General features: G+C 45.6%; 2 protein-coding genes across 6 annotated transcripts; one reads left to right on the plus strand and one right to left on the minus strand.

Annotated features, from left to right (window-relative positions):
* The first annotated feature begins 6,334 nt into the window (after window positions 1–6,334).
* Window positions 6,335–58,221, plus strand: PPP4R1 (protein phosphatase 4 regulatory subunit 1). Of its 4 annotated transcripts, none has more exons than XM_055126803.1 (21): window positions 6,335–6,630; window positions 6,721–6,765; window positions 7,371–7,415; window positions 22,380–22,515; window positions 23,667–23,773; window positions 25,240–25,382; window positions 25,847–25,993; window positions 27,337–27,444; window positions 27,579–27,644; window positions 31,649–31,807; window positions 33,561–33,688; window positions 39,323–39,846; window positions 44,962–45,134; window positions 46,363–46,458; window positions 49,680–49,865; window positions 50,561–50,722; window positions 52,241–52,341; window positions 54,909–55,029; window positions 55,113–55,247; window positions 55,956–56,097; window positions 57,093–58,221. In XM_055126803.1, exons 1-21 carry the CDS (start codon window positions 6,624–6,626, stop codon window positions 57,254–57,256), a joined length of 2,895 nt encoding a protein of 964 aa, XP_054982778.1. In that variant the 5' UTR covers window positions 6,335–6,623; the 3' UTR covers window positions 57,257–58,221. The 4 variants fall into 4 exon arrangements, with proteins under 4 accessions (XP_054982778.1, XP_054982780.1, XP_054982779.1 ...); XM_055126805.1 differs by having other exon boundaries at window positions 22,431–22,515; XM_055126804.1 differs by lacking the exon at window positions 7,371–7,415.
* A 5,067-nt stretch (window positions 58,222–63,288) lies between these two features.
* On the minus strand, window positions 63,289–105,812 carry RALBP1 (ralA binding protein 1). Of its 2 annotated transcripts, none has more exons than XM_055127518.1 (10): window positions 105,667–105,812; window positions 91,487–91,784; window positions 87,785–88,243; window positions 85,076–85,425; window positions 82,816–82,977; window positions 81,561–81,692; window positions 75,156–75,263; window positions 67,212–67,333; window positions 66,869–66,992; window positions 63,289–63,764 (listed from the first exon to the last, which is right to left on the minus strand). In XM_055127518.1, the coding sequence occupies exons 2-10, from the start codon at window positions 91,728–91,730 to the stop codon at window positions 63,519–63,521; spliced, it is 1,947 nt and encodes a 648-aa protein (XP_054983493.1). In that variant the 5' UTR covers window positions 91,731–91,784; window positions 105,667–105,812; the 3' UTR covers window positions 63,289–63,518. The 2 variants fall into 2 exon arrangements, with proteins under 2 accessions (XP_054983493.1, XP_054983494.1); XM_055127519.1 differs by lacking the exon at window positions 105,667–105,812 and adding an exon at window positions 105,218–105,384.
* Between the last annotated feature and the right edge of the window lie 15,034 nt (window positions 105,813–120,846).

Consider the following 120,846-nt stretch of genomic DNA (forward strand, 5'->3'; position numbering starts at 1 on the left):
TGCTCAGGGGACTATATGGGATGCTGGGAATCGAACCCGGGTTGGCCACATGCAAGGCAAACACCCTACCCTCTCGCTGTGCTATTGCTCCAGCCCTCAGAGGAGTTAAGATTAAATCCAAAGGCACATGAAAGCACATAGCATAATGCCTAGTACAGACCTCTCAAGAAGTTTCCAAACATACCATAGCCCCATTGGGGAAAACTTGGGTGAAGGTCATAGAGGGGATCCCAGTACATTCTTTGCAACTTCTTATGATTCTGCAATTATTTTAAAATAAAAAAATAAAACTTGCCTGAATTATCTTTCTATGTCACCCAAATTGTGTCCTCATGCTACTTGATCTTAGTGAGTAAGGAACTCCGGCAATTTGTTACAAAGAGACAGAAGTGAGAAGAGAACAAAAGCAGTTTCTTAGCAATCGTAGACCCATAAGGCAAGTAGTGCCAGAGGACTTTAGAACCAAGGCACAGTGATCATGGAGCTTGTCTGGGCTCACTCTGTTGCTTATGGCTTTTCCTGGTTCATCGTGACTCACTCACCTGGATTCCAAATAACAAACATTTCCTCAGCCAATCCTCCTTGTCAGATGTTGTCTCTTGCACATCCCTCTGATTTGGATTGTAGTTAGTACTAGATACATAAAGAAAATCCAGTCATTTTAATGCAATGAAGGATCATCAATTTCAGTTCAATTTTTTTTAATGAAATGAAAATATGTAGAGGTGTGGCTCAGGGGTGTGGCTCAGCAGCAGGACCAATAAGCCCTGGCACCACAACAAACAAACACACATACAAACAGGGGGAAAAACAACTCTCCAGATTAAGAAAATAGAGAACAAATTTGTATAGCAGCTCAGACTCTGTTAGATAAATGATAAAATTCCTTAGTGATGAATCCTTAAGGCTCTATGAACATGAAATATGTAAGGATTGTAGGTGAATAAGGTGAATAAGAAACAGACGGTTTGGGTGAGGTCATAGGTTCAATCCCTAGTGCCAGGAAAAATAGAAAACAATGAAAACAACAGAGGGTATTTCTGTTTACACAGTAAGTCCTCACTTCATTCTCTGCTTAGGTTCTTTTTGTCGGCACACTTAGCAGATGCTTGAGAGACCATGTTGTACTAGGAATCAAACCTGGGGTTCTCACATGCAACACACATGCTCCAACCCTTTGAGCCATCTCCTGGCCCCCAGGGTAGGTAGGTTCTTGGAAATGGTGACATATGATGCATGAGGAAAACAGCTTTACCACCGCTAACTACATAAGCAAGAGTCAGTTTCATTTGGCAGATTTCTGGTCATGGAAACATGACCAAACTTCTAAATACTCAAACACGTCTAATGTCAAATAGTCTTGGCTATTCCTCATCCGGCTGATTCCAGTTCACAGCTGGGCGTGCCTAGGGCCTCTGTGCGCAGTTCAGAGGATTCACAGTGGAAGGATCCACACACCCATGAACCTCACGTGCCCGTTTTTTGGGCTGTGCCATAAAATGTGAGTCCTCTGAGAAAACATTAATGATCTTGAGGATCACCTGCAAAGTCACACAGTGCTTGCTTGCCCCTGAGAATTGTTGCTTGCTCAGCAACAATAATATAATGATACAACTTTGAAGAAAACAAATAGGACAGGTAAGTGAATGTGACTGGAAGCCTCATGACTGTGTAGGGAGGTGGGGTGCCCTATTCTGTGCTGAAGCAGAACCTTCCAGCCAAGCTGTCTTAGGCTCGAGTTTTGGTTCTGCCAGACTGACTTCAATGCCTGTAGATGACAAAGAACAGCCTCGACGGTGGGGACTCAAGGAGGGCTCATTCTGTGGCTTTTGTCCCTCTTTCTCTCTCTCTTCTCTCTCTCTCTCTCTCTCTCTCTCTGTCTCTGTCTCTCTCTCTCTCTTGTTCTTTTGTTTCCCTTTGGGTGTGGTGTGAGAAAATATACCTTTAGCTGATGAACACAAAGAGGAAAACAAAACCGAACTCTGAACACTGAGGAGATCAAGCTCTCACATTTCAGAATGTCACCCTGATACGAGCTCTTTCAAAAGAGTGCGACAGAAGAAAGAAAGGTGATCAAAATTTCACACAGATGTTTCCCTTTACACAAGATATGTATGAAAGGCCTTAGGCCAGAAATTGGCCTTTTTTTTTTTTTTTGGTGCTTTTTATTCTTTTTGTCTGTTTGCTTTGGGGCTTTCTTGGGTTTTTTTTTTTTTTTTTTGGTTTTCAGACTACACCTGGTGATGTTCAGGGGTTACTCCTGGCTCTGCACTCAGGAATCACTCCTGGCAGGGTTCAGGGCACTATATGTGGTGCTGGAGATTGATTGAACCCCGTTTAAGCCTACCTGCTGTGCTATCTTTCTGGCTTGGCCTTTTTCTTTTCTTCTTCTTCTTTTTTTTTTTATTTTTAAGACATGTATTCTCTTTTGAGGAAGGTCAGTCTCTGAAGAATATCTCATTAATCTAACTCCCAAAAGCACAGAGATGAGGAAAATGAATGAAGAAAAGATTGTTCTGAAGAAAAAAGTAAGCAATTTAATTACCAATACAAATATTATTAAATGAGATAATATCAAGCAATGCCAGGTGACTGTTAGCAATAATTGCCCCATATTTATTATGCTTGTGTTTGAAGAGCCAGATGCACTCATTTCCAGGAATTAATAACAAGAGTTTTCACTATGATTTGGAGGGAAACTTACTCAGGAAAATCCAGGCCTTAGTAGCCACACAGCTGTATGCTAGCTTTTAAAAATAGACTTGCGTCTTAAATACCTCATGACATCACACTCATTGGTGGTATATAAACAATGCCAAAAAGATAAAAGGAGAACAGAAGAAAGGAGGGAAGGAGGGCTGAGGAGGGGAGGGGAAGAGAGGAGGGGAGGGGAAGAAACAAAGCAAGAGAATAGACAGTGTGCGATGAAAGCAAAAACTTGAAACACAAAGCAAGACTGACAAGAGAACAGAGGCAGCAGTTGCCAGGGGGCGATGGAGGGAGCCTGGCACCGGTGTCTTGCATAACACTGTATGCCTAAAGCTTCCATTTGGGAGCAGGAGGTTGAGGAGAGAGAAGGGCCTGCAGAGCACCCCCCGAGTTGTACTCAGGGGACCCTGCTTAGTGAGGCAGATTAAACTGGAGTGAGTGTGTTGCAGGCAAGGCGGGGGCCTAAACCTTTGTGCTATCTCTGCTCATAAAGCACAAATAGTTTACACTATTGTAAAACATTATTTCAGTAATAATTTTTAAAGTAAATTAAAAAAAAACAAGGGTGGAGACAGACATAATACAGGTTAAGGCGCGTGTTGGGCACGCGTCAACTCCTGCTAGAGTCAGAGCACGGTGGGGCTGGACGGGCAACACAAGTCAGGCTCATGCGCTGTGGGACAGGCGTTCTGCTGGGATTTGATTTCCAACACCACAGAGTCCCCTGAGCGTCGCAGGAATGACTCCAAAGCACAGCACTGGGAATAGCCTTGAGCATCAGCATCACCAGCTGTGGCCCCAAACTCAAAACAAGTTACAAAAGTATTGATGAAATGAAAATATACTAAGCCGTTTCCAAAGCTGACTTGTGGGCCTGGAGTGATAGTACAGTGGGTAGGGAGGTTGCCTTGCATGCAGCCACTTGATCCTGACACCCAAAATCCCCTGAGCTCCACCAGGGCTGGTCCCTGAGCACAGAGCCAGGAGTAAGCCTTGAGTACCGCTGGGTATACCGCCTCTCCCCGCAAAAAACAAACAAAACCCACAAAATGTGGCGTGTCTTTACTGCTTATTTCAGATTTCAGTGGCAAAAAAGCACTCAGACTTTATATTGTCATCAAACCATGAGATAATAGCACCGAACTTCCACGGGCTTCAGTGTACGTGAGATCAGGCTACGGACACAAAGAACAATAGTGTCTATTCTTTAAATGTCATTTTTCTTAATAAGGAGGGAACGATCATCATCATCATCATCCCGTTGATGGTCGATTTTCTCGAGCGGTCTTAGTAATGTCTCCATTCGTCCTTGCCCTGAGATTTTAGCAGTCTCTCTTTACTCATCCTTCCCAACGGTGCCACATTGGAGGCTCTTTCAGGGTCAGGGGAATGAGACCCATCGTTATTACTGGTTTGGGCATATGAATACGCCACGGGGAGCTTGCCAGGCTCTCCCATGTGGGCAGGAAACTCTCGGTAGCTTGCCAGATTCTCCGAGAGGGAAAAGTAGGCTATAAGATGTTGCATGGCGCGCTTCCGGGAGCTTGGTTTTATAGTTTCTGGATGTTGGCTGTGGATGGGATTACAGGGTGCTGGGGGCAGTTTCTGGGTGTGACCGCCTAGCTACTGGAAAGTGGGGAATCTGGGCGGAAGAGGCCCAGTCCTGATAAAATTTTAAATTTAACTTTTATTTGGAGGATGTGGGTGGTGGGGGGGCTACATAGGGCAGTGCTCAGGGATCACTCCTGGCAGGCCCAGGGACCATATGGCATGCCAGGGACTGAACCCAGGTTGGGCACCTTACTGGGTGTACTATCACTCCAGCCCCTCAATCAAAACATTTTAAAGAGGAAACTAACCTGGTATAAGTGTTTATCTTTGAGAAAGCAACAAGAGGTCAGTGCTCATCAAATGCGGAAGCCCCCGTGCTTGTGCTGGCTGTGAATGGTCCCATCACAGCACGTTCCCTCACTGGACCGCCAGCCCGCACTCAGACCCTCCAACGCTGAGTGGGGAGAAGGTCCAACACAACGAAAAGCCACCATCTTTAATGGGTGACACAGGTGAGACAATAACTGAAATCTACCGCTCCTGATCGACATGGCCCACACCCTCCTGCTCCCCTGGAGGTGAGCTGAGACTCTGAGGCCTGCTAACCCACAGTGCTTCAGTCCTTCCACGGCCCTGCTAGTGTTTGCACACGCGATTCCCTCACCACCACGGAGAATGATGTCTTCATGGTCTTAGTAGGGCCAGTGGCTGGAGCAGGTGCCTCTCTGTAGAGACTAAGATGGCAGGGTAGGCCAAGAGCCGAGTCTTCGCCCTCCCTCCTCCGACCCAGCACTGATGATGCGGTAGGTGTCAGCTAGGAAGTGCAGCCGCACAAATTCATAGATCGGGTCACTTAAAACTTTTTTTTCTTGACAGTTTGGGAATGTCTCCTGGTCATTCTGCCATTCCTTAAGGCTGTGTCGGGTGAATTCACATGGAGGCATGAATGGCAAAGGGAAGAAGAAAGTTGAGGCATTGGTATTAACTTTTCTGTATTTTTGAAGTTCCGTATATACCTGACATTATGGACTTGACTGATTTGCGTTATACTCTGAAATCTAGTATGTGCTGCATGATGTGTCCCATAAGAGGGAAGATTTTGTGAGGGAAATGGATGTAGAACACACCTTAGTACACAGAATTGTTTCAGAGGATCTAATCGCTTAGCCTGATTTTTCAATGATATTGAATGTCAATTAAATTAAATTAATTAAATTAAATGTCCTAGATCACAATGTGTGTGTGGGGGGAGGGTGCGTGGCAGAGGGGCTGCTTTGTGCCGAGTCCTTGCCTTCCATGCATGTGGCCCTGGGTTCCAATTAGGTGCATGCTGCCCTTTCCACCCCTTCCCCACCCCCGTGGGGGGTTACTCCACCCCTCATCTTTCCACTGAGCATGTGGTGTGGCCCCTCAAATAAAACATAATTACAAGGCAGAAAAAAAAAATAAGTGCGATTTAGAATCCCCTCCCGTCTCCGAAGGAACAGACCTCCACAGCGGCATGGATTAGACGTAGTTCTATTCCAGATTACCGTTTTGGAGGCCTTGGGTGGAGGGGGAAGTGGGTCATGGTTTTGGAAATCATGGGTTCGGGCCCAGGTCTTAGCGCTTCACCTAAGCGTCTGTGCTAAAACTCGACCCATCCCCACGGAACCCCTCAAGTGCTCGCTCTAGCCAGGGAAATCCAGGCGCGGGGTGTCGGCGCCTCCGTCGGCCGTCGGCGGGGCAGGGCCGGGCGGGGTGGCCGCGCCTTTGTTGACCGCCGGCCGGGCCCGGCGCGGGGGCGGCGCTTCTGCCCGAGGGGGACCCGGCCCGCGCCGGCTCGGACCAGCCGACGTACGTGCGGTTCGGTGGGGGGGGCGGTGGGCGAGGCCGTGACCCAATAAAGCGGGCCGGGCCGCCGGGAGGCCCCGCCCGCGCCGGTTCCGGCCACTGGCCGCTGGTCCCGGCCGGCGGCAACTCACGCGCCCGGTCCGCCAGGGTGTGAGCGCGGCCGGGCCGGAGGGAGCGGGGCGGCCCGGGGGGAGGGGGGGGCCTGGGCGGACCGGAGCCGGAACCGGAACCGGAGCCCGGCGGGGCCTGGGCGGACCGGAACCGGAACCGGAGCCCGGCGGGGGCCTGGGCGAGCCGAAGCCGGAACCGGAGTCGGAGCCCGGCAGGGCCTGGGCGAGCCGGAGCCTGAACCGGAGTCGAAGCCCGGCGGGGCCTCGGCGAACCGGAGCCGGAACCTCTGTCCGCGCCCACCCGGGCCTCGGTGTGCGGGAAGCGCGGCCCCGGAGCCCCGCCCGCCGCCGCGCGCCCGGCACCTCCTCCGCGCCGCCCTCCGCGCGCGCATGTAGCCGGCCCGGCGGGGCGAGCACGCGATGGCGGGTACGTGGCCCGGGCGGCGGGCGCGGGTCCCGGCGCGGGGGCGGGGGCGGGCGGCGGGCGCTGACCGGCCCTTTCTTCTCCCCGGCGCAGACCTCTCGCTGCTCCAGGAGGACGTGCCCGAGGACGCGGACGGATGTGAGTGGTCGCGGGGGACGGCGGGGACCGTTGGGGCCGCGCCGGGGGCCCGGGAGGACGGGGCCGGAGGCTGCTGGGCCCGCGACGGGGTGGCCCCGGGACGGGGCCTGTCCCGAGGGCCGCCCCCCGAGACCCCCAGCAGCGGGTCTGCCGCCTCGGAGGAGAAGCCGCGAGTCTGCAGAGTCGGTCATCACAGCCCGCCAGCACCGGCCCCGGGGAGGGTCCCGGCCCGCACCCCGGCCAGCACCGGCCCCGGGGAGGGTCCCGCACAAACCCCGGCCAGCACCGGCCCCGGGGAGGGTCCCGGCACACACCCCGGCCAGCACCGGCCCCGGGGAGGGTCCCGCACACACCCCGGCCAGCACCGGCCCCTGGGAGGGTCCCGCACCTACCAGGCCAGCAGCCGTCCCCAGGGAGGGTCACGGCACACACCCCGGCCAGCACCGGCCCCGGCACCCCGGCCAGCACCGTCCCCGGGGAGGGTCCCGGCACACACCCTGGCCAGCACCCGGGACGGCCGGTCCCGCCCGTGGGCGCTTCCCGAGCATCGGGAGATGATCGGAAGGTGCCCGAGTTTGATAACCAGAGGCGGATTTGTTGTGTAGGGGGAAGCCTGTCCGATGCCGAGATTTCCTGTGGTTCATGCCTAGGTAAGGAACCCAAGACAACCGCGGGTGGAAAGCTCCTTCTAGATACTGCGAAGCTTTGCGTTAGTGCTGTGCTTTCCTTGCCCAGGTTGAGGTTCTAAATTCTCTGCGTGAAGGGGAATTGACAATGGAGGTGAATTCCCCTAACATGTTGACTGTTTTAAAAGTAAGTGACCAGTATGCAGACTTTGGCCACCTTTTGTTTGTTTTTGCTATTTTCTTGCTTATTTAAAAAATCAAAATTCTTTAAAAGAGCCATATTCAAGTCGCAAAGTATAGCTCTTCTATTTCACTTAGTTATTACCTTTCTTCACTTTTTGCTTATTGGAAAATTAAAGCTGTTATTTAAGGCAGCTCTTGATTGCTGGCAAAAGTGAGGTTTGAGGGGGGCAGCGAGATGGAGAGATGGTACAGTGTGTAGGGTGCTTGCCTTGCACGCAGCCAACTGGGGTTTGATTCCCCCACATTTTAATTTGGTCCCAGAGTCCACTAGGAGTGATTCCTGAGTCCAGAGCCAGGAGTAACTTCTAAGGCACTTCTGGGAGTGGACCAAAATCAAAACAAAAAAAAACCCACAAAACAAAAAAGTTAGAATTGAGCAGTGACCCTGATTGTTTATAAGAGCCAGGGCGTGGGTTCTTGTATTTCAAAGCTCTAAGACTGCCACTGGTCAGTCCGAATGATAATAGTTGACTAGCTACAGCATTTGCACGGCTGCCCACCAGTGTTCAATCCATAGCTCTCCATATGCTTCCCTGGCTCCCCTGAGCACAGAGCCAGGAGTAAGCCTGATCAGGGCCGGTATGGCACTTCCTCTCCTCCCCAAAAGCTTTGAAACAAGTGCTATTTCGTATAAGTAGAAGATACTCAGCGTGTGTTTCTGAATGTCTAGAGGAAGAACTTGTGCATTTGAATGTATTTGCACATAGGTGCCATCAGCTCATGAACTCTGGTGCCATCCTTGAGTCTCAGGCAGAGTTTAGAGGGCAGGGCATACCGAAGAGAGCCTGGCAGTCCTTCGTGAATGTCCAGGTGTCTGCTGAGGGCCCAGGAGGGCCCAGAATAAAGCTGAGAGGAAGATGTTCCCTGGCTAGCGGTTTCCAGTTTCCACATAGGCGTGATGCTAAGGGGCCAAGGCAGCCTCAGGCCTGGATTAGTTGGCGGACGGCTCCAGAGCCGGGCGGCTTTCTTCTGGTCCCGGCCTTGTCGCTGTGGCCTTGTCACAGACTGCTGCAGCCCACTGGCTCTCTCTAAGGTTGCTCACTCATTTGTACTTGGTTGTGATAAATATTACCTGTTCCAGTCTTACATGCATAAACTGCATATGAAGCACGTGCAGCAGTACCTGGCAGGGAGCAATCAAGGATCTGTGTGAAGAGCAAGGGAGGCTTAAAAGCACGGAGCCAAGGAAGTGGGGGTGTGGCATTAACTGTTACCGGAGAGTGACTAGGTGGCCCAGATGCCGCCAAGGCTTGGAGTAAGCTTATCAGATGTGTGTTGGGCCCGGCAGTGGCTCAGAGGACCGAGAGTGCACCTTGCACACGTGAGGACCCAGTCTGACCCCTCGTCACATACTCAGTGCCTCCATCCCGCGCTTGTTGGGTGTGTTTATTGTGGCACATGGTACCCCGACACGAGTAGCATTAAAATCTTCATCTGTCAGGGGCCAAATATCATTGTAATTGGCCCCTGTGAACCCCTGGGGTAGCTCCCCGAGGAGATAAAGTGTGCTTTATTTGGGGAGAAAGAAAAAAACAGATCTTTGAAGGCACAAGTAGTTTACTGTATAGTTTGAAGACATTGTTAGAATAATTGCTAATTTTTCTCAGCTGCTAAAGGTTTGCTAGTTTTAACAGAATTTTCAGAAGTATGGGCTGGCTGAACTGATGGCCAGTGAAAAGACTCTTAAGGTATCATCAGTTGAGGAGGGAATCTGGCCGTAGTGCTCGGTTTCGGACGAGACGAAGGGAACGGAAGGGCATAGCTCATCCTGGAGGGGGAGTGTATCGGAGCGGAGCGGTTGGGGGGCATGGGGGTGTCAGGACCCAGTCGCCCGCCTTGGCTCATGCTCTTGTCTCTGGCGGCCGTGGGGCTGTGGGTCAGGGACCTTGCCGCTGGACTAGGCCAGGTCACAGTCAGCCCCGGGTGCCGGACTCGAGTGTCTGCTCCTCAGCCTGGTTGCCATGTCTGAACGCAGAACTTAGACTGAAGGAGGAAGGGACAGTGAAGTGCCGTGGATGTACAGGTGAGTCAGCAGGCGCTCTGCTGGCGGGCAGAGAGTTCCCAGGCTCTGATTAGAATCTCAGGTCACTTGGAGGTGTTTACGCTCCAAAACCTCCATACAGAATTGGTGGAAATGTTGATAGAATTGGGGAAAGGATTCCTCAGTCAAGGACTTGACTTGATCAATAATCTTGGAGAAAAGGAAACAAAATACCAAATACGTGAAAAATAGTACATGACATGTACATGTCAGAGGGTCATAAAGGTAAGTACATACAATTATTAGGTACTATTAAAATTAGATTTAGTCGTGTGTCAGCTCTGTATTAAGAAACATGATGTGAATTTTGAAGTGAAAGCAAGCTAGTCACTTGGATTGCATATCCCTTAGCTGTGATTTCAGGTTGGGGAAATTTTCTGTTCCTGGAGCAGCAGGAAACAGTCAGAATGCAGATAGACTTTCAAAGGTAGTTAAAATTTCTTTGGTCAGTTTTCCAAAGATGTAATTTGGAGTTATTTAGGGTATGAGGTTTCTAAAAATGAACAAGATAAAACTTAAGATACAGTAGGATTTGATGAGTTAATACTTGTAAAAATAATGAGAATATAAAACTTTTGCATAGTAATGTTACAGAATCATTCATAAAACTTCATTCTTGTATAAGAATGATCATTCCACTCAGTAGCTTTCACCCACAGAGTGTCTTCCCAGAGGCAGTTGGGGGTTATGGAGGCTGTGGTATTTGGTTTTAACACACAGAGACTGCTGATGCTTGAAGGGACAAATATTTTTTCTTAGAATAAGGCTCTTCAGTCCCAGTAGCCTTTTTTTCCAATATCTGCTCTTGACTCTAAATACTCAGTTTTATTTTATTTTATTTATTTATTTATTTATTTATTTTTGCTTTTTGGATCACACCTGGCGAAGCACAGGGGTTACTCCTGGCTCTTCACTCAGGAATCACTCCTGGCGGTGCTCAGGGGTCCATATGGGATGCTGGAAATCGAACCCGGGTCGGCCGCGTGCAAGGCAAATGCCCTCCCCGCTGTGCTATTGCTCCAGCCCTAAATACTCAGTTTTAAATACTCTGTTTTCTTAAACTACACAGTTTACTACGTCAGACTGCCGAAGGTCACCATAAGCAGTTTGTTTAAACCTCTGCTTAAAATATCCTTAAATTATTAATGCATGCTGCTTATGTTTTTGGTTGTTCTTTTCCTTTTGGACCTTTTACACCTTTTTATATCTTTTAGCTATAACTAAACAGTGATGCCTTTGGGGACTATGGTGTGGAATATACCATGGATTAAGGTTTAGAATCAATCCTCTTACATTATATTTTTGGACGTGAGGGCAGTGTTGAAATTGAGTGACTTAACAAGGGATCTGGAACTAATCAGAATCCTTAGAACCCCTAACTACTTTTTTGAAAAGCAAGTTTTATAAACTGTGTAAACTCTTTGCCACCTGGGAAAGGGAGAAGCCCTTTATTTTATTTTATTTTATTTTATTTTATTTTATTTTATTTTTTAATAAAATAAAACCATAGTTGGGGCTGTATCTATTTCATGTGCCCAGGGAATTGTGTAAAAACCTTTAAGAAGGAGGGTGTGGGGAGCACCCCAGGAAATGCCGTGATATTTAGCAGTGCTGTTAAATAGGGACTTGGAAGAGTGAGTCATTAAGACTCGGTAGCATGTTTTAATTGCAACCAACCAGAATAGACAGGAAAGATAATTTTATTTTTGTAAAATAATGTATTTAAGGATAGTATTGATATCCTAGAGAAGGATGTTCCGGATGGTTTCAGTGGTCCTACATGTGTGTGGTCAGTAATTGATTCCTTGGTGACAATTCCACATCTGGAATTTTCCTTTTGAAAAGCAAGAAAAAGAGGGAAGAGCTTTGTTTTTAAGTGTGTATGATAGCTGTCTAGGCTTGCAGCTACATGACTGAAAACTCACAAAATGAGTGGTTATTGTTCTTTCTGCCTGTGAAAAGAAGCCCTCTTGAGGTCAAGTTCATCTCTGCCATTGATGTTGGAGCACGGGCTGATTTCTGGTTCATTTGTCTCTGTTCTTCTTATCAAAACAAAAATACCATATTTTTTATTAAACTATTGTTATTGTACCCCTAATTTTGTTGTATGTTTTGTTATCTTGTGTATTTCACTTTATTAGTTTTATTTGTTTGAGGGTCACACCTGGGGATGCTCAGAACTTCTTCCTGGCCCTGCTGTCAGGGCTCTTTCAGCAGTGCGTAGGGGATCTAATGGCTGGGGGTCAGGCCCAGGTTGGCTCTCGCCAGGCAAATGCCTTACTGTACTATCGCTCTGGCCCTAGTTTTAATTTTAGTTAGTTGTGTTTTGCTTTTCTCGGCCACACCCAGTGGACCTCAGTTCTTGCTCCTAGCTCTGTGCTCAGGGATTGCTCCCTGCAGGGTTGGGACCAGATGAGGGGCCGGGGATCGGAGTGCAGGCACCGTGCCTGCTGTACGATGGTGCCAGCTCCCCTCCTTTTTATTTTTTAATGACGAATTGATTCCGTTGGGGGCGGAGGGGCAGCTTGAGGGCAAAGCACACGCTGGCGTGAGTCAGGCCCTGTGGTCTCCTCCGTTCTCAGGCCCCTTGATGGCCCCCAGCTCTGCAGCCCACACCCCCCTTTTATTTTTGCCATCAGCTATGTAATAAAGGAAGAAGTCTCCAAACTTAAATTGGGGTCTTGTTTTTATCTTAATTTGGATCTGGAAGTAATCCTCATTTAATATCTGAAGATGGGTTGAACAGACCTGGGTCTCGCGTGGCCCAGACCTGGCAGATCACCAGGACACCCCCTCTTGAGGTGTTGCCGCCTTTATTTTGGCCACAGCCACTTCCTTCATCATGCTCCTCACAGACGTAGGGAAGAAGTCTCTTGCTTGTTTTTATTTTTTTTTATTTTTTTTTAATTTTATTTTATTAAATCACCGTGTGGAAGATTACAATGCTTTCAGGCTTAGGTCTCAGTTATACAATGCTGAAACAACCATCCCTTCACCAGTGCCCATATACCACCACCAAAAAAAAAAAAACCCACACAGTACACCTCCCATCCTTCCCCCCCCCCCCCCAACACCCTACCTTGTAACTGATAAGTTTCATTTTACATTCTGTTTACTTTGGTTACATTCAATATTTCAACACAAACCTCACTATTGTTGTTAGGAGTACCCCACTAGATTCAGACCTACTGTGAAGACAAATAAGGTCGCGCGACTTTGACACAAAGTCCAGGGAGATTTCTTCCAGGTATTGGATCATTGCAGGCTTGAAAACCCAATCTGTGGTCGTCTTAATATGGCGGACACCGCGCCCTTCATCCCCGGAGAGAAAGAGGCAAGAGAGAGAAATACCTTTCCCCTCTTGGGCGGGCACGGGGCCGAGGCTTAGTTCTCAGGCTGGAGACACTCTGCGAGGAGTTGCCCATGCCGAAAGAGGTTTTGCTGGGTCTGGATTCACGCTTGTGCAGCTGCAGAAAGGCCGCACATGCGTGCGGCCCCCGGGATCACATCTTGGTGGTCTCTTGCTTGTTTTTATTATGCTGTGCACATTTCACCTTTTTTTGGTCAGTCTTAATCATAATTAAAATATTGATAAAAATTAATTTATGTTTTTAATTGGTGGATCTGTGGATTGAGAGAATCTCATAAACTTCTAATAAAATCGGAGCTGCTCTCTACCTCGAGTGAGCCAGCGATTCCAGAGCTGCAGATGGTGAATGCTGAGTGGATCATCACTTTCATCACAGGCATGAGAATGATCGGGCTCAAGTGCTTCTGTACAAAGGGCATGTGGTAGCTAAGGCCGGAATACAACCCAGAACCTGGAGATGTTGATGTCCTTTGCCTTGATAGCATCTCATGTAGCGCTTTAGCTCGCTACAAAAGGGTGATGGGAGAAATTTCTGAATTTTGTTAATATTGTAAAGCGCCATGTATCGTCATGCTGTGTGTTGGGCACCAGGACCTCACCTGGGCCCTTCTCATGTTCCCACTGCAGGTTGGAGTTCCACAGGTTGACAAAGATGGGACTTCCCAGGGCTTATCTCTTGGCTAGTTTGCTCAGTCACCTGTCTTGAAAGTATTTGGCTTAAACCTGCTTACCAATTTATATCAGTTTTTACTACTTTATTATTTTACATATTTATTACTGTTTACTGTTGTGCTCTAATACAAGTCCAGTTTTGCTTCCCCTTAATTTATCACTTATTTAGATCCCTAAGTCTTCTAAAAATTATGGGGGATTCAAAGGTACTAGCAAGTATTTGGGGGTAAGATAATTTTTTGTCTTGGGCACTTCCTCCTGTCTTAGAAACGTTTGACACCAAATGCTATAAATACGTTTTTCCTGGTGTTGTGACGCCCTTGCATCTGAGGGAGATAGTCATTGTTTGGCGTGAGTGTGAGCTGATAGACCTGAGCCTGCCTCCCTCGGTGTAGCATCTTGCACACCCGCCACTGTCCTGGAGGAGGGGAGTGTGAAGGGGAGACTGAGGGAAGCATGTGCTCAGGGCTCACTCCTGCGGGCGTGGGGGGCTGTAGGGAGTGCCAGGGATTGAGCCTGGATCAGTCCCTCCGAGGCACACCCCCTCCCCACCCCCACACTGCATTCTCTCCAGTCCCTACGTAGCAGAGGATGTTAAAGGACCCATTTCCCCCTAGTGCGTCTGTGACTGTCACTTCATTTGCAGTATTGATGCACGTGTGTTCTTCAGGATAAGTGGGAGACTCTTAGTTAACAAGAAGCAAGACTGCTTCTGTTAGGGGTGTTTATGTGTACTTGGGAGAGGGGGACTTAGCAGGAAAAACAGCTCAGAACACTTAATTAATTAATTTATTTTTTATTTCAACACCAATTGTTGGAATAAAAGCAAGTGTGTAACGTGCGTGTGTGCGCGCGCATGCGTGCACAGGCCACCCTCCCCTCTTCTCCCACCAAAAAAAAACCGACCTGCAGGGAACTCAGTGGTGGAAGAAATCTTAATTTGAAACAATAGGAATCGCTTCCAGTGTAGTATTTGTAAATAGATAAATTTAAACTGAGGTCAGGCTGTCAGAGAGGAACAATGCAGCCCGTAGACCCGGGAACTAGAAGAGCTGTCGGCCTTATTGCAGTAGAAAGAGGTTTCTCCAGCAGGGCCAGCATGCGGGGGCGACAGTTAATGTGACCCAGATCATGGGAGCTGCAGCACTGTGGGCTGGAAGGATGGAACAGAAGGACCGAGGTCCAGCCCGCAGCACCCCTTCTTTAACCCCGAGCCCTCCCAAGAGTGCTCCCTGAGCACAGGGACTGAGTCCTGAGCACCGCAGGGTGTGTCCCCAAACCACTGTGAATAAATAAATAAATTATGGCATTAGGAAGTTGTACCTTGATTCAGACTGCAGGGGGCGTTTAAGGGTGGGTGACGGTGACAGAAGTTGGAGGGAGGCCACGTTGATGAAGCGTAGCGATTTGGAAGTGAAGTTCTGATTTGTAAGCTGGACTGAGAGGAGATGGACTGAAGAATCCTGTATTTTTAAAGTTGATTCATATATGAGTACTTACACAATCAGAGCCCACCGCAGGAGTCGTGCCCATACCACAGTCTGCGTGGAAGTTAGGTCTTCTCTCCGAAACCCACCCCCAGCACCTCCCGGGGCAGGCCCTCTTTCAGAGTTGTCTCTTGTGGCATTCGTGCAGAAGCCTGCTGCTTTAGTGACCTCTCGGACCATGGACTATGTTCCTTTTCATTTTTCCCCAATCTTATTTTCATGGAATTGTTGGTAATAATTTATTACATTGACTATTCCAACACCAATCCCACCTCAGTAACACCTTCCCACCACCATCCAAACCTGTCCCCCCAAATAATTTATTCTGTATGGCTTGTTATGAATAATGCATTAAAATGATCCAAAAAAGTTTCCATAGAGGGAAATGTGTGAAGATTGTTGTGTCCCACCCTAGCACCATTAAGCCCTTGAGACTGTGTTCCTTTAAATCCAGGACATCAGATTCATTATGTTTGTCTCGGTTTTGTTATTTGACATAATACAGGGCAGAGGTCTTCAAATAATTGCTGTATGCCATCTAAAATTTTGGAACCTCTTATTTTAAAATTTAAAATTCATTTTTTGAAGTAAAGCTTATTTTTATTTAAAATGGAATCTGAGTACCAGAAAACTTTGCTCCCCACTACCCTTTTAAACATGAAATTGTTTTTCATTATTTTAATCAAGTATTTTAATTTTTAAGCAGATATTTTGTTGTTGCTGGGTCATGCCTGGCAGTCCTCAGAGACTACCCCTGACTCTGTGCTCGGGTCACTCCAGGGGTGCTGAGGAACTTTGTATTCTGAACCCTATGTGGGCTCCCGTGTGCCAGGTAGCACCCAGGCCACTGAGCGTGTCTCCAGCCCAATCCTTTCCTTTAAATTTAAAAATAGACTCTTTACATTGGAATTGAAAAATCCTTTTTACCCAAGTAATATGAAATAAATTAGTTATATGTATGCCGAGGGGATGAGCTAGGTGGTGGGAGGGAACCCAGGGATATTGGGGAGGGAAGGAGACACTGGTGGTGGGACTGGTGTTGGAATGTTGTATGCCAGAAGAAACTGTCATGAACAGCTTTGTAAGTCATGGTGTCTCAATAAACAATTCCTGGAAAAAAAAATCAAATCTTTTCTCTTGTCTTATCAGTTACAGCACAATTTCTATACATTTTTATACTTGAAAGTTCTGGTTACCCTATCACATTTTTGGTACCAGACTTATGTATCACTGTATCACTGTCTTCCCGTTGCTTATCGATTTGCTCGAGCGGGCACCAGTAACATCTCCATTGTGAGACTTGTTGTTACTGTTTTTGGCATATTTAATATGCCACGGGTAGCTTGCCAGGCTCTCCGAGAGGGATGGAGGAATCGAACCCAGGTCGGCCACGTGCAAGGCAAACACCCTACCCGCTGTGCTATCGCTCCAGCCCACCAGACTTGTGTATATAGACAAATTAGAAATTTTAACATTTTTAGCCTGCTAAAAATGACTGCTAAAGCTTTTCTGTTTCAGAGATGCTTGTTCTTTTCCATGCCAGGACACGTGCACGGTGCGTGCCCGTCCACTGAGCCTCGTGTGTGGACTCCTTCACTCCTCATGACCACCTTAACTAGACTCTTAAAAGGGATTTTTGCAGCAGTCATCTCTCAGTGAAGGCTTGAAGATTTTTTTAAATTATGTATTCATGGGGGAATAGTTTCTTTATAGAATAAGATAATAGCATCAACTCCTTATTTTTAAGAGCTAAAAATCTTGGGATATTTTGTGGCTCTTGTTTGGGAGCCACATTTGGTGTTGCTCTGTGTGTGGGGGGGGGGTGGGGGCGGGGGTTCAGTTGCTGCCTACTCCGGAGGTATCCCACCCAGTGGAGTGAGGGGGTCGGGGAGGCCAAGGCCTCGTTCTGGCAGGCATGCACTCTAGCACTCGGGAAGGTTTGTGGACTTGGATCAAAAGAGATGTTAGTAGAGTACATATTTTTCCTTAAAGATTTTTTTTTTTCCCCCAAGATGGGGGGCTTGGCAGGAAGACACATCTGACTGTGCAGAGGGCTGACCCCTGGCTCAGTACTCAGGGGTCACTCCTGTGATTCTGTGGCCCAAATATGGTGCCGGGGATTGAATTTTGGTGCTGGGGATGGAACACGAGGTACCTTAGCTGTTCTGTTATCTGTCTGGCCCACCTCGAACTTATTTGATATCAAAAATGATTTTATTTTTGTTTTGGGGAGCCACAGCCAGCAAAGCTCAGGGCTCTGCACTGAGAAATCACTCTGGGCAGGACTGGTGGACAAGGGACTGTGTGGCGTGTTGGGTATCGAACCCAGGTTGTCCATCACTATGTTGTATTACTACTAACTTTGAAATTGATTTTTCACTGCTTGCTCTCTCTGTCTCTCTCTCACTCACACACACACATTATTTTTTAATTTGGGTTTTTTGGCTACACCTGGAGATGCTCAGAGGTTACTCGTGACCCTGCATCCAAGCATCACTCCTAGCGGAGCTCAGAGGCCATATGGGCTGCTGCTGGGAATCAGATCTGGATCAGCCCCATGCAAAACAAGTACCCTGCTTGCTGTTCCGTTGCTTTGGCCCAATTTTATTTTATTTTATTTTATTTTATTTATTTTTATTAAATCACCATGTGGAAAGTTAGTTTCCAGGCTTATCTCAGTTATACACTGCTCGAACCCCCGTCCCTTCACCAGTGCCCATATTCCACCACCAAAAACCCCAGTATACCTCCCACCCCCCACCCCCCCACCCCCACTTGCGTAGCTGATAAATTTCACTTCATTTTCTCTTTACCTTGATTACATTCCATATTTCAACACAATATTCACTATTGTGTTGGAGTTCCCCTCAAAAAAACAGCCCTGCTGACAAAGAAGCATTTGATAGTTTTCCATTGCTGAGAATGAAGGGCTATTGTGGCCGCGCGGTTTAGGATTTCTGCATTTTAGTACTTTAGAAGTTAAGTCCAGTGAGATTTATGTTAGAAATTGCATCATTTCCCTTCCTGGGGGAGCATGGGGCTATGGCTTAGTTCACAGTCTAGAGACATTGGTGGAAGCAGTTGCTGGTACCCAAAGTAGTTTGCTGGCCTCTGGATCCTGGTCATCAGCAGCAGAGCGGCCGTACAAATAAACATGTGGCCACTCGGGTCGCATCTTGGCAGAGTGCGCACCGATATCACCCCGGCCCAAGACTGTCCACACGAGTCTCGCTGTTTTAAGTTCCATCCTCTTTTTTTTTCTTTCCTGAACCACCAAGTTCATACCTGCTTAAAAGTCCTCATAATATGGCGGACACCACGCCGCTTTCCCCCAGCAAGGGAGAGCAAACTGAGAAAGATCTTTCTCCTTCTCGGCTGGCATGGGGCTCTGGCTTAGTTCACAGTCTAGAGACATTGGTGGAAGCAGTTGCTGGTACCCAAAGTAGTTTAGCTGGCCTCTGGATCGTGGTCAGCAGCAGCTGACTTGTACGTGTACAAATAAACATGTGACTAGCCCAATTTTAATGTAGAAAAAAAGCCAAAACTGTTGATACAGTTTTTGAATCAATAGTGATTAGATAGCAAAGCTGAAATACTAAAATCAATAGATACAGAAAATAAATTTATGTGAAAATTGTCATCTGATTGTAGTGTTAAGACCAAAGTTGATTTTTAATAAACTATTGCTTTCAGTTATTTTGACTTTTTTTTTATTAAATCACTGTGAGATAGTTACAAAGCTTTCATGTTCAAGATTCAGCCATACAGTGATCCCATCCCTCCGCCAGTGCACATTTTCCACCACCAGTGTCCCCAGTATACCTTCCCCGCAATCCCAGTCCTCACCCTGCCTCCATGGCAGACAATTTCCCCAATACTCTCTACTTTTGGGCATTATGTTTTGCTTGAATTTTCCCACCACCATTCAAGCCTACCTACCTGCCGGGGCAGACGCTTGATCATTTATTGTCCATTGCTCATTTTGAATATCTTGGGTGTCATGGCCGCGCGCTTCTGGAATCCTAGATTGTAAATGGTTGGGTTCCAGAGACATTTCTGTAGGCGCTAATCCATTTTGGGATTCAGTTGGGTGTCTCTGGACTGGTGTGCTAAGATGGCCTGTGGAGGCACATTGTGGGGGTGACAGCCAAGCCGACGAGCGAGTAGAGAGGGTTGGGAAAGGACAGCCTGGTGCCTCTGCAGCCATGTGGCATGGAGATTCGGTCCTGGAACCGACGTACAGGAAGCTCTTGGTCCCCAGGATTCCATCTGGAGTAGGTGGGGAGACTGCACCTGCTCCATCTGGAGTGCCCCTGTGAAATTGGCCCGGTATGGGGCCCGGAGAGATCTCTGGTGCTGGTGTCTTCTGGGACTCCCTGCTGTGTCTCTGGCTTTTGATCTCTTTCCAGATTTATTTATGGGTCTCTGAAGCAAGGCCAGTAATAGAGTTTGCAGGGGGTGGCTGTCAGTGCTTCCATGTGTATTGGGAAGTAGGGGGAGGCAGCCCACCTCAACTCCGAGAAAGCCTGGAGATTTTAGTCACAAAACCCACATACCTGAATTTTCACCAGGGAATGGTAGCACAGTGGGTAGGGCGTTTGCCTTGCACTCAACCGACCCAGGTTCAATTTCGTTCCTCCTTCTCGGAGAGCCTGGCAAGCTACCCATGGCTTACTCAGTATGCCAAAAACAGTAACAACAAGTCTCACAATGGAGACGTTACTGGTGCCCACTCAAGCAAATCAAAGAACAAAGGGATGACAGTGCTGCTTTTTTGTGTGAGTGCTTGTCACAAGAATAGTTGCTTTCTTTTTGTTAGTGAAATCATTTTTTAGTATTACATTTTAACCCCTCTATTGACTTTCTAGTATGTATTGAAATTATTCCTATGAATTGTAATTTGCATCTTTTATTTAAAGTAAATATACTTCTGTGCATAAACTATAGAATTCTTGCAGCAGTATTTCTACATTAATACTCAATGCCTTCTTATCCAAATATATTACTGAGGTGCTTGTGGTACTTTTTTCAGTAGTGATGGTTTTTTTGGTGTGTATTTCCCATATTCAAGTAGCTGTGGTAGGTCTGTGTTAGATCCCAGTCACCTGTACCTCTGGTAATTAAATCCTGTGCTCCCCATTAAATGAATTGAGGAAGAAAACTCCTCAGTTGGGTGATGATTCAGGCCAGAAGAATTCCACAGGAAGCAGTGGAACTGGAAATAGAAACAGGCCTTTGTCATTGGTAGCTGTGCCGATGGCTTTTGTAATGGGCGAGAGGGTGACTAACGGAGAAAGTGGAGGCGGAATATGACTTGGTCTCGGAGCTTGGTTCTCAAACCAGTGGGGTGGTTTGTTAGAAATGAACACTGGGCCTGGCTGCTGACCCATAGTTGGGATTTGAGTAGAAGCTGGCGTTACGCACACAGGCTTGCCTTCAGCGGTGATATTTGAGAGTGACCCCTCTGGGGATGTTCTCCCGGGCGCTGGCTGTGTGTGGACCAGAGCCGGTATTGCTAATGTCTATCTTTAAGGTAGACACATGTGAGACTGATGAAACAGTTTGGTCATAGTCAGAGAATTCTAGAGCCTGCATAAAGGTGCCTTCCATGGCATGCTAGCCAGTTGCATCAGGAGAAAACTGAGGCCAACTGAGGCACTTTTTTACAACGCCCTGATGCATAATAAATAAGGTACATTTCTATGAATAGTAGATCAGAATAACTGGTATTCAACAAATGTCTGCCCTCTGTTAGCTTAAGTGTGGTAGGTGTTATTTTAAACCCAGTTGGCAATCCCTGCCTTCTTGCTGGGTCATTGTTCTTTATGTGGTTGGGGGGGTGCTGGGGGTTGAGTCCAGAGACCACACGTGGGAGGGAGTGCTCTGCTGCGAAACCACAGCTTGCACCTTTAGGGGAGCCATTTAGAAGAGAGGGTTTGCGCTTAGTAGGATTTATGTGATTGGGTTTCACAGTTCCCGTCTCTCTGTCCTTCTTGTTGCTGTTGTTACTCTCCTCTGCCACCCTTTGGAGTATCTGTTGTCATTCCACCTTAGGTCCTTTATTGGCTTATTGGAGGCTGCATGTTTTTGTTGGAGTTTCTGATGTTTGTTGGCTGCCCTAGAGTTTATAATTAGTGTGGAACTTATTTGGGGTAGGGGTTTGGGCCACACCTGGCAGTGCTCATAGGTTACTCTGGGCCTTGCACTCAGAAATTACTCCTGATGGTACCCGGGGGACCGTATGGGATATGGGATGCCAGGGATCAAACCTTGGTTGGCCTCGTGCCAGACAGATGCCCTGCCTGCTCTACGACCATTCCCATCCCACCAACCTTACTTACTACAGTTGGCCTTTCCAGTAACTTCTTCACATACTGTGGAAGAACTTTATGTACTTCATTTTCCTGCTTTTGTGCTATTGCAGTCGTGCATTTACTTCACTTCTGTTCTGAATTCCACGTATACTTTTTATCTGTTTTATACACAGACGCTTCTCTTTCGAGGCGATTTTAAAAATAGTAAAAAGACTCATATCTATTTACCATTTCTGCTGCTCTTCCTTCCTTTGTGTAGATCTAGTATGATTTTTTTCTTGAGGAACAGACTCCTCTTTCTTGTAGTTCCTGTCTGCTGGTGCGGTCTTTTCACTTTCATATGTCTGAAAACCCTTTTACCTTTGCATTTGGAGCATACACATTTCAGATTTCAAAGATGCTCATTTCCTAGCTTTAGAATTTTAAGTGGCTCTTTTACCTGTAGTGCCTTGATGTTGGTGCCTGGCCCTCGGGGTTGCGTTATTTCTGTTGAGAAGTCCATTTTCTTTGCCTTCTGTATGTGAGTGTTTCTTGGCTGCATCACAGAATGGACTTGGGTTGGGCTCTTGGTCCCTTCAGTTGAGTTATCAGTTCTGTGATGACTCTTGGCCACTCTCACTGCTTTGTGGTTACAAAGTTTCTGTAACCTCTTGTCTCGAAGTTTCTAGAGGCAGCTAGAACATACCTGTACAAAAGACTAAGCGTCCTTGACTCTTGCCTTAAAGTTGAAACTAAGGTTTTTCTGTGATTCTTTGTGCCTCTCCATCTCATTTAGTCTGTTGTACTTAGGCTGCTTCAAATAGATAAGACTACCTTTTAGTTTCACGGTTTGGTAAGGAGTATTTCTGATGTCTCTGATAGTTGGTGTGGATGACTACAGCTCAGAGTCTGATGTGATTATTATACCTTCAGCCCTGGACTTTGTCTCACAAGATGAAATGTTGACGCCGCTGGGGAGGTTGGACAAGTATGCTGCAAGTGAGAACGTATTTAACAGGTACGTGCGCAGTCTTCTCCTCAGAATGGAAGGGGATGCTGTTTATTATAGTAACCTCAATAGGAAATAAAATTACCAGGTTTAAGAGAAGCTACTAATAACTTATGTGGTCTGAGATACTACATGGGTACCACCTTATAGTAATACTCATAATTGTGGCCTGTTTTATACTTTTTTTTTAAACTAGTGAATCACTGTGAGGGTACAGCTACAGATTTATACATTATTGTGCTCATGTTTCCCCCATACAAAGTTCGAGAACCCATCCCTTCACCAGTGCCCATTCTCTACCACCAGTAAACCCAGTGTCCCTCCCACCCTCCCCAGTCCCGTCTCCCCCCACCCCAAACTGCCACTATGGCAGGGTATTCCCTTTCGTTCTCTCTCTCTGATTAGGTGTTGTGGTTTGCAGTAAAGGTGTTGAGCGGCCATTGTGTTCAGTCTCTAGTCTGCATTCGGCACGCGTCACTCCTCCCCCGCATGACCTCCGACCACATTTTACTTGGTGTTCCCTTCTCTGAGTTGCCCTTATACTGTTTTTTACTTCTTGGTTCTTACAACAACATAAGCACTTTTTCTCTGCTTTTTGGCAAAAAAAAAAAATAACCTTTGGGATTGGTCATACTTTTGATATCTGTGTAAATCAATCACTGAGATGAATATGTAATTTTTCTGTTGAAAATGGTGTACACATTGTGTGCCAGCCTTAGTATTTGGATGTGGGAGTTAATACTTTTGATGCACTATCTTCAGATGTTGCCCCCAGAATGACTATCACACACCTCTGGAAAATCACTATTCCTTTTCTAAAATTTATTAAAAGTAGATACATAAAGCTCATACTAGTAGAATATTATTTAACAGTAAATGTTTTGTGTAATGAATACAAGCTTGCCCAGGATTGCGAATACCAAAGATAGCTACAGTGTATTTTCAGGACTTTGAAAATTTGTCAAATCAAGTAAAGATGGAAAATATTTTGGCAAATGTGATCTTGTTAAAATCCAGATTGACATTGTCACTTAGGAAATTACAGATGCTATGTAATAAAATATATAAAATATTTTTCTTTACCCAAGCTTGCTTGCCTTTTTAATTTTTAACTGTTAAGTATTAATGCCACTGAACACTAATTTTCTTTTTCTGTGTAGACAAATGGTGGCTCGGAGTTTGCTGGATACCTTGAGGGAAGTCTGTGATGATGAGAGAGATTGTATTGCTGTTTTGGAAAGAATTAGCAGATTAGCTGATGATTCAGGTATTTATGTAGAGAATGCATTGTTAACCCTTTTTCCACACAGATTATTTTTATGTCAAGTCTGGTGAAGAATTTAATGTGATATGAGAATATTTACAAAATGATTTTTTGACTAACCCATCGATGAAAATCAAGTCTCAGATTCTACCCCTCCTACCACATATGGTGCCATGAGCACTGCCAGATGTGAACCCAAAACAAAAATGTATGAAACTAAGGTCTGCACATTTTATAATATGTTCACTTAATTGAACAGTTTGATTTTGGAGGGGCTGGAGCAATAGTACAGTGGACGCTTGTACATTGCTGAGCGAAGTTCAGTTCCTGGTATCCCAGTGGTCCCTGCCAGACTGCCAGGAGTGATCCCTGATTGCAGAGTTAAGAGTGAGCCCTGAGCTCCACCAACTGTGACCCAAAAACAAAACCAAAAAAAAGTTTGATTTTGGAAATATAAGATGCTTTTTTTATATGCTCTCACTTGCAAAAACATCAGTCATCCATCATAAAACAAGTGAAAAAACAAGGGTCTACTTAAAGGGGTACATTGTTTTGAGAGTTTGAAAATGTTTATGAAAATTTAAAAATATGTACTTTTATTTATTTTGGTTTGGGGGCTACACCCAATAGTGCTCAGGGGTTATTCCTGACTCTGTTCAGAGATCACTCCCGATACAGGGTTCTGGGGATCAAACCTGGGTTGGCTGCATGCATGGCAAATGCCCTACCCACTGTACTATCGTTACTGTCACTTTGGCCCCCGAAGTGTGTGTATTTTTTAAAACCAAGGTCTTAGGTGAAGAAATTGCCAGACATGGAAAGATTAGAATTACAAAATAGAAGACAGTGGGGATCAGAAGGTATTTAAGGCCATCATGCACCCTTTTTAAGCTTCACGTGTCCTTTTTAAAGTTGATTAAGTCTAGAACGCTTCGTTTATGGACTAGGTTAGGTGTTAGTCCTTATGATAGCTCGGAGTTTCTGAAGTGGTGGAGTTTATGGATAAGCACCGTATTAAAGCAGTGCTGAGTTAGTCGGCATTCCACTGAGTGCAGTATGGCATGGTGTGGATCAGAGAATCCGAAGTATATTTGACCTGATACCCCAGTAGGTGGGGAAAAAAGAAAAAGTGACTTGCCACCTCTTCAAAAGTCAGCTGTTTCTACATGATCAAGCAGAAAGCACACTCACACTTTACTGTCCCCCAGGCCACTCGCCTTCACCTCTGGGGGCTGCTTAGTCGTCTTTGGGAAACACAAGTGCAGATGATGAATGTATTAATTTCTTCCCCTAACTGATTGCTTAGTATTATAGACCATGAATGATAAACACGTGGGATTCAGTAGTCTTCTTTTCACTCATGGGGTTGGCCCTGTGCTGGGTTGTGCAAATCCAAAGCTATGTCTGAAGCCCCGAAATTCTGTTACTTTGGAAGACTGTGTTTGCTCACATTTCTGTTATTTCAATAGAACCGACTGTGAGGGCAGAACTGATGGAACAGGTGCCTCATATCGCATTGTTTTGCCAAGAAAACCGGCCTTCAATTCCATATGCATTTTCCAAATACTTGCTTCCTATTGTGGTTAGATATCTTGCAGATCAGAACAATCAGGTGAGAATGCTAGTTACATGTTCTTAATGGGAATTTGTGCAGTATATATGTAAATTGACTTACATGATCTCTTTTGGATATATATTTTCTTTAACTTCATTCTACTTTCAAAATAGCCTGTCTTAGACAATTCTGACAAATCTGTGCATTTCCTTAATGCTGGTTTCTGTGCTGCTAAGGAGCCATCCTCTCCCTGGGCGCCCTCGTGGAGCTCCTCCAGAGTCATTGGTTCATTTGGGAGATGTCTCTGACCAGAAATGATTTCTGTTCTGTTTCATCTGTTCCAAAGCAACCAAGTTCTGTCTTTGTAAAAGTTCAAGAAAAGAACCGCAAATCTTAATTTGCAAGGTTTGAAAACTACAGCTATCTTTTATGCTGGGATGTAAGTCTTCAAACTTGTGAAAAGTAGTAGAGTTTTTAAATATTGTGTAAACACTTTGTATGTATTGTCCCTTATTCCATAGGTGAGGAAAACAAGCCAGGCCGCGTTGCTGGCTCTGCTGGAGCAGGAGTTGATAGAGCGAGCTGACGTGGAGACCAGAGTGTGTCCTGTCCTGATAGACCTGACCGCCCCGGACAGCAATGACGACGTGAAGACAGAAGCTGTGGCTGTAAGGCAAATAGATTTTGGGGTTTGTTATTTTTCTTAGAACACAGGTGTTTGTTTTTTGTTTTTCAATTTAGGCATTACTTTTATACAGTACAATTATTGATTAATGTATTATATTAATATCAATTAGGAGCCAAAGTGAAGGTACAGCACCCGGGTTCAATCCCCAGCGTGCCATATGGTTCCCCTTGCTGTGCCAGGAATAATCCATAAGCCCTACTGGATTTGCACTCTTCCCCAGAAAAGAAAATAAAGTAGCTATAAATTAAATTTGAAATGTATGAGTGAGCTACAAAGGGACATAGGCCTGTTCGAAAAAAGGTGTGTCTTCTGTGGGCCTCACTTGGAAACTAGATGGCTTTAGCATCTGGCTCTGAAAAAATACCAGGGATATAGTAGATCTCTCCATTTAAGTGTTTCGTTTATTTCATCAGTGTTTTATAGTTTTCAGCACATGTCATGCGTTTTGTTGAGATTTCATGTTGCCTAAACCAGGCCTTCTAAAACTTTCCCACCCACAACCTTTACACCCAAGAAGCATATCCTTGAAACTACTGCCACAAGCGCCTCAGATTCGTTTTCTGCAGCAATTTTCAGGGGTTACTCCTGGCTCTGCACTCAGGGATCACTCCTGGCAGGGTTCAGGGGACCATATGAAGTGCCAGGGGTCAAACCTGGGGTGCCTGTATGCAAAAAAAAAAAAAAAAAAAAAATCAAGTGCCCTAACCACTGTGCTATCTCTTTGGCCCCCATGGTTGATTTTGGATTAATTTTAGTTTCTTATATGGTTGGGAATATTTTACTATTGCCAGCTGTGGAGGGAATTTGTTAAATAAATAATATTCAGCCAGATTTCATGCTCAGTACATCTTCATTTTATATGGTATTACATTAGCTGAAGTAGGAATATCAGAATTGCCTTGCTTTGGGTAGTTCTAATTTTGTTGACTGAAAGGTATGAACTGCCACTGTAGACTCCTTTCTTAGTGATGCTTCTAACTTCAGATCCTTCAGATTCTTTTTATGGATAATTTTTGCTCTTGAGCAGTCACCATTTATTACAAGGAAAAATGTAGGGGAGTTTTTTGTATCTAAAGTTATCAGGTAGAATTTGGAGTTATTTTTCTGGGTTTGCCATACTTACCATATTATGGTTGATTTTATTGGCAGTTTATGTTTATTTTTCTGTTTTTACTCGGCTAAAAAGATTTTTGTAATGTATGCAGTATAATGATGCTGCATTTCATATTTCCACTAATTGCATATGCTTTCAGTAAGTTGGCAGATTTAACTGCGAAGTCTCAGTTTGATGGTATTTTGAGTGTGTTTCTGTCCTTATTGCAGATAATGTGCAGAATGGCCCCCATGGTCGGGAAGGACATCACAGAGCGCCGCCTCCTCCCCAGGTTCTGTGAGATGTGCTGTGACTGCAGGATGTTCCATGTGCGAAAGGTACTTGTCAGTCAGCTTCTGCTGAAGGATACATTGCTCTGGTCAGTGCACCCAGAAGTGAAAATACAAAGATTGCTTGAAAGAACTCTATCTGTGCTCTTTTGAAATGTCAGTGATGCTTATGTTTGTTTCAGGTCTGTGCTGCCAATTTTGGAGATATCTGCAGTGTAGTTGGCCAGCCAGCAACAGAGGAAATGTTGGTAAGTACTGTAGAAACTTACATACCATAAACTCGACACTATGAACACTTGTACCCATTTCCCATCATTACTGCACCATATTTGATGGGGTTCAAATATGGTGTGAACCATCAGAACACTTATAATGGCGCTTAGAGGCCTCCCTAAAAGCCTCCGTCCCTCTCAGAGAGCCCAGCAAGCTACCGAGAGTACCCCGCCCGCACGGCAGGGCCTGGCAAGCTACCCGTGGCGTATTCAGTATGCCAAAAACAGTAACAACAATGGGCCTCATTCCCCTGACCCTGGGAGAGCCCCCAATACGGCAGCATTAAGAAGGTCAAACAAGGAGAGGCTGATAAAATCTCAGGGCCAAACGAGGCTGCCAAGACGAAGAAGGACTAAAATGACTGTTTGCACTTTTTAACACACATACGCTGGCATCAGAAGCATCCATCGAGGACCTGATGGTGCAAGCGCAGAAGATCAAGTACATCATAGGATTGACCGAGACGAGAAGGTATCGAACACATCATGCCATTTTCGACACTGGAGAACTGTTCCTCGGAACATGCGTTGCAACAGTAGAGGCGTCGGTGGTGTGAGTGTCCTTGTCAACACAAACTTGGCCATGAGCATTGATTCATTCGAATGCCTAACAACCCAAATTGGATGCTTACGTTTGAATAGATTGTGGCTCATTGCCGGCAGTTTCTATCTTCATCGTCTACACACCAACATCCAACTACAGCGAAGAAGAAATTGAGAAGTTCTACATGGAGCTGGAAAAGTTTTATAAAGAAGACCACATCTTCTACAAGGTCATTGTCGGTGATTTTAACGCCAAGATAGGACCTAGAAGTTCACCTGAAGAACTCCACATCAGGACCCATGGCCTAGAATGGAACGAACAGGGTGAGAGACTGAGTTATCATGTTGACCAACACCATCCATGGCAACTCGCAGTTCCAGAAGGCCAAATCAAAATGTTGAACATTGGAGTCTCCTGGTTCTTCCACAACAGAATTGACCACATCATATTCAATTGACAGTTTTGCCTGTCCGATGTTGCTGTTGTCCCAAAATTCCAGACGGGATCAGACCACCGTCTCCTTCGTGCTAAATTCTACTTCCCGGAGCAGGGAGAAAGGGCTGCAAAGTTTAAGAAGAAAACCCTAAAGAAGACCACCAACTGGGAGCTCTTTGGCACTATTGCAGCAATATGGGAAGATGTTGTTGTTGACAACATCGACGAGGAATACGATTGACTGGTTCAGCACGTCCATGACTGCAAGGAATGCAGAGAGAGAGAAAGCCACAAAAAGACATCTGTATTCGGAAACTTTTTTTTTTTTAAAAGGCCAACTATCATTTTTATTTCATTTTTACCTTGATACTACAGCATCATCCCTTGTGGGATCTACTTATTAAAATGAACACACATTTATTATAAACCTATCGTATTAAAAATAACTGACAACAATATAATAAATGGGCAGAGCATATACTAGGAGTAACTTCTAAGCACAGAGCTTGAGTAGCCCTCGAACACTTCAGAAACTCTCGAGCTCATTCGCCAACGTGGTTTGGCGAGAGCCTCAGGCTAACAAGCTAACGTCTGAGCTCACAAAGCTGTGGAGAGAAGCGATAAAGGGAGACCTCCAAGAGAGAAGAGCAGCAGTGTGGGCCAATGCAGCAGAAGCCGGGAAAAGTATTCGCAACACTCGCTGTCCTTCACTAACTATAAGACCAAGATGACTGCTCTCTGACATCCTGGTGTATCTATCACATCTTCCAGAAGGGCAATGGAAAAGGTTATCCACGACTTCTACTTGGATCTCTTCGATAGCCATGTCCACCTGCCCACATACCAAATTCCACAGGGTGGATGTCATTCCCAACGTCCTCCCTTCCTAAATCCGACATGCTATTTCGTCGGTAAAGAAGCATACAGAATCCGGTCCAGACAAGGTCTGACATGAACAGCTGAAGAATCTGCCGCCAGTACTTGTCAATATACTGGCTCGGCTCTTAATACGCTACCGGTCCAAATGCAAGGTTCCATCCCAATGGGAAACTAGCAGGACAAAAAGGGCGACGTCCACGACATCGGCAGTTATCACCCAATCTGCCTGTTGTCTATCGTCTACAAGTTATTCACTTGAGTCATCCTGAATAGGATTGGCAGAACACTAGACAAAGGACAACCATGCGAGCAAGCCAGGTTCTGAAAAGGATTAAGCATGATTGACCATGTCCACATGGTGACCAAACTCATTGAAGTTTCTCGAGAGTTCAAGATGCCGCTCTGTCTGTTCATTGATTTAAAGGCCTTTGATTCTGTTGAGACTGAAGCCGTCATCAAAGCCCTAGCCAAACAGGGCGTTCAAAGTCAGTAGTCAAGATCCTCCGTGAGCTGTATTGTGGATTCACCATCAGGATCTCTCCATTCTACAAGGAAATGATCATCAACGTACAGAGAGGGGTTTGACAAGGTGATACTATTTCATGGAAACTCTTCAGTGCCACCCCCGAAAACATCATGTGACAACTGGAATGGGAAGGAATGGGAGAGAAGATAGACGGTCCGCAACTACACCACTTCTGCTTCACTGATGACATTGTTCTAAAAACATCAAATATCAGCCAAGCGGCACAAATGCTGGCTGACTTCGACTGTGAGTGTGGAAAGATCAGACTGCAGCTGAATCTCACGAAGACAGTGTTCATGAGAAACGAACTAGTTCCTGGTGTTCCATTTGCTCTCAACAGAATGAACATCTGCAAATGCAGCAGTTATGTGTACCTGGGTTGAAAACTCAAAATGACAATCTGGCGCCAGAACTGCGCAGGAGGAAGAGAGAGGTGTGGAACACCATCAAGAGCATTGAAGAAGTGGCAAAGAGGACAAAGAACCTCCGGCTCCAGGCACATCTTTTCGACTCCACCATTCTTCTGCACTAACATATGCCTCAGAGACCTGGGCCCTACGAAATCAGGACAAGATTAGGTATCCCAAAGAGGAATCGAAAGAGGTATCCCAAAGAGGAATCAAGCTATGCTTTGAATATCACATTTCATTCAAATGAGAGAAGGAGTCTGGAGTTCTGACCTCCATTGACGATGAAGAATCAGGGATGCTGTCTCGTTTGCCAAGGTGTTGAAAATCAGATGGGCTGAAACATAATGCGCTTTAGAGATGACCGCTGGACTAAAGCTTTTATCAACTGGATTCCACAGGATGTCAAAAGACCGAGTGACCGCCCACCTACGAGATGGTCAGACTTCTTCATCAAGAACTTGAATGAACGGTTTGAGGCTCTTCGTGTTCCTGGAGCGAGCAGAGGACACTGCCAGGCGACAGGGACGAATGGGATGACAAGTGATATAAGTGATTGTAGAAACAAAGGAATACATTGTACATTACAAATTTATATATGGAGCTTGAAATGTATACATTTACCCACAGTTTTATCCAAAAATAATTTCTTGACTAAAGAGACATGACTTCAAGTTTGGCATTTAAATGTCTGCAATCTGGACACTTTTAAATTACATTTTGATAGGAAAAGTTTGTTGAAAATGGAGGTGTGCATAAATTTTTTTTTGTCTTTGTACCATATCCAGTGATGCTCAGGGCTTAGTCTCCTGACTGATTTAGGCATCATTCCTGGCGGGGTTCAAGGGACCATTTGGGATGTCAGGAATTGAATCCAGGTCGATTGCATGCAAGGCAAGCTTCCTGCCGCTGTATTCTGGCCCCTGTGAAAATTTTTTTATCCTTATTTTTCTTATCCCACTTTATTAAACAAATCAGCTCTTACTCAGGTGATTGTGTTGCATTTTAGTAAGAAGTTAAACCTTTTTTACTAATTATTAGTACTTACTGAGTACTAATACTGAACTGTGTTTCTACATCTTACTAAGGAAATGTAATACATGAAAACACCCTAAAAGCAGAAAGTAAAATAGAAGTAACCGAGAAACCTACTATATCTGTCTGCTGAACAAACATCCTTTTTCCATAGCTTCCCAGGTTTTTCCAGCTTTGTTCTGACAACGTGTGGGGAGTCCGCAAGGCTTGTGCTGAGTGCTTCATGGCGGTTTCCTGTGCAACGTGTCAAGAAATCCGGCGGACAAAATTATCAGCTTTGTTTATAAATCTCATCAGTGATCCTTCACGATGGGTAGGATTTGGTTTGGTTGCACCTTTTTGTAAAATAATACCTTCCTTAGCTAAGTTGATTTTAATTTTGTAATTTAGAAAATTATTTCTAATTTAGAATGTTTTTAATACTGAAGAGTAGATAGTAGATGACTATCTTACCTTTCAAAAAAAAAGCTTTATTTCTGATGAGTATGGTATAGAGTACTGGCACACATCTTTCTTATTTCTATGCAACAGGTATTCAGTCTTCCTGCCTGGAAACATTGAACTTACCATATTTTGTTGGCTTTTTGGTGGCTAATATTTCTCCCCGGCAGTCATGGTTTTCTTCATTCTTTTTGTTATTTTTAATATTTGGGCCACCCCTGGCTGTGCTCAAAGCTTAACGCCTGGCTCTGTGCTCAGGGACCACTGTGGTGTGCTTGGAAACCTTATGTGGTGCTGGGGATTGAATCGGGGTTGACTGCATGCCCTATAAGCACCTGTTTCTCTAGAACACCCATTCTTTGTGTTCTTAAGAATACACAGCACGGGACTGGAGCCACAGCACGGCAGGGAGGGCATTTCCCTTTCGTGCAGCTGACTCGAGTTCGATCACCGGCATCCCGTATGGTCACCTGAGCACCGCCAGGAGTAGCCCCTGAGCACTGCTGGGTGTGATTTTTCTTGAAGAAGTTTTGTTTAAGGCAAATGTTATCTAGGATCCTATTTCAAATTTTTGTGTTTGTTTGTTCTTTATTTTTGTTAAAAGCCAGGATAGGAAAAAAATTGTGAGAAAATACAGTGACTTTTAAATTTAAAAGAATGATTCATAGTAGTTCTGAATCTGTTTTTTTTTTTAATTGAATCACTGAGCTACAGTTGCAAAACTTCCATGTTTTGAGTTTCATCATACAGTGATCGAACACCCATCTCTCTACCAGTGTACATTTTCTACCACGAATGTCCCTGTGTCCCTCTCCCCATCCCCTTCCCTGCCACTATGGCAGACAACTTCTCTCCTCTCTCTCTCTCTACTTATGGGTATTACGGTTTGCAATACAGATAGAGAGGCCATCATGTTTGGTCCTTTATCAATTTTCAGCATACATCTTCATCCTGAGCGATCCCTCCAGCCATCGTTGACTTAGTGATGCCATCTCCATCCCCGCTGCCTTCTCCCCCAGCTCATGAGGCAGGCTGCCAGCCATGGAGCAATCCTCCTGGCCTACCATTCCTTGGGTGTCAGTCTCATATTATGATATTTTATACCTCACAAATGAATGCAGTTATTCTATGCCTGTTCCTCTCTGACTCGTTTCACTTAGTGTGATTGAGTTTATTTTTTCATGGTTTGATTTTGGGGCCATTCCTGGCAGTGCTGCAGGGCTCATCTGCTGGGCGGGCATCAGCCTGGGTTCCAGCATATGGCACGTGCTCTCCTGCCCGGTGAGTGGTCTCCGGGCTGCAGTCGAGGGTTCTTTTAAAAAGGTTTATTATTAAATATACATTGATAGCAAATGTAATAATAATAATATCTCATTTAAAAAATTATTTTCTTACTTATTTTTGCTTTTTGGGTCATACCCAGTGATGCTCATGGGTTACTCCTGGCTCTGCACTCAGGAATTACTCCTGGAATCACTCCTGGCAGTGCTTGGCAGACTGTATGGGATGCTGGGGATCGAACCCAGGTCGGCCGCATTCAAGGCAAATTCCTTACCCGTTGTACTACCGCCTCGGCCCCAATGTCTCATTTTTTTGTTTTAATACTGTCCTTTCATTCTTCCAAGGTTCGCCAAGCAGCTTTTCAATCTCTGGGACCTTTTATATCCACCTTTGCTAATCCGTCTAGCTCAGGGCAATATTTTAAAGAAGAAAACAAAGGCTCAGAAGATACACCAGTAGAAGACAAAAATAGGTATGATTTTAAAACTTTGCTTTCCAGTTTTACTGCTTGTGAACATTTCCTTTATGTTTTTTTATAATAGATACTCTGTTTGGAGAATTAGTAATTTCTCTTAAATATAAAAATTGATTAATATCTTTATAGTTTTAGCTTACATATTTGTTAAACATCTCTGGTTTAATATTAAAATGTGAAGCCTGATACCTAGCCTTAGAAAGTATATATTATAGATTTGATAAGTTTGTACTAGGTTATTTAATAGATTATTTGCTTATTAAACTGTTCAGGTAATATTAAAAGTAAGTTTCTGTAACTTAAAATATTTGGGATTTTTGTAGTAAAATATAATTTATAAATACTTTCATTTTTATTATATTTTTCTTTTCAGTCACAATTTAATTGTGGATCTTGGATTCTCTGTCTAGAGATAATGATTGAATTGCTCAGTTGAGGGGAGAGTGTTTCAATGATGAGCATAAAATTATGAATACATATTTTAATTGACCAGATTTTTATATCTTAAAAAAATTACCTTAGAATAATTATCTGTAGATATTTTTTGCATTAAAACATTTCAGTTCAGTTTCAGGTTTAAAAGTTTATTATATATTCTTAAGGAAAAATGATTCAAAACTGGAAGTGCATGGGAAGTTATGCACCAACAGTTAGAGTTTGCACTTGAAATAACTTAGTGCCTGATTTTGAAACGGTCCCTGCCTGTAATGCTTGAGTTACCGTAGTGCTTGTCCCTCCCTTACCATGATGCTAATGGACATTTTCTTCGTAGGTCTTGATACTGTGATAATTGCTTTCTTGGTGTTTTGATTTGGCAGTTCTTCCTTTCTTCTCTGCTGCCTTGTTTTACCTTTTTGCCCGTTCTCCTACTGTCCTGCTGAATAGCCAAACAAACCTGAGGTACTGTTTTTTGTAAAGGAAGAAAAAAAAATCACTCTAAGCCTGTCTTCCTAGCAAGCAAATTCTGTCAGTTCTTTTGAAAACAGCTGCTACAAGGAGTTTGATGAAAGTGATGAGGGTGGGGGATGTTACCAGCTTTTCATTTTTTATACCAGCATACCTTTTCACTATCTAATTGTATAAAAACTTTATGTGATTTCTTTTCAAATCTCAGAGTCTAGTGAAAGTTAAATTTTACAGAGAATTGTACAGAACAAAGGTCAAGAAACTGTGTGGAAGGCCAAATGATAAATATTTTTGGTTTCTGTCACAATTACTTATACCTCTACCTTTGGAGTAGAAAACAGCCAGGGAAAATGCATAAGCACCTGGCCTGACTGTTTCTCTAGATCTAATTGACCACATGGTTGGTTTGCCTGTCGTGGCCTAGACTTTATTATTGATGTTGAACATTATTGGAAGAGATACTTAAAAGAGATCTGTCATGTTTCACTACACATCTTAATTTCTCTTCCATTGTAAAAAGATAATGTTTTCATATAAAATCAATAGTTTGTAGCATTGGACATCACTTTCTTGTATTGTGGGAAGGAGAGTTCTTACCTAGAGAAGTTAGGTTAAATACTGTAAAAAAAATTTTGTATCTGTTCCTAACTTCAGAATGAGTTAGTCCTATATTAATCTCAGATCAGTAGTTTGTCCACCCTCCCTTTAGTATTTCACTGACATTTTCTTTTGAGTTAGTTTTAAACTGCTTTTATTTAAGATCCATAATTGATTATAATTGAGCACTTACTATGAACCAGCTACTGTAGATGAAAGTGTAGAATTTGATTCTTAAGGTTCTCTCAGTTTCTAAAATTGCTCAAAGAAATATTTCACAAAGCAAGTTGTTTCCACTATTATGTAATATTGCATCAAATCCTGGAAATAATATCACTTTAATACTCTTGAAGCATTTATTGTTTATAAAGTCAAGCTATTGAACGCTTTAGAAATGTTAATAAAAGGCAATTTCTAAGAACAGTTAAACACTCAAATTTGCTATTTTTAATTATGTAAAATAAGCATTTTCTTTTCTACTCTGTTGAGCCAACTGTTACTCTGTTCTCTTAATACACTTATGTTCTTTTGGTTCTCCCTGCTTTCTGTTTGGGAAGCCATCCTGGTCTGTCCGTCCGTACCTCATTTAACAAACTGAATGTCAGTGTTTTGTTTGCTGTCTCTAGACTTACTTTCAAGAATCTTTTCCTGACTTCTTCAGTGTCTTCATGTCTTCATGTCTTTGCTGTAAATAGCACTGGAATGAGAGCACTAATTTTTAAATTGTGTGTTTGCATAGATATTTCCGAGTGAGCCAGCAGCCAACCACATGGAGCTGCCTTGGTTTCTACGGGCTCAAGGGCTCCTTCTGCCTCAGTACTGAGTGCTAGCCAGCGGTGCTTGGGACTAGACTTCTGGGCATGGGGCCTCCCACGCCACCCCCACAGGACCACCAGGCTTGCACTCCAGCCCTTTGAGCCCTCTTCCTGGCACTACCCTCCCTCCAGCCTAGTTTGTCTTTGAAAATACCAACACCTTCACTTAGTCTGGCACAGAGTTAGCACGTTATAAATATTGATGGAATTATTTTAAGAAAACACTGGGGGCCGGAGGGATAGTACAAAGGGGAGGGCGTTTGCCTTACGCATGGTCAACCCAGGTTCAATCCCTAGCATCCCATACGGTCCCCGAGCACTGCCAGAAGTGATTCCTGAGTGCAAAGTCAGGAATAACCTTTGAGTATTGCCGAGTGTAACCCAAAAATCAGAAGAAAAAAAAATTACTGGGCTTAATCTCAGAAGTCGTAAATAACTGAACTACTTATGCTAGTAGGTTTTTGTCCTAAATGGTTAATCCGGCTACATATTCATTCCAAAGTGAAATTGGAAACACTTCACTGATGTTAAGACTTCACCTAATTTATTCATAGTACTTGAGAGATGTCTTTTTTTTTTTTTTTAATTTCAGAATGTTTCCTAGGCCCGTAGTCTAGTGAGGAATCCTAAGGATATGATTGTAATTGTGTGTAGATGCCAGAGGAAGCCTAAGGCTCTTTGAGAGAAACTGCTGAGTCCCCTCTGGTGCCCTACCACCACTGTCTCTTAGGAGACAGGACTGTTCACTTCTTACAAAGAATTCTGTCTCATCACTTTTCAGAATACACTTTGATTGTTTTGAAAGGATTTTGAAAGCTTTTGTGTCACAGTTACTGTAGTTTTTACATTTGATATCTTGCACTGACTGTTAACCAGCTCCAGGAAAAATAGGTATTTAGAGGGCTGCAATGATAGCACAGCAGGTAGTGCATTTGCCTTGCATGTGGCTGACCTGGGTTCGATCCCATAGGATCCCAAGCACCGCCAGAACTTATTCCTGAGTGCAAGACCAAGAGCACCACCTGAGCACCACCAGGCTTGTCCCTAAAACAAACAAAAAGAAAAGGGTATTCAGTGAATTTATTTGACAGCTTGAAGCAACTATTAAAATTGTAATAGTCCATAATTAATGTAATACAGTGTTTTCGTCAAAAGAGTTTACTTTTTGGGACCTGAGCTGAGTTCGATCCCCAAGCACTGCCAGGAGTAATTCCTGAGTGCAGAGCCAGGAGTAAGCCCTGAGCATCACCCCAAAACCGAAAAGAAAAAAAGGTTATTTTTTTAAAACTTTATTAGAAGGTTTAAGCTTGGACAGTTGAGTGATTTTATTGTTTTTTGAACTGTTTTTTTCAAGAGAACAAAAGGAAGGTGGCTTCAGGGGCAGCCCTTGAAGGCTGGATGCTTCGAGCCCAGAGTACTGGTCTGTCCCTTACTCTGCATTCTCTCCGATCGCTCTTGTGTATGTGAAGACACATGTCTCAGGAAGCACCTTTGCTTTTTCCTTGCTCACAGATTGGCCTGTGTCCTTTCCGCCCTTTCCTATTTCTTAGGAAGGTGTTTCCCGTTCACCCATGTAAGCTGTGTTCTTGAGCAGCCTTCTTTATCTCAGAAAGACATTTTTCTTCTCAGCTACTTGATCCCTTTGCCCTAAACCTAAAATGATGCTTTAATGGACATTCAGGGAGGAAAAACTGCTTAAAAATCCCTCACTCTCGTCTGCCTGACTGGTTATATCTTTCATCCATTTTTCTTTCGACACACACATCCACAGCTCAGACACACTCTCCTGAACTGCTAACCTTCATATCTGTCTCCCGTGGCCGGCTAGTTTTCCATAGACGTCACCACCTAAAGTTTAGCACAGACGCTTGACTCAGCCGGTCTGAAGCAGAACTTTGCACTTGTGGATGGTCAGCCCTGCCTTACTGTAGCGCCAGCGTGCAGCAAGTGTTCTGCATCTTTGAACGACTGTCATCATCATGTTCAGTGTCTTCCATAACTGGAGAGTCCTTTATTCCTGCCTCCTGTTTTTCCTCCAGCCTATTTTCTAGACTGCACCGATTGGTCTTTCAAAAATAACACATCAAAAACTGTAATTCCGTTAATTCTGCATCATTTCCTGTAGCCCCTGGGATCAGTTCCAGAGGGGTTTGGTATGGAATACAGTGCTTCCTGAATTTTTCTGCCGTGTCCATCATTTTCTTTTCCTAGACATGAAATAATTCATTCTGTTTTCCTGCAAGTGCTGTACCTCTTCTATCTCTCTAACCTTTGCAGCTGCTGTTGCTGCTTTGAGTACATTTTCTGCTCTTTTGTCTCACGAATGCTGCTTCTTCTGGATATAACTCGAATCGAATCGCTAAAGCCTTTCCGTTTCCATTCCTTTTGGCTTTGCTTCCTGTGTCCAGTGTGTGTACTTCTTTGCTTACCACTCTCGCAGTTATTTGCTTATGTGTTTAGTCCTCCCTCTGTACCTAAATAATAATCTCACAAGCAAGATCTGTGTCTTATTCCTATATGAATCAATATAGACTTCAGTTCCTGGCTCCTAGTAGGTGCTCAATCCATGTTTGTCAAATTTACTTGAGTCAGATAAAACTTGAGGGGATAAACATTATAAACTATAGTGCCGGAGTTAAGGTCATGAGTACGGTACTTTAACAAGTACCGTACTCATGACCTTACTTTAACAAGTACTTTAACAAGTACTTTAACAAGTACTTTAAGAATTTGTCCTTATTGCTTACATTATGACATTGTGGGAAAACTTTGGAAACTGCAAAGTAGAAAAATATATTTTTACACGTAAGCAGATTTTAATATATTTTGTGAGATAGTAGATATTTTCTGATGCAGTATACTATTTTTTCCTTTTCTTTTTATGTAAACAAATATGTTTTAGTTCTTAGTATATCATTTAAGCAGAATGGCAGCACAAATTCTAAAAATGAAATAATTTAAGAATTTTACTTAAAATCTACTGGAGGATTTATCTCCCTACTATTTTTCTGTAGCTTTTAATTATTAAAATCAACATGGTATTGTAAATCCCAGGATTCTTGAATGTTACCTTCTCCAACTAATATATTTTCGTATCTAGACGTATGCTTCACGGATGTGTACCTCTTTGAATACAGAACCTCTGATGGAAAAAGAAGCATTATCTGTAACATACATAAATCACTTAATTTGAATAGATTGTCTATAAGTTTTAATACTTAGCTTGTCTAAATGCTTTTTTGGACTATGTTTGACTTTTTTTCAGTAACTTTCTTATACTTTCATGTTTTTCCTCCAAATGAAACAATTAAAGGATCAGAAATCAAGAAGTGCCAGAGGATGTACAGATCAGGCCTGAAGAGGATTGTTCCGATCCCTTTGTGGATAATTCCAGTGTCAAACTGGGAAAAACGATGGAAGATGATAGTGAAACATCTAAGAAATCTCCAGGTGAAATAAACGTTCCAATGGACAGCTCTTTACTTTGTACTTTGTCCTCAGAACCTCCTCAGGAAGCAGCTAATAGTGCGAATGATAAAAAGCCTGGTAACGCCAGCTGCATGACGCAGCCCGAGGTGGGCCCCAGCTCACACGGTTCCGCTGTCTTAGACCAGGAGTTGTACAACTCCTTCCATTTCTGGAGGACTCCTCTTCCTGAGATCGATCTGGATATCGAGCTTGAGCAGGCTTCTGGGGAAACACACAACCCAGAGAACCCTGAGGCATCGTGTGAAGTCACTGTACCAAGTATTCCAAATATCCCCATGGCCACCCGGAAGGAACTTGAAGAAATGATAGAAAATCTCGAGCCCCATATTGACGACCCAGATGTCAAAGGTATGGTGAGGCGTCACTCAAGTTCTTGATTCTAATTATATTATTTTCAGGCTTTGTCTCCTAGAAAAACTGCCTTTTTCTGTGTGTGTGTGTGTGTGTGTGTGTGTGTGTGTGTGTGTGTGTGTGTGTGTGTGTGTGTGTGTGTGTGTGTGTGTTTTTAAAGAAAATAGACTTTTAAGTTGTCTTGGTACTGTTAAGCTAATTTTCACAGAATTTCATTTAAGATGTGGTTACCTCTATTTGTAACTAGCGTATAATAGATTTCTATTAATTTACAAATCACTATTTTTCACTGTGTTTTCACTGAATAGTGTTTTCAGTAGAACGCCCTACTAATCTTTCATGATAGATTATCTTTTACAAAAGCTTTATGACTTTTACCTTTTTTTACTTTTTTTTCTACATTGTGTGGCTTTTTAAATGACAGTTTGAATTTGATGGTACAGCAAATACTAAATTTTCATCTCCTTACGAGAATTGAGACACAAAGACTTAGAATTTTGATCCTCTTTTAAGGGTGTTCACAGCTGATGTCTCAAAAAATATTCGACTCCAGATTTTAGCTTTTTGTTTAAAATACATTTTAATAATATTTGACAAGTTTTGTTTATTTGTCTAACTTCAGTAATGGTAATTCTACGTTTGTTTTTTTGGTTTTGTTTTGGGCCACACCCAGCCGTGCATGGGCTTCATCCTGCATCTGTGCTCAAGATCAGTCCCGGTGCAGGGGTCCAGCCCCGGCTGGCAGCATGCCGGGCAAGCATGCCTGGCCCAGTGTGCTCTCTCACCCTGTGTGTCTTTCTTACATGGCTTTCTTATGAAATAAAGATTATGAGCTATGCTTTAAGCCTATTTCAGGAGCTCTCGTTGCATTATATAATTTGCTGGCCCTCTGCCACATGTACTTACTGAAATACTGAATAAGCAACACAAAATTCTTTTTTTAACAAATAAGCTACGAGTGATATGCATGGTTTGTTTCAAAAACAACTTCACGTGCATGCAGGCTTCAGGATCAGAAGATGCCTAATACTGTTGGGCTGGAATTGTACTGGGGAGTGGGGCAGAGCAGGACCGTGGGTGGGGCGCTTGCCTTGCACATGGCCTACCTTGACACCTCGTCATAGTCCTCCGAGCCTGCCAGGATTGGTCCCTGAATGCAGAGCCAGAAATAAACCCTGAGCACTGTCGGGTGTTTCCCCCCCACTTTTTTTTGTGTGTATGGGGAGGAGCCTTCCTCCCCCCATACACACAAAATGTGCCATGGGATGGAGAGAGAGTACAGGAGCTAAGACGCTTGCCTCACATGCAACTGCCCCTGGTTCAGTCCCTGCCACCACATAAGGTGCTCTTGAGCACCACGAGGAGAGACCCCTGAGCACTGCTGGGTATGTCCCCTCCCCCAATAATTAGTACTGTGAATTTTCAGACTTCTGGTAAATTTCAGTATCAAAACTTAGTTTAGCCTTTACGCCTGCCAGTGTTTCCGTCTGTCCTGGTCTTTTCTCTCCTGAGGGCAGTACCTTACAGCTGCTCACTGGGCCTCATCCTGATTGTGAGAGGTTCCCTGGGCACTCAGACACAGCTGCAGCACTCCTGGCAAGTGGGCTCCCTCTGAGGGGCGCCTGAGTGCGGTGCAGCAGAAAGAGGGGGCTCCGGGGGAGCGGCTGAGGCTGCCTGACACGGGCTTTGGATCTCATTGGAATCCAAGGTCATGCTTGACTGTGGCTTCCCTTGGCTCTCTGCTGTGCCTTGTGCCGGGCTCAGTCTGCGGCACTACAGAGAGGAGACGGGGGCACACTGTGTCTGGTCTGGCCACTGTGAGCAGTCATTTCTTTCAGACTGTCAGAAATACCTACCTGGGGCTACAGCCACGCACCGCGAGTAGGGCGCTTGCCTTGCACGCAGCCAGCTGAGTGTGACCCCGGTACACCAGCAGAAGACAGAGGGTTGAGCACTTGCCTTGCACACGGCTAGTCTGTGGCTTCCCTTGTAGTTCCCTGAGCACCACAAGAAGTAATTCCTGAGTACAGAGCCAGGATAACCCCAGAGCATTGCTAGGTGGGGGACCTCTCCCCCCAAAATGATGCCCCGGTCCCCCATGGTCCGTCAGCACTGCCTGGAGTGACTCCTGGGTGCAGAGCAGGAACACCTGCATGAGACCCCTGCCAGCACATTCTGCCTTTGCATGTGGGCAGGGCTGGGGGGACGCCACTCCTGTGGGCCTCAGGCTCCAGTGACCACTGCTCCCAGTCCCCGCCCGTTAGTGCTGGGGGACCGAGTGCACGATGAGCATGCTGTCTCTGAGCTCACCCCAGCCCTGACAAATGACTGCTTTTAAATTTATTTGGCAGGGAGAGGGCCATAGGGTACAGGGAATCAGACCTGCTGCTTCTGCCTATAAACCGTGTGTTCCAGCCCTTTCCTCTGGGCTGTTTCCCTGATCCCAAAATAACCCTTTCAGAAGATCGACAATTTAAAAAAATTTTTTATTAGTGAGTCACCGTGAGGTACAGTTCCAGGCTTACAAACTTTCGTGCTTGTGTTTCAGTCATACAGTGGTCGAGTGCCCATCCCTCCAGCAGTGCCCATTCACCACCACCAATGGTCCCAGCATCCCTCCCATCATCCCCACCCTACCCCCCTACCCCCACCCTGCCCTGCCTCCATGGCAGGGCATTCCCTTTTGCTCTCTCTCTCTCCTTTCGGGTGTTGTGGTTTGCAGTAGAGGTATTACGTGGCCATCATGTTCGGTCTATAGTCTACTTTCAGCCCACATCTCCCATCCCGAGCGGGCCCTCCTAGCACCCTTTACTTGGTGGTCCCTTCAGAAGGTTGACATTTAACCCAGATTGGAAAGTTTTTTGATCAGAGACTAAATTGTGTTGTTTGTAGGTCTTTCCCCTTGTTTTGGACAGATCTTTGGGAAGCTTTTTTCCCTCCCCTTTTTTGGGATCGTGCTTGGGATCCAATCCAGGCCTCACAAGCGCAGAGCAGTGCTGCCCCGCCGAGCTGCGCTCCCGGCTCCCGGGAGCCATTCTCCAGGGTGAGTCCCTGTCTCCAGAGGAACCTTTCAGCATAGTGGCCGGTCTCCGCAATGCCCAGCAGGGAGGGGCAGGGCATGCAGTGCCAACGTTGAACAACATTGAAATGGCCTTAGCCATTTCAGAGCACCTGCTCGCGGGTCCGGGTTCCCTTTGGTTCCGTTTCACAGACCTGCACCACACGCTCTCTCTGGGGCGCATGTCCCAAGGAGCTCTCTCACCCATAGGCGCTCTCAGCTTCGAAGGCTTCTTTGCTTTAGAATTTTGCTCATTTACCTTTTACCATCCTCAACGTAGTGATGTTTTTCTTATGGGTTTTTGTATCGGAGTGTGTGTGTGTGTGTGTGTGTGTGTGTGTGTGTGTGTGTGTGTGTGTATGTGTGTGTGTGTTGTGTTGTATTTTCGGGGTCTAGATTGATACAAAGAGAAGAGACTTTATATGGAATGCCGAAAAGGCCAAAAAGGGGAGAAGGTGTCTCCATTCCAGATACTAGGACAGTGGAGGTGTTTCCGGCATCATTCAGTTTCCAAATCCCAGGCAGTTGGGGTCACTGGTGGCTAATAAGATTGAACTTGAACAATGACTTCGTTGAATTGTTGCAGCAGCTTGATTTATCATGGCTACATCACACATAGCAAAAGGAGGAACTGCCCAGATTCACAGATTAATTTCTTTCCAACTCAGACCCAGCAAGCAGATTGGACCCTTTTCTTTGCGGGGTGCTCCTGCACATGTGTGATGCGCCGAGGATCCTAGGAGCCGCCTGCCAGCTCAGCAGGGCGTGACGGATGCACAGGAGGCGTTGAGCTTAATAGGGAACTTCCACACAAACCCCTCCCAATGCATTTTATGGGAACAAAATATTTTAGCCCACATGCATTGTACGTTCTCTTTTACTACTATTCGAATTTAATTTGGGGAACTTAACAGGAGGAGCTAAATGATTAAGACCCTTGTTTATGTTGAGGCCGAAATTCTACGAAGGACGAGGATGACTTTCATATTGTTGATTTTTCATGATTAAATACCTTAGATTTACTTAATTTAGCAAATAATCTAATCAAAGAAGACCTCATTCTCTAAAATTCTATAGATATATACCTAATATAATGTAGTAGACTTATTAAATTTATCAGTGCTGTAGCATAGTGACAGCATATCTCAATAGTTGGTCACTGGTTGCTTTACATTCTTAAGTACAGTGGGGACAACTTCCTAAGTTTTGTACAAATTAAAATTAAGGGAGCAGAGAGTTGGGTGGGGAGGGCATTTGCCTGGCATGTGGCCAGACCGGGTTCAGTCCCCAGCATCCCAGATGGTCCCTCAAGCCCTGCCAGAAGTGATCCCTGAGCGCACAGGCAGGAGTAACCCCTGAGCACTGTCAGGTATGGCCCCAAAATAAAAACAAAATTTAAATAAATTGAAGTTACTGTGTTCAGCGCCCAGATAGATCATTACTCGAAGTTATGCTAAGCACTTGTATCTTGCAAAATTTCTTATTTGGGAGAGTAGAGGGATGCTTTTCATTGGTTTTAATTCCTTTTATAAAGAAGGTGCAATTCAAAACATAGATATCTGCTGTGTGCTAGAGTCCAGTGGTCATTTGTTTGTTGCAAGCAACATGAGTCATTGGAGTTTGATGTTTGGGACAGATCACTAATTTCACATTTAGAATGAAATGCAGCAAAACTGGGTTAAAGTCTGAGATATTAAAAAATTTAACTGCAACAAAAATCTTTGTAATTACCGTTGTTTTATATTGGCAGGGTTTGTGTGGCGCTCCTCTGCTAAAATAGCTTAGTAAGTAAGCCTTGTCAGTTTGCTTCACGCACTACCAAAACATAGTTCACTTACTCTGAAATTGACTCTTAATCAATTGGGGGTCCCGCCTAAACTAGATAGAATTCTCCTCTTACTAACGCCGAATAATGTACAGTAGTGGATAAACATCTTTAATCTCGTGAAAGCACGTTGCTTTCTCCTTTTCCTCTCAGAGGACTAATGATTGGCCACAGTGGCATTGCTGCCCAGCAGGGCCGCTGCTCACCGCCTCTCCTGTTCTGCCCCCAGCACAAGTGGACGTGCTCTCGGCCGCGCTGCGTGTTTCCAGCCTGGATGCCCATGACGAGGCCAGCGACGCAGAACAGAGAGGGGACACGCCCGATGAGCTGGTCGCCGATGAGCTACCCGACTGCCAGCTGGATCACGACTCCTCCGTGCCTTTGATCAGCGATGCCGTGGAGGTAATGCACTCGGCCCAGCGCCAGTCCCTCGAGAGCTGCGCCTCGGACCTTCCGCTGGGGATAGTGTCATAGCCGGCCACTGTAGTCACTCGCTGGTGTCCTCAGTGCTCCCTCTCACCACGTCCTGTCTCTGTGACTCTGTCCCATTAGAAGTGCTTGGACAAGAGGAGCCCAGTCCTGTCTACATGACAAGCCTAGAGTAGCCTCTATGTGAATGTAGCTCCCTGCAGTGAAATAGTCTTACTGGAGACAAAGCCCTTTGTCAAGAATAATTAACTCTTCCCTTTTCTTTTCGGAGAGGTGCTTTGTTTCTGATTGGACCATTTCACTGCAGCAAGCAACACAGTATTCTGAGCGGAAGATCGGGACTTGAGGCCAAGTTGCGGAGGGCCAGTGGCATTATCTGGAGTCTGGAGAGTGAGGGTGGGTACTGTTCCCGAATCGTCTCTGCCGTGTCCTTGGAGCTGTTCTGTATCAGCCTCCCTGAGTCCCTGCTGCAGCCCAACAAGCCAGCGACGCTCAGGGCCCCTAGTCCTTCCCCCTCTGTACATAAGCAGGGAGTATGTAGCGCTGGCGGCCAGGAGCAGGGGATGAGAGTTGCTTCAGCAGAGAGGGCGCCCCACGCACGGCGGGCTGGCGAGAAGGTCCTTTCGAAAGGGGGTTTCTCTCATTTCCTGTTAGAGAAGTTAGAGGTCGGGTCTTTTCAAGTTTTGTGTAAATGCTTCAGTGCTTCATAATGAAATCTTGACAACTTAATGTCATTGGCAGTTTGAATACTGTGATTTACCTGCGTTTTAAAAAGTGCTTTATTTTTCTTTTGGACTCTCAAAAGAGAAAACTTATGAAACTAGAAATTAATAATTAAGAATACTAATAATTAAGGAAAATTGCATATGACACCCCTTGCCTCCAAAATAGTTCACTAAAGCACCCTCTAAATACTTTTGCAAGCAATTTCAAAATTAATCCTAAATTTACTTTTTAATTACATTCATTCTGAAATTCACTTTCATTCTGGAATTCATTTAGTAGCCTGTTCAGGTTTGATATAGTCAGCAGAAGTTAGTAAAAATTGTGTATGTTTATAAACTTTTAAGAGAAAAAAGTAGACTTTATGTGTGCTTGTGTGTCTTGGCACTCTCAGAAGGTAAGTAACTTAGTTAAGATAGCTCAGTGAGGGAAACATAAAGCCAGACAAGCTCTCTAAGTTTCTATTTTTTCCTAACAGAATATGGACTCCACTCTTCGCTATATTCATAACGATTCAGACTTGAGCACCAATAGCAGCTTTAGCCCTGATGAGGAGAGGAGATCGAAAGTACAAGTAAGTGCCCAGCACTGTCTTGCCTGTGTGGGTACCGTCTGCTTTAATCCTGTTTCTCACCAGGTCTGGCCCTGACATGCGGTGGGGTCTCATTCTGTTGTTTGTGCAAGTTCAAACCAGTCTCTCTTTCTCTCTGGGAGAAGCCCCCCTGGGCCCCGGCCCTACTTCCCAGGCTGCACACTCGGCCTCCCGCCTTCCGGGAGGGACCTCGAGTCCAAGCACGAAGCCAGGAGTGGCCTCTGTGCGCTGCTGGCGTGGCCCAGAAGTGAAAACAAAACAGAAAGAAGGAAAGTCACATTGGGACTGGGGAGTATGCGAGGCTGTGGCGGGAGGCAGGAGGAGACGGCGAGGGGGCGAGGCTGGGCAGAACTCTCCCCGCCAGCTCCTGTTTCCCAAGTAGTCACACGTCAAGGTTGCTTCTGAATTTCTCTTTTTGCGGGTCCATTAACATGTGGTCCGCTCTCCATCTTTCACTAGACCTACACGTGGCCAAGAGTACCAGTTGATTTTCCTACCAGGGAGGGGGCGCTCGGGTGGGAATGCAATCTCTGCACGTAGGGCCCTCGGGTCGGCCCCCAGCACGACCAGGAGTATCCACCAACCCAAAACTGCGTATAGCTGGAGTTCAGAAATATAGCAGTGAGAAATGATTCCGACCCATTGTTTAGTGCCATCAGTAACACATCATATACCAATTTCAGGGATTTTAAACTTGGGAAGAAAACTGTTTCCTTTCAAATTTTGAGACAGTATGATTTGCAGTATTGTCTGTGACAAGGTTGTGTGGGTTCCCGGTTCCAACACCAACTCCACAAAAAAAGTGTTTGCCCTTTCTGTCCTCTCCCGGACCGCCCAGTTCTCTGAACCCCTTCGGGGGCCTCCGCCATTTGTTCACGCCTCCTAGTATGTTTCTTCAGCAGTGGAAAACTAATTATCAAATGCTTCCTTGGCAGTAGGGCTGTCTTTTTTGGGGAAAAACTCTAACAACAATAGTGAGTTTTGTGTTGAAATATGGAATGTAATCAAGGTAAAATGAAGTGAAATTTATCAGTTACGCAGGCAGGTGGGGGGGCAGGGGGTGGGAGGTATAGTGGGGTTTTTGGTGGTGGAATATGGGCACTGGTGAAGGGATGGGTGTTTGAGTATTGTATAACTGAGACATAAGCCTGAGAACTTTGTAACTTTCCACATGGTGATTCAATAAAATAAATAACTTTTAAAAAAAAGAAGAAGAAATCATTCTGTATCTGTTGGAAAAATCTTTCTACAGGAGTGTTAGTATGTGATCGTTTATACTTTCTTTTTTTTCTTCTCTTTTCTTTTTTGGAAAATATGTGCTGTGTTGTACTCCATGATGAGGAGGGGCTATACCCAGTAGTTCCGTAGGTGCTGATAGCTTTAGTTAGATCGTGATGTCGTAAACTGCTACATTTATCCTCCTGATCTGAGCATGTTGTTTGCTTCAAGCTTTGGTGTGGTCCTTCTTGATTTCTTCTGTTAGTTAAAAATGGAGCTGGGGAGCCAGAGAGAGACACAGGCACTAAGGCTCTTGGCATTGCACACAGCTGACCTGCTTCAGTCACCAGCACCACACAAAGCCCCCCGAGCACTGCCAGGAGTGACCCCAGAGCTCTGCAGGGTGTAGCCCCAAAACAAATAGTTTAAAAATGGAATCAGTGTTCTTAGTGTTTTCTCCACTTGGACACATGTTTCAAGTAAATATATAGATTATGTCATTTCATGAAGTTGAATTCCAAGTTTATTTCTCATACTTATACAAGTGGTTTATATGTATCTCGTGTGTGTGTGTGTGTGTGTGTGTCTTTGTGTGTGTATGCACACACTTACATTTGTGTAGGTAACTGCATAGTTTCTCCCTGAAGGCAGTGGCTTCTTCCCTTGGGCCTCTGGCCTGGCAGACCAGTGCAGCGGTATTGGCATGTCCTGGCCTGGCTCGGGGGCTCTGTCCCCCCAAAGGTCGAAGAGAGCTCTGCCTCTGCCTGTGGCGTCCATGTTGGCGCTGCAGCCTGTGAGCCCAGCGGTGGCCAGTGGCCAGTGCCCTCCGCTGAAGGCCCAGAGTGAAGCTCACTGTGGCCCCGAGCAGCATCACCGTGTGCACTCAGGCCACACCCACCTTTGCCCGTGGTGGGCCGTGGTGGTGTCCCAGATGCACCAGCCCCCACCTAAGACAAGGGACCCAGGTTGTGGTGGGGGCAGAAACCGAGGCCCCGTGAGGCTGAGCATGTACCTGGTGATGAGGTGGGTGAGACCAGTGGTGGCGGGCTGTGAGTCAGCCCCTGGGCTTAGAGCTTGCATCATTCACACTTGGAGTCTGCAGTTCAAACTGATTGGGTTTTGGTTTGGGGGTTGTTTTTGTTTTTAGTGTTTGGGCCACACCCAGCGGTGCTTCAGAGTAACTCCTGCTCTGCACTCAGAAATCCCTTCTGGTGCTGCTGGGATGCCCGGTATAGCGTCCCGGTCACCCGGTCAGCAGCCCTTGGGGCCAGCGCCCTCCCCACTGTGCTGTCTCTCCAGCTCCTGAGAGTGATGGTTTTTAAAAAAAATAAAAACCCTGATCAGAGCAGGGCCTGACCAAGGCCTGGAGTCATATCCCCAGCACAGCCAGGAATGTCTCCTGTTAAAACAAATGTTGCTTATGGCACACATGCTTATTTTGCCCCATTTATTGTCATGTCAGACACATTGTTTTTAATTTCCTCCTATGTGTGTTTCTATTCATTTATATATGTGTTTCCTTAGCGTGTTTTTCTCAACTATTTTCATGATTAGGAAGTTGGTATTTTGAGATTGATTTTTTTTTTCCTTACTATTTGAGATACCTGTGGCATATTCGATATGCCAAAAACTGTAACAAGTTTCACAATGGAGACGTTACTGGTGCCTGCTCAAGCAAATCGATAAGCAACTGGATGACAGTGCTACAGTGCTACTATTTGAGATGGCATGTTATATGCTTATATGTTAAGGTGTTTGTTGTGCCAGAGTCCAGGAGGTGAGGTGTTTGCCTTGCTCATGGCAGTCTCTAGCACCGTACACGTGGTCCTGAGCACTGCCAGCTCTCACTTCTGAAAGTATACAGACAGAGCCCCTGAACAGTGCCAGGTGTAGCCCCCTCACCTCCCCAGTAAATAAAAATAAAGCTTGCCTGATGTAGGCTACAGTGCCTCGGAGTGCATTGCTGTCCTTCTCTCCTGCATTAGGATGTTGTCCCTCAGGACCTGTTAGACCAGTATTTATCGATGACCGACCCCTCCCGTGCACAGACGGTGGACACAGAGATCGCCAAGCACTGTGCATACAGCCTGCCCGGCGTGGCCCTGACCCTGGGCAGGCAGAACTGGCACTGCCTGAGGGAGACATACGAGACTCTGGCCTCAGACATGCAGGTGAGCAGGACACGGAATGTGCATGGGAAACGGCGCTGTTCCCTTCCTAACAAGTGCCTACAGTCAGAGAAACGGTACCAGAGAATGTTAAAGCAACAGCACGGCTTTCCCGTGAACGGCTGGAGCCCGGGCTGGCCCAGACAGCCCCAGGGCAGACAGGTTCGCGTCTGGTCGCCCACCGTCCTGGCTCGCTGCTGTCTGTGGTCCCCAGTGCCCCAGCCTGGGAGAGGGTCTCTGTCAGCCCGTGCCCAGGTGTGTGTGAGCGCCACAGCTGAGTCGGCGACCCCAGTCTTCAGGCGCGCGACCGCAGAGGGGGAGGGAGGACATTTCCGTGAGGGTTTCCTTTCCAGGACTAACCGCGACAGACACCTGTCCTCAGAGTCCTTAGGTGACCTGGGCAGCCAGGTGGGGGATGGGGCTGGGAAGAGCGTGGTGGCAGCTGGGCTGCCCGGAGAACAGCACACGCCCCGCCCACCGCCTGCCCCACCTCAGGAAGGAAGTGGCGCTAGTCTGCGGGGACCTGCAGCCTCCTGGCAAGTTTTTAAAAATACATAATAGCCATGTAAAGCCTGGTGTTTATTATTCCTTACTATCCCGTTTGATTTTTTGTGTGATTAAGCCAGATATAAATTTGCTCCCATCTAAGTAAATCTAAGTACTTCATATTTATTAATGCAGTTCTTTTTCCTCTGCAGTGGAAGGTTCGAAGGACTCTCGCCTTCTCCATCCATGAGCTTGCAGTCATCCTTGGAGATCAGCTGACAGCTGCAGATCTGGTTCCAATCTTCAATGGATTCTTAAAAGACCTTGATGAAGTCAGGATAGGTATCCTTAAACACTTGCATGATTTTCTGAAAGTAAGTTTTAATTTCTTTTGTATAAAATTTTAAATACCAAAATGCCACTGTAGATCTGAAATTTATTTTCAGCTATCACTAAGCATCTAATACAGATTTCTTTATGGTCTGTATTTAAAATATATAGCCGTGAATCACTGGGGAGATGTAACTTTAAAAAGAAATAGTCCCATTTTCAGATCAGTTTAATGAGTGTCATTTTAGTTTAAAAGTAATTGTGTTAAATTTGGGTTGTAAGCTTTCGATCATAATTACAACTGATTTTGGGGGTGGTTGAACCATAGTGCATAAGGGCTACTCCCAGCTCAGTGCTCAGGCTCCTATTGGCCATCGGAAGGAGCTCTAGGTCTGGCTCCAGCCCTGCAGTTGCCCTGTACAAATCCCCCTCCCCCCCAAAATTGCTAGTTCTTGAGAGAATTCTGAGGTAGTCAGAGCACGGCATGCACTGGGCCTCCAGTTCAGTTGATGGCACTGGCCCAAGCGCTAACTCTTGTGCCTGAATTGCCCGGCCTGCTTGGGAGGCATCCCCCAAAACTGCAGGAATTAAATGCATGTAACAATGCCGTGAAAGTCTGGAGGTCTCTATGGCACTTGTGCACGGAATTCCGCTTTCCCTCTCCCTCTGAGGAGGACTCTGACTGGACAGACTGCTTCCTCTGCGATCTTAAGAGCCCTAAAGTTTGAGCTACCAAAGCATTGATCCCTCTGCTGGTCACAGAAGTGCAGGCCCCTGTCACATTTGCACAGGCTGAATTAAAATGTCTAAAACCTTTCTGGGTTTTCCCCTTGATTCAGAGTATTATCAGGAGTTGGATTTTAAACCTAAACGTGCTGGGGCTGGAGTGGTGGTACAGCTGGGAGGGCACTTGCCTTGCGGCTGAGCCGGGTTTGATCCCTGGTATCCCATATGGCCCCCTGAGCTTACCAGGAGTAACCCTTGAGCACTGCTGGGTGTGGCCAAAAAGATAAAAGTATCTAACCCATAAAGATGTGTGGCCAGAGCATTAAGTTCAGATCTAGACTTTGCTTTCTGTGTCAAGAATCTTAATTATTTGACATGCAGCTCTAATCACAGGAGATTAGGGCATGTTTTTCTCTTGTTGACTACAGATACTTTAAAATGTTTATAAGACCATTACTGGGATAAGTTTTTTCTTTTTTCCACTCCAAAAATACTTGCTGAGCTAAACTTGCTCTGCGCATCCCCATGCCGCCACTGGCTCCCGGGTGTGAGCGAGAATGTCATCACCCTCCACAGGAGTTCTTGGGGACCAGTTAGGCATGCGGTGCCAGGGGCCGAGTAGCCTCTGCCCGGGGCACTGCAGGTACAGGAAACGAGCAGCGTGAAAGTAAGTTAGGTTTCTCAGGGAAAAACTAGTTTACCAGTGCCTAAAAACTTAAATGCATCTTCCACATCTCCTCTACAGGAGTTGACTTTATCATCTGTAATTGTTTGAAACCGTCTAGTAGGATAAAATCTTTGCCTTGTTTTAGTAAATTGTTTTTAATTTCCTTCAGCTTCTCCATATTGATAAGAGAAGAGAATACCTTTATCAGCTTCAGGAGTTTCTGGTGACAGATAATAGTAGAAACTGGCGCTTTCGAGCTGAACTGGCTGAGTAAGTCCAACAGCAGGGTCTGGGACTGGGTTTTGGACAGTTGCTTCGCGTCATCTTTCCTGGATGTCTTCACTGCTTTGTAGAGACTCAGGCATCCACCGCCCACTTGAATTTGGGAAAGAGAGGGCCTCTCGTCACAGTGCTGAGGAGACACCTAGTACCCTCCTGGCACTCCTTGGCCCGCCCTGCTGGGGGTTCAGTGCTGGCTCGGGCTCCCGGTGCCCACCTTAGCCGTGCAGGCCCCACTCCCTGGGTTAGCGCCAGCCCCATCTCTTACTCGTTTCACAATTCTTGTCATGTCTTTCTTGTCGGCAGTGAATTTTCTTAGTTTTTCTTTTCCCTTTTTTTTTTTTCTTTTTGGGTCACACCCGGCATTGCACAGGGGTTACTCCTGGCTCATGCACTCAGGAATTACTCCTGGCGGTGCTCAGGGGACCATATGGGATGCTGGGAATCGAACCCGGGTCGGCCACATGCAAGGCAAACGCCCTACCCACTGTGCCCCCTTTCTTTTCCGTTTTTTAAAAATGGTGAAGTATTACATATTAGCCACTGGTGATAGTGTAATCACAGGTGTGCGGCCATCACAGCTCATTCTAGACGTAAACCCAGAGGCTCGGCCTTCAAACGGCCTCTTGGCACCTTCCATCACCTCAACACACTTAGCGTAACCCAGGGTGTGTCTGTGTGTTCTTATTCCGGACTTCTCATATAATTGAAATTGTACGTTTATGCTTAAGCATTGATCAGTACTTTTTAATTTTAAATGTATAGTACTCCATTATATGTTATTAATTCATTTATCAATTATATTATTTTTTCATCTGGGTTGTTCTACCTCTTTTCTGTGAGTTGTGCTGAGTGTTCATGTCTTACTCTATTTGGACATTTATTGTCAGCTTTGGGGGGGCTGCTTTGGGGCCATCCGTGGCTATGCTGGCACCGGGGCCCCTCTCCCAGGTAAGCTTAGTCTTAACAGTCCAACTCTCTGAGGGGTAATTTTTTGGGGGGTGTAGAGGGGTAAAGAGTGGGGGGTTTGGGGCCACACAGTCTGGTGCCCAGGGATTATTCCTGGCTCTGCTCAGGAATTACTCCTGGTGAGGCCTAGGGGACCCTGTGGAATGGCGGGGATCAAACCAGGTCATCCGTGTGGCCAGAGCATTAAGTTCAAATCTAGACTTTGCTTTCTGTGTCAAGAATCTTAATTATTTGACATGCAGCTCTAATCACAGGAGATTAGGGCATGTTTTTCTCTTGTTGACTACAGATACTTTAAAATGTTTATAAGACCGTTACTGGGATAAGTTTTTTCTTTTTTCCACTCCAAAAACACTTGCTGAGCTAAACTTGCTCTGCGCATCCCCATGCCGCCACTGGCTCCCGGGTGTGAGCGAGAATGTCATCACCCTCCACAGGAGTTCTTGGGGACCAGTTAGGCAAGGCAAGCACCCTGTACCCCTGCGCTCCTGAAGCCTCCCGCCCCAGCCTCTGTACAGTGAGAGTGGACGCTCTTCCTTTAGTCGGCATCAGTCTCTACGAGGCCGGGTGCAGAGTTGTCAGAATTCCTGCCCCTCCCTAGCCAAGCCAGCGTCGGTGAGGGCTCTTAGCTCAAGACACTGGGTTGTCCCTCCTGAGGCTGAGGGACTTTTCACTTTGCTCCCAGTTGTCCTGGGAACAGGGAGATGTGCCCCTGGCAGACAGACCATCCTGCACCGTCACCAGCAGCTCAGTTGGACTTTGCTTCAGAGAATGACTTGAGGGGATGCGGACGCTTCCACCCCATGCCCACTGCCGGCCAGCCATCCTCCAGACCCAGGCCTCCTCTGCCTCCTGACCCTGGTGTCCAGGGGGAGGCCAGTGCCTGTGCATGGAGTTTATACTGTCAGAAAGTCAGTGATTTTGTGTCTCTCGGGAGGTTTATGTTCACACATACCCACAATTACATTTATCATTGCTACAGAATTTAAAGTCATGTTTGTAAGTTCACTTCCTGTGATTGTAACTGATTTTTAAACATAAACACAGGTAGAAGTCATTCCTGCCCCAGGTGTACCTGTCTTAGGAGCCTGGTGGGTGCTGGAACGGTCGAGTTCAAGTCATGACTTGGTGGGTTCAGAAATGCAGGTTGCAGTAATTTCTCAACAAAGGTTACGGGGAAAATGGGTTCCAAGTGATTGTGGTTGGATTCCAGCTCAAGCCCCAAGAGACACTCGATCCCACACAATCTGCTTAACCTGCCACGGGAAGGAGCTGCTCCTGGAAGGTGTTAAGTTCTCCGTGCCCAGGCCGGAGCAGTAGGATAGTGAGTTGGGCATTTGCCTTCCACACAACCTACCTGGGTTTCATCCCCAGCATCCCGTATCATCCCCTGAGCACCGCGAGGAGTAATTCCTGAGTGCAGAGCCAGGAGTAACCCTGAGCATCTCTAGGTATGGCCCAAAAACCAAAAAAAGGAAAAAAGTTGTCCATGCCCAATATTACAGATTATTTAGATTATTGGGCTGTTTTCCAGTCTTATATATTTTTTGTTTGTAATGCAATTTAATTTTTCTAATTCACTCTTGCAGACAGCTGATTTTGCTTCTAGAATTATATAGCCCCAGAGACATTTATGACTATTTGCGGCCCATTGCTCTGAATCTTTGTGCAGACAAAGTTTCTTCTGTTCGTTGGATTTCCTACAAGTTGGTATGTTTTGGACCTCCATTGTCAAGTGGCACATTTGTAGAGCCTGAGGGGAGGTTCCTGCTCACCTCTCTCTTCTGCCGTAGGTCAGTGAGATGGTGAAGAAGCTACACATGGCCACACCACCCACATTTGGAGTGGACCTCATCAATGAGCTGGTGGAAAACTTCGGCAGATGTCCCAAGTGGTCTGGCCGGCAGGCCTTTGTCTTCGTTTGCCAGGTAAGCAAGAGTGCCTCATTTGTGCCATTGTCCTTCTGCCACCGCCTCTCCCTCCTGAAGTCCAGGACTGGCAGCCAGGGAGCAGAGCCCAGAGCGCTGGAGCACCTGCTGTGCGCGGCGGACAACTGGGCCCAGCCCAGCACCACAGCAAAGAGCATCCCTCTGGCTGTGTCCTCTGGCTCAGGGTTCCCTGAGGGGCTCTCAGGCAACCATCCCCAGTGCTGTCCACTAGGGGGCAGTCAGGGCTGGCTCACAGTGCAGAAAGGTGACTAAGCCAGCAGCACCCCAGGTCTCCATAGCTCTCAGACTGTGCAGTTTGCGCGCGCGCGTGTGTGTGTGTGTGTGTGTGTGTGTGTGTGTGTGTGTGTGTGTGTGTGTACTTCGTGATGTCCTTCTTGCTTTGCATTCCCAAGCACCTGGAATATTGTTTAAGAGCACTAGGGGCCAGGGTGGACGTAGAGTATGTAGGGCCTTTGCCTTGCATATTGACCTAGGTTCAACCCCCAACACCAGAGGGTCGCCTGAGCCTTCCAGGAGTGATCCTTGAACACAGAAGTAGCCCTGTGCACTACTGGGTGTACCTCCCCCCCCCACAAAAAAAAAAGGGCAGTAAACTCAGTAGCCTTAGGTTTCGGGAAGATTTTGTTAACGACTAAAGTGCTCCTTGGACCGAGTGGGCAGATCTAAAGCAGTCATTTCTTCCCACAGACTGTCATTGAAGACGACTGCCTTCCCATGGACCAGTTTGCTGTGCATCTGATGCCACATTTGCTGACCTTAGCAAATGACAGGGTTCCAAATGTTAGAGTGCTCCTGGCAAAGACGTTAAGACAGACTCTGCTAGAGAAAGGTGGGTGACTGATGCTCAGGAGAGGAGGGGTGGTTTGGAGCCTGCCTGAACGGATGAATGTCTGAGCGGAAGTTGGCTGTGCTCACAGAAATCATCTGGTCGGAGCCAGCCCCATAAGTTGCCATGGCTCTCTGAGCAGGGCACAGAGTATTGAAGGGTGAGGAAAGGCAATTTCACTCATCACTCTTGTACTTGAATTTTATATAAAATTTGTTTTATAAATTGGTCACTTAGGATTGAAACCTCAGTTGCAAACTACCTTTGACATATCCACCTTGTTTTCTCCTACTGCACTGTGGGGCTAGGCGGTGTTTGGTTTTTCTCATTTTTTTTCTTTGGTAAGAAGACAAATACCCCAGAGCTCCTTTTGCTACAAATGATAAATTCATCTAGATTGTTTTACTTATAATAACCTCTGGATGCCTAATAAATACCTGTTGAAAGGCATGAACTAATGAGTGTAGCCAAAAAGAAGTTTGTTGTAGACATTATAGAATATGGGTAAATACTGCTTTTTGCTTTGGAATCATTTAAGTGATTCAAAATTTAATAGATTTAAGTAGAAATAATGAAGTAGAGAAGATTCTGGTGTGGCTGTGTGGCTGTATCAGGAGTACTTCTCCACTCGCTGCGGTCAGTGATACAGCAGAGTTTAGGTACCAGATGTGAGTCAGTGATAGTTCATGCCTTTCATGTGTGCGGCCACGGGCATGGAATTTACATAGTATAAAATTTTAATGACATTATCGCTTTATTAAGATACAGAGTAAGTCACTACATGAATGTAGAACTGACTGGATGTATCTGAATTTTCTTCTTAGTTCATTTAAATGTATTGAATGAATGCCATTGATCACTATAGATTTAGCTTTATGTAAGTGGTTGAAATGAATCTTTCGATTAATGTTTGGGGATTTTGTTTCATGCAATGTCGGTCCAGATTACTGGTCTGACCTGCTGTGTCTCCTCACCTGTGATCTGCTCTTTGTCTCCAGATTATTTTTTGGCCTCTGCCAGCTGCCATCTGGAGGCGGTCGAGCAGACCATCATGGCTCTTCAGATGGACCGTGACAGCGACGTCAAGTACTTCGCCAGCACCCACCCTGCCAGCACCAAACTCTCGGAAGATGCCATGAGCACAGCGTCCTCGACCTACTAGAAAGCGTCCCTCTCGGGGTCTTTCCAGCTTCCTGGAGAGCCAAGCTATGGCCAGTCCCTGCAGTGTGGCCAGGGACAGCCTGGGGAGGAGGAGGGACCTTCCTTTCTTGCAGACTCCATCACAGGCGAGTTGCCTCCAGGACACCAGGGATTTCAGAGTCAAGAGAAAGTACAGTAAACACTATTATCGTATCTTGACTGTAAGGGAAAATAATTTCTCAGAGGATTATCCTTGTCACCGAAGCCTTAAATCCTTCCGTCTTCCTGACCGAGTGAAACTTGAATTGGCAGAGCATTTCCGTACGGAAGGGCTGAGATTCCCGGAGACCTGCATTGCTTTCTCCTGACTCCGCACCAGTAGCGTCTGCAGAGCCAGGACGGGAAAGACCTTCAGTATTAGTCCCGGCCATGGCCGCGCGGCGAGGCCTGCTGGGCTGCTGCCCAGCCCTGCCTCAGTGTGAATAGTTTTTGACATATATAAAATGGGAAAGGAGGTTTTTTGGTTTGTTTTTATCCTAAGGGCTTGATGCTAACACTAAGGTAGAATCTGATTTTAACTCTTAAATGCAGCATATTGCTGTCCACATTTCCAGATGTTTGCTGAGTATCCGTGTTCTGATTATTTTCATGCTGGTCATGACCTAAGGAAATGCATTAGCACGTCCACTTTCTGTCAGGCGCTTTTAACTGGATCATGGTCGGCTCTGAAGTGCAGTTTTTCCTTCACTTACTGTCCTATCTGTGACCACTCTTGAGAGTGTCGCAGCCCTTAATCATGCTGTTCAAGACTGTTCCGGCACAAGTTCTCTTGTCCAAATAAAATTTATTACTAAGATCTATATAGAGAGATATATACACTTTTTTTATTGTTTTCTGGATGTCTGCAAATAAATGCAATTTGTGACCTGTACTAATGATTTAGTATAAAATGGGGAACCTAGATTAAAATACTTAATCTTTTAACTAGTTTAATGATTTCTTTGAAATCTGTCAGTGTCCCCCCCCCCCCCCGGGCCTGTCCTTGGCAGACAAGCAGGATGCTGGGTGTGACTCCCACCCCACCAAGCCTCCATCTCAGCTGCAGAGTTGGGGGCACAGGGAGACCTGCCCTCCTCCCCTTGGGGCCGTCTTGCAGTCAGTAAGATACTCCACCGCATTGTTCATAGCTGTGTGCTTGTGCCACTCTGCAGAGCGGGGCCACAAGGCCTTGGCCTCTCTGCTCCCTCTGCTGCTGCTCTGGCACCCCGGCTGCACGGACCAACTGCTTCTGTCCAGCTGCAATCAGCCTTTGGTCTTGTGCCTGCGAGTGTGCGCGTGTGGCCGGGGTCAGCGGGACAGGGCCAGAGGGAAGCCACCTCGTGCTGAGCACAGCCTCGTCATCCAGGCATGTCTCTCCCCAACACCGCAGTTCTGAGCTGCAATAAAATAATGCAGCTGCATTTTCAAAACAGCAGGAAAAGCACATTTGGGGCCAGGAGTTAAAGCACTTGCGTTGCATGCAGCTGACCTAGGTTCAATCCTGACACCACACCAGATCCCCTGAGCACCCCACTCCCACCCCAAAAACCTTAAATTTAAGGCATGCCAGAGCACCTAGAAACTTATGCTTGTGTAAACATTGGAGGCTGGGGCTGTGAGACCGATTTTCAGAGTGAGGCCTTGGATTGGGGCCTGGTCCACATCTTCCTCACCAGCTCCCCCATGACTATTCAGCTTCCTTGCAACCCCCGGGTCTGTGGGATTAACGGACAGTGATGGTGCCTGGCGGCTGCTGGTCCAACCTCCCACCTGGAAGTGTCTCACGACACGAGTGGCAGCTCAGCTCTTGGCTGCAGTGCTGGGTGCAGGATGTCAGGGTCATCACTGGGGACCACGTGGCCTCTCATCAGCTGTGCGCCAAGGACTGTGCCTGGGCCAGGACAGCTTTGACAGCCCAGCACTCGGAATTGTGCAAGTTGGGGGGAGAAGCTACTGGAGGAAAAGCCAACTGTGCAGGGAGCATTCCAGGGGTTGGGGGAGCACCAGAGCTGGGAAACCGAGTTCCCCCAAATAACCTAAAGATGAAATGGTGTCCAGGAGAGGAGGAACTAGCTCCCAATAGCTGGGTCCAGAGAGCAGAGAGGGTAGGGCGCTTACATCGAATGCAGTTGACCCAGGTTCACAAAGTACTTTAAAAAAAAAAAAAAAAAAAAAAACTTGATCACAATTAAGTAGAAAACAAGGAAATGGGAAAATATTCCGTGTCATGAATTGGAAGAATCAACACTGTTAAAATGACCATCCTACATGTGATCACTATAAAATTCCCAATGGTGGTTTTTAAGGATACAGAACAAAAACTCAAATTTGTATGAAAGCACATACATCCAAAGCAATTCTCAGGAAACAGATCAAAGCACTGTGCTCCCCAAACTTATTTTCTGGTTCACACACAGCAGTGCTGAAGAGCTATTCCTACCTTGGGGGCTGGCCCCAGGATGCAAAGCAGGTACGCCACCTGTGCAGTCTCCAGGCTCGTACCTCAGCTTCAAACTAGAGTACAAAGCTATGGTCACCAACACCCTGATACAGCCCAATGGAACAGCCAAGAGCAGAACAGGAGCCAGGAACACAAAAGGAAGGAAAAGCTCTCCCACAAATGGCGCTGGGAAAACTAGTTAAGCCATATGCAAAAGAATGAAATGGACCAAGCACAAAAGTCTACTCAAAATAGATTGAAGACAAGCTATGGGGCCAGAGAGCTCAAAGGAATGGGGGATGGGGGTGGGGCCAGTCGGGGAGCTCCAGGCTGGGAGCAGCCTGTAAACATAGGCATGTAGCCCCAAACTGGGGGATGGGACACAAATGTTTCAGACAAACCCAAAAGGACACCAAGACTGTGACTTAGACACAACTGCATCAGCTGGCTGGGGGCCATGCCCTGCAGCCAGAATTCTGCTCAGAAGTCGCTCCCAGCGAGGCCTGGGGATGCATGTGATTTTGGGTTTAGACTCAGGCCTCCCACATGCATGCACGAGCAAGTGCCTGGGTTCTATCTGCCCCAACTCTACTGGCAACAAGAAGAAAAGCAAAAAATAAATCTGGGATTAATACTGAACTAAAAATGTTTTGCCCTGCAAAAGTATCATTCAAATAAATGATAGTTTCTCACACATTTGAAAAAGAGCTAAGGGGCTGGAGCAATAGCACAGCGGGGAAGGCGTTTGCCTTGCACACAGCCCACCCAGGTTCGATTCCCAGCATCCCATGTGGTCCCCTGAGCACCGTCAGGAGTAATTCCTGAGTGCAGAGCCAGGAGTACCCCTGTGCATCGCCAGGTGTGACCCAATAAAAACAACAACAAATAAAGCTAATATCCCTCCCTCCTCGCCCAAAGAAAAATGTCAGAAATGGAAAGAAGAGCTGAGCAGACACCTCCAGAAAAAAGGCATACGGCGATCCAATAGGCACATGAGAAACCACCAGAACAGAAATGAGGTACCACTGTTAACCTTACAGACATAAAGGGCTGGCAGCGAGTGTTGGCAAGCATATGAAGAAAAGGAGGCCTCACTCGGGGCTCGAGCAATAGCACAGCGGGGAGGGCGTTTGCCTTGCACGCGGCTAACCCAGGTTCGATTCCCAGCACCCCATATAGTCCCCTGAGCAGCGCCAGGAGTAATTCCTGAGTGCAGAGCCAGGAGTAACCCCTGTGCATCACCGGGTGTGACCCCCCACCAAAAAAAAAAAAAAAAAAAAAGGGCCTCACTCACTGCCGGTTGGAATGCAGACCGGGCCGGCCTCTCCTCTGAAACTACAACTGTCACTTCCATCTGATTCAGTGTCACTCCAAAGGACCTACACAAACGGCCTGGGAACGGCGGGGACGTGCACATGCCTGTTCACTGAAGCCTGTGCCTGCACCGCCCGGTGAAGGCAGGCCGGGCCTGCCTCGGCCACACGCACAGGCCCGCAGGGTGCCACACAGCAAATGTCCTGTGCCACACAGGTGGGACAGGAGGGATGACAGGGACAACATGCTCAGAAAACAAACCCTTCCACTCAGGCTAGCACAAAGCCACCAGGGGAGGGAGCCATAGCACAGCGCTGGCCCAGCCCCGGCCTCACACGGTCCCCCGCACGCCAGCATGGGTGACTCAACCACAGCCAGGAGTGACCTCTGAGCACCACCACGTGTGGCCCCAACACCAAAAATGAAGAACAGAACAAGGTCACATCAGTCTCCCGGGGCAGGGCGCTGTGCTGGGAAGTGAGCGATGTGCTGTGGGAACACTGTACCCCAAAGACTGCAAGTCACATTTCTGTCAATATTACTGCAGTAAATTTAAAATATATTAAAGAAATGAGAAGCATTTTTTTCCTCAAATGGCTGTTGAATTTATTTGCTTGATCAATAATAGTTCTGGCAAAAATTAGTTAACCAACACTGAGACAACTGTAATGAAATACTAATTTAAAAATTTTATGACACCTTGATAGAAATTAGAGTTTAAACAAACAAGAAAGAAACCTTCGATGTTGCCAGCAAATATAAAATGAATGTAATATGACTGACGGGACAGCAAGAAGGCTTTTATACATTTATATTTGACACCTGACCGTATTTCCAGTCACCATAATATCTTCTCTCCAGATTTAAAAAAATAGTATGCTGATTTCTATAACAAAGCTTTTTTTTCATACAAAAATCAAATAATGGCCAACAAGTCACAACAGTGCAATAGGAAGAGGATAAAAAACCGCATCAAATAGGTGCTGAAAATAAATACGAAGAGGAGAGGACAGCGTCCCCGTGGGCGGTGGTTCCCATCACCTTGAGTGTGTGTGGTTTGTCTTTACAGCCATGAGAACTGACCTACCTCAAGAGAGCCGTTCGCCTGGACAGAACACGCCCCAACACGGGTGCCTGAGAGCCAGCCTCCCCAAGTCTCACGTCACCACGGAAGTAGCCAGAGCAAGAGGACGGGGTTGGGCATCACAGCGATCGTCGGGGGGGGGGGGGTGGTTAGTCTTGGCTACTGCCCAATTGCACCGAGTGGGAGTCGCCCAGCAGGCTCACCGGGCACAGGAACACTGAACACTTGTTTAGGAGCACACATATGGCTTATCCAGGCAGAGACAGCTACATTCTAGCCCAAGCAAGCAATCAAAGTCATTCTGTTTTGGTGGAAGGTCAGTCACACAGATTCCTGGTTTGAGAAAAAAAAAAAAAAAACGAACCTTTGCGTGGATGTGCAAGGCCAAAGCAGTTACCTCTGACCCAGCAGTGAGACGCCTCTGCGGCTCTCTAGGAGGAAGGAGCTGCCAGGGGCCAGGAGGAGCAGGATGGGCCCCGGGAAGCACCGCGAGCACGAGGCTGTCCGGGTGACCCAAGCTCATGGACTGCTCAGGAGGGAGTGACAGGGTACCTGAGGGAACCCCAGTCAGAGCCCGTCTGGCCCGTCGGGAAAGTGAGGCGGCTCCTCATTAGAGAATCTGCACCGGAAAGGTGGAAAAGGCACGAGCAAGAGTGACTGGACAGCGGAGACCCTGGAGGGGAGGCTGCGCGGGGACCCCAAGGCAGGGACAGAGTCCACCTCGGCTAATGCGAGACGAGAGAGAGAGAGAGAGAGAGAGAGAGAGAGAGAAAGAGAGAGAGAGAGAGAGGAGGGAGAGAGGAAGGGAGGGAGGGAGGGAAGGAGGAAGGGAGGGAGGGAGGGAAGAAGGGAGGGAAGAAGGAAGATGGGGGAGAGGAGAGAAAGAGAAAAAAGAGGGAGGAGAGAGAAAGGGAGAGGGAGAGAAAGGAGAGGAGAGAGAGGAAGAGGAGAGGGGGAGGAAGAGAGAGCGAGGGAGAGAAAAGGAGAGAGGAGAAAGAGGGAGGCGAAGAAAGGGAGAGGAGGGAGACGTAAGAGAGGAGGGGGGTAAAGAGAGGGAGACAGAGAGACAGAGAGAGAGAGAGAGATCCTGATTCTGCCATAATACAAAAGCAAAGAAAGACAATTTTTGTTTTTTGTGTTTTTTTTGTTTTTTTTTTTTGGTTCAAAAAGAAGCCACTCAAGGGTTAAAAGTTATTTTAAGTTAACAAAGAAAATTAATCTTCGAAGAAGCCGACCCTATCTGGAAACCCAAGTGTCCCCTCCACGCCCACCGTGCCCACTGCGTGGCCTCCTGGTAACCTGAGCCTGCATGACGGTGCGGAGTGGGGAGGGTCTCGGAGGGGCTTTACAGAATGTACAGGGAGCCACGGCTCGCCTCACAGTAAGACGCACGGGGCTGCTCCGCCCTCAGATGGGGGTCTCCTTCCTGTCTCTGCCGGGCGACGGCTTGGCCTGCTGCTCTTTAGCCACTTTCATGTCCGGGACCGGGTCCCGGGGGGGCTGTGCCGCCCCCCCACGTCTCTCAGGCTCGTCGTCGTCTGCAGGCGGCTCGGCCTTGGCTCGCTGCAGCTGAAGCAGGCGGAGCTGCACCCTCAGCTCAATGATCGCCTCCCGCTCCTCGTGGATCGCTTGGTTCAAATGATTGTTCTTTATCTGGAGGGGCAGAGCAGTCGTAACGTCAGCAACGCAGGGTGCCGAGGGTGCTCGAGAAGCTCGGCGAGGCGCCCCCACACATAAACCACTTCTGCCTTCGTCAACTTGGTTATCAGAAGGCACTCACAAGGACCCAAAATGGATCAATGCCAGAATATAATACTGCTGATGAGAGTGAAAGCATGAGAAAACCCGTAAATGCACCAGCAGAGAACACCTGGGGGTGGGCGGGGGCACACCCAGCAGTGCTCAGGGATCACTCCACAGGGCCTAGAGGACCAGATGTGATCCTGGGGATCAAACCGGGGTTGGCTATATGCAAGGCAAATGTCCCACCTGCTATACGATCACTCTGGCCCCTAGAAAAAAATTATTTTAATAGTAAGCTGGGCCGAGGCACGGTGCCATTGGGCATGGAGCCGCACCAGCAGTGCGCATGGTGGTTTATCCACTGAGGGTTGCTGCCCGCTGACCACTGGGTGACCTGGGACTCAGTGCAGATGTTCACCCTGGCCCAGACCCTCCCCGATGGGGTCCTGCTCTGCCAGCTGCTCAACAACTTCTGGGCACACTCCATCAACCTCAAGATCAACCTGAGGAAGCAGATGTCCCAGGTGCTGCCCAGAGATGCCGTCAGGTGCGTGTTTGTCAGTGTGAAGATTGTTACAACATGCCAGTCGACCAAAAGCTTACATTCGATAGACTGGGGACACCTGTAAAGGGGATCAGAGGCGGCCCCAACAGCCTCCGTCCCTCTTGGAGAGCCTAGAAAGCTACCGAGGGTATCCGCTCACACAGCAGAGCCAAGCAAGCTACCTGTGGAGTATTTGTATGCCAAAAACAGTTAAAATATCAGGCTTCACTTCGTGCTCCTGGAGCAAGCAGACACCATTGGGCTACACTAGCATGCGACAGGGACGAATGGAGAAATTACTGGTGCCCGCTCAAGCAAATCAATGAACAATGGGATGACAGTGCTACAGTGACAGTGCATTAAGCAACTAGTGTCTAAATAGAATTTGGTTTTGAACTGGTCACAGAACAGCCCTTGAAAACCAGGACTGTCATTCTGGTGACAGAATTTTTGACATCCAGTTTTAATATGGTCTGTAAAAATGTCAAGGAAGCAGAAAATGGTGCCGGGGCATGTCCCAGTGCCTGGTCTCAGCACAACATTGCCTACCCTCACTGCACCCCTGATTCTTGCGAGGGTCTTGGCCTGGAGCCTCAGGGGCCACCTCTCCGAACTAGACTGGGGTTCTGCATCGGACTATCGTGGTGCTGATTAGGTGTGGTTCAGTGAGGAAAGCAGCTATGGTTTCTCCCAACAGCTGGATTAACCTGAGTGAGGGAAACAAAGCTGCTCACGGTTTCAAATTACTCCCAAAAAGAGAACGGCTCTTCCCTCGGTCATCAGCAAAACCTCCGGGAATAACGTTTTACTTCCTGATACAAAGGGAACCTGACCGGGATGGTTTAAATCTACCACTGGACAGTCCTCAAAAATTAGAAATTGAGCTTCCATATGATCCAGCAATAGCACTACTGGAAATATACCCCGGAGGCCCAAAGGCCTCAGCAGAAATGACATCTGCATTTCTACGTTCACTGCAGCACTGTTCACCATAGCCAGAATCTGGAAACAATCTATGTGCCCAAGAACAAACAACTGATTAAAGAAACTAAGGTACACCAACACAATGGAATACTATGCAGCTGTTAGGAAAATGAAGTTATGAAATTCACTTATAAATGGATGGACATGGAGAGTATCATGCTGAGTGAAATGAGTCAGAGGAGAGGGACAGACATAAAATAACTGTAACTCATCTGTGGGATGTAAAAAAAACATAATATGAAATTAATATTCAAGGACAGCAGAAACAAGAGCCAGGAGAATTGGTCCATGGGTGAAAGCTTGCCTCAAGGGCTGAGGGAGAGGGCGGCTGGGATAGAGAAGGGAAAAGATCACTCTGTTTAAGACCTGGTACCGAAAGTAGGTAAAGGAACAAACATGGTAACATGGTAACTTCTCAGTATCTGTGTTGCAAACCAAAATGCTCAAATGCTCAAAAGGGGTGGGGAGGAAGGAGGGGGGTGAGGGGGAGAGAAGAAAAGAAGTGGCCACAATGGCAGGAGGTGAGATGAGGGGGTGGGGGGGCGGAGGGGGAGCCCGGGAAGGAAACTGGGGACATTCGTGGTGGGAAATGGACACTGGTGACTGGTGGAGGGATGGATATTGGAACACTGTATGACTGAAACCTGGTCAGAAACAGCTTTGTAACTGTGTATCTCATGGTGATTCATTTAAGATACTAATACCACTAATAATAATAAAATTGATGTGCTGCTGGCTCCACCCTTCAGCAGCTCCCGTGCTGTTTCACAGTCAGCTCCTCATTTCATCCACATTCCTCATTCTTCCTTCCTTTCTCCCTTCTCTGCCTCTCCCCTTCCCTCCTCCTCTCACCTCCTAGCTCCTTCTCTTCCTTTTCTTTGAATAACCGGGTTACTGAACTCAGGACTTCACCCAAGCAAAGGACACACTCGACTCAATGTCACCACGAGGATTGTCCCCCATCCTCCCTGGGTACAGAGGTCACCCCTATAAAGCTGCTGGATGGGGTGAGCGCGCGCACGCGCACACACACACACACACACACACACACACACACACACACACGCGCGCGCGCGCGCATCCTCCATGTGGCAATGACAGCACAAATGATCGCCATGGCAGGGACAACTTGAGGAGGAGGCTGATCACCGCCATCTTAGTAAACATCCCAGGTTCCCCTTAAAAATAACCCTATTCGGGGGCCGGAGGGATAGCACAGCGGGTAGGGCATTTGCCTTACACGCGGCCAACCCGGGTTCGATCCCCGGCATCCCATATGGTCCCCCAAGCACTGCCAGGAGTAATTCCTGAGTGCAAAGCCAGGAGTAACCCCTGAGCATCGCTGGGTGTGACCCAAAAAGCAAAAAAATAAATAAATAAATAACCCTATGCTGGTTATTAAAAGGGGGAGTTGGGGGAGGGGACTGTGAGTGGTCTTTTAACAAGCTGGGGGGATTTTGGCCCTCCCCCCACACCCCAAACTCACTTCGAGCTCTTCGTTCTGCCTCTGCAGATCTTCCAAGATGATCTGAAGCTCCTCTTCATCCTCGCTCTCGCTCTCGCTCTCAGACGAGTACTCCTCAGTCTCACTCCGGCCGTGTTGCTGGCGGCTGCGGGAACGAGAGGAAGCGGTGTCACACACGGGCACTGCACAGGTGCCACGGCTGCCCTAAGTGCAGAGCCCACAAGCCCCCCACGGGCCTCTCCCTGCAACGCCAGGACTCGCTTCAGACACCTAGCTCTTTAAACTCCAAGTTGGAAAGTAAGACGGAGGCGCTTAGATTTCAGCATGCAGCTTTAGGAGCCCAGAGCCCTCGGCCTTTCTGTACCTCTGAATCTCCGCGATCTCAGCTCTGAGGCGCTCAATCTCTTCTTTCTCCGCAGCGATCTGTCGGCGCAAAAACTGCTCCATGGCCAAAAGTTCCTCCTGCTCCGTCAGGATTTCATTCTCCTGAAACAAGGGTCACTGGTGAGCACTTTCATGAGTCTATGCCCAGAAAATGTCATTCTGGGGTGTCACAAGGAGCTCTTTAGTCCCACAGCACTGCACTGTAGCACTTATCTCCTGTTGTTCATTGATTTGCTCTAGCGGGCAGCAGTAACGTCTCCATTGTGAGACTTGTTGTTACTGTCTTTGGCATCTCGAATACGCTGTCCCTCTCAGAGAGCCCAGCAAGCTGCCGAGAGTATCCCACCCGCACGGCAGAGCCGGCAAGCTTTAGTCCCATACACACAAGAGAATCACCCTCAGGCCAGAGGGACAGTCCAGCGGCAGAGAGAGGCCTGCCTTGCAGACCCACGTTGGACCCCAAACACTGCACGGGATTCCCTGAGTCCCACCAGGAGTGACCCCTGAGCACAGAGCCAGGAGCAAGCCTGGGCACACCTGGTGGTGGCCCAGAAACAAATCCAAAAACATTCGTCTTCCAGGAAATGATCCACAGCTTGCTCCGTGGGCAACCAAAGCACATCTCCTTTCCTTACTGTCGAGAAAAGACTTCTTTGAAAGAAGGTAAGCCAAGTTACCTGAGAAGAATGACCATACTTTTCACAAAACAGAAAATACCACTTCCAATTTCACGTCTTCCTTTCACAAAGAAGGTTAGCAAAGCCACAGTTAAGTGACTGATGCATTTTTGCTTCCCAGTCCTTCCTCAACACCCTACTATCTGGCTTCTGACGAGATGGCTTCTGACAGCCTCCGGAGGAAAAGCCAGACCCAGAAGAGTGCGGCGCACACCAGCACCACCTTAAGGTCGAGTGAAGGAAAGATGCTGACAGAAGAAAACTCAGCACCTGGAGCTGGGGAGGGGGGCACGGGGATCTGGTGTGGGGTGCCTTCTTTGGGGATGGGGGGGGGCAGGGAACTGGTGTGGGCTGTTGACATGTGTCAGGGATCAGTTGGGCCGCCAGCAGCACATTTCCACTTAACTAAATACCCCCACCCCCCAGCTGATACTTAAATAGCACATAATCTGCTTTAACTGAAGACTCATTTGTAGAACTGACTGGGTCACTAAATGGGAAGAATCTCTATTTTTCCCAGATCTAGGTACTCAGGCCGTGGAAAGGAGTAAGAGAAAGCATGCACGGCTTCCTCCCAGACTCAGAGGCACTGAGAGCTCAGGCGTCTGTCATCAGAGCTGACTCACTACGGGCAATTGCTAAAGCGAACTAGTCAAAACCTACTGTAATACGAATAAATCTCGGAAGAGAACCACACACTGCAGAGATGCCACCCCACCCCACACCAGGCCGACTTCACCTGGGCACCTCGGAGGGGGACAGTGTGTCCGTCCACCTGCCCCAGCAGAGCCCCAGCACCTGCAAAGTACAGAACCCAATCTCCACAGGCCTGTCCCAAGCCCCCCACACATGAGAATGAATCCGCTGGGAAACCCAGGTATGCCAGACTTGTGACTGAACTCTCAAGGCTCCCACGGAGTTGGGAATGGGCCCCTCCCCATCTCCCTGTGCTTCCGGGTCCCTAGCAGTCACATCCACAAACTGCCTCAGGCACCACACAAGCTCATTAACGGCCATGATCCAGAGGCTCACAAATAAATCTCAGAAGAGAGCAACATGCCACAGACATGCCTCCGACCCCAAAATCAGCATCCAGCTAAAAGTTTAACTCCAGCTCTAGCACCCTATTTAAAATTGTATATAGTTCCCAGGAGCACATAAGCGCAAAAGCAGCCGCACAACATCTCATACCAAAACGAAATATATACAGCACACATATTAGTCATCTCTTGTACAAGAACTTAATGGTTCCAGGTGAGATACAATAATTTTCACATACTTTCCTTTAAGGAAACTTTCTGGATTCTTTATAGTCGATTATTCATAACAAGCAATACAAAATAAATTATTTAGCATCTGCCTTTAGGGCAGGCTTGGGTGGTGGTGGAAAAAATCGAAAAAAAAAAAAAAGGGGTGGTGGGAAGGCGTAATGGTGGTGGGATAGGTGTTGAAATACCGAATGTAATCAAATACTGTGAACAACTTTATGAAAATAAAATTTTTAAATATGATATGCATAAAGATTCTCTCTCAGAGATGTACATGTTACATACCCTGCGTGTTTCAAGAAAAAAATTTTGTCTTTTTTCCACTCTGGAGATGTCTGTGGTCTCTCGAGCACATATTTCTCTTTCTCTTCTTTCACATCTTTCTAAGTAAGTTACAATCAATAAAAACTGCTTGTTTCAAAAAAAAAAGTTAAATGACTTTTTTTGTCCTATATTTCTGGGAACCTGTTAATGTGTTTCAAGAAATACTTTATTATTGTGTCTTAAAGTAAAGACATATTTGGGATTTCATTTCTCTTTAGAAGAAAAGAATAATGTACCCTGACTAGATAAACAAACGTTGACAGAGCAGAAAAGCTCTGGAATTTCTACGCTTTCAGTATCCCAGACATGAGATTCTGTTGTCACAGTCTAGAACTTCCTCTAAGCTGGTTAGTTACATGAAGGACTTCCAAAGCAGAGTAAGGGTGATTGAGAAATTCACTAGGGAAAAATGAGTTCTTCCTCCGTTCTATGCCTGCAATATGGTTAAGTTCTCAAGAGCTATGTGTTGAGTAAACAAGTAACAAAACAATTCATCTCCAACAACTGGCCTATAAAAAGAAAATAAAAATACCTGAAAGATGTTAACAGCAACAAGTACCAGTTAAAAACTGCACCACGGGGTCAAAGCAACAGTACAGCAGGCCCCTGCCTTGCACACACCAACATGGGCTTGATCCCCAGCACCTCATATAATGCTTGAGGACAACAGGAGTAAGTCCTGAGCACAGAGCCAGGAGTAACCCCAAAAACAAAAAGAAAAAAAGAGAAGAAAAGAAACCAAAAAGATCAAGCTCAAAGAAGGAGGAAAACAACAAAGAGCAGAAATAAGTAATGCAAAATGTAAATAAACCCTAGTTAGGTGCTCAAAAACTGACAAACTGTTAGCTAGACTGAAAAGAGATATCAAGTAAAATTATACATCAAAGTGACATTACAATTGATACATTAAAGAAAAATACAAGGACGATGTCACTGTCACTGTCATCCCGTTGCTCAGCAATTTGCTCGAGCAGGCACTGGTAATGTCTCCATTGTGAGACTTGCTGTTACTGTTTTTGGCATATCGAATACACCACGGGTGGCTTGCCAGGCTCCACTGTACGGGCGAGATACTCTCGGTAGCTTGCCGGGCTCTCCGAGAGGGACGGAGGAATCAAACCCGGGTCGGCTGTGTGCAAGGCAAACACCCTACCTGCTGTAGGCTATCGCTCCAGTCCACAAGGACTCTATGAACATTTTGTTTTGTTGTTGTTTTGGGCTACACCTCATGATACTCAGCAGTTACACTCAGGAATCATTCCTGGTGGTTTTCAGGGAGCCAAATGGGATGCTGAAGATAGAACCCGGGTCTGCCTTACCCGACTACATTATCTCTCCGGTACTATGAACACTTAACATGCTAACAAACTAGAAAACCTACAACATCCCAACACTGAGTCAGGAAGAAACAAAGAACTGAGTATAGCAAGGAGATGGAATGGGTAACCAAAAGTCTCCCCATGCAGAAGAGACAGGTACGCAGGGCTCCAGGAGTGATCCCATTAAACATCTAAAGATGAATTAATGTTAACTGTTCTCAAATTCTTCCAGAAAACTGAAGAGAAGGGAACACTCCAACCACATTTTATGGGACCATCATTAAAGATCAAAATCAGACAAGGATTTTACAAGAAACTGATACCCAATTTCAGATGAGGAGAAATGCAAAGATCTTCAATAAAAACACTAGCAGCGCCTGGGGTTCAATGCATGAGCACCACACAGTGCTGAGTCAAACATACACCTGGCGACCTCTTGTATCATGACAAAATTTATATCCTTTCACAATAAAAATTCAAAAAGTGAGTAAGCACAGAAGGAATATTTCTGAATATAATGGAGACTACACGGAATAAGTAAACTACAAAATCCTAACAAGAAGGCTGGAAGCTTCTCCACTAAGTCCAGGAGTAAGGCAAAGGATACTCACTCCTGGCCACTTCTGTTCACTACAGTATTCAAAGTCCTAACCAGAGTAATCAGACAAGAAAAGTATAAGGCAAGCAACTGTTTGCAGGAGACATAGTCTTATGTATAGGAGACCCTGAACAGTTCAAGAAACTGCTAGAATAGGGGCTGGAGTGATAGCACAGCGGGTAGGGTGTTTGCCTTGCACGCGGCCGACCCGGGTTCGAATCCCAGCATCCCATATGGTCCCCTGAGCACCGCCAGGGGTAATTCCTGAGTGCAGAGCCAGGAATGACCCCTGTGCATTGCCGGGTGTGACCCAAAAAAGCAAAAAAGAAAAAGAAAAAAAAAGAAACTGCTAGAATAAAAAAGTAACATTACAGATTATATAATCAATGCACAAAAATCAGTTACATCTATACATTAATAGCTATACATTAATAGCAAACAATCTGATAAAGAAATTTTCATGCATTTACAACTGCATGAAAATATGAAGGGATAAGTTTAACCAAAGGGTAAAAAAACTATCATATACTGATGAAGGAAACTAAGGATACAAATAAATGGGAAAATATCCATACTCGTGGACTGCAAGACAAATAAATTATTGTCAGAACATCCATCCTATCCAAAATGATCTACAGAGTCAACAGAATCTCAATTAAAATTCAAAGTGCTTTTCATAGAAACAAAACACAGTAATAAAATTCCTATGAGACTTCAAAACAATCACGGAACAAACTGAACAGTCATACTACCTGATTTCAAAATGTATTTTGAATGACGAAAACAGCAAGATACTGGCATTAAATAGACATTATATACAAAAGGAACAGAAGAGAGGCTAGAAATAAATTCCCACTTTCATGGCTAACAGATCTTCAATAAAGACGTCATAAAGATGTCAAAGACACACACAAAGGAAAACATAATTTTCAACAACTGCTGTTGAGAAAATTGGTTTTCCGCAAAATAATAAAGCTGAAACCCTATCTCACTCGGTATACAAAAGAACTATCCAGATTACAGACTTAAACTTGAAATCATACAACTATTAGAATAATAAAGTTTAAGGAAAAAGTTTCTTGGCAATGGCCTGTCATGATTCCTTAGTCATGACCCCCAGAGCAAGGAAACAAGAGCAGAAAGAGACAAACAAGTGCCAACTAGAAAGCAAGGAGAGTAACAGTGATGAAAGCAAGGGAGGAAATATTTGCAAACCAGACGTGTGATGAGATCACTATCTAAAATATATACAGGACTCTATAGCAATAAAAAAATATTATTCACTTAAAAATGAGCAAACAGGGGAACTGGAGAGATAGTACAGCAGATAGGGTGTTTGCTTGGCAACACGGCTGACCTGGGTTTGATCCTCATCATCCAATATGGTCCCTTGAGCACTGCCAGGAGCAACTCCTGAGTGCAGGGCCAGGAGTAAGCCCTAAGCAGTTCCAGTGTGGCTTGAAAACAAATCAAAAAAGGGCATATGGGGTCCAAAGAGCTAGTATAAGCCAGCAGGGTACCTGCCTTGCATTCAGTTCATCCCTGGCACCATATAGTCCCTGTAGCCTGCCAGGAGTGATCCCTAACACAGAGCGAGCACTGCCAAATGTGGCCCAAAACAAAAAAACCAAAACACGGGCAAGTGGGACTGGAGAGATACTTCAACAAGCTGAGCATATGCTATGAATGAGGGAAGCCCAGTTCCCCCAGGGCTCAGAGCTAGGAGTAGCCCCCAAGCACTGCCCCAACCAGAAATAAGACAAAATGTTAAGTGTTATAAAAATATGGGGGGTGATTTGACTCTACTTAGATGACATACAGAGGGACCAACAGACAAACAGATCTGTAAGAGGTTGGGGAAACAGCCGAGTTGGGGCGACAAGTTATGCATGGCCCAGATTCAGGTTCACTCCCCAGTACCACACTGCTTCCCTACATCACTGTGTGCAGCCCTGGAGACCCCTGAACACAACCAGGTAGTCTCTGGCCTGAACAACACCACATCCTAAAGCCCTAGAACTGAGATTCCAGCCCTATGAACTGAGTACCACTGGGAGGAGCCTCTGAGCACTGCTGAGGAGCCACATCCTTCTTGGAAGGATGGGTAATATCACTAACCACTAAAGAAACACAAATGAGGGGCTGGAGTGATAGCACAGCGGGTAGGGCGTTTGCCTTGCACGCGGCCGACCCAGGTTCGATTCCCAGCATCCCATATGGTCCCCTGAGCATCGCCAGGGTAATTCCTGAGTGCAGAGCCAGGAGTGACCCCTGTGCATCGCCAGATGTGACCCAAAAAGAAAAAAGAAACACAAATCCACAGCAAGAGAGTTCACACGGAACTACTCAAATGGCTGTATCAGAAAGACTAAGGAGGAATGCTGGCACGCATGTTTAGTAAAAGAAAGCTTGTATACCCTTGGTTGTGTATAAACTGGTAGAGTAAAACTGGAAAACTCCCAAGAGTCTGATAAAAAAAAAAAAAAAAAAAAAACAGAACTGCAACAGACCCAACAACTCTAACTCGAGATACATATCTAAAGGAAATGAAAACAATAACTAAAGAAATACATACATTTAGAAGTTCACTAGTCATTCACAACAGCCAAAATATAAAAGCCCAATTGTCCATAGTGAATAAATATGCAGCGTGCTCACGTGTTTATACACTCAAATATTATTTAGCCATAAAAAAATGAAAATTCTGGATGGAAGAAAGAGTAGTGGGCACATTTGCCTTGCACGCAGCAAACCTGGGTTCCATTCCCAGAACCCCATGTAGTCTCCTGGGACCCACCAGGAATGACTGAGCATCAAGCCAGGAGTAAACTCTGAGCACTGCTGGGTGTGACAAAAATACCAAACCTCTCCCTAAAAGGAAATCCTACCACTTATGGGAAAGGAACATAGAGCACATCAAACTAAGTGAATAAGTCAAAGACAAATATAACACACACACATACACACAAACGCATTTATGAAACAGTTTCTTAAATATAGCTCAAAAGGTAAAATGATGGTTACTCGGGCTTCCAAAATAGGGGGAAATGTTAGTCAAAGTTACAAAGTTGAGGCAGAGGGAGAGTGGGGTTAAGGTGCCTGCCCTCATGAAGTACTCTGGTTCAATCTCCAGAAAATCATGGTCCCGTAAGCACCAGCAGAAGCCACCTCTAAGCATAGTCAGAAATATCCCTGAGCACCCCCCACTACACACATACACACACAACACAAACCACCCCCCACAAGGCTGTAGCTATATTGGTCAATATAGCTCTAATGTCGAGACAGACAATTCTAGTTAACAATGGTCCACTGGGCCATACAGAAATATGGTGAGAGAAGGCTGCAGAATTTAAGCATACATTTTTGGTTTTAAAACAACCATCTTGGGGGCTGGAGCAATAGCACAGAGGGTAGGGCGTGCTTTGCACACGGCTGACCCGGGTTTGAGTTCCAGCATCCCATATTGTTCCCCGAGTACCAACAGGAGTAATTCCTGAGTTCAAGAGCCAGGAATAACCCCTATGCAACGCTGGGTGTGACCCAAAAAGCACACAAAAAATTTTTTTAAAAACCATCTTGGGCCAGGGAAACAGTTCAACGTGCATACTTTGCATGGGAGAGTCTAGGTCCGGTCCCCAGCACAGCCAGGAGCAAGCCTTGGGCTGAGCAGAGAGCTGCACCTGCGTCCTGATGAAGAGAAAAGAATGAGCTCCCAAAAGAGAAAAAGCAGCTAACTTGTGCAAGGAGAATATTTATGACTTCTTCATTTTCATTCATTTCTTCTTTGGAAACATCCTCTTTTGAAAGACTGGCTATCTCTTGGGCAATCTTGGTTTCACACTCCTGTCAAGTAAAAAAAAAAGAAGAAGAAAGAAAAGAAAAAGAACTGATCAGCCTACATGTAACACATGTTTAACAAATACACACCCTCAAAAGCACCAAACTTTCCTCCTCACTTCTTGGAACCAACAAAGTGGCAGGAACAGGCAGGGCAGGCGAGTCCTCCGAACCAGAGACCATCTTGACCATCTGCCCACCACACTTGGAGAATACTGTGATTTCACTGTGATAAATATTCTCCTCTGGTTATTATGTTCACCATTTGGGGAACCTTTTCACATAAAGACCCTCTGTGACCTTATTTGGGGGGAGCATGTCATAATTTAAAATTTTAATCAACACACTTTGGGTCACATGTTCACAACAGTGCTGATGTTTAGGGTCTGCTACATAGCTAACCTCACCTCACCATCACCGCAACACCCAGACCCTCCACCAATGAATGCCCTTAGCTTACTCCAGTCCCCCACTCAGCCCCTTGGGGGCATCTTGGCTCTCTTATTCAGTGCCTGAGGTTTGTTATCATTTCATACTGTCGACCACTGCCTTGTTTCTCCATATATCATGGATGAGTGAGGTCATCTAGTCTTGTCCTTCTTCCTCTGGTGGCAGTGCTGGCACCCAGGGCTCCCTGCCTGCTAGAGGTGACACTCATCCACTTTGGAGCTCCCGTGCACTCTAGATGCTTACCAGAGGTATACTCCTGGCCATGGGCTAGCACATCTGCGGCTGTGATGATCACCAGGGTTACTCTTTAGCTGACACCACATACATACATACATACACACACACACACATACACACACACACAGCTGGTGTGCACCAGAAGTCACCCAAGATGTTGGATTCCTGTGGCCACACACACTCACACACACACACACACACACACACACACACACACACACACACACAAAGCTGGTGTGCACCAGAAGTCACCCATGATGTTGGATTCCTGCGGTCCCATGCCACCAAGCACAGGGCAGCCTGGGCAGCAAGCAAGGCTGCACACTTGTGAGGCAGGTGCTTTTGGGGCTTCCACCCCACTCTTTTTCACTGTATCAATCTTATCTTAACTTATGCTAAAAGTCATTTTAGTATATGGCACACGAACACTTATGCCATGTTCTCTCTCTCTCTCTCTTTCCCTCCCCACCCCCCCCCCCCCGCCTTTGCCACCTGAGGCTTTAAGGGATTACTTTTCATGACTTAAATGTTCTTTTCAGTCACTCTTGATGTGAACGCCAGCAGGGCACCCCCAACGGTGCCAGAGCAAGGTGCACGGTGCTGGAAGAGCGTGGGGCCCAAGCCACATGACTGCCTGCTTCAGAATGTGTCCACTGTGGCTTACGTGGCTTTTTTTTTTTTTCACCATGATTTTGCTCTGTGTGCAAATAAAGGAACCATGAAGATTTCTCTGATTAATGAAACCCCTTGCTGTACATTTTCTCTGAGGTTCTTCTGCAATTTTCCTTATGCTTGCCTCTTCTTCAGCTGTTACCTAGTCCCGAGTCGATCCTTAGAGCCTGCCTCAAGGAGCACTTGAGTTCCTCAGAGCTACGAAGGTCAACAGTGTGGGTAATCTCAGGCTGGGCACATGCTCTATACGCACCACAGCATGTCCACGCAGTCAGGAATGGCCCCCCGCCCAGTCTCAAAACAAAGAAGCATATTCCAGGTATGGCACCAACCCCCCAAATGGCTGGTCATCTCTACCACTGCCATGCTGACTTCTGCAACCTCCCATCCTTGGCACAGGCGACCCTTTGGTGTATCGTCCCTAGAAGCACTCACACCATGCTTAGGGACAGGCCTCTACTGCAATCCTACAGGCATGCACCCATGTCTGTTCATGGCCCTCGCCTGCAGAACCTGCAGGTCCCATAAACTGCCATAACTCCCTGATGAGCAGTCACAGAGGTGGTCTCTGGGAGAAGAAACGCTGCCTGGATGCTGGAATAAAGATCACCCAAGAGGGAGGCTGCTCTAGAACACAATCAGCAATGAGCACATTCTTGAGAGGTACTTATTTTCCAGAGACTTCTCTTTTCTCTCCAGATTCACAAAGCAATTATGAGGACATGTGAAGGTGGAAGGACATCACCCATAGCCTGTTATCCTCCATTAGTCAGCTACTAAAAGGCCATGCAGCTCTCCATATCACAAAGCCTTCTGATTTGCAAAATGCCCTAAGCAAAACTGGTTACTTGGAATATCACTTAGCCTCCAACAGATGAAAGCACTTTCAGGCACTGATTTTCACAATCATGATATGAAGAAACTCCAATTCCTGATTTGCCCTGGCAAGCAATTTTCCTCCAAAATTTCTTCCATCTAGTTTCCAAAAGCTTTCAACTGCCTTTGCATCAGCACTGGCATTCACCACTCATCCTTACATGAATAACAATTTTTCTGTTGTTATTTTTGGGCAACACTCAGTGGTACTCAGGGGTTACTCCTGGCAGTACTTGAGGGACCATGTAAGATGTGAGGGATCAAACCTGAGTTGGCTGCATGCAAGGCAAGTGCTTTACCCACTGTACCATCACTCTGACTACCTAGTAACAATTTTAAGCCAGATCTTGCCACATTCAAGAGAGAAGAGGCCAGGCAGTCTGGTGAGCAACGCGGCCGGAGCAATGCTCCGGCCCCGAATCCGGGCCAACAACACCAGGGATCCAGACGGAGAAGGTACAGCTGGTACGCCTTCTCCAGATGGAGCCCTGGCGACACTGAGCAGCAACTAAAACGGCTCCAGGTTGCGGGACTGGAACAATCTTTTAATGACAAACCAATTATCAAATGCTTCCTCAGTAGGGCTGTCTTTCTTGGGGGCAAACTCCAACAACAATAGTGAGTTTTGTTTTGCAATATGGAACGTAATCAAGGTAAAGAGAAAATGAAGTGAAATTCAGTTATACAGTTGGGGGTGGGGGGCGGGGGTGGGGGGGGTTTACTGGGGATTTTGGTGGTGGAATATGGGCACTGGTGAAGGGATGGTGTTTGAATATTGTATAACTGAGACATAAACCTGAAAACGTTGTAACTTTCCACATGGTGATATAATAAAAAATTTAAAAATAAATAAATAAATTTATGTAAAAAAATAAAAATAAAATAAAATAAAATATTTTTTTAAAAAAATACAATTTTAAATCATTTAAATCACCCAAAGAAAACAATAAATTCAATAGGTGAGCTACATGCAAGGTAAGTGCCCTGCCCACTGTACTATCCTTCTGGTCCCAGATCACTGAGTTTAAACCATAACTACCGTTGCAGACCAGCACCCAGCACTCAAAACAAGCAGGTGAGAACCAATGCCTCAACCTCATCTTCTAGTACTGAATCTGCTGTTCAAGTTCAAAGACCAGTTGAAAGACCTGTTCAAAGACAGGTTGGTTCTGTCTGTTACTTTGCTTTCTTTCTCTATATCTTCACATTCTCAGTGAAATCATTCAGTACGTGTCTTACTTTGCTGAACATAATACCACTCAACCTATGCATGCTAAATAGCAATATTTTATGTCTTCCTTGTCTAATCTCCCCACTTTCATTTTTTCTTTTAGCTGAGTGTTCATGGTGGATACCTGTCACATCTTGTTACCCACTCATCCATCATCAGACTCCTACTTTGGTAGTGCAATATCCTTACTAATGTTTTTGCACTCCATAGATAGATACCTGATGGAGTTCTTGAATTGACATCAAGTCTACATTCAATATCCTGAGAAAACTCCATATGTTTGTAATAGAGACTGAGCCAGTTAATATTCCATCAACAATGTACAAGGGTTTTTTTTCTCCACATATTTGCCATCATTTGCTGTTTCTGGTCTTTGTAACATAAAACAACAGGTGTGAGGTGATTATATCACTGTAGTAGACAGTAATATGCACACACACACTAAACTAGACCAACCAATTCACAGCATAAAGAAAATTTAATTCAACATAGATCAAGGACCTAGACAAAATTCTGAAACTGTAAAATACACAGAAGAAAACAAAACACTCCATGAACTTGGCTACAGTAATGTCTTTGGGGACTTACTTCAAAGACAAATGAAACAAAAGCAAAATAAACTGAATCACATGAAACTAAAAAAATTTTGCACAGCAAAAGAAACTATTAGTTGGGGTTGGAGCAATAGCACAGCGGGTAGGGCGTTTGCCTTGCACGCGGCCGACCCTGGTTCGATTCCCAGCATCCCATATGGTCCCCTGAGCACCGCCAGGGGTGATTCCTGAGTGCAGAGCCAGGAGTAACCCCTGTGCATTGCCAGGTGTGACCCAAAAAGCAAAAAAAAAAAAAAAAACTATTAGATACATTAAAAAATGCTCAGCATCACTTATTTTTGTTTTGGTTTGGTTTGGGGGTCACACCAGAGGTATGGCTCCTCCAAGCTCTGTGCCAAGGGGTTGCAACCAATGGTGCTCAGAGGACCATGTGGTGGGCACTGAACTGGGGTAGGCCACAAGCAAGACAAGCGCTCAACCCCTGTACATCTCTCCAGCTTAGTATCAGGGAAATACAAATCAAAACTACAATGGAGAGCCTCACATCTGTTCTTGTTCTTTACAATTACAACTGGTACAACAGAGAATATACAACTGGCAGAGTAACCATCACCTATTTCCCATTTTCATAGTGCCTAATAACCTGGCTTTGTTTCCAGGGCAATGACTCTATGTCCTCTGATCAGCACCATTATCAGCAGGGGCCATGATGGGGACGAGGGACAGGAGCCTAAATCGAGCACAGGAGACTGAAATGACACTACAGAGAGGCAGTGACCTGAGACGACGTGACAGCTGCCAGAGTCAAACTACATCCGTATGGCATTTCCAGAACACAGGCACCTGAGGACCGCCACTGTCTGAGACTGCTGGGGCAGCACACAGCAGCATACTCCCTGGAAGCTGAACTGGAGCCTACTGGAGCAACTGCGTATGGAGTTCTGTCAGCTTTGGGTTCTTGGCCTTAAATGGCAGAGTGAAGCTACGAAGAGAGCCAGGACACATTCTAGAAGGGAGAAAATGTCTGACTCTTGTACCCAAACTTATTAGGACTCACACAACACTTTCCCTAATCAGGGAAAGAAAATCCCTTCTGATCTTCAGTAACTTCCCTGTGTTTCCAAACAGGCAACTCAAAATTCTTTACAAGAACATCAAAATTCCTCAGTTTCTGAAATGTATCAGAATTTAGAAAGCTCTGTGTGTAATAGTTATAACCAAGGAGAAAATGACAAAATGTCCTCCTGTGAAATAAATGTTTAATTAAAAAAAACTTTCTCAATTAAACAAACCATTAATCTAATACCAAGATGAAGGACAAATAAGCTGAGCTGCAAATATCTCAGAGAATAAATTTCCTATCATCTAACTTTACTTCAGGGACCAGGGATAGAGTTCCGAAGCCTGGGAAATGTGGAGTGCATGCCGGGGCCCCGGGTTCAGTCTCCAGCACTTCACCATCCGAGTACTCCTGCTATGAGCAATCCAGGACTAAGCCAGGAGTAGCCCCGGAGCCCTGCCAAGTACGGACCCAGAACAAAGAAACTTCAAGTGGGACGTATATATAGCATTTTAAAAGGAAAAAAAGCAGCTGGGAAAATATCTCAAAGGCCTGAGCTGATACCTTCCATGGACAAGGCCCTAGTCCTAACCCCACCCCATCCCAGCACCACCAAATGTAGTTCGAGAAGCCCCTCAGCACCTCCAAGGTGATCAAACACTGCAAGCAAGCACTGGCCCAGCCAGTGAGGAGGGTGAGGATCCCTGGGAGTAAACCCCAAGCCATCTGAGCACTGTCTGGGAAGAAAGCCCACTCGCCCCCAATTAAAATAACTTATAAGGGTGTTAAAAACATTCCAGCATGGAGGCCAGAGCTAGTATAGCAGAAAGGGCATTTACCCTGCATGCAGCTGAACCAGGTTTGAGCCCCAGCACCCCATGTGGTGCCCCCATGCACTACCAGGAGTAATCCTGAATGCTGATCCAGGAGTAAACCCTGAGCACTGCTAGGTATGGGCCCCCAAACAAAACCAAACAAAAGGGTTCCAGCACACTTTAAATACATTATCATAAATACATTGTCCAAGGGCTAGGGAGACAGTACAGAGGATACATGCCTTGCACACAGCTGACCCTTCGTTAGATCCCCAACACTGTCTACAATCGCTGAGCACCACCACGAGTGACCACTGAGCAGAGTCAGGAGTAGCCCGAGTACCACTGGGGGTTAAAAAATAATAACTTCATTCATACGATGTAAAAGAAACAATAAAATTTACTCACTTGTCTTTTAGCTTCTCTCAGTTTTCTTTTGAGGGCTGTCAAAATTCTTTGTACTTCCCATAATCTTTCTTCTTTAGATAAATCCTTAATTCCACCCTGCAGATCTCGATGTAAACAATTCAAAAGAAATTCCTAGAAAATAATATACCAATAATATACCACATACCATGTAGTTCTCCATGTCTTTTTATCCTTTGAAAAAAAACAATTTGTGAATATTTTGAACTATTTTTCAATTATCATTAAGTAACTCAAAGTATGGCAGAAACAATCATTTTCTCAACAACATGACAAAAAAATCATTCTTATATGTTTTCTCTGGGCAAAAAGTTTCATTAATTCATGCATTTATCAACTAATAAAGGTCCTAAAGGACAAAACAAGGATCTAATAAGATGCATGCAAATAAAAGCAGAATTAAATATAAATTTCTTATTTCTTGCCAAACACACACACAGACACACACACACACAAAACCAATGAGTACATTCTGGATTGTATTCCTTCTCTGTTTTGTTTTTTTTCTTTAGGCGGGTGGGCTTGGGGGCCACACCTAGCATTGTTCAAGGCTTACTTACTCCTGGTTTTGCACTCAAGGTTCATTTGTGGAGGATCTCAGGGGACCATAGACGTGCCAAGAACTGACTCTGTGTTGGTCATGTGCAAGGCCTTACCCACTGTATCATCTCTCCAACCCCCAAACGTATGTCCTTACAATAAAACAGGATAGTAAAAAAGCATAAGATTTGGACTCAAGTTCTGGTTTGAAAGCTTAGTGACCATATAAGTCAGGGTAAGTTTTTTAACATACTCAAACTTGAGTATTTTTAGCTATAAACCAGAGACAATAACTTTGGAAAAAAACTAATATTTTTGAAATGTTAACAATGTGCCTGGAATAGTACATCTTTAATTCATTATAACTCATTACAATACCTTCCTATCAATCCTATATGAAGACTCATTTTAAAACAGCGTGACGGAAGTTAAGCAATTTTCCTCAAATCAGTTGTAATTGGGAGCAGAGCAGTAACTTAAGGTTGATTCTTTAAACTTCAAAACCTGTGCTCCACCATACTAATCTGAGTTAAATGGCATAAAATAGTGCCAACTGGAAATTTCTGGCTTCAATTTGCTGTGAATATATTTAACACAGACCTAGATACACAGGCAATCATCAACAAACAAGAGTTCACCACCATCTCTGGGTGTCTGCAAGGTCAAAGCAGGGCCGGGAGGAGGCCTGAGCACACACCTGTCTCCTGATCTCCTCTTTGATGCGCTCCTGGGTTTCGGGCAGTGCAGGCATGGTAGCCATGTTAGACCATCGGAGAGGCTTTGTCACTTGCTTCAGTGTCACATTCCCAAAAAGCTCTTGCACATGAGTGAAAAACACATACAGGACACGATTGCTAATCTAAGAAGAAGGAAAAAAAAAAATCAAAAGCTTCACAAAGAAAACTATTAAAGTTATCACTATATTCCCCATCTTTAAATCCTGGACATATAAATGAAAAATATACTAAGCAGCGAAAAGATGTGCTTTGCTAATTAGTGTCCAACTTAGAGACAAGAATAAAGAATATGAATTAGGTCACATAGCCAAGCATCACTAAAAATAAGGAGGGGAAGGAAACCCAGAAAAGGATACAAAGGCTGATGGTCATAAGTGAATCCATTTTTCAGTGATTAACTGATTTTTTTTTTTTTAATTTCGTGTTATTTTCCAGTTACTTTGAGATCTTTAACACACACAACTGGATCCCTTAAGGAATATAAAGGATGTCAGAACATTGCACTTGTTCACGGGGCTGGGAGTGTGAGTGTCCCTACTCCAGAGGCACATTCCCAGGCACCTGCACACAGGCAGTGTTCAAACATGTTCTCACACTCTAGGGACCAGGACTAGGGATGCTGAAAAGTTAATAAAATTCTTTTTTTAATTAAAATTTCCAGTATACTTGAATCTTGTGCAGCACTGTCATCCTATTTGGCAATACTGAGTAACTACATAATATTTAAGAAATTCTAAAGTCTTCACTAACATAATCACACTGAAATCTGAAAAACAGATTTGACTTTCAAAATATGAGCATGAGTATCTTTAGTAGAGAAAAATCACTCTTATAAATGTGTTGTTACTCACACAAATGTGTTGTAATTAATAACCGATCATACTGGCAAAAAGGAGGACTTAAAATCTTTTTTTTTTGAGCCAAGTAAATTACAAACAATGAATTATAGAAACACGCTGAACAGAATAAATGAAGAACAAGAATTCATGCTGTAAAGACACACCAATTAACATACTACCCTGAAGTAGAATAATCCTCAGCAAACTAAGGTTCCATAAAAAGCTTCTCAAAAGTGCAGGTACGCAGGTTCAGTGATGGCGAATGCCAAACCTCACTGGACAGGGGATGGGCCGGTCCCTCTCATCCCCTGTCCCCAGGGGACCCTGGATGTCACACCCACAAACTGCCTCAGGCTGCTACTTAAGCTACTTAACACCCAAGATCCATAGACACACAAAAGAATCTTCCAACTGAGCAGCTAGCTACAGAGATTTCTCCAAGGGCTGGAGTGATAGCACAGCGGGTAGGGCGGGCGTTTGTTTGCCTTGCACTCGGCTCACCCGGGGTTCGATTCCCAGCATCCCATATGGTCCACCAGGAGTGATTCCTGAGTGCATGAGCCAGGAGTAACTCCTATGCATCGTCGGGTGTGACACAAAAAGCAAAAACAAAACAAAACAAAACAGAAATTTCTCCAGACCCTGATTATCTAAAATTTTAGAATTCCAGGAGCACGCAGCTGCGAGAACGATATCTTATGCTATTCATAATAATCAATACAAAAGAGTATGGGGGAAGACTGCCACAGAGGCAGGGAGAGGGGTGGGATGTGGGGGGAAACTGGGGACATTGGTGGTGGAAGATGTGCACTGGTGGAGGGTTGGGTATTCGATCATTGTATAACTAAAACTCAAACAGGAAAGAAAGCTCTGTAAATGTATTTCACAGTGATTCAATTAAAAAAAAATTTTTTTTTAATGCTTCTCAAGATCTACCTTTATGAATGCAACCCTCAGCCTGACCACACAAATGCTGGGCTCTGCACCAAGTCTGACTTTATGTCAGTGAAGACTGAGTTATGTTCTCTGATAATGTGACTGGGGCGTTTGTGACACAAGTCTGGTTCTGCTGGTGATTCTGCTGGTGACAGCTACTACTGCAGGTACCACTGGCTCCCCCTCTAAAAATGACGAGTCACTGTCACCGGGAAATAGCTCATAGACTGACGCCAAAGACTGTACAATATTCAAATTATACAGCCTTTAGGCAAAGGGAAACGGTGCTCCTAACGCTATCGCCTTGACACCATCCAGAGTCTGGAAGACCAAGACCGCGACTCCAGTACCCACTACCTGCTCTCTCGGGCTCAGGATTCTGCGTGCGGCTCAGCGGCACGCCAGGGCTAACAAGAGAGGCAAGTGTGCAGAGAAGGCCATGTACCTGAACCGTTGGGCTGAGCACTATAGAAATGTTCTGTATGTTCATTTTTGTTTCCAGTTCTTTCTCAATAACATGGGCCATGTGCACAATCAGCCAGGAAATCAGAAGATAGTTACATTCGGGCAGTTCCTTCAGCAAGCGCTGCAGCTCCTGCACTTTCTCACTCTCTGTGCTCCTCCCGCAGGCCTCTTCAAAGCAGGGCATGAGCTCTTTGGTAAGCAGATTCTCCGGAAGATCTCGCAAATACTGCTTCAGCAAACTGGCTACGGTGTTGGGTTCGTATTCTTCCAAGTTTGGAGACTCCTCTCGGTCATAGGCAGCTTTTAGCTCATCCACCTTTGATTTAATTCCTTGAAACATTCAAATTCAGAAGAAAAAGAGAGTATTAAGAAAACACACACAGTCACACAAACACACCCTCACATGGCTTTCCTCACCACTGCCTCCGCCCCTGGGGGTGCATACAGAGGGGACCTGACAATAGCCACACTCTTCAGGGAAAGATTATAGGCACCAGGTTCACTGCACATCTCAAAGAGGGGCTACATACTTCAAGGAGGACTAGACCAAAAGCTACAAGATACTAGACAACTAAATATTCAGAACCAAGTCAGAGCAAAAAACAATTCAGGGGAAGTGGCACGGAAGAGCCTGGCAAGCTCCCTGTGGCATATGCCAAATACAGGTCTCATTCCCCCGATCCTGAAAAGAGCCTCCAATCATTGGGGAAAACGAGTAAGGAGAGGCTGCTAAAATTTCAGGGTGGGACAAATGGAGATGTTACTGGCACCTGCTCGAGTAAATCGATGAACAACAGGATGACAGTGATACAGTGATATAAAAATTCAGACAAAAATTCAACACTACAGTCCAGGTCTAAATCTTGCTCTTCCTGGGTAACCAACTGCTTTTTCTTTCCTTGTGTTTGTCTGTTTGGAGACCATGCCAGCAGTGCTCAGAAACTACTTCCACTACTCAAACACGTGGTCCCTGGGGCAGCACCTGGGCCTCAACATGCCCAGCCCACTGAGCTCTCAAACCCCCATCGTGCTTCCTAACTCACCAAATGCTGATACAGTATGCGGTTTTTTAAATCCAGAAGACAACAGGAATTACAAAAAGTGAAAGTTTACGGGGCTGGAGCGATAGCACATCGGGTAGGGTGTTTGCCTTGCACGCAGCTGACCCGGGTTCGATTCCCAGCATCCCATATGGTCCCCTGAGCACCGCCAGGAGTTAATTCCTGAGTGCATGAGCCAGGAGTAACCCCTGTGCATCGCCAGGTGTGACCCCAAAAAGAAAAAAAAAAAAGTGGAAGTCTGCATTTCATAATCTGAAAATAGGATTATTTTTCTTTTCTTACTGGACAGAAACACCATCACACAAACTATGTTTTTTAAACATTAATATTTTTAGTCCGGGTAAGGTGTTTGCCTTATCCAGTGGACCCAGGTTCGACCCTGGATAGCCTATCTGGTCCCCAGTGCACCGCCAGGAGCAATTTCTAAGATCCCTGAGCATTGCCATGTGCCCTCCACCCAAATTTTTTTTAAAAAACAAATAACATTTCATGTCCCTTAGCTGAGCTCAAGAAATACATCACACGTTTGTGTTACAAGTATGCCAGGCTCAAGAAATGTCTTAAGGAGCTGGAACAAGAGGACAGCAGGTAGGGTATTTACCTTGCACACGGTCCACCCAGGTTCAATCCCTCACCTCCCACATGGGCCACAAAGCCCAACAAGAGTGGTCCCTGAGTGCTGAACAAGGAGTAAGCCCTGAGCACCACTGGGTGTGTCCCCAAAATAAGAACAAAAAAGAAATGCCTTTCACCTGGATTTCCTTCCTCCTTCTTTGACCTCCCTCACCACACTGAGCCTCTGCTCAGAGAGAAGGTTAAAAAAAGCAAAGTAGGGACTGCATATCCCCAAGATAAGGGACGCCCGTTCTGTTTTCCTTCATCTTATCTGGCACGCTACAAGTTATGTACAACTCATGTGCCTATCTCTTAACGGAAGAAAACGTGAAAACACCAAAGTATACACTCATCTGAACCCACGGGCACTGCAGGTACTTCTACTGATCTGGAAAAATCATGGCAGGAAACAGAGCTAAGGACCCATCCCACAATTCACGCAAGTTAGTATTTTTCTTTCCTCTGGAAAATGAATACGAAATGAAATTGCTTTTTATAGGGACCACATCCTCTGACACTTAGTACAAATCTAAAGGTTCAGTACTTAGGTCTGGTGCCATGATGCTTTCATCCATCAGTGCTGGGGGCTACCAGGACCAGCCCAGTGCTGCTTGGGGTTCAGCAAGGCTACTTCCTGGCAATGCTGAAAGCCACTGGAGCTGCCCCTGGCCTTACTGGCTCACAATGGACAGGCCCTTGGTCCTGCTGGCACACACTGGACAGGTCCCTGGTACTGCTGGCACACACTGGACAAGCCCCAGGTCCTGATGATACACACTGGACAGGCCCCTGTTCCTGCTGGCACACCCTGAACAGGCCCCTGGCCCTGCTGGCACATAATGGACAAGCCTCTGGTCCTGCTGGCACGCAATGGACAGGCCGCTGGTCCTGCTGGTACGCAATGGACAAGCCCCTAGTTCTGCTGGCACACACTAGACATGCTCACACCTTTCAGCCATATCCCCTAAAGTTATTTTTTTTTAACCATCTAATTAAGTGCATATCTCCAATACCTGAAACTCGGTAGATGCCTTCACATTTCATGCCGTACTTCTCTACATAATCTATACATTCACGGAAAACTGCTGGCAGTCGAATGCCATCATACATCATGGTTCGCTCTGCTGCATCAGCCAATGGGATCCCAAAAATGGGCTTGAGATTTGGAACATCGATTTGAGGCACCTCTGGCTCCTGAATTGGCTTCTTCTTTTTTTTCTTTTCCTTCCATTGTTTAACAACATCCGCTGCTGTCAAGTCCTTTGACTTTTTCTCTTTATGTTTTTCTTCTTTGTGCTTTTCTTCTTTATGTTTTTCTTCTTTGGGTTTCTCTTTTATTTTAAAGTCTTTCTCCTTCTTTTTAGAAAAGCTGGGTTTCTTAAAAACATGGATTCCCTTGGATCTCTTCATCTTAGAAGGGCTTTCCGCTTCATCTCCAGAGCTATCTTCTTGAAAGGCAGCATAGCCTTCAGCTGCGAAAGAAAAGCAGAGGACATATGACAGTTTAATTGCAGTCTCACTGCCCATATGATTTGCAAAAATAGATGGAAAAGTTATCACCTGGCACTAGCTACCTACCTTTTCCCTTTAGAACCAAACCCTGCTGGGAACCCCCTAGCACGGGTCTCTTCTCAACTTAAATGTGCTACTGCAGTGACCCCTCCTGACCAGAGAGGGAACTAGGGAGAGGCCGGCTATTTCTGCAATCGTGGAAAGTAGACTAGTTTTATTTTATAAGGACCAGAGTGATAGCACAGCGGGTAGGGCATTTGCCTTGCATGCGGCTGACCTGGGTTCGATTCCTCCGTCCCTCTCGGAGAGCCCAGCAAGCTACCGAGAGTATCCCACCCACACAGCGGAGTCTGGCAAGCTACCCATGGTGTATTTAATATACCAAAAACAGTAACAAGTCTCACAATAAAGATGCTACTGGTGCCCGCTCGAGCAAATCGATGAACAATGGGACAATAGTGCTACATGTAAAATAAAAACTTTTTTTTTTTTTTTTTTTTGCTTTTTGGGTCACACCCGACAATGCACAGGGGTTACTCCTGGCTCTGAGCTCAGGAATTACTCCTGGTGGATCTCAGGGGCCATATGGGATGATGGGAATCAAACCCGGGTCGGCCACGTGCAAGGTAAACACCCTACCTACCTGCTGTGCTACTGCTCCAGCCCCTAAAAACATATTTTGATGCAAGCCAAGCATCATAAACACACAAGAAAAGCTCTACATGAAGGACAAACAGAAAAAAATCCCTTCATAAAATAAAGCCCATGTGTGTGTGGGGGGGGGGCCTGCTGGGAATGGAGCCCAGAGCCCAACACATGCGAGAGCATAAGCTCTGTGCTCAGCTACACCCTCAACCTGCAAATGGCGCATTTTGGACTATCTGAATAATGTATTTATAATACATTTATAATTCACTAATTTTAAATTAGTCGGTTTGGGTTTCTTTCCATATTTGGTGCAAATAATTTGAGGCACCAAATATAGTTTTTGATGGTCCAGTTAGTTCCACATCACATTTCACTTTCCTGCCACCACTAAGTTTCTTCTGAACACAGACAGGACAGCAGCCTCATTGGGCGAGAGAACCAGACACTCTCCCCTCCCCGTGGACAATGTCGGAGTCTACCAGCCCTGCATTGCTGTCCTGTTCCCACCCACTAACTGCTCTGTGTCATCAGGGCGAGCTACTGTGGGTTGTTTTGTAATAACTCTCCCTTTCTCTAGCCAATTACACTAAAAGCTGTTTTATAAAGATTAAAGATAAAAAAGATTAAACGTATTTCACAAAGATAAAAGATATTTCATATATGACCCTCTAATTAAAATACCACAAACGCCTACACCAACCAGAATGGTGAAATTCTTAAGACGATGAATACCATGATGAAAAGCCAGGGGAGTTCTCAGCCACTGCTCAGGGACGTGTAAACTGGTACAACCACTCGAGAAAATTGTTTTTGCAAGATCTAATAAAGCTGAAATAAGCATAGCCTACAAGCAAGCAATTTCAGTACAAGACATAAACATGTGTAACATTAAAAAACAAACAAACTCACATAATATAAAACAGTAGAATGAATAAATTCTATATTAATGCAATGAACAAAACTTAACAACAGTGAACAAACTACCACCACATGAAATAGCATGGATTAATCTAGCAAGCAGTATCCATTCGGCTAAAGAAACCAGACACAAGGCCAGAGAGATAGTAAGCAGGTAGGGGGCCGGACACTGGATTCCTGGCATCACATATGGTCCCTCAAGAACAGCCAGAAGTAACTTCTGAGTGCAGAGTCAGAATTATCCCAGAGGATTGCTGGGTATGGTTCCAAAACAAAAACAAAATAACAACAACAAAAGAATCTAGACACAAAAGAAAGCACATTTCCTTTAAATTCAGAATCAAGCCTTAAGTATCCTCTACCCTGAAATTTACCTTTGAAAAAGGAGTGGAGGGTTCTCCCTTTGAAAGGGAAAAAAAAGTCAGGGGGATTCCTATGGGCTCATAATGTGCTGTTTCCATATCCTTGTTGTTTGCAAGTACCCAAATCCGTTTCATGGCAAAGCATCAAGTTACACACAATTTGTACACTCTATTAGCAAGTTATTTTCCAAACAATAATTTAAGGCTGGGGATGTGACGCAGGTAAGCACATATTTAAGTGTATAAGAGCCTGAGTTCAATCTCCAGCATTCCTGCCCCTCCCCCACCCCACTCACCCCAAGTAGCGTAACATCCTGAGAGAGGGCCCAGAGAGATAGTACAAGAGATGAGACACCTGGGGCCGGAGTGATAGCACAGTGGGTAGGGTGTTTGCCTTGCACGCAGCCGACCTGGTTCAATCTCCAGCACCCCATATGGTCCCCCAGGCACCGCCAGGAGTAATTCCTGAGTGCAGAGCCAGGAGTAACCCCTGAGCATTGCTGTGTGCCCCCTCCCCGCAAAAAAAAGAGATGTGGCACCTGCCCTGAACCAGGCCAACCCTGGTTCCCCAAACATTGCCAGGGGCATTCCTCAGCAGAGTCAAGGACAGTCCAAGATCTGCCAGGTGTGGCCCCAAAACAAACAAAAGTCCTGAAAGTAAACATAAAGGAATACTTAAATAACTCACCTTACTTTCTTAACATACTAAAGAGCTGTGTCTAAGTGACTTATTCTCCCTACTGAACAGTATTATAAATGGAATGCATCATGGCATTTGCTTAGAAGAAATACAAAAACAACATTTTACATGGCTCAAATAATGTGTATTCCCACTGCCTGACACAACCCAGCAAACAAAGAAAGTTAGACTTCGGGCCAAAGAGAGAGTACAGAGGAGTAAGACGCTTGCTTTGCACAACTGGCTTTGGTTTGAGCCCCAGTACCACATATGGTCCCCAAAGCACCAGGAGTGACCACAACCAGGCACAAAATTCCAGTATCGCTTTATAGGTTATTGTAAATGACCAATTCAAGAACCATCCAAAAAACTTTGCCACTTGTGAAAATTCAATTGTTGCTGTTGTTGTTATTGTTGTTCAAGACCCTAAAATACAATGCTTCATATACACAAACTGAGACCCTGAAAAATAAGGAACAGAGAAATCTCCAATAGGAGTCTTCGTCTAAACCTAACTCACATGAAGCAGGCCTATGTGATCAGAGAAGTTTATCTCGTGTTGGAAAGCACAGAAAGAAAAGTCAAATAGCACTTACTCCTTTTTTCCTTTTTCTTAAATTTTCCTTTCTTCTTGCCATGGTCTTTCTCATCATCAGACACTATATCAGGAGGCTCGTGGAGGCTGTCATGGGGAGGAGAGGGCTCACCGGTGCGGTACAACCCAGGAAATTTGGTAGGACTGATCTCCTCCGAGCTGGGGGTTCGAGGCAGACCACTGCCGTGCTCCACCCTTCGATGTTCACTAGGGCTGCTGGTGGGGGGCAGGAAGCACTCGGTCATCCTGCCTCCTTGACAGGACAGCGCAGAGAGTTCTCTGTTACCTATCCATTACATCTGTAAGAGGGAAAAGGGCTGTCAGTCCTCACATACCATCTGAACCACAAACGCACCACACAAACCACCCGGCAATTACGCATACACTGCAACCAAAAACATTTTCTTCACAATGCCCTTTTAAAAATACTCTTGTATTTTACCATCTCAAGTTACATTCTATGCATCAGACATTTCAGTACCCAAGAGATGAAAGTCCTGGGATGCTTATGTCTTAGAGAAAGCAAACCAAACGAGAATCCAAGTCCTCAAAGAAGACAGAGTTCCTTTGTAAAAGAACACATCATTCTAAAAGGGTTCATGTTGGTTGTAATCCAGCAGAACCTTATTTTTAAGTTATGACTAAGTGACTGATAGGATGTTACAAAAACTGTAACTACACACAAATAACTGGACTTCAAAATTAGGGCTCGTATCCACCTCTGAGCATGCTACCTTTCCTCCCAGAACCCAGTCTTCCTTCCAAAGGTTGTAACACAACTGAGTCACTCCCCTCCTGTAACATTAAGCCTACTGATGGGCACGAGAACCTTTTTGGAATAGCTGGTCTGGGTTTGCAATGTGGTGATACTACACATTCCTATGTACCAATCGAAAATCATTCTACTCTGAACATGGGTAAATCGCAGAGTATGTAAACTACATATCCAAAGGAGGAGAGAAGAATTCCAGCAACATTCTCCAAGAACTCTCTCTCAAGACCCACCAAGTCCGTGGGCCCGAGTAACAGCACAGTAGGGAGGGCACTTGCTCTGCATGTGGCCAACCTAGGTCCGATCCCCATCATGCCTTAAGATCCCCCAGCAGCACCAGGATTGAATCCTGAGCACAGAGCTAGAAGTAAACCCTGAGCACCACTGGGTGTGGCACAAAAAATAAATTAAAAAGATCTGCCCAGTCCAAAGCTGAAGAAAGTCCTTTTCTAGGCATACAGAATTTCCTGCACACAGCTCCAGCACCAAAGGTAACATGCCGTTTTAATTACCTAAATCTGTGTCTGTCTTGCCCCCAAATTTGTGAGCTCCAGCATTTAACACAAAACGAGGAACATAGGATGTTCTCAAATGTTTATTTAATAAGCTAATTAGTCTCCTCTATGTTCTCAACATGCTGTATATGCTGATAGAAACAAAGATTAGAAGACATGAACCTGGCCCTTAGCCTTACATTTTAATTAAGAAAACAAAGCACCTTTCATTTGTGCTCCTGTGGCTTCAGGACCTCCCCTTCACATACTCTGAGTCCATCCTGTGAGCAAAGCAGTAGGTATGCTCCCCAAAGTGCAGGAAGCCATAGGACTCCCTAAATCACACAGCAAGGGAGTAGTGATGTGGGGTCAGTCTGACACAAAAGACATACTCTTGTCCCTAAACTGCCCTTTGCCACACACAGAGTGCATACAGAGTACACATATGCCAAGAGCAGCAGCATGGCTAAACATACAAAAAGAAATTATAAAGAATGCCAAGACAAGAGGTCTGACTGAAGCATTTTCTTCTAAGAAACAGGAGAGACACTAAAAGATAAGACGGGCTCTAAACCAATAGAACACTGCGCTGAGAGGTCAGGCTTCAGTGGCAAGCTTCACCAATGCAAAGCTAAGCGACAAAATGAGAGCCAGGAGGACCAAAGGCAAAACTACACACAAAGCACAGGCAATTTCTGATCTCGGTGTTCCTTCATGCACTGCAGCCAATGAATGTGGCCAGGTGTGGCCCAAAGCCAAAAAACAAAAGGGGAGGGGGTCCTAGTCATTACGGAAATGCAAATTAAAACCAGCAAAATACCAACTACATGTTCACTGCCATCATTAAAATTTGACAACATCAAGTGCTGCTATGGATGTGAAAAAACTGGTACTCCCATCTGCTGCTGGATCGTAAAACGGCACAACCACACTTGGAAAGTGCTTAACAGCATTTTATAAAATTACCACATGAACTAGCAATTTCACATCACCTAACAAGTCCAGTCCCAAGCATGGGCACCACATAGATGTGACTAAAAGACAAGATACTGTGGGGAAAAAACTAGACACAGAAGATACACATTTAACCATGAGGATGGCCAAGTGATTCAGGAGCTGGAATTAAGAATCTACAGTGGGGGGCAGAGTGTAGGGTGTTTACCTTCCTAGTGGGCAACCTGGGTTCAATCCCCAGCACCCCTTCTGGTCCCCCAAGCACTGCACCAACCAGGAGTAATTCCTGAGCACAGAGTCAGGAGTAATCCCTGAGCATTGCTGGGTGTGGCCCAAAAACAGAAAGAAAGAAAGAAAGAAAGAAAGAAAGAAAGAAAGAAAGAAAGAAAGAAAGAAAGAAAGAAAGAAAGAAAGAAAGAAAGAAAGAAAGAAAGAAAGAAAGAAAGAAAGAAAGGAAGGAAGGAAGGAAGGAAGAAAGGAAGAAAGGAAGAAAGGAAGAAGAAAGACTACACAGTGATGGCGAGAGAGTACTGAGATTAAGGTGCTCGCCTTATATGTGGCCGCAGCCACAAACCTGACTCAAGTCCCCAACACCACGCAGCCCCCTGCCCCCAAAGCACCGCCAGGCATGGCCCCTGAGCGCACAGCTGGAGCTGCTCCTGAATATACCACGTGTGCCTCCCAAAAAGTATACAACAGAGGGTCCAGAGGAACAGTTCAAAGGGCTGGAACACAAGCTCTGCATGCAGGAGACCTGATTCCGCTCCTGGCAAGACATGGTACCCCAAGTACCACCAGAACAACCCTGTCTACTACCAGAAGATCCCCAAAAAGGAAGAAAAAATACATGTTTGGGGCTGAAGAGGTGGCACAAAGGTTCCAGAAAAGTCCATCAAGCTTGGGAGCCTCGGTTTGAGCCCTTGGAACTAAATGCTTCTCAGGGCCCCAAAGCCAGGAGTAGCCCCCACCCACACTGGGTGTGTCCCAAAACATCACAATAATAAAAATGCACAGGACGAATTCATGGACACAGAATTCTAGAATAAGCAAACCTAATCAACAGTGACAGAATTAATCAGTAGTGCCCTGGGACCACATGTGGTCAGACAGAAAAGTTAACGGAGAGAGAGACAAGACAAAACTGGGGAGTAATAAAACTGCTCCAATTATGATGATGGTTTCAAACTAAAGTGTTTTCTACAGAAGGAAAAGAGACCTGACCTGGAAGTACCTAATAAACATAAGTGGGAGAAAAAGAGAATTGTTAGAATACATTCAACTTTTACTTGTTTTAAGGCACCAGAAAAAAGGGCTGACCTCTTGTGGGCACCAACATAAAAAAATGTTTGTGCACCATGGCCAGGTGTGATCCCTGGCAAGGACATGTGTGAACAGTGCGTTTACCTCTGATGAGCACTACAAGCAGAGCATGTGTGAGTACCCCAGCAAACACAGCATGCAAACACAGAGTGCAACCCCACTAAGCTGCACGGCTCAGTGTACGAACACTGCAATCTGATGTGTGACCCTCCACTAAGCACCACAACTGCAGTATGGAAGCACCAGTCAGGCACATGTGTAACCCTTGGTCATCATGACGACAAAGAAGGGAAGAAGAAAGCAAAATAAGGACCAAACAGGCTGGAGCACAGGCCTTGATGTGGGAGGCTAAAATTCAATCTCTGGCACTACATGGTCTCCCCAGGCACTGCCAGGAGTAATCTCTGAGCATTGCTGGAATTTATTTTTTTTTAATTATTTTTCAAAAAGTTATTTGGAAAATAACTTTTTTAAAGAGTTATGAGTCATAAGTGAAATAAAGCAAAACTAAATTTACAAAACCAGATTCACTTAAGGATGGTTTAAAATATTTACTTCTCAAAAAAAAACAGGGTGTGGGGGCTGGAGCGATTAGCACAGCGGGTAGGGCGTTTGCCTTGCACGTGGCCAACCCAGGTTCGAATCCCAGCATCCCATACGGCTTTATACAGCACCTGTGACAAGAATTACTCATCCTGGCAAAAGGACACAACAATGTAAGTAGTATTGCTAAATTAGGTTTCCTGAAATGTAGTTTCAAGGAACAAACCTAATGGCCTAGACTTCTAAAATATTAGTTAATATTTACACAGAAATAAGATCTACTCCAGAAACCAAGAACTTGTTCAACCAGTTTATAAGTTAAACAGATTCAGTATTTTACCAAAGTCCTTTATTTAAAAAACAAAAATAAAGGGCTTGAGCAATAATACAGCAGGTAAGATGCTTGCCTCACATATGGCTGACTAGGTTCAATCCCTACCACCACACATGCTCTTCTGAGCAAGTGAGGAGTGATCCCTGAGCACAGAGCCAGGAGTAAGCCCTGAGCACTGCAGGATGTGGCTCCAAAACAAAAGACTAAAATTCACTGAAAGTAGATTTTCCCTCGTGTTTATTTTATTTATTTTTTTTTTTGGCTTTTTGGGTCATACCTGGTGATGCACAGGGGTTACTCCTGGCTCTGCACTCAGGAATTACTCCTGGCGGTGCTCAGGGGACCATATGGGATGCTGGGAATCGAACCCGGGTCGGCCACGCGCAAGGCAAACGCCCTACCCAGCTGTGCTATTGCTCCAGCCCCTGATAATTTTTTTTAAATCTCTATGTGACGAGCTTCTCCAAGGGCCTCTAAACACTGGTTTACATCTCATAATGAACACTGACTAGATTACACTGCTTGGGGTCGACTGACTTTAAAAGCAGTATCTGCGTGCACAACACACTGCTGTCCTTAACACAGTACAAAACAAATTCCCCAGACTTAAAGGACACTGAGGGTCCAAATCAAAAGGGGCTACTAATTTAAGAGACCCATATCAAAGCACATCAAAACAGTTCCGAATACGGGGCCAGAGAGAGAGCAGAGGTGAAGGCACCTGCCCTTCGGACAACAGACCCTGGTTCCATCCCTGGAGCAACATGTTACTTATCTCTTTTACAGGGACTTAATGGCTCCAAGGTGAGATACAACAATTTTCACATACCTTTCTCTAAGGAAACTTTTTAGGATAGCTTTTAGTGGCATATTCATAACAAGCAAAACAAAATAAATTACTTAGCATCTGCCTTTGGGGCAGGTTGGGTGGTGGTGGAAAAATTCAAAATAATAATGGTGGGAAAGTGTAATGGTGATGGGATTGGTGCTGAAATATTGGATGTAATAAATTACTGTGAGCAACTTTATAAAAGTAAAATAAAATAAAAAGAACCAAGTAAAAACAGCAAATAAAATAAGAGGGGCCAAAGTGCTAGTATAGCCGGTTTTTGCCCTGCATGAACCAGGTTCAATCCGTCGCGCCCCATATGGACCCCAGAGTCCTGCTGCGAGTGTTCCCTGAGCACAGAACTAGGAGTAAACCCTAAGCATTACTTGGTGTGGCCCATAAAAGCCAAAAATCACAAATAAAATACAACGATAAACTCACAGAGAAAACCAGTTGAGAAAACAAAATTATGGTCAACTGCTTGGCTCAGCATCACAAAGTATTTACCTAAAGATCATAATGACAACAATGACACTGATATAATCAAACCCTGTTGGTGTTTTTATTTTTTTTTAAATGCTTTTGGGTCATATCCGGGAATGCACAGGGGTTACCTCGCTCATGCACTCAGGAATTATCCCTGGCAGTACTTGGGAGACCATATGGGATGCTGAGAATCGAACCCCAATCAGCCACATGCAAGACAAACGCCCTACCTGCTGTGCTATCACTCCAGCCCCGATATAATCAAACCTTATGACAGGCATGCTTATATTAGAGAACTCAAGCAAAGAAAGGAGGCATAGAGGCACAGAGACCTAACTCCTGGATAACTATAACTCGGTGAAATCTTTCCCATAGTAAGGTTAGAGGTTTATGGCTGGTACCCAGTGTAAATATAAATGCAAATTAGTACTACTCACATTTACATGCTTTAAAACATTCTCTCATGTACATTCCCACATCAGTTTCACTGTTATATAACTAGTCCTTTCAAACCTATTAACATTTGTTTAGATCTGTAGTGGGGTATTGTTTGGTTGGTTTGGGAACCAAACCCAGCAATGCTCAGAGGCTACTCCAAGTTTTATGCTTAGGTCACTGCTGGCAGTTGCCAGGGGTTAATAAGGTACTGGGACTCAAAACCAGTCCTCCTGCATGCAAAACACACTCCAGCCCACTGAGCTATTTCTCTGGCTCTCACAGATATTTTACTCTGTATTTGGATTATTGTTTCTTTTCTGAACTTATCATACTTAATTTTAGTTTTTCCCTTACCCAAAGGTGCCTATCCAAACAAGCTTTTAAGAATTCTGTATATATAGGTACACACACACACACACACATACACACACACACAAACACACACACAACCCTCTCAACAGAAATGAACTGAACAGCAGGGACTGAATATTTTCAATTCAGCTTCCAATACTTTCAACATTTAAAACTCTTACTAGGGACCAGAGAGACAGTGATTCCTCAGCAGAGAGCCTGGAGTAAGCCCTGAACACAGCCAGGAATGCGTGCCTCCCCCCCTCAAAAAATTACCCTCTCTATTTAAGTATCTATATAATCTTTCACAGTGAGAAGTTTGAAGGATTCATTCACATATTTTTTAAAAACCTAGTGGGCTGGAGAGGTGGTATAGTAGATACTTTATTTGCCTTGCATGTAGCTGACTGGGGTTCCGGACCTCATATGGTCTCCCCCACCCCACCAGGATCTCTGAAGGTGGAACAGGAGCAGAGCCAGTGTGGCCCAAAAATTAAAAATTAAAAAGCTTGGTACACGGGGCCGGAGCGATAGCACAGCGGGTAGGGCGTTTGCCTTGCACACAGCCGACCCGGGTTCGATCCCCGGCATCCCATATGGTACCCCAAGCACTGCCAGGAGCAATTCCTGAGTGCAAAGCCAGGAGTAACCCCTGAGCATCGCTGGGTGTGACCCAAAAAGCCAAAAAAAAAAAAAAAAAAGCTTGGTACACAATAAGTGTTTAGCACATACTGAGCCCCTTCCTCAGCATATTACAATATGATTAGAACAGTAAACATATTTACACTGCTTGTATGGGCATAACACATATGCTGTTGTTGAAAATACATGTTGCTGCTGGTTTATTTTCTTGGGTTTGGGGGCCATACCCCGCTGAGCTCTGAACCATGAGAATTAAACTAGGAATTAATGCCAGGGTGACCACACATGAAGCACGTGACCTGGCCCCTGGCCCGGCCCTCACCACACAAATGCTGTTACCCCTGCAGGAGTACATCTCAGGCAGGCCCGTTCCCCCTTACAGAAACTGAGAACTATCCCGAAGAAGACAGAGTTAATTTGAGTCTTGCCAAAGTCCTATGAAGGGTACAGGCTCTGGGAGTCTAACAGATGATCTGGGTTCAAATCTCAGCTTTTTCTGGAAGATAGATGTGGTTTGTAACAAAGTACCTTTTATCAACCAAGTTTACTTATCTGTAAAATAAGACTATAAACGTCCATCTGTCAAGATGCTGCCAACCTTAAATAAACTGAATTCCTGGGTAGGTACTGAGTGAAAATGACTAATCGGTATTTAACTATACTATTAACTTCACAAAACAAGAATATTAAAATATCTAGAGGAGGTAGGGAGATAACCCGACTGTCAGAGCACATGCCTAACATATACAAGGCCCTTAGTCTGATTCTCAGAGCTGCTGGGTACTGTTCTGGTGGCCCAAGAGCACTATAGACATGAGCACTGCCAGTCTTCAATGGGTTGAATTCCACCGGGAGTAGAGCAGCCAGCAGCACCCCTGCACTTCTCAGTGTGGCACCCAAAAGCAAGATCTTAATACCTGGTTAACACTTGAGGTTTCCTAAGCATTACTTCCCCCAATCAAATAATCTGAATTAAAGGAAGAGTTACACTGCTTTTTCTTTCTTTGACACTTCATTTGAAGAGACCTTAAAAAAATTAACACAAAATTTGAAAGCAAAGAAAATGGAAAAAATACTGGTGCTAGATGACAAAGATGTAATAAAAATTTATTTTAAAAGAAAGGCAGAGACTGAGACTTAAACCTGAAAGCTTTGTATTTTTTTTCACAGTGATTCAATAAAATACTTATAAAAAAATTAAATAAAAAAGGCAGAAAAATTATATAAACAACGCACAAAATATATTTTTAAAGTGAAAAAATAGGAATTAAAAAATATGTACTTTTTCACATACCAATTTTCTAAAGATGAACAAGTTTGATTCCCAATACTAAGGGCAGTGTGAAGAGACACCCTCATAATATACAGGTAAAATGTAAGCTGATACATTTAAAAGGGAAGTTCAACAATATCTATTAAATATTCATATTCTGACTTATTGATCCCATTAAAACCTTATTCCCCAGATATATACAAGCAAGTAAAAATGTACACATGTAAAAAGTTGCTTCACTGAAACATTTTATAGTGAACAAAAATCTTCAGTAAAACACCTCTCTATTATCCTAGAAACCCTTAGAAATAAAGTAAAGAGCTGAGAAAGAGAAAATATCTAACGGTATACTATTAACACAAAATTGATATGAACTACACTGAAAGTCAAAACTTAATGGAATAATAAATATATGGAGTGAGATGACAAAAATACCCTAACAAATTCCAAAACTCCAACCCTTAATAAAAAGCATCTAAAAACTGTTAGATCAACCTTCTCATTCAAAAGCAATGGGTGCATAGAAGAAGGAAGTGCTTATTCAGGAAAATTTTTTAAGAAGCCAAATCTTGGTAGGAATCGTGGATAAGCTTCATGGTGCTTCATACACTCTAGTCTTATCCAGGGCAGCCCTGAAACAGCCCCACACTCCCACTACTGGGACAGCAGAACAAACTCCTTGGTAAGAACAAGGGGGTGGAGCAGCAGTACAGAGAGGAGGGCACTTGCCTTGCAAGCAGCTCACCCAGACCTGATCACCGGCACCATGTATGGCTCCCCTAGGGCTGCCAGAAGTGAACCCTGACCCTTACACACCACCAGGGGTGGTGCAGAAACCAAAAAGTAAGTACATGAATGAATGAATGAATGAATAAATAAATAAATAAATAAATATGGAATTATCTGTCCTGACCTGTCTGAAGTTTGCTGACAAGGCTTCTGTTCTCTCTCAGCTGATGTTGCCAACTCACTCCCCAGTGTTAAGCTACTATGCACTTGAGGGACGTTTGCTTAAAAGATACTCAGGCAGTTTTTCTCACTGCCACTTGGAGCAATGAAATGCAGTGAAGGTCAACACATGAGTAATGTGCATCCGCAAAGTTTTGAACATGCTGGAGAGAATACAAGGCCTGGCACACTCGCCTCAGATGCTAGCATAAGTGGGAAGCACCAAAAGTGTGTTTGAAAGAGAATTTATGATTACTAGTAAATATAATATATATATGTTTTACTTAACAATGAGACAGCACCTCACAGCACTGAGAATGGCCTACATCAAAAAGGCTGGAGGACCAAAGAGAGGTAAGTCACTTGCTTGCACACAGCAGATCCAGGTTCAATCCCAGCACTGTATGCTGGTCCCCGGAGTCACGCCAGGAGAGATCCCTGAGCTCAGAGTCAGGAAGGATTAAGCCTGAGCACTGTCAAGTGTGGCCCTTAAACCAAAATAAATAAGTAAATAAAGGGGGTGATGGCAGCTGGAAACAAGTACTGCTGCGATGTGGTGGAATCAGCATCAGTAGAAATGCCATCTGCTTCACCTCTATAAAAAACAGGACTGAGACTTATAAAAATCAAAAACTGAACTACTGTATGATCCAGCAATTCACAAAAACATGAATTTGACAACACATATGCACACCTATGTTCACTGCAGCACTATTTACTGTAGCCAAGATCAAGAAACAACTTGTGCCCACCAGAGGAGGGACTACAAAAGAATCCTTTCTACTCCAATCTAAGAAAGAGAAACTGGGGGCTGGAGCAATAGCACAGCGGGTAGGGCCCACTGCACAAGGCCGACCCAGGTTCGATTCCCAGCATCCCATATGGTCCCCTGAGCACTGTCAGGGGTAATTCCTGAGTGCAGAGCTTCCCATATGGTGCTCTGAGCACTGCCGGGGGTGACTCCTGAGTGCAGAGCCAGGAGTAAATCCTGTGCATCGCCAGGTGTGACTCACAAAGCAAAAAAAAAAAGGAAGGAAGAGATAGTATGGAGGACAGGGTGCTTCCCTGCATGCAGCTCATGCAGCACCACCCACGATCCCCTGAGTAAAGCCAGGAACAACCCCTGAGCACAGAGCCAGGAGTACGCCCCAAGCACTGACGGTATGGCCCAAAACACAAGGGAAATGAAAGAGAAAGATGATAATGAAATTGAGCACGAAGATACTGCAGGGGTTAAGGTTGCACATGCAGTCAATCCAGGTTCAATCCCAGCCCACATATGGTCCCCCAGGAAGAATCCCTGAGCATGGAGCCAGGAGTCATCCCTGAACACCAATGGATGTGGCCCCAATAACAACTCCTCAAAATATGAAGCAAAAGAGTACCATATGATCTAGAAATTCTATTTCTAGGCATCCACCTAGGAGCAGTGAGAACACATCCACACTAAAACATGCACACACAATGCACTCTCACACCAGAATTACTCATAACAGTTAAATAGTGATCAATTAAGAGAACTGCCACATGCTGTAATACAGGTAAAACTTGAAAATGTTATGCTGAGTCGGTCACAAATATTCACATGTATGTTTCCATTTATATGAAGTAGCCAGAACAGTCCAATGCAAAGCAACAGAAAGTTAAGTTAGAGGCTGCTGGTGGGAGGAAGAATGGGGAATGGTGAGTGACTGCTAACAAAGTAGGAGGTTTCCTTTTTGGGAAACGAAAATGATCTAAAAATTGATTGTGGAGATGGTTGCATAATTTTTCTTAAATCCACAGATTTGTATACTTTAAAAGATGAATTTATGCCATATGAGTAATTTAATAAAAGCTGTTATAAGAAAAAAGTAATTTAAGGCTTCGCATATCATGTCCTTCAACCTTTATCTGCTAACACCTTTGTATTCTTCCCCTCAGCTGTAAGATTTATTCTTAAAATAATCTTTTTTTCCATTCCCTGGTCTCCCATTAACACCTCAACTCAATGAACTCTACTGCTACCAACCTGCTCTTTGCTGTCCAACTCAACGGATTCCTAATTATCCTTGTTCTATGCAATCTCTCAAGGATTCTGAGGTTCAGAGGATCCTTAGTGATCTTTTTTTTTTCTTTTTCTTTTTTTGGAAAGTCTAATTGGATGTGAAGTATAGCTTTCTTCAAAAATGGAAGGTACCTATAAAGAGGTTCCTGTAATATTTTTTCGGGATTTCCCCGAGGAATTTCCTTCTCCAGTTCCTCCTTTAACTGCCTATGTCTCATCTGTGACACAACAAGCCCAATACTACACATGGGAAAAACAATTTTTCCATTCTACAAAGTGATACTTTTTCACCAAGTCTGACAGCCCGCCTATATTCCTCCCTCCCACCCCATCCATACTCTTGCCTCTCTGTCTTGCCAGAGACTTCTTGAGAGCTTAAGTGCAGAGGCCAGGGAAATGGCTCAGCATGCTCTGCAGGCAAGCGGCCTGCCCATGCCCCACACACCACCAGAGTGACGGGATCCCTCCCACCCCTCCCAGCAGAGCTGGAAGTGGCCCATAAGTACCAAACACCAAAGGGAAATTTTTAAAACTATGTTTAAGTATACAAAGTACAAAGTATGGAATATAAGTCTGACACAGCACTCAGTTAAAACGGCATTCTTAGGTCTCTCTTCATTATCTCAGTAACTCCAATTTGTTTAAGAGACAAAACTGAAATGACCTCAACTGTAGATAAGACTATCCATAATTTCAATCCTCCTCAATCTTCTACGATCTTAAGAAACTCACCCCGGGAGCCAGGGAGACCACTCAGAACTGGAGTATAAGTGGACCCCACGTTCCATCCCCAGCACTGTGAGGTCCCAAAGCACCACCCATGAAAGCCAAAAAAAATAAATAAATAAACAGGAAAAAGAAATTGACTATCGCGTTATTTGAACAATCACTTACCACCATCCTTTCTCCAAAGATATTTTGCTTTAGGGCCACACCTGGCTATGTTTATGGCTTTTCTCTGGCTCTTATTCTCTGTGCTCAGGGATTACTCCTGGCAGTGCTGGGCCACAGGGATATGGAACCAGGTCAGTTTTGTGCAAGGCAAGTGCCCTACCCACTGTACTATCTCTCCAGCCCACAAATGTATCTTTAAAACACTGTGTGCTGGGGCCACAAAAATAGCTCATTGGTGGAGTGCATGCCTTGCAGGTATTAAGTCTTGGATTTGATTTTCTCCTTCATCCCCCATAAAAAAAAAAAAACCCTACTTCTTGACAGTTCAAATAAAAATAGTCTGATCAACGTAAAGGGAAGAACACTACCTTTCTTGTGTGTTGTTTGCTTTGGGGGCCACACCCAGCAGTGCTCTGGGGACGAGGCTGTGCTAGGGATCAAACTACAGATTCCTGAATGCAAGCACCTACTACAGTCCTCTGAGCCATCACTCCAGTCTTACCCTTCTAGGTCTGCTGCACCTGACACAGCAATCCTGCTATACTACATAATCCATATTTTCTTCAAACTTCCTCCACATAAACAAACATTAGTTTCTATCAGAAAGTTTTCTTCTGGGCTGGAGTGATAGCACAGTGGGGCTTTTGCCTTGCAAGCCACCACCTGGTTAGACCCGAGCACCGCCAGGAGTAATTCCTGAGTAGTGCATGAGCCAGGAGTAACCCCTGTGCATCCCCGGGTGTGACCCAAAAAGCAAATAACAAACAAAAAAAAGTTTCCTTCAAAACAGAACATACTTCTGGATTATGTTCTGGGCCCAGTCTCCTTCCCTAGCAAACAACTGTGCAAATATAACTTTACAAATGAATGTGCATTTTAATAATACACCTTTTTTTTCTAAATAAGGTGCAAAAAGGGCCCTGAAAAATCTAAAATGAGAAGGAACACATTGAAGTGTTAACCAAATTAGTTTATGTCCCACATCTTAAGGATGCCTTAAGAATTACTTCTCAGGGGATGCTTGACTTGCACACAGCCAAGCCGGGTTTAATTCTGGCACCACACAGGATGCCCCGAGCAGTGGTGGGGAGTGATCCCTGAGCACAGAGCCAGGAGTAGGCCCTGTGCACCGCCAGATAGGGCTCAAAAAAAAAAAAAAAGGAATTACATCTCAGACTGGCGAGGCGACTCAACAGGCTGAGCACGTGTGGGCAGCCCAGGCTGGAAGCCCTGAACCTCATGCCCTTCCCCTCACCCCAGAACCTGGAGTAGCTCCTGGGCACTGCCCGGTGTGGCCCCGAAACAAGGACTGAAACGATCTCCTTCACGTGAGCCGGCTCCTTGGAGGGGTGCTCTGCAACAGTGGGAACAGCTACACGGACAGCACAGCTGACTGCAGTGACTCACTTTCAGGAAGACACTTAGAAAGGCGTGATCGAGCAGCCAGATCATTTGAAGGACAGACGGCCACGCTCGCTCCCCTCTCCCAGGCCCGTTTCATCCCTCCGGAAAGGCAGCCTCCCCTGCACCGACCCAGAAGCGGGCCTGTTGCGCGGCGTCGCCTCCACGCCTCCCCCCAGCTGCCCAGGGAGCCGGAACGCCCCCCGCGCGCCGCGGCCCGCAGCACGCCCGCGCCCACGCACGGCTCCCGGCCGCCCCCGGCGCTCCGCGCACGCCCGAGCCCGCGGGACCCGCCCACGGCCGGTCGCCGCGGCCGGTCCCCGTACGCGCGCCGTCCCGGAGCCAGGCCAGAGCGAGCAGGGCGCACGCCCCGGGGACCGACCCCGACGGGGACGCCCGCCCCCGACCCGGCCGCGCCCCCGCGGGCCCTCCCGGCTCCTCGCGCCGCCGCTGACCTGCGCCCGCCGCCGCCGCCGCCGCCTCACGCTCGCGCCGCCGCCCGGCCGCGGGCGCCCCATTCCCACCCCGCCCAGCCTCCGCCTGTTTACGGTGATTGGGACGGAACCGGCCGGGCCGGGCCGGCGCGCACACGCAGCCCCGCCTCCCGCCGCGGCTTCCCGGAGCATGCCGGGAGGTGTAGTCCCGGCTGGCGCGGGGCCGAGGGCCGGGGCGGGGCCTGAGTGAGGACGCACACTACCACACCCAGGAAGCCTCGCGCCTCCCGCAGCCCGGGCTCGCGCGGGAGACCGCGGGGGCGCGCGCAGCCGCACGGCGCCTGCGCGGCTCCGCAGCCGGCGGACCCGGAAGGCGGCGCGCTGCGGAAGTCGCGCCTCCGAGGCCTCGCCGCGCGCTCCTCACGACGGCAAGGGCCCTAGCGCCGCGCGGGGCCGCCGCCAGCCACGGGGTCGTCCCGCGATTGCGCCGCCGCGGCCTGCGGGCGTCCAGGCTCTTACGGAGCCGGCTCGGTTTGTGGACTGTGGCCCCTGATGAGGCGAGAAGGGCGACGGGTGCCTACAGACCAGCCCCGGCCGCGGGGCCTCCCGTGAGCCCCCGACTCCCGCGGCCGGACCCCTCCGGCCGCCAAGGCAGCCGCCACCCCCAGCAGGCACCGCCCGCGCCGCCGGCCGCCGCCTGAAGTGGTGACTGCTGGTGGCACTACGGCCCACGCGTGCAGAGGCCTCTCCGCACCACGCAACTATGGAGACGAACGTGAGGAGGAATACAGAGGAGAAAGAGCAGGAGCTCTGGTTGGACCCCGTATGGTCCCCGGAGATCCCTGAACACAGAGCTCTAGACACACAAACGTGTATATAGATATATAGAGCACTGTCCTGTTGCTCATCGATGTGCGGGCGCCAGTAATGGCTCCATTGTGAGACTTGTTGTTACTGTTTTTGGCATATCAAATATGCCACGGGTAGCTTGCCAGGCTCTGCCATGCAGGAGAGATACTCTCGGTAGCTTGCCGGGTTCCCCAGGAGGTAGGAAGCGAACCCGGGTAAGTCGTGTGCAAGGCAGACGCTCTACCTGCTGTGCTATACATATATACATACATATTATTATATAGGGTTAGTGTGTATGGACTTAGGAGCTGGGGAAGTGTTTCTGCAGTAGAGGCCCTGGGTTGATTTCCAGCACTGCACCATTATTAAGTAAATACTAATACTTATTAAGTCTATATTAAGTAATGGAATCTTTTTTGGCATACCAAATACAACACGGGTAGCTTGCTGGGCTCTCTAAGAGGGATGGTGTATTTGATATGCCAATAACAGTAACAAGTCTCACAATGGAGACGTTACTGGTGCCCGCCCGAGCAAATTGATGAACAACAGGATGATAGTGACAGTGCAGTGCATATTAAGTAATAATATGGATGTTTGTTTCCTCAGCATGCATTCCACCCTTGTGAAGTACATAACATAAACATTCCCTCTGAATTTCAGAGACTGCCCTATAGTCTACTCAAAACAAATGAATGCATAGACTAAAGTTGCAATTTTCGGGACCAGCTCACAGCATCCTGAGTTTGTAGTATAGTTTAAATGTATAGAAGGTAGAAGTTCTAGAAATTTAAAAAATTAGAAATTGAGCTCCCATTTGACCCAGTAATATTACTTCTGGAAATATGTCCCGGCGATGCAAAAAAGTACAGTAGAAATGACATTTGCACTTGTATGTATACTTTAGCACTATTTACAATAGCCAGAATGTGAAAAAAAAACCCAAGTGCCTGAGAACAGATGACTGGTTAAAGAAACTCTGGTATATCTACACTGTGGAATACTATGCAGCTGTTAAAAAAGACGAAGTCATGAAATTTGTATATAAGTGGATGGACATGGAGAGTATCATGTTGGGTGAAATGAATCAGAAAGAGAGGGACAAACAGAAGGACTGCACTCATGTGAAATATAAAGTAACATAATGGGAGACTAACACCCAAGGATAGTAGGGATAAGGGCCAGGAGGAGTCCTCCGCGGCTTGGAAGCCGGCCTCACATGCTGGAGGAAAAGGCAGCTGAGATAGAGAAGGGAACACCAAGCTAAGGATGCTTGGAGGCCTCACTTGGGATGGGAGATGCGGGCTGAAAGTAGACTATACACCAAACATGATGGCCACTTACTACCTGAATTGCAAACCATAACACCCAAAAGGAGAGAGAGAGTGAAAGGGAATGTGCCTGCCACAGAGGTGGGGTGGGGTGGGGGGGAAGCTTGGAACATTGGTGGTGGAGAATGGGCACTGGTGGGGGCATTGGCACTTGACCACTGTATGACTGAAATGTAACCACAAAAGTGTAAGTCTGTAGTTCTATCTCACATTGTTTCATTAAAAAATTTAAAAATTAAAACTATTAACTGTCAAAAAAAAAGGAAGGTCTAGAAATGTGGTTGTGAGTTTGTTCCCATGAGGAGGAAGCCTGTAAGAAGAGAGGTTTGGCGGAGACCCCATGGCAGAGATGGTAAATGAAGTCAGAAGTCTCTCAAGTTAGTGCTAGAGAAATGAAAAGCCTCATGTCTAGTTGCATCCTCAGAGATGCACAGCCACACCTCACCTGTTTGGCCTCTCCCATAGCATGTCCTTCCAACAGTTCAGAAGTGTGCTGGTGAAAGAGCTTTCCCCACGGGAGGCCTGAGTTTACTCCCCTGCACTGCACAGTCCCCAGGTACTGCTGGGAGTGATCTTCAAGCACCATCAGGTGTGGCCCTAAACAATGACAAATTATATGTAGAATTATGAGCCATGAATTTTCTGTATTTTTAAAGTCAGTTTGTATTGGGTGCAGAAGGGAAAGGGGAGCAGTGACTTAAAACTCCAAAAGGCCCAATTAATTTAGTTGACTTTCTTCTTTGGGGCTTTGGGGGGCCAAAAAATAACAACAAAAAAAAAGAAAACTAAATTAATTGGGCCTTTTATTATTTTTTTATTTTTTAATTGAGTCACCATGTGGAAAGTTACAGAGCTTTCAGGTTTAAGTCTCAGTTATACAATGCTCGAACACCCATCCCTTCACCAGTGCACATATTCCACCACCAAGAATCACAGTATAGCTCCACCCCGCACCCCCACACCCCTAGCCTCCCCCCCCACCTGTGTAACTAATAAATTTCACTTTACTTTCACTTTGATTGCATTCAATATTTCAACAAAACTCACTATAATTGCTTGGAGAGTCTCTCCCCTAAAGTCAGACCTGCTGAAAAGGAAGCATTAGATAATTTGTTTTCCATTGCTGAGAATGAAGAGATATGAGGTCAAGTGACCGCACTTAGTGGCCTCACGGTTTTGGGTTTCTGTATTTTAGTAACTAAGTCCAGAGAAATATCTGCCAGAAGTTGCATCATTGCCAACTTGTACTTCTCAGTTACATTATATTCCACATATGAGTGCAATCTTTCTATGTCTGTCTCTTTCTTTCTGACTCATTTCACTCAACATGATACTTTCCATGTTGATCCATTTATATGCAAATTTCATGACTTCATGTTTTCTGACAGCTACGTAGTATTCCATTGTGTAGATGTAGCAGAGTTTCTTTAACCAGTCATCTGTTTTGGGGCACTCTGGTTTTTTCCAGATTCTGGCTATTGTAAACAGTGCAGCAATGAACATAGAAATGCAGATGCCATCTCTGCTATACCTTTTTGCCTCTCCGGGATATATTCCCAGGAGTGGTATTGCTGGGTCAAGTGGAAGCTCAATTTCTAATTTTTTGAGAATCGTCCATATTGTTTTCCAAAAGGGCTGAACCAGTCGGCATTCCCACCAGCAGTGAAGAAGAGTCCCTTTCTCCCCAGATCCACGCCAACACCGGTTGTTTTTGTTTTTTGGGATGTGGGCCAGTCTCTGTGGTGTGAGATGATATCTCATTGTTTTTTCTTTGTTTGTTTTTGGTTTTTTTTTTTTTTTTTTGCTTTTTGGGTCACACCCAGCGATGCTCAGGGGTTACTCCTGGCTTTGCACTCAGGAATTACTCCTGGCAGTGCTTGGGGGACCATATGGGATGCCGGGGATTGAACCCAGGTCGGCCGCGTGCAAGGCAAACGCCCTACCCGCTGTGCTATCACTCCGGCCCCCTCATTGTTGTTTTGATCTGCATCTTCCTGATGATTAGTGATGTTGAACATTTTCTCATGTGCCTCTGAGCCATTCAGATTTCTTCTTTGGGAAAGTTTCTGTTCATTTCATCACCCCATTTTTTGATCAGGTTGGCAGTTTTCTTCTTGTGGAGTTCAACCAGTGCATTGTATATCCTTGTTATCAACCCTTTATCAGATGGGCACTGCATAAATATCCTTTCCCATTCTGTAGATTGTCTTTGTACTTTGATCACTGTTTCTCTTGAGGTGCAGAAGCTTCTTAGTTTGAGATAGTCCCATTTATTTATCTCTGTTTTCACTTGCTTGGCCAGTGGCGTGTCAGCTTTGAAGATACCAGTGTCTTCAATGTCATGGAGGGTTTTGACAACCTTGTCTTCAATGTACCTTAGGGATTCTGGTCTGAGGTTGAGGTCTTCAATCCATTTTGATCTGACTTTTGTACATGGTGATAGGTCAAGGTCTAAGCCCATTTTTTTACATGTTGCTGTCCAGTTTTGCCAGCACAATTTGTTAAACATGCTTTCCTTGCTCCACTTCACATTTCTTGCTCCCTTATCAAAGATTAGATGGTGATATATTTGGGGGGATGTGTCAGAGTATTCAACCCTGTTCCATTGGTCTGGTGCTCTGCCTTTGTTCCAGTACCATGCTGTTTTAATGACTACCGCTTTGTAGTAGAGTAGGAAGTTGGGGAGGTTGATTCCTCCCATTTTCTTTTTTAATTGGACCTTTTAGAGTTTTAAAAATTAAAATGGGCAAAACAATCCAGCAGATATGTAAGCAACCACGATCATGAAAATGACAAATCCTAAACCTAAACATATGGCGGGCAGAGAGTCTCTTGCCCACACGCCTGGCTGTCTTCCCCGGGGCCCCTCAGAGGGGATGAGTTCCAGCTTCCCTCCCCACCCCAAACAGTTCCCGGCAGCCGAAGACCACCGGAACCTAGCTACAGCCATGCTCGAGGACCCTCTCCACACTTTCGGACAGGCCTCACACATGAAGATACCGGCAGAGGAACCCAGGTGTGTTAATCCCATCAACGGCCAACATCCAAAGACTTAAAAGCAAGCTCTCAGAAGCACGCAGCAGCTTCACGGCGGCCGCGTGATATCTTGTACCCTACTTTTCCCTCTGGGAGAAACTGGCAATCTTCTGAGAGTTTCCTGCCCACATGGGACAGCTTTGCAAGCTTCCCATGGTGTACTCATATGCTAAATCCAGTAACAAGTTGGATCTCATTCCCCTGACCCTGAAAGAGCCCCCAGTGCGACATCGTTGAGAGGGCCGAGTCAAGATAGACTTCTAAGATCTCAGGGAAAGGACAAAATGAGAGGTTACTGAGCCCACTCGAGAAATCGATGAATAACGGGATTTCGTGATCATGATCGTGAAACATATTGCTAGGAAAATTAATAAACACAAAGTAGCAAAGACAAAAATTAAAATACCATCTAGAATTGCTACAATACCTTATATAAAATACCAATATTTTGGAAGTTTTGAGCCACACTATGGAGTGCTCAGGGGCTATTCGTGGCTCAGTGCTCATGGGAACATGCATGGTGGATCAGACTCAGAGCCCCTCCATGCCAAGCATGCACTCCAGTCCTTTGCACCAGCTCCTGGAACCTAAAATAGCAATTTTTAAACAATTAGTAGATAACTTAAAACAGGAAAGTATTACCCATATTGGGGAGAGAAAATAAAAAGACAATCAATAAGATCTGATTCTGAATGGGCCCAGATATCCAAATTAAAACAAATGCTTCAAAGGAGTAATTTAATTAGGCTTCAAAATTAGTTTTATTTTAGGCCACACCCAGCTATACTCCAGGATCAATCTTGGCAAGGTTCAAGGGACCATATGTAGTGCCCAAGATGGTCAGGTGCAAGGCAAGCAACTTACCTGCTATACTCTCTCTCCAGTTCCTGCTTCAAAATTTAAAAATAAGGAGCTGGAGAGATAGCACAGCGGGTAGCGCATTTGCCTTACCCAGGTTCGATTCCCAGCATCCCATATGGTCCACCGAGTACAACCAGGAGTAATTCCTGAGTGCAAAGCCAGGAGTAACCCCTGAGCATTGCCAGGTATGACCCAAAAAAGAAAAAAATATTAACAAAAATTCAGGGACAGGAATGTGTGACAATTGTGAAACGAGTGTCTCACAGGTACAACACCCTGGATTTGGCCCACAGGACCACGACTTGAGTACATAAATATACATGGAAATTAAAGTTAAAAGAGTTAAAAGCTTCCAAGAGTTCAAAGAAAAGACTAACGAGATTGTACAGAGGTTTAGGATCTTGTCTTGCAGGCAGTCAACTCAAGTTCAATCCCAAGCTCTGTATATGATCCCCCAAACACCACAGGATATGGTGGTGAGAAAACCAAGAGAAAAACCGAACACAGGATTAGTATTCACAAGAGAAGGAGCATAGAAACATTTTTACCATTCTTACATTAAATATCATTTTATAAAGATTACATGAGTTGTTCCTTTATAGGGATATTGATCCCCACCAATACTGTTCAACCATAAAGAACATGCCAGTTGACAGTAAGGACCTTAGGGACCCATGGGACTGTTGTGGTGGGCAGGGAGTGGGGAGTGCCAGGTAAACTAGTTCATTTCATTGATCCTTTTAAATCTCACCCACTCAGAAAGGATACAGTCAAACTGATGAGACAACCGAGGATGGGAGATAACAATCAAAGGAAGCCCCAACAGTCAGGACTGAGAAGGCACCAGTATGACAATAATAGTTAGAAACAATCACTCGGGACAAGAACTGAGTGTTGAATCTAGGTAAAGAGGTAGACACGAGAGGCTGGAGCAATAGCACAGCGGGGGGGCTGGAGCGATAGCACAGCGGGTAGGGCGTTTGCCTTGCACGTGGCCAGCCGACCCGGGTTCTAATCCCAGCATCCCATATGGTCCCCTGAGCACCGCCAGGGGTAATTCCTGAGTGAAGAGCCAGGAGTAACCCCTGTGCATCGCTGGGTGTGACCCAAAAACCCAAAAAAAAAAAATAGCACAGTGGGGAGGGCGTTTGCCTTGGATGCAGCCAACCAGGGTTCAACCCTCGGCATCCCATATGGTCTGCCAAGCTCCACCAGGAGTGATTCCTGAGCACAGAGCCAGGAGTGACCCCTGAGCACTGTAGGGTGTGGCCCAAAAACTAAAAAAAAAGAAAGAAAAGACATGATAACCGTTCAGTATCTGCATTGCAAACCATAATCCCCAAAAGGGATGTGTGTGAGTGAGTGTGTGTGCGCGTGTGTGTGTGTGTGTGTGTGTGTGTGTGTGAGAGAGAGAGAGAGAGAGAGAGAGAGAGAGAGAGAGAGAGAGAGAGAGGGTAGGGTGGGGTGGAAGGAAACCATGGGGTTATAGCCCTCTCGAGGCCCAGTGACAGATTATAGAGCAGAAGATCTGGCAAAAGGGGATAGAATCTCATCAAGTATCTTAACATATGAAATGAGAATCATAGAAGAGGAGAGAGAGGAGAGAATCAAACTTTTTTTTTAAACAATAATACTCAAACACTTCCCAAATTTGGTTATTAAAAATCTACAGATACAAGAAATTTAATGAAACCAAAGTGATATACAGAAAGAACCACATCTTGATGAATCATAGCCAAACTGCTGAAGGTCAAAACAACATCAATAAAAATCTTGGAAGTGGGGCCGGAGCAATAGCATAGCGGGTAGGGCGTTTACCTTGCACGCAGCCAACCCGGATTCGATCCCCGGCATCCCATATGGTCCCCCAAGCACCGCCAGGAGTAATTCCTGAGTGCAAAGCCAGGAATAACCCCTGAGCATCGCTGGGTGTGACCCAAAAAGCAAAAAAAAAAAAATCTTGAAAGTGGCAATAGAAAAACGATTCACTATGTACAGGGGGGAAACATTATGATTAAGAGTTGTCATAGCATCATGACAGCTGCCCTAGATGGACTAGATAAGGAAGAGGAACATATTTTCAATGTGCTGAAGGGAAAAAAATACTGCAACCAAGAATAGTATCCTATGAAACTATTCTTCAAAAGGAAGAGAAACAAATCTGAGAAAATCTGTTATTAGCATACCTGCCCTACAGGAAATTTTGTTCAGTTTGGTTTTGGCTTGGGGCAATACCCAGGGTTAAGTCCTGGCTCAGGGGTTACTCCTGGCAGTGTTTGGGGTGCGGGGTATCAAACCAGGGTTGGCCAAAACCAGGGAAAACACCTTAATCCCTATAATATATCTCCAGCCCCCAAGATTTTAAGACAGGTTCTTTATGCTGAAAGGAAATAAGAAAGTTAAGTGTGTGTGTGTGCAGTGTTGTTGTTGTTGTTGTTGTTGTGGGCCCCACCTCGTGTGCTCAGGAACTATCCCAGGCTCTGTGCTCCGGGGTCACTCTTGGTAGGGGTCAGGGGGACAGATATGATGCCAGGGAATTAAACCTTGCTCAGCTACATGCCAGGTCAGCATCCTACCTGCTGCACTATCTCTCCTCCCTTCCACTATGGAAGGAGGAAAAAAGACATGGGATTTAAAAAATATTTGTGGGTACAAACTTTTATTAAAAGCCAATTTTATTCTCCCCCTTCATTGTTGTTTTGCCATTGTGACAATAGTAAGGTGTTACATACATGCCTGAATGGGATCACACATCACAATGAGGCATTTGCACACATAGCTTGGTGCTCACCAAGGTGGCACTCTTACACTCCGGTGCTTTCACACAGCACACTAATGGTAGCTCCCTTCAGCTGTGCTCACACACATTCTGGTTGTGATCCTCTCTGGGGGCCCCGAGGAGCTCACACACGGGCTCCGGAGCCATCAAACTCTCTGGCCACGGTGCCCACACACACTTTAGTTGCACAGTCACATCCCTTTGCTGCACTTCTCACACATACTTGGTGATGTTGTAGCCAGAAATTGATCATGGCACCAGCGATCACAAACAAATCTGCCAGGGGCCTGAGAGATAGTACAGAGACCAGTGTTCTTACTTTGCATGCAGCTGGCCTTGTTTGGATTTCCAGCACCCTAATATGGTCCACTGAATCCCGATAGGACTGATCCCTGATCACAGAACCAGGAGTAAGCCACATATGGCCCCCCAAAAAAACAAAAATATACTTACCACATAAGAAGACAGCAAAGGAGAGACAAAAGGATTCAACAGAAAAAGCAAATTCAAAGGTGATTGAACAGACATTTCCCCAAAGAAGAAGCTCATAAGGACATGAAATAATTAAAGCTACAAGCTAGCAGGGAAATGCAAAGAAAAGCCATGGTGATCCACTATCTCATACCCATTAACATGACTATAAAAAAATAAACAGAAGCCCCTCCCGCCGCCGAGATGTGATCCCGGGGGCCGCATGCGTGTGCGGCCTTTCCGCAGCTGCACAAGTGTGAATCCAGACCTAGCAAAACCTCTTTCGGCATGGGCAACTCCTCGCAGAATGTCTCCAGCCTGAGATCTAAGCCGCAGCCCCATGCCCGCCCAGGAGGGGAAAGGTATCTCTCTCTCTCTCTCTCTCTCTCTCTCTCTCTCTCTCTCTCTCTCTCTCCTCTTTCTCTCCAGGGATGAAGGGAGTGGTGTCCACCATATTAAGACTACCACAGATGGGATTTACGACAAAAACTGCAGCAAAAGAACAGACGATGGTACTCTTGGGAAGGTGGGAGGCACCGGCCCCTCCCGCCGCTGAGATGTGATCCCGGGGGGCGTTCAGCATGAGCAACTCCTCGCAGAATGTCTCCAGCCTGAGAAATAAGCCTCAGCCCCGTGCCCGCCCAGGAGGGGAAAGGTATTTTTCTCTCTCTCGCCTCTTCCTTTCCGGGGCTGAAGGGCGTGGTGACCGCCATATTATGACGACCACAGATGGGGTTTTCAAGCTTGCAATGATCCAATATCTGGAAGAAATCTCCCTGGACTTAGTTGTTAAAGTACAGAAATCCAAAACCGTGCAGTCTGACTCTAGTGGGGTACTCCTAACAATAATAGTGAGGTTTGTGTTGAAATATTGAATGTAACCAAAGTAAACAGAAAGTAAAGTCAAACTTATCAGTTACAAGGCGGGGGGTGGGGGAGACGGGATGGGAGGTGTACTGTGTGGGTTTTGTTTTTTTTTGGTGGTGGTATATGGGCACTGGTGAAGGGATGGTTGTTTCAACATTGTATAACTGAGACTTAAGCCTGAAAGCATTGTAATCTTCCACATGGTGATTTAATGAAATAAAATTTTTATTTTAAAAAAAAGCAAACAAACAAACAAAAAATAAACAGAAAATAACAAGCATTAACAATTGTGTAAAGAAATTGTAAGCTTATGTACTGCTGGAGGGAATATACAATGATGAATTGAAAAATGGTATGGTGAGTAGGTCTCTAAAATATTAAACAGAATATTAAACTTGATACAATACTTCCACCTCTAAATCTCAAAGAGAAGTGTAGGGTTTTTGTTGTTTATTTTGTTTTTGGAGTTGATTTTGGAGCCACACCACTAGTGCTCAGGGCTTACTCCGGCTCTGCACTCAGGGGTCACTCATGGCAGGCTCAGAGGACCACACAGGATGCAGATATTGAACCCGTCGGCGATGTGCAAGAGAAGAGCCCTACCCACTTCACTATCGCTCTGGCCTTCAAAGAGAAATGTTTTTTTAAAAAAAAAAAAAAGAGAGAGAGAGAGAAATGATTTTTCAAGCTCAAGCAGCATTATCAGTATTGCCAGATGGGAGATTGCCAGAATGGAGAAGTCAGCCATGGATCCATAGATGAATGAATGTTTGTACTGGTTTTAGTCTGACTTTTATATTAGAGATTTTCTGACTTTTATATTGTAGAGTTGAATAATCTTTGGCCATTCACATTTATTTGGAAGGGTGAAACTAAGATAAGAAACTGTCTAAATGCTTTGTACATGTGAATAGGACTGGGGACCCTGCCAACTAGTCTGGACATTTTATTGGTTTCCTCCAAAAGATGTTTCCACCAGAGACGTTAACCAACCTTACAGTGGTCACCACTTTGCAAAATAACATCAAGGCATCACAATGTATGCCTTGTGCTTCTGCTTTATGCTTCTGCTTTAAAGAAAACAAAATGTTGAACCAGAGAGATAGTACAGCAGGTAAGATGCTTGCCTTACAGGAGACCAAGCCACCTTTGATGTCTGGCACTACAGATGGTCTTAGCATCACCAGAAGTGACCCCTAAGCAGCTAGCCAGGAGTAAGCCCTGAGCACAACCAGGCAGGGCCCAAAACCCCAAGAAAAGAAAAAAAAAGTTAATTTCTTTTCCTTGGCCATAGTAGCCATGAGAATCTACCTCTTGTATCTCTCATAGTCCAGGTCCTAATTGACTGATGGTCCCAGCTGCTGCTCTAACTGCATCATCACATTCTTGTTAAGATGACGCGTAGGGACTGGAGCAATAGCACAGTGGGTAGGGCATTTGCCTCGCATGCAGCCAACCCAGGTTCGATTCCCAGCATCCCATGTGGTCCTCCAAGCACCGCCAGGAGTTATTCCTGAGTTCATGAGCCAGGAGTAAACCTTGTGTGTCGCCGGGTGTGACCCAAAAAGCAAAAAAAAAGATGACACCACACTGGCTGCTCCCAAACCAGTGACTAATAGCAGTAGCAACCCTGGGGAGACCATTCCCACGAGACACAGGACTTTCAGGTATGATGGCCTTTCACCAAAGTTGAGCTGAGTGGTTGCTGACAACTGGTATTTAAAAAGGATAATTAGAGACAGAGCAATTAATAAGCTTTGAATGGCCAAGAGTCATAGGTCTTTTTGGTAGAACACAAAACTCCTGCTGTATAAGAGCAGAATAGATGAGCTACCAAACGTTTTAATTTGCAGTCAAGTCAAATCTCTTAAGCTGTTTGTGGTTGGAGTCTTGGTTAAGAAAACCTGAAATGTGGAATAAAAACAACTGGATGCAGACCTTTGAGGATGTTTATTGCTGAGTGATTAAATGGACCAGCATACTCTGGAGCCATGAGCGCACTCTGGGATTGGATGCTCATGAATTTTTATTCTTGTTCAAGGAGGACTGGAGCGATAGCATAGTGGGTACGGCATTTGCCTTGCACTCGGCCTACCCGGGTTCGATTCTTTGGAGCCCAGCAAGCTACCGAGAGTATCCCTCCCGCACAGCAGAGCCTGGCAAGCTACCCATGGCATATTTGATATGCCAAAAACAGTAACAAGTCTCACAATGGAGATGTTGCTGATGCCCGCTCGAGCAAGTCGATGAACAATGGGATGACAGTGCTACAGTTCAAGGAGTGAAACATGGAAGTCCAGATTATTTTTAAATTGTCCTATTCGGACACTTGTTTAAGGATTAATAATAGGGCAAAAGCTCCAAGCATTAGGACAAATTTGAGCTCAGCAGCAATTAGGAGCTTGCAGGCCACAGTGACCAACACTGAGTGAAGCAGAAATTTGTTTCCTGATAGACATCAGAGGAAAGAGTGAAAAGGTTGAAGGAAATGGTGAGGCTGTGTGAGGCCAGAAGCCTATCCAGTGGATTCTGTTCCAAGGAGGATCCCAGGAGGTACCATTCGCCAAGGCCATTAGAGATGTGTTTCTTCGAGCCAGAGTGATAGGAAAGTAGGTAAGGCACTTACCTTGTACGCATCCCATAGGAATGATTCCTGAGTGTAGATCCAGGAGCAACCCCTGAGAATGGCCCAAAATTAAAAATAAATTGGGGACCAGAGTCATAGTATAATGAGTAGGGCACTTGCCTTGGGTGACGCCAACTTGGGTTCAATCGTATGCCAGGAGTAACGCCTGAGCATCTTTAGGGTGACCCAAAAACAAACAAACAAAAGATGTCTTCATTAGAGGGATGCTAACACATGAAAAGGTTCGGAGATCTCTACAGATCAGGGCTGATGGCGATAGAGCACTGGGCTACATGCCAGTATTCATGGGGCAGAGGGGCCCGAAGCGTAAGAGACTAGGCAGCCAGCATTCAGGAGCTCCAGTAAGGGTCGCCCCAACGGGGAGCAGTGGGGCAAGAGAGCGTGATGTTCCTGAGGAGACAGATGCAGGCAGGCAGTCAGCTGCTGCCCACAGAGAGCCCCCACACAGGGCCATGAATGAGTCAGCAGGAGCTGAAGGAAGCCTCGATCTCTTAGTTCTCACATGCAAGCCCATTGCCTGGCTGGCCGGGAGGGACTTGGGAAGAAAAGATTGGAATATTGGTGGCAGGCCGGGCTGCAGTGGAGGTAGGTGGATGAACATATGGAAGGGGACAGAATGTGAGTCTTAAAATACTTTGAGCCAGGTTTCCTGGATTTTTTGTTCTTGGGCCTTTTGCTAGCACATTTAGCTTTCTGAGCTTTGGGAGAAATTTTGCAGTGAAGGTGGTTGGCTTTCTGAGAAATTTAGAATTCATCTTTCTTGGGTCAACATATAAATCTGTTTTCTATCTTCCAAATGCCATTATAACTTTCTCCTTCTCCCATCTTTTTTACACTTATGGGCTTGTAATTTTTAATTTTATTTGTTGACTTATTTACTTATGGGGGAGGGGGTCCCAAGTGGTGCTCAGAAGGCCTGGGGCCCCACCGAGTACAGGGTCAAGGGCCAGAGGATGTGCTGCTGCTTGGGCCTGCACCGCTGGGACGCTGGCTCACCTTGGCAGTGTTGGGGGCCTCCAGGCCCGTATCCAGAGCTGGTGGTGGGGTACCCGGGGTTGCACCCAGTGACGGTTGGGGCAGCTTGTGGTGCTGTAAATCCGACACAGGTCTGGCATGCACCCAAACTGCTGTCCTGTCTCCTTACTCACAATTTGCTTTTTAAAATCCCACCACTATTACTTTATTGGATTTTAAGAGGAATTCAAGGTCATTACCTTTCATTGGCAGTTGACAAATTTTTTTACCACATTGAGGAGTATCACAGCTTTCTCCATCTCTGCCGATATCATGAGAACTTGAGTAAGCTATCTTGTTTACCTGGGGCGAGGGGGTAAAAGCTTGACTAGCTTTGTTTTTTCTTTTTGGGTCACACCCAGCAATGCACAGGTGTTACTCCTGGCTCTGCACTCAGGAATTACTCCTGGCGGTGCTCAGGGGACTATATGGAATGCTGGGAATCGAATCTGGGTCAGCCTTGTGCAAGGCAAACGCCCTACCCGCTGTGCTATTGCTCCAGCCCCCTTGACTAGCTTTTAAGTGACGGCCGAGAAATACTTCTTGAGAGCCTGGAGCAATGGCATAGTGGGTACTTGCCTGACATGTGACTGACCCAGGATTGGTCCCCATTGTCCCATATGGTCCCCAAGCACCATCATGAACAGCACATCACTGTGGCCCAAAAACCAACATAAATAAATACATAAATAAATAAATAAATAATCCTTGAGCTGGAGTCATAGTAGAGTGGGTAAATTTCTTGCTTTCTATGTACCTGATTCAGATATGATCCCTGGTACCACGCATGGTCCCTTGAGCCCTACCAGGAGTGATCCCTGAGCACAGAGCTAGGAATAAGCTCTGAACATTGCCAGGTATGGCCCAACCCACCCAAAAAGAAACAAAGAAATAATTTTCTTTAAGTTTTCTATCAGTCATGTAAGCAACTTCTTAAAGCCAAGAATATTCATCAAAGTAACACCAAAGTAAATTGTGCACACATGCATGAACACTCACACACACACACACAAGTATGACCAAATGGACAAGTTCTGTTGGAATGACTCGGATGAGCTTTATCCACAGACTATACTGTGGATAACATGTTTACTATAACTGAAACATGTAACTGTACTATTATATAGGCTACACTAATCTAATTTGTCCATGGGGCTAAGAGAAATACCATTCAAAACTATGCACATTTTTGGGAATTTTACAGAACTGAGTTTGAAGGTTGGCTCTAATTCCTACTCTATTCAGGACCAACAAACTTTTTCTTAAAAGGTCAGAGAGTATGGTAGGTGTTGGGGCCAGTGTTCAAACTACCTCGTTGTATTGCTATATGCAAAAGTAGGCATGGA

Source organism: Sorex araneus, chromosome 2, assembly GCF_027595985.1.
Source record: "Sorex araneus isolate mSorAra2 chromosome 2, mSorAra2.pri, whole genome shotgun sequence".
NCBI classification, from domain to species: domain Eukaryota; kingdom Metazoa; phylum Chordata; class Mammalia; order Eulipotyphla; family Soricidae; genus Sorex; species Sorex araneus.

What these genes read in the sequence shown, in the direction of transcription:
- PPP4R1 (XM_055126803.1), top strand. An exon ending in TTCCTGTGGTTCATGCCTAG is followed by an intron (nt 7,416 to 22,379) that starts GTAAGGAACCCA and finishes TGTCTCTGATAG; the next exon opens with TTGGTGTGGATGACTACAGC. An exon ending in CCTTTGTCTTCGTTTGCCAG is followed by an intron (nt 55,248 to 55,955) that starts GTAAGCAAGAGT and finishes TTCTTCCCACAG; the next exon opens with ACTGTCATTGAAGACGACTG.
- RALBP1 (XM_055127518.1), bottom strand. Translation starts at nt 91,730, where the DNA reads ATGACCGAGTGCTTCCTGCCCCCCACCAGCAGCCCTAGTGAACATCGA. An exon ending in TAAATATTCTCCTTGCACAA is followed by an intron (nt 67,334 to 75,155) that starts GTTAGCTGCTTT and finishes CCCTTGTTTCAG; the next exon opens with GAGAATGAAATCCTGACGGA. An exon ending in GGCAGAACGAAGAGCTCGAA is followed by an intron (nt 63,765 to 66,868) that starts GTGAGTTTGGGG and finishes CTGCCCCTCCAG; the next exon opens with ATAAAGAACAATCATTTGAA.